At 46.5% G+C, this 144,179-nt stretch overlaps 3 protein-coding genes across 8 annotated transcripts; all 3 read left to right on the top strand.

Moving 5' to 3' along the window:
- The first annotated feature begins 15,188 nt into the window (after nucleotides 1-15,188).
- On the top strand, nucleotides 15,189-22,587 carry LOC138753937 (neuropeptide Y receptor type 1-like). Of its 4 annotated transcripts, XM_069917540.1 has the most exons (3): nucleotides 15,189-15,521; nucleotides 17,120-18,494; nucleotides 19,144-22,587. In XM_069917540.1, the coding sequence occupies exon 3, from the start codon at nucleotides 19,317-19,319 to the stop codon at nucleotides 20,430-20,432; it is 1,116 nt and encodes a 371-aa protein (XP_069773641.1). In that variant the 5' UTR covers nucleotides 15,189-15,521; nucleotides 17,120-18,494; nucleotides 19,144-19,316; the 3' UTR covers nucleotides 20,433-22,587. The 4 variants fall into 4 exon arrangements, with proteins under 4 accessions (XP_069773641.1, XP_069773640.1, XP_069773639.1 ...); XM_069917539.1 differs by lacking the exon at nucleotides 17,120-18,494; XM_069917538.1 differs by lacking the exon at nucleotides 15,189-15,521 and having other exon boundaries at nucleotides 16,813-18,494.
- An 8,899-nt stretch (nucleotides 22,588-31,486) lies between these two features.
- Nucleotides 31,487-79,822, top strand: LOC138753939 (tumor necrosis factor receptor superfamily member 10A-like). Of its 3 annotated transcripts, none has more exons than XM_069917542.1 (12): nucleotides 31,487-31,778; nucleotides 52,953-53,148; nucleotides 56,157-56,288; nucleotides 56,709-56,820; nucleotides 57,360-57,454; nucleotides 57,541-57,642; nucleotides 58,451-58,498; nucleotides 68,193-68,233; nucleotides 72,247-72,471; nucleotides 74,420-74,749; nucleotides 77,947-77,995; nucleotides 78,707-79,822. In XM_069917542.1, exons 1-12 carry the CDS (start codon nucleotides 31,749-31,751, stop codon nucleotides 79,048-79,050), a joined length of 1,704 nt encoding a protein of 567 aa, XP_069773643.1. In that variant the 5' UTR covers nucleotides 31,487-31,748; the 3' UTR covers nucleotides 79,051-79,822. The 3 variants fall into 3 exon arrangements, with proteins under 3 accessions (XP_069773643.1, XP_069773644.1, XP_069773645.1); XM_069917544.1 differs by lacking the exon at nucleotides 31,487-31,778 and adding an exon at nucleotides 46,124-46,223; XM_069917543.1 differs by lacking the exon at nucleotides 58,451-58,498.
- Nucleotides 79,823-87,130: 7,308 nt separating this feature from the next.
- Nucleotides 87,131-95,423, top strand: LOC138753940 (uncharacterized). The gene is made up of 2 exons (XM_069917545.1): nucleotides 87,131-87,216; nucleotides 94,147-95,423. The coding sequence occupies exon 2, from the start codon at nucleotides 94,335-94,337 to the stop codon at nucleotides 95,346-95,348; it is 1,014 nt and encodes a 337-aa protein (XP_069773646.1). The 5' UTR covers nucleotides 87,131-87,216; nucleotides 94,147-94,334; the 3' UTR covers nucleotides 95,349-95,423.
- Nucleotides 95,424-144,179: the final 48,756 nt, after the last annotated feature.

Genomic DNA, 144,179 nt, shown 5'->3' on the forward strand with positions numbered 1-144,179 from the left:
TTCTTCCCGTTGCTTTCGACTTTTCTTTCTTTGCTGCCATTTTCTTCCCACCTTTACTTTCACTTTATTTTAATTTTTATGTTTGTGCCTTTGTGTTTTGTGTGTTTTTTTTAAACTTTTCTGGAGAGGCTAGAGTTCCCCGACCGGCCACTACTCCATCACGTGACTCCTTGGGAAGATTTTGGAATTAATGAGAATTCTTTATTTGCTTATTATCAAGTTCGATCTCTAGTAAAACAAATTTTTGGTAGAGATATGATTTTACCTAAATTGACTAAATTTGAATCTTTTCTTTTGATTGCACCAAAGAAGGGATACATTTCATTGATGTATCAAATATTACAGGAAAGTATGAAACAAAAGGGATGGAATAGATCTAAGATTAAATGGGAAAGGGATATCAACTTTACTTTTTCTTAGAATGATTGGTTAAATATCTGTCATGATCGTGTTACTAGATCGATAAATTTTCGTTATGCAATGGTTAATTACAATTTTTTACATCAATTGTATTTAACACCTGAAAAGTTTTTAAAAATATGGTTTTAGTGAATCATTCTTGTTTTAGGTGCGGTAATTCAGTTGGAACTTTTTTTCATGCTCTTTGGTTATGTGTACATATACAATCTTTTTGGAAAGCAATTCAATTGTTTTTGGAACATTTGTATAAGATCAAAATACCTCTGGATCTGACAATATTTTTGTTGGGTCAGTTGAATCCTTTGAAAGATTAGGATTAGATAAATTTCAGATTGTTTTTGTGTATTTAGCTTTATCTGTTGCAAAAAAGTGTATAGCAAGTACATGGAAAAATGCTAATGTGATTGATATTAATAGACGGCATAATGAGATGAAAACTTGTTTGGTAATGGAAAAAATCATGTATGTTTTACATGATAATTATTCTTTTTTTAATAAGTGGTCTTTATATTTAGAATATTTACAATTAGATTGAACTTGATTAGATTTTAGTAAATATATTTCAGTTTTCTTTTCTCTTTCTTTGGCTCTCCTAAAGAGAGTTGGCTGAGAGGGGGAGGGGGGGGGTTCTTTTTTTTTTCTTTTTTTATATAAAGAATTTTTTTATCATACATATGTAATAAATTTGTTGAATGAGTAAATAAAGTTATGACAAAAAAGATTCATTTGAGGTATTTATGATTTTTACACAGAATTCATGGGATTTTACTGTTTTGAAGAGTCTTCAATATCCCGGCATTGATTGAATGACCAAAACTGCAAATCTTGATTTCAGTCCACCATTTTATACAGCATACCGTCATTGTGGTATGTAAAGAGGTGGGATTTTCAACGTTGACTGTGACGAATATCATACGTGGGACGCCACTATCCTCACCCCCTCCTTCTCCTCAGCCTTCTCCATTCCAGCACTTCTGAGAGATATTAATCTAGTGCATGTCCTTTGAATTGCTCCTTTCTGTGTCTTTCCTTTCAGTCGCATCCTGTGGAGAACATCTACAGGGAACATTGCCATCGAAGAGCAGCAGCAATCATCAGGGATCCCCACCACCCAGCACCGATCAGGAAAGAAATATCAGTGCCACAAGACTCACTCCACTATGATCAGGAACAATTGCTCCCCCTCCACAATCAGATTCCTCAACGACAAACTCAATCAGGGACTCATTTTTTAAAAAAGAATTTTATTTTTCGCACTATGAACCATATTGACCAAATACACATAAATATTTCCCTCTTGAATATACACAGTGTCATTTTCTCCCCTTTTCCCCCCTACCTTCCCTCCCTCCTTCCCACCCCCCTCCCCACCCCCCCTCCCCACCCACTCAACATTCGACATATACGATACATTAAACCCATTAAGCAATGTCATCACACAATGAAAATAAACAAGAAAATTGTGTCATCTACTTGTATACACTGGGTCAGTTCATTTCGTCTTCTTCTCCTTCTGTCATTTTAGGGGGTGAAGGTCCGCGGTAGGACTTCTCTGTTGTGTTCCATGTACTGTTCCCAAATTTGTTCGAATACTGTGATGTTATTTCTTAAATCATATGTTATTTTTTCCAATGGAATACATTTATTCATTTCTATGTACCATTGCTGTTTTCTTAGGCTATCTTCTGATTTCCAGTTTGACATAATACATTTTTTTGCTACAGCTAAGGCTATCATAATAAATCTTTTTGTGCTCCATCCAAATCGAGGCCAAGTTCTTTACTTCTTATATTACTTAGAAGAAAGATCTCTGGATTTTTTGTTATGTTATTTTTTGTGATTTTGTTTAATACCTGATCTAGATCTTCCCAAAACTTTTCCACTTTCTCACATGCCCAAATTGCATGTACTGTTGTTCCCGTTTCCTACTTACAGCGAAAACATCTATCTGATTTTGTTGGGTCCCATTTATTTAACTTTTGTGGCATGGTGTATAGCCTGTGTAACCAATTATATTGTATCATGCGTAATCTCGTGTTTATTGTATTTCTCATAGTTACCAGAAGGAAGCAGTTTTGAATATGTGATTACAGATAATTAAAAGATTTATAACAAATATGTATATCAAACTGCAAGAGAAAGAGAACGATGAAATAAGCTGTAAACCCAAACAAAAGTGGGAACAAGATCTAAACATAAAGATAAAAAATGAAACATGGGAAAAGCTATGCTCCGGAACTATGAGAAATCAGGGACTCTTTGAAAGACCCTTTTATTGATTTTTAAATTCTCTCTGCATTGCACAGTTTGTTTACATCTGTTTACAGTTCTCTGTTTGATACATGTTTACAGCTTTTTTTTTTGCACTACCAATAAGTGGTAATTCTGCCTCACCTGCAGGAAAAAAGAATCTCAGGGTTGTATGTGAGGTCATGCATGTACTCTGACAATAAATCTGAATCCAACATTTGAAAATAGTAAATTATGATCAAAAATACAAAAGAGTAAATTGAAGATTTATATAATCACTGTTCAAGATACCAACAAAGTGGTAATTTTCCATCAACCAAATCCTTCAGATGCCGATGATAAATTCTCGGAAATGAACTGAGGCACGAAGTCACAAAGCATGTTCAGAGTGTTGAAGTGTTAACCCTATTGTAGCCAAATTGTGCACAACAAAATCTCACAAGCAGCAATAAGATCTAATGACCAGATAATTTGGTTTCAATGATGTTGGTTGTGGTATAATTATTGACTCTGGGACTCCGGAGAGAATTCGCTGATCTCCCAGTGGTGCACGGAATCCTTTTATGTTTGCCTGAGAGAGCAGGCCAGTTGTCTGTAGAGCTCGTCGAAAGAATCAAAGACTTGTTGATCCAAACCAAGGCTTTTATTAGCAAAAGACAGGAGTTCTTCACAGGTGGCCGACCAGTCTGGAATGATCCAACCTGGCTAGGGACCCAACCCTTTAAGGCCCAGACAATAGGCGTGGCTTAGCTCTCAGCCAATCGCTGTAAGCACAGTCTAGATACTGTAACTATATACACTATATACATTGGTGATAGATCTGTACTATCACAAGGTCATCAAAGAAAGCAGCTCTGAACACAAGGTGCACATGGGGGAGTTCAATAATCAAATGAGCCACGTGGCATTTGCATGATGTCTTAGGGCCATTTGGGATTTTCCCCAGTTTGCACCCACATCCTAATGACATAAGTTATTATAAGACACCTGTAAATGACCCCAGTGAGGGTAGGTGGCAAGACATTGAAGTGCTGGGATTGTGGGAAAGAATAGATTTCATGGCAAAAAGTAGAGGAATGTGATTGCCCAGAAGGCCAGTAGAGTCAATGGGCTGAATGGCTCTAGAGTGAGAAAATATTGCAAAGGTACAGTCTGCTCATGCAGATAGTAGGAGTGATTCAACTGTCCTGGATCCATAGCTGATGGGACATATGGTGGCCAGGATATTGCCCATTAATTTCCCCCTTGGGACCTTCCCCTGTGGCTACAGGAGGTGCTCCACTTGTGACCACATCTCCTCCCTCACCATCATTTGGGACCCCAAACAGTCCTTCCAAGTTAAGCGACACTTCACTTGTTAATCTACTGCATCTGGTGCTCATGTTGTGGCCTTCTCCACGTCGGAGAGACTGGATACAGACTGGGAGATCACTTTGTTGAGCACCTTCACTTTGCCCGAGTCAGTGTCGGGGATCTCCCAGTGGCCAGCCATTCTAATTCTGCACCCCACTCCCTTGCTCACATGTCTGTCCGTGGCCTCGTACCATCAAACCAAGACCACCCATATATTGGCAGAGCGACACCTAATTTTACATCTGGGCACTCTCCAACCGGATGGGGTTAACGTCGACTTCTCCGGTTTCTGCTGGCCCACTCCCCATTCTCCTTCTCTTCCTCATCCCTCCAGCTCTCCAACCCCTTCCTTCTCCATTCACAGAGCTATTCCCCCTCCCTGTTTGCTCGTATGCCCTCCCTCCCTAATCCATCTATCACCTCCTGCCTTTGGGATTGTGCTCCACCCCTTGCCCCTCCCCCCCACCATTTTGTTCAGGCGCCTGCCTACATTTTGTCATACCTTGACTGACCTGCTGAGTTTCTCTAGCATTGTGTTTTTATTTCTGTATCAGTCATTAACACTGTGCTTTTGTACACCAACCCTGAAATTCTTTGATGAGATTGTGATGAGTATTTAGCTCCCTGCTTAAACCACCACTGAAAAAGGTCTTAAGGTAGAGATTTAGACACTGCTGCATGAATGATGCTACATTAATTTCTTCTGTCACGATAACTCACTGACTTTATTGCTGCCAACACAGTTGCACTGGCAGATTTGTTGCCAGCCCTGATCCAGTGAGGCCTGATCAAAAGCACACATTTCCCTTCTTCCCTTCACCTCTGTCTCTCCAGTTGCACCCATAACACTGGACAACAAAAATGTTTCTTGCTGAATACTTTTGGGTGTGCTTTATGGATTTGGGTTGCTGATCACAAAAATCGTTTCACATACCGTTTTTTAGATATAATCTATTTTTGTGGTTTCCTGTCATATTTTAAGTCAACTTCAAATTTATTTTCTGCATTCGCACTTGAACTCCCTGCTGATCTGGGTGCAGTCAGTGACAAACACGGTGAAAGGTTTCACCAGGACATTGCAACTATGAAAAAGTGCTATCATGGCAACCAGAATCCATCAATGCTGGCCGACTATTGTAGGACACTGACATGAGAGGCATCAGATGCTGAGTGCAAACAAAAATCAATGGCAAAACTTTTTTAGATTAGTTGAATGTGTCAGCGATTAAACATGCTAAAATAAGTAAAAGTTCATTAATGTTTCTCCAACTTCCTATGTGATAGATCTGAAATTATCTCAGTGTTCATCATAACCCCCAATTGATTTCAGGTAGCAAACCTTTTGAAAATAAATGTTGTTCAGTGTAACCAGAGCATTGGGCTGCTATATCTGTCCAACCCCAATCATGTTTCTGTAATAGCTATAACATTCCATTCCCATGAGCCGATCCATGGCCTGAGTTCATCTGCCTTACCTGTCATTAAAGTAAGTAAACTTCGTTCTATCAGACCTTCCTCATTTCTTCACCTGCCCCTTCTTACCTCGTCAACTGAATTTCTTGCTTTACTCTGTTTTCCTCACGTTGATCTCACCACTGCTAGACTAGTTTTTTTTTAAAAACTCTTCAACATGAGAAAATCTCTCCACCAGGACATTGGTGCCCCTCCAATTCAGGTCCAACCTGGATTTTTGTTCAGATTGTTGATATGATCATTCAAAAGGCATATGGCACTTTGTGTTTCATTAATAGGGGATTGAGTTCAGGGTCAAGAGGCCATGTTACAACTCTAGGAAGGATGTGTGTGATAGTACAGATTCTATCACCAATGTACAGATGGTAGTGTAGGATGACTGTGATTGACTGAGAGTGTAGCCACACCTACTGGCAGGTCTTAAAGGATTGCTCCTAGCCAGACCAGATCATTCTGGACTGGTCGACCTACTTATGATATGTTCCAGTCTTTTAGTTAATAAAAGCCTTAGTTTGGATCAACAAGTCTTTCGTTCTTTCGATGCGCATTACAATGTGGAAGTTACGGAGAGGGTACAGAGGAGATTCACCAGGATGTTACCTGGATTGGAAAATAAGCCTTAAGAGGCAAGGTTAGCAGAGCTGGGACTTTTCTCTTTGGTTCAAAGAAGGATGAGAGGTGATTTGATAGAGGTCTATAAGATTATGAGGTGGACAGCCAGCGCCTTTTTTCCCCAGGGCAGGAATATCAAACACCAGAGGACATATGTACAAAATGAATGGAGGGAAGTTTAGGGGAGACATCAGGTGTAAGTTTTTTACACAGAGAATTGTGGGTGCCTGGAATGCCTTGCCAGGCATGGTGGTCGAGACTGAAACATTAGAGGCATTTAAGAGACTCTTAGACAAGCATTTAGACGAAAGTAAAATGGAGGGTTACAAAGTAAGAAGGGTTTAGGACTTTATTTTGGTAGGAACATATGGATCAACACAACATTGAGGGCTGAATGGTCTGTTCTGTGCTGTAGTGTTCTATCCCATGTGCCCTGGAAGAGATCCATGTACCTGAATCCCTTTCTCCTGCATCAGCAACATTGCCATGCATTTAATTGTGCAATCTTACTATTCTTTCCTTGCTAGCTTGTGACGCAGGGAACAATCCTGGGATTACAATCCGAGAGGTTCTGCAGTAAACATTTCTACCAAGCCCCCTAAATTCACTTTGCAGGACCTCATCTGAAAGGGAAGGGTGAGATGGCAGGGGCCGTGGTCCATTTTGGTACCAATATGGACTGTGACAGTGGCTCTCAACCTTTTTTTTCCTCACTCATCTACCATCTTAAATTGTCCTGTGGTGGCCCACATGATGAACCGGCCCTGCTTGTCACGCGCGGTCAGCGGGGCAGCCATGGCAAAGATGGTGTCGCGGGTCCTTCTCTACCGGTGCATCCGTGCTTACGTCATAGGTTCCAGGACGAGAGAGACAGGTAAATCAGTTGTGCTAAATGAGTTTACAGCCTGCTGTCTCAGTTCTTTCGCTGCACTAGCGCCCAACCCACTACAATCCCTTATTAACCACCGAGCACCTAGGCCATCCTATGACATCAGTGCTCGGTGGTTAGTAAGGGATTATTTAAGGTGATATGTGAGTGGTAAAAAAAAGGTTGAGAACTACTAGACTATGGCCCTCTGCCATTCACCCTCCCCTTTCAGAATGTCATCTGATTATGCAAGAACAACCTGAGAAAACAGCATTCTCCAGTCCTTGGTGCAAAACACGCAGACACACAACCAGACACAACACGCATACAGACAAACAATGCACCTGCAGGGCAAATATGCAAACAAATAAATATTGTTTCATGAATATGAGAGTCTCGGGTGGTTAGTGTGAGCTGCTCCTTTGGTTGTTCAGCTGTTTCTCAGCCTGGCTCTGATTCTCCTGTATTTCTTTCCCAATGGGAGCAGCTGAAAGATGCCATGTGTGGGGTGGAAAGGGTCCTCAAAGATTTTGCTTGCCCTCTTCAGACAACAATCCCGGTAGATCCTGTCAATGGTGGTGAAAGAGATACCAGTGATCCACTCTTAAGGTCCTGTGGATTGACCTCCAATCCATTTCTCTGCAGCCACCATACTGCACTGTGATGCAGCTGGCCAGGACGCTCTCGATAGAGTCCTGCGGACGGTTGACATAGTGGTGGCCTTGCCCACTTCAGCCTTCTCAGGAAGTGCAGTCGCTGTTGCACCTTCATGACAAGTAAGGAGATGTTGAGTATCCATGATAGGTCACTAGTTTAGTGAACTCCAAGGAACTTGTGTGCTCTCCACTCTCTTCACTACAGAGTAGTCCTGCGCAGTCTCTGCAAGACCAGAGAAGTTACACGCTACCCCACTTACTCTCTTGCAGTCACAGAGCTCCTAACGAAAGCCTCCCTTACAACCTTTGCTCACCTAGATTTTGCGCTTCCCTACTTTCCAGCAGATCCAGTCACAGTGCCATGAGGTTTGCTGCCATTTTCCCCTCAGAGACCATGACTCCCAATAGTATCCAAATTTGCATTGCATAATATAATTAAGGCATCAAGAAACAAAGATGAAATCTGTATGTTATCTTTATAACTTTAGCAAAGGCAATTAATCCTATCAGTAACAAACTAATACCTTCATTGAGTCATTCTGTGATCTGTAAACACGCTATTGTAGCGGCAGCTACACTGATACTGAAAGAACACACAACCAGATGGGTTGAGCTCAGTGAGCAGAACTGATTTATTGCAGGCTGCTGGGCTGGACTTATACTCCCAGCCCGTACCTGGCTGAAAACCGCGCTGGGGGGACGCTGACGTCACCCGGGCATCACGTGGTTCCCCCACCGCGGGCTTCTGAGCCCTGTGCTGAGAAGAAGGGGAAACCCCCGACGGCGTCATTTTGACGGGCTGCCCCGCCGCATGGATTACAAGCGGGCCCGGTTCGCCTGCCTAGTGGTGTGCCGCCACATTTATTTGCAACATTTATCTGTGATTTAAAGTGCAGATGTCTAAAAATCTAATTCTACTAGAGAGGTTGCTAACCCGAATATGCATCACATTTTTATTTGACATTTTGATGGATATGCACTTTTGGTAATGAAAGAATCTTTTTCTTTCCGAGTAGATAAATGAAAAACACATCATCAGCTGTAGATGATATTGGAACAGCGTTGTCAAAAAACTGTGCTGGAGATAAATATTAGGAAATCTTTATAATAAAGTTGAGAGTTGGGTTTATAAATGATAATTGGGAGAAGAAATTAAATGAATGGGTTTATAAATTAGAGGAAAATAAATATTAACTGATCCAAAAACCTAGAATTATTTTGTACAATTCTGAGATTTATAATATATTGGAGTTTTCCCAACTATATTAATTTATTTGAATAGCATTATCGGGAAATTCATGAAGAGCGTCTTCCATCTTCCCAATGACACCATTTCCTGTACACTGCTTGAGTAAGAGGTTTGGAATTTCCAAAGATTGAAGCAGAAATACCAGCCGCCAGAATTACCTGTACAAGAATAGGAATTGATGCAAAGCCTCAACTCTGTTTGCCAGAAGAGCTTGGATCTCCCAGTGGCCACCCATTTCACGCCCCCACCCCATTCCATTGCTGATGTGTCTGATGCACTGCCAGACTGAGACCAACCACAAATTGGAGGAACAACACCACATAATCTGGGCACTCTCCAACCGAATTGAATTAACATAGACTTTGCTGGTTTCCATTAAATCCACCCCCCACCCCACTGTAGCCTTTTCCCCAGCTCTATCTCTCTTCCCTTTTCCCTCTGTCTCCTTTCGCAGACCCAATTAATTCTCTAGTCTCCTTTCAACACATCCAATTAACATCTTTTGTTGGTCTGGACTCCCCCAGCCAGTCTTCAGCCTTTATTCAGATGCCTGTCTGCATTTTGCTTCTACCTTGAAGAAGGGCTCAGGCCCGAAACGTCAGAGCATGGTGCCCCTCAGGCCCTCCTGAAGTCAACAACCATCTCTTTTGTTTTATTAACGTCCAGATACAGGTTGTTGGCTCTGCACCAGTCCTTTAGCGACTGCACCTCATCGCAGTACGCTCATTCCCTATTCTTACTGATTCTTACTGACTCCTAATTCTTTACTTCCTATGGACGCGGCGAACCAGACTGAGTTCCTCCAGTATTTACTGTGCGTTTGTACTACAATCACAACGTCTGCAGACTTTCACTCAGCAGATCAGGGTGGTTTGTGGAAAGAGAAACACTTGATGTTCTCAGTCCAAAACCCTGATGAAAGGCTCTGGATGTAAAACATTAACTGTGTCTCTTTCCACAGATGCTGCCTGAACTGTTGAGTGTTTCCAGAACTTTGTTTTAATTTTGGCTCTCTAGCATCCTCTGCTTTTTTGATTGCTATAATTAAGCAATTAATAAAATTTAGATCAACTAGCAACCCACGAATCCTGTCGACCAAGCCAGTATTCAGCTCCATTATCAGACTGACAAATTCTGAAAACCCCAGATTATGTAAAAAGATTGAACTGTAATGATATAAAATGAGCACATCGGGCCTGCTGGGTCTAAACACCTCCCTCTGCAATTGGATTTCCGACTTCCTGTCGGGGAGATCTCAGGCAGTCTGGATTGGTAACAGCACTTCCAAGTCCTTCACACTGAGTACGGGGGCCCCCCTAGGGCTGTGTACTTCGTCCACTGTTGTTCACTCTGCTAAACCATGACTTTGCAGCTAAACACAGCTTGAACCAACTCAAATTCGCTGATGACACGACCGTGATGGGCCTGATCAATAAGAATAAGGAGTGAGCGTACAGCGATGTGGTGCAGTCGCTAACGGACTGGTACAGAGCCAACAACCATTAATTAAACAAAAGAGATGGTTGTCAACTTCAGGAGGGCCCGGGGGGACCACTCTCCGGTGACCATTGACGGCTCCACCGTTGAGGTCGTCAAGAGTATCAAGTTCCTCAGAGTGCACTTAGCGGAAAATCTCACCTGGTCCCTTAACACCAGCTCCATAGCCAAGAAAGCTCAGCATCACCTCGACTTCCTGTGAAGGCTGAGGAAAGTCCATCTCCCACCCTCCATCCTCACCACATTTTACAGAGGATGTATCAAGAGCATCCTTTGCAAATGCATCACCGCCTGGTTTGGAAGGTGTACCATCTCGGACCATAAGACCCTGCAGAGGATAGTGAGGTCAGCAGAAAAGATCATTGGAGACTCCCTTCCTACCATGACGGACATCGACAACACTCGATGCAGGCGAAAGGAGATAAACATTGTGAAGGGCCCCACACACCCCTCACATAAACTTTTCTCCCTTCTGCCATCTGGTATGAGGGACCGTAGCACTTGGGCCCTAACATCCAGATTGGACAATTACTTTTTCCCTATGCCGTCAGGCTCCTGAATTCCCAGAACATTTGTGGATAGTGAACCGGGGTCTTTTTACTGTATTCGTCTTAATATTTTAATGTTTAACTATTCTAACATATTTATGTAAATCTGCTCTGTGGCCCTGGAGAAACGCTATCTTATCTTTACTGTGCGAGCATGATATGGATGATAAATAAAGGTGATGACTTAAGGGGGATGATATTTGATGTTTGGTCAAATCTTCCCACCAAGGGAGCAGCACTGAGTACTTTAAACACAAAATCTTTTGAATCAAACTGATTGAGAACAGAAGCAAACACAAAAACTGCAGCTGGAGCAATGAGAAGCCAAGGGGCTTGGGGTCAGGCAGCATCTGTGGAGAGAAATGGTCGGGAAATGTGACTAACCATTTCTACTCATGGACGCTGCTTGGCCTGCTGAGCCCATCCAGCTCCTCATTGTGAACCGATCCAGCAATCTATGGTAATTAATGCTTTCCCACTCTTGGAGACTAAAAGATGCACCAGAAAATAAATCCATATGACATCGGAACAGAAATAGCCCATTCAGCCCATCGAGTCTGCCCCGCCATTTAATCATGAGCTAATCCATTTCCCTACTCAGCCCCACTGCCCGGCCTTCTCCCCGTAACCTTTGATGCCCTGGCGAAACAAGAACCTATCAATCTCTGCCTTAAATACACCCAATGACCTGACATCCACACCCACCTCCCTCAGTCCAAAGAAATTCCTCCACATCTCTGTTCTAAGCAAATGCCCTTCAATCCTAAAGTTGTGCCCTCTTGACCAAGACTCTCCCACCGTGGGAAACAACCTTTCTATATCCACTCTGCCCACGCCTTTCAACATTCAAACTGTTTCAATGAGATCCCGCCCCCTCATTCTCCTAAATTCCAATGAGTACAGGCCAAGAGCTGTCAAATGCTCCTCATATGATAACCCCTTCATTCCCTGAATTATCCTTGTCAGCCTCTCCAATGACCCCACATTCTTTCTTAAATGAAGAACCCAAAACTACTTATAATATTCCAAGTGAGGTCTTACCAGTGCCCTACAAAGCCTCAACATCACATCCCTGCTCTTGTATTCTATTCTATTCTTCTTGAAATGAGCGCCACCTTCTTCACCACTGACTCAACTTGCAAGTTGAAAATGTACCATGCCATTAAGACGAATGGATTTTGATATCATCTTGTATCTATCGTCAAATCCTTGGGAAAAGTGTCAGCGATAGGCACCTTAATTGAACCGTTGTCCTTCAATGTATTAAGATTAATTCAAATAGTTGCCTCCATTTCAAAAGTCAAAGGGTTTAAGGCAGGGGCACAGTTGGCGGGGAGGTTAGCATGACACCTTTGCAGCACCAGCGATCGGAACCGGACATGGGTTCGAATCCCACCCGTCTGTAAGGAGTTTGTGCGTTCTGCTTAGGTTTTCCCCAGTTGCTCCAGTTTTCTCCCACTATTCGAAACATACCTGGGGGGTGGGGGTGGGGGGGGGTGGGTAGGTTAATGGGGTGTAACTTGGGCAGCATGGACTCGTAGGGCCAAATTGGAATGATATGAATGCTGTTGTGAATGTTATTGTCAGATTTGGTTCACTTGGGAAAAGAGAGACTAAATATCAGATGAAATGTAGAATTGAGTTGCAATTTATTCTTTGTCATTATTGCCAGAGGAATATTTTCTGGACAATGATCCATTTAGAAATCATTTTCTGCTTTTATCTGTCATCAGAGGTCTAACTGATATCTTTCCAATTATTATGGGCGCTTAATAGACCGAGCTTTTAAATGCATTTGCATTTTCTTTATGCTTTGGTTACTTATCTTTTGACTGCAGTGATTAAATCTACACATCACGGGGTTTCATGTCAACTTTTCTCTGCTTCAACAGAGCAGACATTTATTGTGTCCTCTTCTAGGCAGTGTAGCTGGGCAAGTGTTCTCCTTCGGTGAGAGGGGAGAAGGAGGGGCTGATGTCCTCTGAAGGTGAGGGATGAATAGGGGAGATGGACGGGGGGGGGGGGGGCGTTCCCTGAGGGGGCTGGGAGAGGTTCATCCATTCTGAGGGGAGGGGGATGAGGTTTGTCGTTCTGAGGGGAAGGACTCGGTGGTGGGGGTGGGTCAACCTCAGGGGCAGAGAGAGTTGGGGAGAGGTTCAATGTTTCTGAGAGGCATGGGGAAGAGAAGTTCACCATTTTGAGGAGGGGGGACAGAGACGAGGGGTTAACCCCTCAGAAGTGAGTGATGGGGAAGGAGGGGTTTAACCCTCCCCTTCTGAGGGAAGTGATGGGGAAGGAGGGATTAATACCCCTGAGGGGAGGAGTGGGGAAGGAAGGGTTCACCCTCTGAGAAGGAGGGAGAGATGGGGAGAGGTTCAGCGTTCTGAGGGGAGGGTCAGGGCCTAACCCCTCTGAAGGGAGGAATGGGGTCTAGGGATTAACGACTCTGAAGGGAGGAGCAGGGCAAGGAGTGGCTCGTTCCTTCCGAGGAGATGGAGAGGTGAGGAGAGGTTCATCTAAGGGAAGGGGCAGGGCTTGAGATGCATGTTTGGTGTGGTAAAAGGTGTGGGGGAGTGGGCAGATGATGGATGGGGGTTGGAGGGGTGGAGATGAGGGTTGGAGGGGGTGGGGGTGGAGGGGATCTCTGGGGTGGAGAAGGGAGGAGTCGAGGGGGGTAGGACTGTTCCAGGGGAGAGGGAAGTTGTGTTCCAGGGAGGGAGTTAGGAATGTTCAGGGGGAAGGGGGAGGTGTGTTCTGGGGGAGGGAAATTGTGTTCTGGGAGGGGAGTGTGCGACTGGGGAGGGGTGGGATAGGGGTGTTCCAGGGAGGGGGTGTTGGTGTATTCAGGGGGAGGGGTGTGTGTGTTCTGGAGGAGGGGTGTGTGTGTTCAGGGGAGGGGGATAGGTGTGTTCTGAGGAGGGGTGTTTGTGTGTTCAGAGGGAGGGGTGTGTGTGTTCAGGGGAGGGGGGTAGGTGTGTTCTGGGGAGGGGTGTTGGTGAGTTCAGGGGAGGGGTGTGTGTGTTCAGGGGAGGGGGATAGGTGTGTTCTGGGGAGGGGTGTTGGTGTGTTCAGGGGAGGGGGGTATGTGTGTTCAGGGGAGGGGGCAGGTGTGTTCAGGGGAGGGGGGTTGGTGTGTTCATGGGAAGGTGGCAGGTGTGTTTGGGGGAGGGGTTTAGGTGTGTTCAAGGGGAGGGGTTAGGTCTGTTCAGGTTGAGGGGAGCAGGTGTGTTCAGGGGAGGGGGTAGGTGTGTTTAGGGGAGGTGGTAGGTGTGTTTAGGGGAGGGGGAGAGATGTGTTCAGGGGTGGGGGTAGGTGTGTTTAGGGGAGGGGATAGGTGTGTTCAGGGGAGGTGGTAGGCATGTTTAGGGGAGGGGGGGTAGATGTGTTTAGGGGAGGGGGGTAGGTGTGTTTAGGGGAGGTGGTAGGTGTGTGTAGGGGAGGGGGAGAGATGTGTTCAGGGGAGGGGGTAGGTGTGTTTAGGGGAGGAGAGCAGTGTGTTCAGGGGAGGTGGAGAGGTGTGTTCAGGGGAGGGGGTTAGGTGTGTTCAGAGGAAGGGGTAGGTGTGTTTAGGGAGGGTGGGGGTAGGTATGTTTAGGGGAGGGGGAGGTGTGTTCAGGGGAGAGGGTATGTGTGTCAGGGGAGGTAAGAGGTGTGTTCAGGGGAGATGGTAGGTGTGTTTAGGGGAGAGGGGAGAGGTGTGTTCAAGAGGGGGAGAAGTGTGTTCAGGGGGAGGGGGGAGGTGTGTTCAGGGGGAGGGGGGGAGGTGTGTTCAGGGGAGAGGGTAGGAGTGTTTAGGGGGAGGGGGTGTAGGTGTGTTCAGGGGGAGAAGGTAGGTGTGTTTAGGGGAAGGGGGAGAGGTGTGTTCAGGGGGAGGGGGTAGATGTGTTCATGTGTTCATGGGGAGGGGAGGGGGTAGGTGTGTTCATGTGTTCATGGGGAGGGGAGGGGAGGGGGTAGGTGTGTTCATGTGTTCATGGGGAGGGGAGGGGAGGGGGTAGGTGTGTTCATGTGTTCATGGGGAGGGGAGGGGAGGGGGTAGGTGTGTTCATGTGTTCATGGGGAGGGGAGGGGGTAGGTGTGTTCATGTGTTCATGGGGAGGGGAGGGGAGGGGGTAGGTGTGTTCATGTGTTCATGGGGAGGGGAGGGGAGGGGAGGGGGTAGGTGTGTTCAGGGGGAGGGGAGGGGGTAGATGTGTTCAGGGGGAGGGGAGGGGGTAGATGTGTTCAGGGGGAGGGGAGGGGGTAGATGTGTTCAGGGGGAGGGGAGGGAGTAGGCTGCCCGGTTCACTGCACGTTGCGGCTGCACGGAGCTGTGTTGCAGCGCCTGCGAGCCGGGGCGGTTGCGGAGCCGGGGCTCAGCGCTCCGCTGCAGGGACCGGCTCTCCCACAGCCCCGCGGCAGACGGACCTGGCGCTGCCCGCCGACCGCAGCACCGGAGCAGCCGCCCCCCCCCCTCCCCCTACACCGGGTCGCTTCGGGACACTTCAGGCCTTTGGAAACGGGCGTCCCCTTCAGCAGCCGACGGAGCAGAACGGTAACACCGGCCTCCTGCACCTCTCGGAGCCCGATCCTCCGCCCCCTGCGGGCCGCTGCAGGTGAGGAGCCCTTCTTGTGTACCGTCTCGATGGGCTGAATGGCCGTTTGCCATTACGCAGCCTCTCTCGGTGGGCTGTTTTCCTGTTCCCGTAAAATAGGTTGGGGAAGAGCGTCTTCTCCCCATCCTATGTGACATTAGAGAGCGGGACGGGAGATCGCATGGTTCAGTAGGGCAGAAAGGCCTCCAAGTTCCTCTGTGGCCACCTGGTTTTCCTGCACTGCAGGTTCCACGGGATATTTGGCATTGTACTTCTCCTCAATGACCACTCCCTCTGAGACCATGATCGCCCTCTTAGAGTTGACTGGTCAGTATCTTTCTCCCTGGTCCTAACTGATGGCAAAGGTGACTGACCCCGTCAGGGCAAGATGAGGTGCTATTCCATTAGCCCAAGGCTCTGGTAGCTCAGAGTGGAAGTGGGCTGGAGAAAATTAGTATGGTGGCAGCAGGAAGGTCAGGGCTGACCTGTGGACTGAATGCAGGTGCTCTGGAAGACTCCATACTGTCAGAGACTGTCTGGGCTTCTGGGTGGCTGGGAAGGGACAAGGTAATGCCTGCAGTTACAAAGGTAAAGGAAAGTGCCCTAAGAAGAGGCCAGGAGATTAAATCACAGCTGCCAGATGGAAAGAGAAGCAGGAGTGACATGGGGAGAAACCCCTTTTTTATGCAAGGTGTAGCTGGAACCTGGAATAACATCCTTGCAAAACCTTCAGGGGGGAACTGGAAAAGGTTCAGCTGAAGGGAGCTGGGACGAACCGACTGAGTTGCTCAGATGAAGGTAAAAAAAGGTAAAAGTTCCATAATTGTCACATACATTAATGTGACAACCACTCCACAGCAGATGCAATATCGCTGGCTCTCCACAAAGCTTTGGATCACCTCGAAAACAGCAACTCATACATACGGCTGCTCTTCATCGACTACAGCTCGGCCTTTAACACCATTATTCCCTCAGTACTGGTCAATAAGCTACAAACTCTAAATCTCTCTATCCACCCCCCCCCCCCACCCCCTCTGCAATTGGATCCTTGACTTTCTCATCGGCAGACTTTAATCAGTAGGAAATGGAAACACCGCCCCCTCCTCACTGATCATCAATGCAGGCACACTCCAAAGATGCATGCTTAACCCACTGCTCAACTCCCTGTCATACACCTCATGACTGTGTGGTCAGACACAATTCCAATGCAGGTTTGCGATGTCACCACAGATTTATTGTCAGAGTCACATGCCTTCCTGAGATTCTGTTTCCTGTGGGTGAGGCAGAATTACCACATATTGCCAACGGCAATGAGGAAGCAGACAGGATGGAGATAGATCAGCTCATTAAATGGTTTAATGGACACAACCTTCTACTCGATGTCAACAAAACCAAGATGATTGTAGACTTCAGGAGGAAGTCAAGGGAACATGACCCATCGAGGGGTCAGTAGTAGAGAGGGCCAAGAACTTCAAATTCCTGGGTGTCAACATCTCTGAGGATCTGTCCTGGAGCGTCCACGTTGATGCAATCACAAAGAAGGCTCGCCAGTAGCTATACTTTGTGAGGTGTCTGAGGAGATTCGTTATGTTACCAAAGACTCTTGTAAACTTCTACAGGTGAACCGTGGAGAGCATTCTGGCTGATGGCATCATTGCCTGGTATGGAGGTGCAAACTCTCAGGACAAGAATAAACTCCAGAGGATTGTTAACTTGGCCGGTGACGTTACAGGCACCAGACTTCACTCCATCGAGGACATCTACATGAGACGGTGTCTTCTCAAAGACCTCACCACCCTTCTTCACTCTGCTACCATCAGGGTAAAGGTACAGGAGCTTAAAGATGGGGACTCAGCAGCACAAGGACAGCTTCTTCCCCGCTGCCATCAGATTCCTGAATGATCAATGAACTATAGACACAGCCATACTTTTCGTGCACTGTTTTTTTAAAATTTTTATAGCAATGTTGTAAGATGGTTATAATATGAACATTCTGCAAACACTGAACTTCATGAGAATAAATCCTGATCCTGAAAATGTAATATACATGTAATTCTTTAACTTTTGATTAAGGCAGAGAGTCGCCACTTTGTCCAGCGCCCCTCACAGAAACCTACAGCACCTGGTGTCCCTAGGCGGTCTACCCTCCAAGTACTGACCAGGCCTGCGCCTGCTTAGCTTCCGACATCAGACAACCCCAGGCGTATTCAGGCCTCCTTCTGCGCAACAGCCATTCTGTAACACCACCACATGCCAGATTCTAATTTTGCTAGTACGTTTGGCAGCCCTTTCTTTCCCATCTTTAGTTGGCAAAAGCTGCTTGTCTCTCTCTAGCCACTGACCCAGCATGAATGTCCATTCACAGAAGAGTACCATGTTTCTACACTTTGGAGAGCAGAGAGTGTTTGCAACCACTACTAAAGGCCAACCCCTAACTTTCAAACTCGGCTCTCTTGTCAGTTTCATCAAATAATGGAACCTACTCTGTGTAATCTCACAATTTAACCAATGGAATCCAGATTACATCTGGTAAATCTACATAAAGTCACTCCAAGGCTGATCTACCCAACATTGCTCTCAGTGGCCTAACGTGGACTGCAGGTAGTGTGCCCCCCCTGTATTCTTGGGGAGGGAGGGGGTGGTGCACCATTCGGCCGACTAAAGATGACCCCTTCACTACCGAGGAGAAGCCTGCGGTCGGCACCACGTGTAGACTAAGGGAACTCCCCCGGTGCCATCGGCCAAGGAGTGGCGCCGCGACACGCTGGCGTCACTTCTGGAAGTGGGCGCCCCCTTCGCGCATTGCGGTGAATTCAAACAACAAAATTGGTTTACTAGTTCACCCTTTCTTTAGGTGGACGTCTCTTTATTCCGTAGCTCTGCTGACGCAGACTTTCCTTTATTTGTTTACATGTGAACATTGAGTCAATTTTTATTTGCGGTGCCAATATGTGGTAATTCTGCATCACCCACAGGAAACAGATTCTCAGGATGGTATGTGACTTTGACAATAAATCTGAGCCTGTTTTGTCATTCAGTAAAATCTTTACATTCTGTATAATTCTCTTGCTGTTGAAAAATCTGTGCCTTAAATACGCTGAACGAGGCGACTTCAACTGGCTCACCAGGTAGAGAATTCCACAGATTCTCTTCTCTCTGGGAGAAGCTGTTCTGTCTTAAATCTACTCCATGAATCCTGAGGCTATGGGACGCTGGGACCGTTTGGGCAGGCTCTAAGATGTGTGCCACGTAAAAGTACTATGTTTTTTTTAAACTTTCCTTTACATTGAGACACAAAAGAATGCGGAGTGAAAAAAAAACAAACAGGTGGAGGAACTGAGTGGGTCAGGCAGCAGCCGTGTGGGGAAAGGGGCTGTTGTTATATCAGGCAGGGACCTGAAACACTAAGTATTTCTTTGCCTGCAGATGCAGTGGACTGAAAGTTCCTCCAGCTGTTTGCGTTTCGCTTGCACTGAGATTGGTTTTCCATTGCCTGCAATGCCACGCTGTGCTCCCTGATGTTTATTGACTGACCCAAAACACTGGCTGTTTCTCAATCCACAGATGGTGTCCAACCTGCTGAGTTTTACGGCGCTTCCTGTCATTGTGTTTGACACGTGTGTGGTTTGTTTTCCCTACGCAGGAGGCTCCCGGCGGCCTAGAGGAAGTGGGATGTAGATTTCTGGCTCCCGATCGGGGAAGAGGAAGTGAAAGGGTGCCGGAGATGAGCTGAGGGAGGAGCGCAAAGACAGGGCCGAGGAGATGCCACTTGCTTTGGGGCGCCAGTGAGGGAAACCGTGCTGAGCCCGTCGAAAGATGGATTGGAGGTGGAATGGGACTGTAAGGTTCCCCAACGCCTCCTGGCTGAACTCCTCGCTATTGATGGAGCAGTTCCCACTGTGCTCTGACTCTGTCAGTACCACCACCTTCCTGCTCTTGGCCTACAGTGCGGTGATGGCGGTGGGTGTGATCGGCAACACCTGCCTGGTCCTGGTTATCACTCGGCAGAAAGAGATGCGCAATGTTACCAACGTCCTGATCGCCAACTTGTCCTGCTCAGACATCCTGATTGCCGTCATCTGCCTGCCGGTGACAGTGATCTACACCATGATGGACCGCTGGATCCTGGGCGCCATGCTGTGCAAGCTGACCCCATTTGTGCAGTGCACCTCCATCACCGTCTCCATTCTCTCCTTGGTGCTCATAGCTTTGGAGAGGCACCAATTAATCATTAACCCAACCGGTTGGAAGCCAGCAGTGGGCCATGCCTACTTGGCTGTGGTCGTCAGTTGGCTGGTGGGATGCTTTGTCTCCTTGCCCTTTGTATCCTTCAATGTTTTGACCAGCATGCCCTATGCAAACATCTCCTTTCTCCCAGAGGGTCTGGGAGACCAGGTGGCCTGCGTCGAGCACTGGTCTTCGCAGAGACAGAAGCTGGCCTATACCACCTGCCTCCTGGTCTTCCAGTACGGGCTCCCACTGCTCCTGATGCTCACTTGTTACTTCCGGATCTTCCTGCGCCTGCGGAGGAGGCGGGAGATGGTGGACCGGCCCCGGGGAGGCATCCACAAGGTCAGCCACAGCCGCAGAGTCAACCTCATGCTGGCCTCCATCGTGGTGGCCTTCGGCCTCTGCTGGCTGCCGCTCACCGTCTTCAACACGGTGTTTGACTGGAACCACACCGCCATCTCTGTCTGCCATCACAACCTGATCTTCTCCCTCTGCCACCTGACCGCCATGCTGTCGACCTGCGTCAACCCTGTCATCTATGGCTTCCTCAATGCCAACTTCCAGAAGGAGGTGAAAGCCATGCTGTACCAGTGCCGCTGCAGCAGTACCTCGGAGAAGTACGAGACCTTCCCACTCTCCACGGTTAACACTGAGCTCTCAAAGGCTTCCCTGCACCTGGGGTGCACCAACAATAACGTCTAAACCTCAGCCACATTGTGCCTTTGTGGACCATTTGACCACTGACGTTCTTGCAGCTAATTGTTCTGTCCATCTTCCCCGTGCCCAGGTTTACAGTTGGAAGACCCCAATAGGGTTTCCTGTAGGCATGCCATTATATGACCGTAGACTACCTGGAGAGCGTCCAATGGTGTGAAGAATTACCTTTCCTAAAGGTGACACCTCCAGTGAGACAGAAGGCAGCCGTAGATAAGCAAAGAGATCGATTTTTTTTTGCCTCATCCCATCGTGTAGGGATTCAGCTTGAACCAGAGGTAGTTGGAACATTATAGCACAGAATCAGGCCCCTTCGGCCCTTCTAGCCCATGCCAAACTATTTTTCTGCCTAGTCCCACTGACCTACACCTCGTCCATGGCCCTCCATCCATGTACCTGTCCAAATTCTTCTTGTGTTAAAAATGAACCCACATTCACCTCTTCAGCTTGTTCCACACCCCCACCACTCTGTGTGAAGAAATTCCCCCTAAACCTTTCCCCTTTCACCCTTAACCAATGTCCTCTGGTTTGTATCTCACGCACCCTCAATGGTAAAAGCCAACCTACATTTACTCTGTCTATACCCCTCATAATTTTAAATATCAAATCTTCCCTTACTCTTCTACGCTCCTGTTTAATCTTTCCCTGTAACACTGTTCCTGAAGTCCAGGCAAGCACTCTTTCAATTTTATTGATATCTTTCCTGTGGTTAGGTGACCAAAACTGCTCACAGTTCTCCAAATTTGGCCTCATCAGTGTCTTATACAAGATGAACTGGTTTAGGTTTGATGATTGGGGCAGAGTGGCCGTTCAGTTGCCTGAGCAAGAGTCTTCTGGTATGATCAGGGGTGGGGTCGATGGACAACTTGGTCCAGGGCTTCGTGGGAGCCAAACCTGCTGACAGAATTTGCTTTTACTTGCTCTTTGCGCAATATTAAAACGATGTACCCCAAGGGGCCACGTTAGCTCGCAGGCAGCATGCCGCGCAATATTAAAATGAGGCACCCCAAGGGGCCACGTTAGATCACAGGTAGCATGCCATTTCTCATCTGGTGTAATGTTTATTTAGCATGGTTGCTGGTCTTTGGGCCTTTTGTTCACTTAAAGGAGTCTTCACTTGTCATGTTACTGAGTCTAACTTGTTGGCTGGGAACATTGTAAACCAGATGTCTACAAGTTCTGCAACATTAAATGCACAGAGTGAAAAGGCCTAGTGGGAAGGCTCAACAACTAATTGTGAGCCTGGATGGGAGGCTCGGCAACTCATCCCTGGCCTGATGGGAGGGATCAATGACTCAGCCTGGGCCTGGTGGGAAGGCTTAATGAATCTGCCTGGGCCTAGTGAGAAGGCTCATTGGCTTAGCCTGGGCCTAGTGGGAGGGCTCAGTGAACTAGCCTGGGCCTAGTGGGAAGGCTCAGCAACTCAACTTGGACCTGTGGGAAGGGCTAGCAACTCAGCCTGGGCCCAGTGGGAAGGCTTAATGAATCTGCCTGGGCCTAGTGAGAAGGCTCATTGGCTTAGCCTGGGCCTAGTGGGAGGGCTCAGTGAACCAGCCTGGGCCTAGTGGGAAGGCTCAATGTCTCAGCCTGGGCCTACTGAGAAGGCTCATTGGCTTAGCCTGGCCCTAGTATAAATGCTCATTGACAGTTCGGAAGGCTGAGCGACTTGGAGTGGGTGGCCTAGTGGGAAGGCTCAGCAACTTGGAGAGGGGCCTAGTGGGAAGGCTCAGTGACTTGGAGTGGGGCCTAGTGGGAAGGCTCAGTGTCTTAAGGCCTGGTGCAAAGACTCAGTGACTCACTTTCTTTATAATACAGCCAGTAGGAAAGAAAAGATTGAGGAGGATTGGGAAAGCAGCATCTTTTTAATAAAAACGTCTTTAAAATGCTTGAGAACATTTGTTAGATCTGACCAGTTTGTACACAGGCCTGTTTCTAAGAGCCTGCAGGTGTGATGAATGAGTGCAATCTCAAAACACTGAGGGTAGCTTTAGCCCACAGCAGTTCGTGGTTACTTTCAGAGCATTCTGCATTGTGTCTGATTTGTAAATATTTTAACTTGCCTTCTCTATTGTATACAGAAAAACAATTATTTAATGTTCTCAATTCTATGACAATTCAACGACCAATAAAAGTTACCATATTATGTTGTATGTACTCATTCCTTCATGTTCGACTCATTAGATTTCTGCATTGCAGTGAAAGGCAAGGGACTCTGCATCAGACTGGACAACAACAGGAAGGTTAGAACCATAGAAAACTGCAGCACAGAAAAGAGGCCATTTGGCCCTTCTAATCGGTGCTGAAACATAATTCCGCTAGTCCATGTATCTATTCAATTAATTCTTAAAACTTAAGAGTGAGCCTGCAATTACCACATCAGATGGCAGCTCATTCCACACTCCCACCATTCTCTGAGTGAAATTCCCCCTAAAGCTTTCCCCTTTCACCCTGAAGCCATGTCCTCTCGCAGTTCTCTCTCCTAATCTAAGTGGAAAGAGCCTAGTCACGTTGACTCATAATCTTGTAAACCTCTATAAAATCTCCCCTCATTCTGCTACATTCCAGGGAATAAAGTTCGAACCCGTTCAACCTTTCCCTGTAACTCAACTCCTGAAGACCTGGCAACATCCTAGTAAATCTTCTTTGCACTGTTTCAATCTTACTGATATCCTACCTGTAGTTTGGCGACCAGAACTGTACACTGTACTCCAAATTTGGCCTCACCAATGCCTTATACAACCTCACCATAACATCCCAACTCCTGTACTCAACACTTTGATTTATGAAGCCCAAGATGCCCAAAGCTTTCTTCACAACCCTGTCTATCTGTGACGCTACTTTCAGGGAATTCTGTATCTGTGTTCCCAGATTCCCTTTTTCCTCCGCACCCCTCAGTGCCCGACCATTCACCGTGTATGACCTTTCTTGGTTTGTCCTTCCAAAATACACCTCACACTTCTCTGCATTAAATTCCACCTGCCATTTTCTGGTCCATTTTTCCAGCTGGGCAGATCCCTCTGCAAGCTTTGAAAACCTTCCTCACTGTCCACAACGTCTCCAATCTTAGTGTCATCTGCAAACATGCTGATCTAATTTCCCACATTATCATCCAGATCATTGATACAGACAACAAACAACAATGGTCCCAGCACCGACCCTTGAGGTCCCAGGCCTTCAATCTGAGAAGCAATCATCTACTACCACTCTCTGTCTTTTCCCGTTCAGCCAATTTCAAATCCAGTTTCCATCCTCTCCATGGATACCTAATGTCTGAACCTTCCTTGACTAACCTCCCATGTGGGACCTTATCAAAGGCCTTACTAAAGTCCATGCAGACAAAATCCACACCCTTCCCTTCATCTACCTTCTTGATGACCTCCTCAAAAACTATAAGATTTGTTAAACACGACCTATAGTGCATCAAGATAAAGCTCCTTCCATGCGGCCCTTCCGCGCTCTGGAGACAGGTACCGCATGGGTCAGATTGGAAGTTGATGGTTCAGGTGCAGAGTAATTCTCATTTGTTGTCAGATCTGCCTCAGGGCAGGTGGGAAGGCATTCTGCACCTTCGCACTGACCTGCCCTTTCCAGCTCTTGTTGCTGGAAATCAACAGACAGCAAAAGTCCCTGAGGGACAGAGGAAAGGAGAGAAAAGAGGATGGAAGGAGAGGAATAAGCCTTACACACAGGGCAAGAATAGATGGACCAGGGAAGAGATACAGAACCACCAGGCTGAGAATCAGCTTCTTCCCACAGGCACTGAGAATATTGAACAAGCCCTCCGAGAGTCTACTGTTTATTAAATGATATTTTTATATTATCTATGTCCTGCCTATGTATCGTTTGTCTGTCTGTCTGTTATGTCTGGTTGTATGTCTGCATGTTTTGCACAGAGGACCGGAGAACCCTGTTTCATCAAATTGTACTTCTACAATCAGAGGATAATGAACTTTAATGAAATACTGGAAGGGAAGCAATGGGAATAGCAGCGCTCCTGAATCTGGGGAAGATACCAGCGCTCCTGAATCTGGGAGAGATACCAGTGCTCCCAAATCTGGGGGTGTTACCACCACTCCTGAATCTGGGGGGAGATACCAGTGTTCCTGAATCCGGGGAAGATACCAGCACTCCTGAATCTGGGGGAAATTACGAACACTCCTGAATCTGGAGGAGTGATCAATGCTCCTGGAGCTGCCCAAAGATACTGCGAATCCCTGGATCCAATCCAGGGGGTCCAGAATGGTCACAGCCCAGGCAGTGTGACGAAGGGAGGGAAGAGGGAGTGGGCACTGGAGGAACAGCCGTTGCAGAGGAGCAGATCATGGTTCTCCTCACTTGGCCCACACTGCAGCAGAGCTCTGCCAATGTGGGGTGTGTGGGAGGAGGGTCAGGCAGAGCTGAAGGTCCTTTGCAGAGGTCAGGAGGATGGGGCTGGACCAAGAGAGCTCCGATGAGGCAAGACCTGCTCCAGAGGCAGGTTGTCGGTCCAGGAACCCTGGCAAGATGTTGGAGAAGGGGTGGAGAGGCTGGAAGGGATCCCCCAATGGGGACCTCCTCCAGGCACCAAGCCAGAACAGAGCTGGAGCTGGAAGCAGCAGTGAAAGTCCTGTCAGTGGCCACAAGCAAGTGCCTGCCAGCCCTAGGCACCACGGAGGTTAGACCACTCCACAACCAGTCTCCGCTCCCAGCAGCTACTTCCCCATCCTGCTGGCGACTGGGAAGAGAGGAGCAGGGGGTTGGGCAGCAGAGCTGTGGGCCCCCTGGCCTCACCATGCCACAGGAGGCAGCTTTGCATCGGGCGCTCGGCTGTGGACACTGCAGTGGTGCAAAGAGCGATGGCAGCCACGTTCCCGAACAGAACACAGGAGCAGGAGTCGTCAATCCGCCCCGTCAAACCTGCTCCCACATCCAGTGGAATCACAGCTGATCTGGTCGTGAACTCAGCTTCACCTTTCCCCCATAACTCTTAATCCCCCAACGATGCAAAGAGATCTATTTTCCCGTATATATTTAATGAGGCAGACTCTACTGCTTCCTCAGGTAATGATTTCCGAAGAAAATCAGTCAGGATTTTGAAAATATTTGCTAAGTATACTTTTCAATTACTGAAATTACCAGCTTAAAAACTATATTCATGAATAAATATTATTATGTAAATGTACTTTAATATTCATATAACATTTTTGTAACAAAATGTGCATATAAGAGTTGGTAATTTTTTTCAGATCTTGCGGCTCTCAAACATCTGAAGTTTATGTGGTTCATGCTAAGCAAGTGTGGCCACCCCCTGTTATCGCTCTTGGTTTGGCTTTGCAGACAGATTCAGGAAGGACCGTTGACATGGGCACGTCCTTCGAGTCTGCGCAATGGATTTTTTAAGGTGGGGTGCAGTACTGGCCCCAGCCTTTACACCCGCTGTTTATCCGCTGTGGCCCAGCACGCTGGGGAGGTGACCACCAGGTCCTCAGGTTATCAGTGCCATGATGGAGTGTCCATTTCCTAGATGGATGGCCTGACGAGGCGAGCGATCCCCCAGCTGCCTGGGGTTGAATTCAGTGTTTTCCATCTCTTAGACTGCCAGCCAACCAAGGCTGACGAGCTCAGCCAACACGTCCAGTTATATGGCCGGACACTCGGTCACGCCATGCAGTGGTGGATTAATTATCAGCTCCCTCCCCTTTGTTGAATAGAATAAAGTGATGTTAAGATACATTAAATAACATATTTAAAGGTCCCAAAAATGATCGATTTTGACCCCTGGGAGTTGTTTGGACTATCCAAGGATCATAAAAATGCCAGGTAGTTGAAAGTGGGTCGATAAATGCCGGGGGTGTGGGGGCCAATGAACTTTTAGGGTCAAAAGAATTGAAGAGCACAATGTCCCCACTCCTGCTGGGAGATTGAGGTCCCCACTCCTGCTGGGAGATTAAGGTCATTAGTCCTGCTGGGAGAGTGAGGTCTCTGCTCCTGCTGGGAGAGTGAGGTCTCTACTCCTGCTGGGAGAGTGAGGTCCCTGCTCCTGCTGGGAGTGAGGTCCCCGCTCCTGCCGGGAGAGTGAGGTCCCCACTCCTGCTGGGAGAGTGAGGTCCCTGCTCCTGTGTTATTGAGCCCCCAACCCTACCCACCCACAGCACTAGTGTCACTAGGGGGTTGCGGACATCACTGTGTGATGCCATCGGAGTGGGGGGAGGGGGTCACCAAAATGAATCACGTGGTTTTGTCTCCACGCGCTATAAGCACGCATGTTTGTCTGAAACACCGGAGGGAGGGGTAAGTGTGATGACGTGGCGGACGGAGGCAGGTATGGCACTCCCCGCCCTGCTGAGTGTGTTCTCCAACAGCAGCTTATGGCCCTCTCCCCGCGGTCACCCTAATGCCTCCCAATTAGATTTCTTCTGGTGTCAACTCTGCTGGTACCTAATACCTCTGCCCTCTTATGCTTTAGACCAGGGGTGTCAAACTCAAATTCACAGAGGGCCAAAATTAAAAACTTGGACTAAGTCGTGGGCCAAACTAAATATTTATTGAAAATTTTCAACAACATCTGCATGTTTTCTCTTCTTTCAACATATGTAATGTTAAACTTTTTCTTATTAAAATAAATGTTTAATAATAGTTTTGGTTAAACTCTTTCCAGAAGAAGCATTAACAAATGAGAAATAAAATATTCAATAAATAATATTTCTCTATAGCCTTTAGGCTCCTTTAAATGTATTTTTTTTCACAAGCCAACAAGTCAAAAAAATAACAACTTGCTTCAATGAAAATCCAATCTTTCAACTATGAACAGTCCAAAGTTAACCAAAGAAAATACTAATCCAAGCTTAGCTTGCTACACTGTGATTTACTCTGATGCACCTGGGTCTAAATCAGATACTTGGCATCTCTTAGATGCAAGTTCATCAAACTCTGGGGTCAGAGTTTGCCTCCCACCTTTCTTGAAAGGTCCTGTTTTCTGTCTTTCGTTTGGCCATTTTTCGTAAGGGGTTTATTACATGTGAGTTGGGCGACAGGTCGCAGATGCTAATGAAGTAAAGAGAGGAGGTGGGGGCGATTAGTGGGCAGACGCCAATGCATTTGCAAAGCATTCTGGGATTTGTAGTATTAGTTGTGCATGTGCTATACTACCGTGGTGGCCAGCAGGCCAGCTCTAATACATATTTGATATGATCTTGCGGGCCAAATATAATTATATCATGGGCCAAATTTGGCCCGCGGGCCTGAGTTTGACATGTGTGCTTTAGACCCTCACTATGGGAAAAAGACTTTGACCATCTACCCTACTGGAGAGTGTGAGAGCACCAAGTCCCTTGCAATTCACTGAACTAGTGACCTATTGTGGACCCTCAACCTCTCCTCACTTGTCAGGAACATGTAACAGCGACTGCACTTCCTGAGAAAACTAAAGTGGGCAAGGCTACCAGCCACCATCATGTCAACTGTCTACAGGAGCTCTATCCAGAGTGTCCTGGCCACAATGTGGTACAGTTGCTGCAGAGAAATGGATCAGAGGTCAATCCACAGGACCATAAGAGTGGCAGAAGATCGATGGAGTCTCCCTCCCCCCCCCATCAGTGGGATCTACCTGGATCATTGCCTGAAGAGGATGCGCAAAATCATTGAGGACCCCCTCCTCCCTGCACACGCCATCTTTCAGCTGCTCCTGTTGGGGAAGAGATACAGGGGTATCAGAGTGAATGCTGAATGACCATAGGAACTGCTTGCATTACCATCCCAGACTCTCGTATTCATGAAACAATATTTATATATGAAAACTTGTCCTGCCCATGTATTGTTTGTCTGTGTGTGCTATGTTTGGTTGTGTATCTGTTTGTTTGCACTGAGGACCGGAGAACGCTGCTTCATCAGGTTGTGCTTGTACAATCGGATGACAATAAACATGACTTGATGATGCCTTTCATAACCTTACACACTTCATTCAGGTCACCTCAGTCCCTCTCTTCTCCAAAACACTTGCAGCCTCTACAATCTCTTCTGTCATCTCTCTGCTGCAACCACATCCTTCCTATAGTATGGTGACTGAAACTGCGCCCACCTGGTTCCACCTATCACATATTGATTCTTCCCCTCCTCCTACTTGGTTCCATCTGCCAATCATTGCATATCCACCTATCACATACTGACCCCCCTTTCCCCCACCTGATTCCATCTGTCAATCATCCCTTCTCCACCTATCACATACTGACCCCCCCTTCCCCCACCTGGTTCCATCTGTCAGTCATCTCTTTTCCACTTATCACATACTGACCCCCCTTCCCCCACCTGGTTCCATCTGCCAGTCATCCCCTCTGGACTTGGTCCAGCCTCCTCCAATGTCCTTCTCTTCCCCTCTCAGCCCTGATACAGGGTCTTGACTCAAAATGTCAGCTTGTGCACCACTTCCCTGCATGATTAAATTTTAGACATACAACACGGGAACAAGTCATTCTGGCCTGTGAGTCCATGCCCCCCAGGTATACTAACTCATAACACTTTACATGTTTAGTGAGTGGGAGGGAACAGGAGCCTCCGGAGGAAACCCATGCAGACTCGAGGCGAACGTGCAAACTCCTTACAGACAGTGCAGGATTCAAACCCCAGGTCACTGGCGCTGTAACAGTGTCGCACTAATTGTTATGCTAATCATGAGGCAGTGTTCTCCCAACATTCTGCTTGTTGATACCCGAGTCCCCCTGGGGACTTGTGGGCCGAAAGGGCCTGTTACCTTGTTGTATGTCTAAATTTAAAAAATAATTTTAATCACAGCCCAGGAACATGGGAGGCCCCCCCCCCCTTTACATCGGGGACCTGGGTGGAGAGTGCTGCACCAAGCAGTGCCATGTAATCGCTTCCTGAGTTGGTTTGCCGACACCCCGGTTGCCTGCGTGGAGTGTGAGAGTCTGCAGCCCCTCCTCGCTTACCTGAAGGTACTGCTCCTTAAGTTCTGGCTGTACTTCAGAGATTGAGGTACCCGCTACTGCTGGGAGATTGAGGTGCCCGCTATGCTGGGAGAATGAGGTCCCTGCTCCAGCTGGGAGATTGAGGTCCCCACTCTCTGGTGGGAGAGTGAGGTCCCCGCTCCTGCTGCGAGATTGAGCTGCCCACTCTCTGGTGAGGTCCCCGCTCCTGCTGGGAGAATGAGGTCCCTGCTCCAGCTGGGAGACTGAGGTCATTACTCCTGCTGGGAGACTGAGGTCCCCGCTCTTGAGTTATTGAGCCCCTGCCCCCACCTCCACTCACCCGCAACATTAATATGTCACTAGGGTGTCGTGGACCACACCGGGTGATGCCATCGGGGGGGGGGAGGTGTCACCAAAATGAATCACGTGCTTTCTTCTCTACGCGCTATAAGCACGCACTTTTGTCTGAAACGCCGGAGAAAGGGGGATGTGTGACGGCGTGGCGAACGGAGGAGATCCATGGCAGGTACGGCACCCGCTCCCTCCCCTGTTGAGTGAGTTCTCAAATGGCAGATTGTGCCCCCCTCCCTACAGCTATCCAAATTGCCCCCCCCCAAATTCAATCGCTTCTGACACCAACTCCCCAAGGCGTTCTATGCATACAGGAAGAACAGAAGGATGATGAGCGTGAAGGTGGGGCTGCTGAGGGATAGAGGAGGGAACGTGTGCCTGGAGGGGGAGGAGGTTGGGGGGGGGTCCAAAATGAATACTTCAGTTTCACCTGAGAAAATAGGGCAGGGCGTTAGTGTAGCGGTTTGCGCAACGCTGGTTAGGGGTTCGAATCCCGCGCTATCTGTAAGGAGTTTGCATGTTCTCCCTGTGTCTGCGTGGGTTTTCCTTGTGGGATGGGGGGTTTCCTCCCGTTCAAAAGGGGGCTGCGCGGCCTGATCTGTTGGGGGGGGGGGAACCAGGCCAAGGCGGAGACTCTGTGCTGTGGAGTGGACTGCATTGGGCGCCTGGCTGGGAGGAACCGGAGGTTTGTATGCTCTCCGGTGGGAGCGTCAGGGGAGAGCACGGAGCGGCCGTGCCTTTTCGTGTCTGGCCCGGAGGTGGGGGCCGTTAGTTCTCTCTGTTGCTACTGTGCCAAAGCTTGCGGGCCCATATGGAGGTGTGAACTGTGCGGCGGTTCTTCAGTTCAAGCTACTGGACTTAAATCTGTGACTGGTTTCCTTTGTGAGACTGTCTCGGTTTGCACTGTCTATGTTCCTCTGTGTTGGTATGCCTCATTCTGGTGTAACCATGGTCTGGTTTGCTTTCGTGTAATGTTGTCATACTACGTAGCATTATGTTGTGTGGTACTCGAGATGGCAGAGGTCGACAGCATCGAGTCCATGCTGCTGAAGATCCAGCTGCGCTGGATGGGTCACGTCTCCAGAATGGAGGACCATCGCCTTCCCAAGATCGTGTTATATGGCGAGCTCTCCACTGGCCACCGTGACAGAGGTGCACCAAAGAAAAGGTACAAGGACTGCCTAAAGAAATCTCTTGGTGCCTGCCACATTGACCACCGCCAGTGGGCTGATATCGCCTCCAACCGTGCATCTTGACGCCTCACAGTTCAGCGGGCAGCAACCTCCTTTGAAGAAGACCGCAAAGCCCACCTCACTGACGAAAGGCAAAGGAGGAAAAACCCAACACCCAACCCCAACCAACCAATTTTCCCCTGCAACCGCTGCAATGGTGTCTGCCTGTCCCGCATCGGACTTGTCAGCCACAAACGAGCCTGCAGCTGACGTGGACTTTTTACCCCCTCCATAAATCTTCGTCCGCGAAGCCAAGCCAAAGAAGAAATGTTGTGTGGTCTTATGTGTCATACGATATTGCATTGCATAGTGGTGCAAAACAAAAGGTAATGATTCATCTCCCCCCCCCTCCTCCCCCCCTCCTCCTCCCCTCCCCTCCTCCTCCCCCCCCTCCTCCTCCAAGATGTGACTACAAGATTTTGACAGCCAGCTCTTGTATCTCAGGGTCGGAGCAGCAAGGAAATAATCTGCAAAAAGTGAAGGTGGTTTAGGGAAGACGTCAGGGATCAGGGGTGGGGAGGGAGGGGGCTGGAATGCCCTGGCGGATGTTGCACCATGAGGGGCGGGCCCGGAGCCGCCTCGTCCCCTCTGCCCCTTCAGATTGTGCCAGATCGTAGTGAGACGTCGAGCCTGCTGGATTAACTGGAAAGTTCGCCTCCTCAAAGTTTTCATTCGCCCCCTTGAAGTTTTCATTCGCCCCATTGAAGTTTTCATTCGCCCCCTTGAAGTTTTCATTCACCTCCTTGAAGTTTTCATTCGCCCTTGCCCCCCCCCCCCCCCCCCCCGCCCTCCGAAGTTTTGTTAACTTCTCGTCGGACGAGATGGGATCGTCCAGGCTTCTCCGATCGGCGGTGAGTCAACTTGTCTGGATCGGGCTGGAAGTGGAGTGGGGTTGGGGGGGAATGAATGGCCGGGAGTGAGTGAGTGAATCGGGCTGGAAGTGGAATGGCCGGGAGTGAGAGTGAGTGAGGTGGGGGATGGCCGGGAGTGAGTGACTGAGGTGGGGGAAGGAGCCAGTCCACCTCTGAACATCTCTGCCCGACTGTCGGAAGAGGTGGGTCTTGGCCTGAATGATCCCGTCCACATGGCAGCGGGTGGCCCGTAGGGGAACGTTGTGCTGGGGAGGACTAGGAGAGGTGGAAGGGGCCGGCTGGACGCTGCCCATATTGTCAATCGGGTTCCAACAGCGAGCAGTAAATTCATCTCTTGGCTTCTCTGAGACCCACCCCAGTGTCCCCCAGAATCTGTCGGAAACTATCGCTTCCCCTGACTTGTTTTGGTTGAAGAATTTTGAGGCCTTTTCTGTATCCCTGCTCTGTGACGGTTTTATAAGATCTTTGCTCCATAAAAGTTCTGCCTTGTTAGCCTTGAGCTCTTCACTTTAGAAGCGGCCACCCAGAAATCGTATTCCAGGAACAGAGTTGAAGGAGGTAAAACAGTGGATTCTGTTGAAACCGGTGGTTAAGTGAAAAAAAACACGCACAAACACTGGAGAAACTCAGCTGGTCAAACAGTGGCTTTATGTAGCAAAGGTGAAGTTACATCACTGATGTTGTTTCGGGCTTGAGCCCTTCATCAAGGAAGGAAATCGTCCTGGTAGGGGCAGCCGCGGAGGTTTCAAGCAGCCTCTCGGAAGCCGAGGGATTAAGTTGTGCAGGGACGGAGATGTTTCTTCCTGAAGGGCAATGGAAAGTAGGCATAGTCCTGCCCCAGTTGTGCAGATGGATGCCTACGTCTATTTCCTCACTTCCTCACCTGGAAACCTCTCTAAACCTTTAAAGAGTTGCGTTCTCTGACCAAGATCAAAAGAATACTGAATGCATTATTGAGCAAAACTCTGCCTTTCATTGCAGAGGATGAAGTTTAGACAGAGATCCCATTTTCTTCTGGTCAAGGTGTGTATTGACTTGCTTGTTTCTGGTCTCCTCCCAAACTCCTCTGTTGGAGCTGCCACTCAGTGTCTGGCTGGTGCTTGCTCCGCTACTGGCGACACGAGTTCCTTATCAATTCATTCAGGTGGGGGGGGGGGGGGGAGAGGAAATAGTCTCAGTGGGTTTAGGCAGCATGCTGAATGTTTAATGCAAGAGCTGAATGGTGCAAGTACAATATTTCAGAGTGAAGCACGGATGCATGCAGACATTATGGTTAAAAACAGAAATGCTGGAGGAACTCAGCAGGTCTCGCAGCGTCGCTAGGAGGCAAAGACCTTTAGGGCCTGAGCCCTTCTTCAGGGGCTGATATTTGTCTGTAGCCCTTTTTACACTGAAAAGGTGCGTTATTGCCGCATAAACGACCCGTCTCTGGAAGCCGGCACAAAAGAAATGCTGGGTCCGTGAGCTTCCCAAAAACAAAATTGGTGGGACGTGTAGCCCAGCGGCGGGGCTATGTGGGCCCTTTTAGATTGGTCCTTCATCAATACCCTCCACTCAGAGGGTATTACCTACCTACCTTGGAGGATTGAAGCTGGGTAGGTTTAGAGACCCCAATTTACCTTCGATGTGTTCACACAGCATTCGAAAGGCAAATAATACCCAGCTTTCGAGTGCTATGTATATAACTAGGAGTCTTTGCAAAATAAAGGGTTAGCCATTCAGGCTAGAGCTGTGAAGAAACCTCTCCATTCAGTGAATAATCATATGAATTCTGTACCCACCAGAAAGATAGATGGAAGTAGCGAGATACAGTGTAGAAACAAGCCGTGGCCAACCATCACCCTCCCATCAACATAAATCCCATTTATTCCTCCCATATTCTCATGAACCTCTCCCCAGCCACACACCAGCGGCAATGTGCACTGCACAATCAACCTGCTAACCAGCAGGCTTTTGAGAAAACTCGCACAGCTGAGCGCATCATGGGGAAAACATACAAACCCCACAGAGACAGCGCCCGAGGCTAGGATTGCATCCGGATTACTCTTGCTGCTGGCTGAGCAATCTCGGCTGTATAATCAGGGACAGAAATTAATCGGTTTCAGGATGTTAAGAAATGTAGGGTAGAGTTATTGCAAGGAAATGGTACTGAGTTGAGATAGAATCATAGATCACAGAAACAAGCCCTTTGGCCCTTCTAGTCTGTGATTTTTGACCCTTTTTTTTGGCCTAGTCCCACTGACCTGCACCGTCCATAGCCCTCCATACCTCCCCATCCATGCACCGGTCCAAATTGTCCTTAAATGTTAAAATTGAATCCGCATTCCACTTCCATCCCCGGCAAGGCATTCCAGGCACCCACAACTGTCTATGTCACCCTGATGTCTCCTCTAAACTTCCCTCCCTTAACTTTGTACAGATGTCCTCTGGTGTTTGCTGTAGATAGGCTTTGGATATTGATATCCCATTAAGGGAGCACCTCTATTTATAAAGTTAATTCAGGAATCCAGTGAGAGCAAAAGTCCAAAGATCCTGATCAATTTCTGACATGGAGGCTCGACCAGAAAAGTCGACTGACACCTTTTGCCTCCACAGAAGCTGGAGTTCTTCCGGCGTTTGTTTTGAATCCCAGATTCCAGCCTCTGCGGTCCTCGTTTTCTGTGTCAGCACGGTGAACTTCCCGTGGCCCGCGGGGCAGGTGTCCAACCTTGCTGCTCATCTGAGGACCTCCTTGGTTCCCAGCATGGAGCAGCATTGACTTTGTGGGCATGTGTGTGGAATTGGTCTGGTGCAGTCTATAAGCACTGGACCGATTTATCGTCCGAGTACAGCCACGACATCACATACAAACGTGAGATTCTTTTTCCTGCGATTGAGACAGAATTACCACTTTGTGGCACTCAAAATAAAACCTGACTCAACGTACACATGTAAACAAATTGTGGAACACATAGGGGGAAAAAAATCACTAAAAGCAAAAGTAATTGTCCTTAAATGAGGCCCTGAATGACTTTGTTGTTGAGGAGTCTGATGGTGAAGGGGTAGCAGCTGGTCCTGAGTCTTGAGGCACCTCTACCTCTTTCCTGATGGTAGCAGCGAGAACAGAGCATGTGCTGGGTAGTGAGGGTCCTTGATGGTCGCTGCTGCTCTCCGATGGCAGCGTTCCCTGCAGATGTTCTCGGGGAGGGTTTTTCCTGGGCTGTGTCCACTGCCTTTTGGAGGCCTTTCTGCTTGGGGTATTGGTGTCCCCATACCAGACCGTGATGCAGTCGATCAGCACACTTTCCACCAAATGTCTGTAGAAAGCTGCCAGGGTTACCTATCTTTTGCCAAACCTCTGCAAACTTCTGAGGAAGTAGAGGCAGTGACGAGCTTTCTTCACGGTGCCAGAAGTGTGTTGGGTCCAGGAAAGATCGCCCAAGACAGTGACTCCCAGGAACTTAAATTTTCTCACCCTCTCCACCCTTCCCCAATGATCCCTGGATCATACACCTCTGGTTTTCCCTTCCTGAAGTCAACATTCAGCTCTTTAGTTTTGGTGACATTGAAGTTGGTGTTGGTGTTCAGTCGCCCTCGTGTATACTGAATCATTGCCCCTTTGTGTAAACTTCTTGCCGGGGAGTTGTTGTTTAAATATAACCTGATCATATGAGGCAAGAAAAGGGCAGAAAGACTAGATTGTAGAATTTAAGGGTGGACTTGGAATGTGATGCATTTCTGTGATAGCTGGAAGCCACACCCTGAGATTCCTGGATCTCAACAATTCATGTCATTACCTATGAACATAACCCTTCCAACTAACCGACTGCCTCTGCAAGCTAGGTCGTCAATCCATCACTTACCTGTTTAAACCGACCATAATTTTATTTTGGACGTGTAAGTTGTAAATTGGGACGAGGGTGGTGGGTGAATTCTTCCATCCAAAATGGATCATTCCAGCCTTTTTTTTGGAGTCTGTTTAAAATCTCATCTGGAAAGTTAGTAGCATACAGGGGAAGGGGCGCCAGGACTTCTGAGCTCTGGAATCTGTGAAGCCCACCCTCCTTGTGGGGGGGGGGGTGGGGGAAAGAGGAGATCTCTCACTGGGTGGTGATGGTGTGATGAAGGGCTCAAGCCTCCATATGACCCGCTGAGGTTCTTCAGCGCTGTGTTTTAACTACAACCGCGGTGTCTTCAGACTTCTATGTTTAACATTCGGTTACACTTGGAGCCAGCCCCCCATTTTGTGAGCCATGAGGTAGTATTTCCTTTAGGGCTTGTTCTCTTTTCCTTTGGAATATAATCGGCTGCTTAAGGTGTCTTGCCTGGGTGGTGCGATCCTATCAGGTTCCTGATTGGGGAATCGTGCAGTCTTACATTGCCTTTGATCAGGCGTGTTTTTTAATTCGCATGAGCCCTCGTGATGTTGCATTTCCCGCCATACATCCATGTTTTGGCTAGCGTCCAGCAGAAGTAAGGATTCTGGTAAATGCATGCTTAGGAAGCGGATGTTAGCATTTCAGGATATTTGGCTTCTGAGAGTTTCACTGAGTTAAAGCTTCCTGAAGAAAATTTCCAGCAGACTCCCGACTCCTCCTCTTCCTCTCGTCATATTGGTCTCCAGCCTGGCAAACTTCCCGATTATTAGTCCCGCCACGTGCTGCCTCATTACTGCCTCTCCTATTGCTGCGATTGGGGGGGAGGCAGTTCTGAGCACATACTAAATTTGAGTTAGTGAGTGGCCCTTTCAAGCTGCTGTGTAAAATGGGGTTAACTGGGCAATTTGCCTGGTTGGCGCACCACTCACACAACAGGTTAGAAGGGTCTGACCTGGTGAGTATTGGGTCGTCCCAATTCGACCGGGACCCTGCCCTAACTCGGAGGTAGTCAGGGAACCCGGTAATACTCACCTGGGTTGTGTCCTCCTGGGGCTTGAAACTGAAAATGGCCGACCCGGTTGTTCCGGTGATGTCAGTGCTTGTGCACTGGTGTCACAGGGAAACCCCTGGTGAAGTGCCTGCCATGATCTGGGGTGGGTGGGTGGGGTGGGGGGGGGAGAAGTCGCTGCCGCGGGGCTGGGCGTTGGGAGGAGGGGGGAGTGCCACGATCAAAGGGAGAAGGTTCGACTGCCACGGGGAAGGGGCAAGGGGTCGGCTTCTGCGGCGTGGGGTTGAGTGCGGTTGATGGTGGGAGGGAGACTGACAGCTAGTGGGGGAGTGACTGACAGCTGGGGGGGGTGATGGGGGAGACTAGTTTGCATGACACACCGCATCATCGCAGGGGCGGGATTCTCTGGGTTGGTGATTTACTGGGACTCTACCCCTCCCTCACACCCCTAACGTCGAGGTACTCGAGATGGCAGAGGTCGACAGCATCGAGTCCACGCTGCTGAAGATCCAGCTGCGCTGGATGGGTCACGTCTCCAGAATGGAGGACCATCGCCTTCCCAAGATCGTATTATATGGCGAGCTCTCCACTGGCCACCGTGACAGAGGTGCACCAAAGAAAAGGTACAAGGACTGCCTAAAGAAATCTCTTGGTGCCTGCCACATTGACCACCGCCAGTGGGCTGATAACGCCTCAAACCGTGCATCTTGGCGCCTCACAGTTTGGCGGGCAGCAGCCTCCTTTGAAGAAGACCGCAGAGCCCACCTCACTGACAAAAGGCAAAGGAGGAAAAACCCAACACCCAACCCCAACCAACCAATTTTCCCTTGCAACCGCTGCAATCGTGTCTGCCTGTCCCGCATCGGACTGGTCAGCCACAAACGAGCCTGCAGCTGACGTGGACTTTTTACCCCCTCCATAAATCTTCGTCCGCGAAGCCAAGCCAAAGAGACCCCTCCCTCAGCTTAAAAGGTGCTGGAGGTACCTTTGCCCCACTAATCGCACCTGGGTCCCAGGAGGGAGACTCAGGGACTGCAGCTTAAAGGCACCTATTGAAAGGGGAAGTTCAACCTGCAGATATCTCCCCTCTGGCCATTGTGGGAGGAGCTGCTCTGCCTCTAAAATGAGCTGCAATGTTGTTCTCAATGCACCAGGTGATGGTTCATCCTCGAATAGCCCTGACTGGGGAGCCCCCAACTTGATCAAAATGGGTTGAAGACCTTGCTGCCTTTTGGCGAGACTTCTTGTCTGCCTCGTTGTGTTGAGGTGCTCTCTCTACACTGCCTTCAGTCTGCTGCAGTTTTCAGGAATCTTCTATCTCCTCTGGCAGCTTTCTCCCTGCTGATTTTTCTTTTATTAATGTGAGAAATATAAGGAAGAACTTATTGCTTCATTCCTCTTGGAATTCCTTTGCATTCGGATCATGAGGCAAATTTGTTTTGTTAGTTGAACAATAGAAGAAATCCCATGAACGATTAAATCCAGAAACTGGCACATCATTGGGATTTCTGAATGGTTGGGTCTCGGATTATTGGGATTTTATAGCATTTCCCCACCCTCATGACTTCTGACCAGTGTCCTGTCCAAGATAGACAAGGGTGGTGCATTGCCTCAGTCCAGGGTTGGAGGAGGGCACGATTGCAGGAATGGGTGAGTTGACAGATCAGAATTTGTTGTCGGGAACAAATCATGAGATTCATTGTTTTGTGGCAGCATCACAGAGCAAACGTTTATATAAACCACCTTACAACAATAAATAAAAATAGTGCATGAAAAGTAAGGCAGTATCTTTGGTTCATTGAATATTCACCAATCTGATGGCAGCAGGAAAGAAGCTGTCCTTGTGCCGTTGAGTGCTTGTTTTTAGGCTCCTGTACCTTTTCCCAATGGTAGCAGAGTGAAGAGGGCCTGGCCTGGGTGGTGGGGGTCTTTGAGGATAGAGGATGCTTTCTTTTTATTTTGAAGTTTTTATTTAAAAAAAAATTATTTTCACACTATGAACCATATTGACCAAAATAAACAAACATTTTCCTCTTGAATATACACAGTGTCATTTTCTCCCCTTTATCCCCCTCCCTTTCCACCCCCCTCCTCACCCACTCAATGTTCAACATATACAATACATTAAACCCATTAAACAATGTCATCATACAATGAAAATAAACAAGAAAATGGTGTCATCTACTTTTACACACTGGGTCAGTTCATTTCGTCTTCTTCTCATTCTGTCATTTTAGGGGGTGGAGGTCCGCGGTAGGACTTCTCTGTTGTGTTCCATGTACAGTTCCCAAATTTGTTCAAATACTGTGATGTTATTTCTTAAATTATATGTTATTTTTTCCAATGGAATACATTTATTCATTTCCATGTACCGTTGCTGTATTCTCAAGCTATCTTCTGATTTCCAGTTTGACATTATACATTTTTTTGCTGCAGCTAAAAATAAATCTTTTTTGTGCTCCATCCAAATCGAAGCCAAGTTCTTTACTTCTTATATTACTTAGAAGAAAGATCTCTGGATTTTTTGGTATGTTATTTTTTGTGATTTTATTTAATACCTGATTTAGATCTTCCCAAAACTTTTCCACTTTCTCACATGCCCAAATTGCATGTCCTGTTGTTCCCATTTACTTCTTACAGTGTAAACCTCTATCTGATACGGTTGGGTGCCATTTATTTAACTTTTGTGGTGTGGTGTATAGCCTGTGTAACCAATTATATTGTATCATGCGTAACCTCGTGTTTATTGTATTTCTCATAGTTCCGGAGCATAGCTTTTCCCATGTTTCATTCTTTATCTTTATGTTTAGATTTTGTTCCCACTTTTGTTTGGGTTTACAGCTTATTTCATCCTTCTCTTTCTCTTGCAGTTTGATGTACATGTTTGTTATAAATCTTTTAATTATCATTGTGTCTGTAATCACACATTCAAAACTGCTTCCTTCTGGTAACCTCAGCCTGCTTCCCAATATGTGCTTCAAGTAGGTTTTCAGTTGGTGGTATGCAAACATCGTACTGTGAGTTATTCCATATTTGTCCGTCATTTGTTCAAAAGATAATCATTTATTTCCCGAAAAACAATTTTCTATTCTTTTGATCTCTTTTCTCTCCCATTCTCGAAAGGAAAGGTTATCTATGGTGAAAGGGATTAGTTGATTTTGCATCAATATTAATTTTGGTAGTTGATCATTTGTTTTTTTCCTTTCTACGTGAATCTTCTTCCAAATGTTGACCAGATGGTGCAATACTGGTGAAATCCCATGTTGCACCAGCTTTTTATCCCACTTATATAGTATATGTTTAGGTACCTTCTCCCCTATTTTATCTAGCTCTAATCTGGTCCAAACTGGTTTTTCCCTTGTTTGATAAAAATCTGATAGGTATTTTAATTGTGTTGCTCTATAATAATTCTTAAAGTTTGGTAGCTGCAAGCCCCCTTGTTTGTACCATTCTGTTAATTTATTTAGCGCTATCCTCTGTTTCCCCCCTTTCCATAAGAATTTCCTATTATTTTCTTTAGCTCCTTAAAGAACTTCTCTGTTAAGTGAATTGGTAACGATTGAAATAGGTATTGTATCCTTGGGAAGATATTCATTTTAATGCAATTTACCCTTCCTATCACTGTTAGTGTTAAATCTTTCCAATGTTCTAAGTCATCTTATAATTTCTTCATTAATGGCTGATAATTTAATTTGTATAGATGGCCTAGATTATTATCTAGTTGAAAACCTAGATATCGGATTGCTTGTGTTTGCCATTTAAATGGTGATTCTTTCTTAAACTTTGTGAAATCCGCATTATTCATTGGCATCGCTTCACTTTTATTTGCATTGATCTTGAATCCCGATACTTCTCCATATTCCTTCAATTTCTTATGTAATTCTTTTATTGATAATTCTGGTTCTGTTAAGTATACTATGACGTCATCTGCAAATAGACTGATTTTATATTCCTTCTCTTTTATTTTTATCCCTCTTATTTTATTTTCTGTTCATATCAGTTCTGCCAAGGGTTCTATAGCTAATGCAAACAGTGGGGGAGATAGTGGACATCCCTGCCTAGTTGATCTGCTTAATTTAAATTGGTTTGATATATATCCATTTACTGTCACCTTCACCAATGGTCCCTTATATAATGCTTTAATCCATTATATTTCTCTGGTAGGTTGAACCTCTGTAGACTTTGAATAAATAATTCCATTCTACTCTGTGAAAGGCTTTCTCTGCATCTAAGGCAACCAGCACTGTTGGCATCTTGTTTCCTTATACTGCATGGATTAAGTTCATGAACTTACAGATATTGTCCGTTGTTCGACTTTTCTTAATAAATCCAGTTTGATGTAGTTTTACTATTTTTGGTACACAGTCGTCCAATCTGTTTGGTAATAGCTATTATCTTATAATTTGAGTTGAGTCGAGATATTGGTCTATATGATGCTGGTGTTACTGTAATTATTGCTGTTTTGCATGAATCTGGCATGTTTTGTGTTTCTTTAGTCTGGTTCATTACTTCCAGGAGAGGAGTAATTAATAAGTCTTTAAATGTTTTATAGAATTCTATTGGGAGTCCGTCCTCTCCCGGCGTTTTATTGTTATTTTGAAGTTTTAATTCAATTATTTACTGCAGTTAAGGTCGGGAATACACTGGAACACACATTTCATATTCAACTACAATATGTTGACCATCTCAAACACACATTCAACAATTGTCGTCACTTCAGTGGTAACCTTGCCCCTGATGCTGGCTGCAGATTTTTTTTTATTCGAGGGACCAATTTTGTTGTTTTTGTCGTTTCCTGTTGGTTTCTGTCAGCTTGGAGCAGATCACTAACAGCACTGAAGAGAAAAAAAAACATGTTATGAAAAGAAAAAGAACAAAGTGATTTTAGTTGGAAGTAAAGTCACATCACATCTTTCCACCAATGTAACGAGTTAATTTTTTCAAACCAACTTTTTAATAATTCCCTCAAATTTTCCTATGCCCACTAAAATATTCTTAAGCCCCATGGCCCCACATTTTTAAAATAATTTTTTAATTTAGTACTTCACCACAAACCATGTCAAGAACAATATATACAAATATTCATCATTAAAATATACACAGTGACATTTTCATTTTCCATCCCCTATTAAGTAAAGCAAGAAATAAAAGAAAGAAGAAAAAAAAATAAACAATAAAGCACACTGAAGAAAAGATGTCGTTGATGGAGTGAAGTCTGGCGCCTGTGATGTCTCAGGCCAAGTTAACAACCCTCTGGTGTTTTTTTTTATCACGTCCTGAGTGTTGTTACCTCCATACTGGACAGTGATGCAACCAGCCAGAATAATCTCCACAGTTCGACTGTAGAAATTTTCAAGATTCAGTGACACACCAAATGGTCATTTTGGTAAGCAAAAATGAATAAGAAGCCTGGCTGAGATTTTAAAGAGATCTGGGTGACTTTGTAGACCACAGCGAATGTGCAGGGGATGCAGGCAGGAGTGAAGGCTTTTGTTGCAAGAGGTTTTGGAGTAAGGAGAACGAGGACATCTCGGTGTAGCTGCACAACAAAACCATAGCTGGATTACTGCGTGCAGTTATGGTCTCCTTACTTTGGCGGGGATGCACTCTCTGCAGAAGGAAGGAACGCTGTGAAGGTTCACCAGCCTGACTCCTGGGTTGTCAGGTGTCATTGCGGGAGAAGACGTTGAAGTTTAGAAGACTGAGTTTTTGGGGGGTGGGGTCTCAGTGAAGCATGCAAAGTTTTGCAGGGCAAACCTGGCTTGGTTGCGGCAACAGCTGGGGCATCTAAAGCAGGGCTCACAACCTTGAGGTTCTTGAACAAAACATTAGAACCGAGGATGAGGAGAGGCTGGAAAGATGGTCAACCTGTGAAATTCTTGGCGAGGGCCAAGTTGCTGAATATCCTCCGGAAGAGATTTCTGTGCACAAAAAAGAAAATAGCAAGAGGTGATGTAGGCAGGTGGTCAGAGGGCAAAGGGCTCAAAGGACAAAACGCTCTTGTTTGTATCAATCCCCAAACCTCTTCCAAAGCAGGACAGATGGGAGATTGGGAAGGGATAGGAATGACCCCCCCCCCCCCCCACCCCACCCCAGGACCCTGCTCAAAGTTTATGGGCCTCCTTCCCTGTGAAGCCATCGAGTCTTGGTTTCTTCCATACTTCTCTTCTACAGATTACATAATTTTAAATATTTTAAGTGAGGATTAAAAGAAAACCAGGCTTTTATTTCAATGTGCTGTAGCCCCAGGGAGGATGGCTGCACCACAGCACAGAAACGGGGCATTCGCTCCTTCTAGTCTGCTGAACTATTATTTTGACCTTCACCCAAACCATATCCCTCTCGTCCATGTACCTGTTCAAAATTTTCTTGAATATCAAAATTGAACCTGCGCTCACCAATTCAACTGGCAGCTCGTTCCACACTCCTCTACTTTTTCTCTCTCTTAACCTCAGTGGAAAAGCCTGTTTGCATTTACTCTGTTACCCCTTCAAAATTTGTTGTTCTGAAACATTTTAATGCCTCCATCCTGACCCCTAAAACAGAAATTTTTGTTTTGAAAAGCTGCAGGTTTTTTTCTGGTGTGCAGCTTCCAAAGCAAATCAGTTGCTGGGAAATTTTCAATCCGAGTTTGTGACTTCCATTGGCACAGGAAAGTGATTTTAAACTATAGGTCTGAGTACAAATTGCTGGAGGTCTCTGGTAGTGACTTGCTTGAATTGTAAAGTTCATCTGGATGAAATGGCCTTGTTCATTCCTGGATGTAAGAACACAAACATATATAGACATAGCGCACATTTTCAAATGATTTATACGCAGTGCATATATAAAAATAAATATTGTTAAATAAATAGTAGAGCTGGGATAGCTAACTTTAATGTTTAATTTCGGCCCACAAGTACATACCAGGGTTGTAGGTTAATTGGGCGACACTGACTCGTGGGCTGAAATGGCCTGTTACTGTGCAGTACGTGTAAATTTAAAGGTTGGCCACGCCTGCTAAAGTCTCGGATGGTCAGTGTGAGCAGTTCCTTTGGTCGTTCAGCATTCTCACTGCCCATGGAAGAAGCTGTTCCTCAGCCTGGTGGTGCCGGCTCTGAAACTCTCCGACAGGAGCAGCTGAAAGATGCCGAGTGCGGGGTGGAAGGGGTCCCTTTAATGATTTTGCTCGGCCTCTTTACCCAACGATCCCAGTAGATCATGCCGATGGGGAGGGAGTCTCCAGCGATCCTCTCTGTTGCTCTTACGGTCCTGTGGCTTGACTGCTGACCCAATGCTCTGCAGCAACCGTACCACACGGTGATGCAACAGGCCAGGATGCTTTCAACAGAGCACCTGTAGAAGGTTGACATGATGGTGGCTGGTAGTGTTCCCCTCTGTCCTCGCAGAAAGTGCAGTTGCTGTGGCTCTTTCCTGACAAGTGAGGAGATGTTGAGTGTCTCTGAGGAACTTGGTGTTCTCTACACTCTCCACAGCGTTACTAGAGATGAGATGCAGGTTACCCCTGGCTCCTCTAGCTTGAGGAACTGATTGGCCTTGTGCTTTGTTGTTGATGGCCAATTATGGGAGAGGTCCTTGTGACAAGGTTGGGGCGATGCCAGTGGAAGTCTCTTACCTCCCCACTGAAAGAAGGGGAATGTGCCGTTAGCATCACTTGCATGTGGGCAACTCCTCCCTGTAGCTCAGAATGACCGAGGGTTGGTGCACCACACAATGTCCCAGTGGCAAACTGGGATCTTCCCCTGCCTCATCTTGGACTTCCTTGTGACGAGGGTTGCAGATCCGAAACATTTTCCCTTTCCCTTCCCACAGAGATTTCCTGCTTTTGAACCTCCCATTCAAAGCAGAAAATGGGCACTCAGCAGCAAATATCCTCTGCGAGTCCAAGGGTAAGCGAAGAAGGATGAGAGAGCGACCAGATTCTGAGAGGCATAGATAGGGTGGGCAGCCAGCACCTGTTTCCCAGGCCAGGAGTAGCAAATGCCAGGGGACGTCTGAACAAAGTGAAGGGGAGACATCAGGGGTAAGTTTTTTTTTACAGAGAGTTGTAGGGGTCTGGAATATGTTGTCAGGGATGATGGTGGAGGCTTAAACAAAGGACCATTTAAGGGACTCTTGCCTTTATTTTAACAACAGAACTTGTGTGATTTCTCCATTTTGAAGTGTCTCCCCTAGAATTGCCGTTCACACTGGAGCGACCAAAACTCCAAATATCCATATCCCCTACGAGTTTAGCCAGAATACCTGGTGCGGTATTGTAGAGCTCGTCGAAAGAACCAAAGACTTGTTGATCCAAACCAAGGCTTTTATTAGCAAAAGACAGGAGCTCTTCACAGGTGGCCAACCAGTCTGGAATGATCCGACCTGGCTAGGGACACAACCCTTTAAGGCCCAGACAGTAGGCGTGGCTAAGCTCTCAGCCAATCGCTGTAAGCACAGTCATTACACTCTAGATACTGTAACTATATACATTGGTGATAGGTCTGTACTATCACATTCACCCCTTCTTGGAGAACTGACCCTGGGGTGGAAGGGCTGAAGAGGGAGAAGGGAAGGAAAAAAAAAACGAGGGAGAGAATGAATGGAAGGGGTAGGTTAAGGACTGTAGCTGTCAGGGGGTCTGACCATCTGGCGTGACCGCCGTGGTCCCGGGATTGGGGTCACTGGAGTGGTGTCGCCAGCAGGCTCGTCGGGTGCGATCGCTCCTTCGCTCAATTGCCCAGCCGTGTTGTCGGCAGGGTGGCCCGGGTCGTTGGGGTCTACAATTTTATTAGCAAAAGACAGGAGCTCTTCGCAGGTGGCCGACCAGTCCGGAATGATCCGACCTGGCTAGGGACACAACCCTTTAAGGCCCAGACAGTAGGTGTGGCTAAGCTCTCAGCCAATCGCTGTAAGCACAGTCATTACACTCTAGATACTGTAACTATATACATTGGTGATAGGCCTGTACTATCACAGGTATTTAAGGAGGCTGGACGTCCTATTCATTCACCTGTTGTTCATGGATCGCCAGCAGCTCAATGTAGTCCGCAGGCTACCCGCAAAAATAACTAGAGGTCGAGGAGGTTAAATGTCGAAACAGGGACGAGACCTTGTTCCCTTTCCAATCTCTACCCAGACTGAGTTCTGGGGAATTGGGAATCATTTCCTGGATCGCAGCAGCTGTGTGAAAACATTAGGCAAGCACATGGAGGAAAGGAAAACGGAGGGTTATGAGGTAAGGAAGAGTTTAGTTTTTTGGGGTCAACACAACATTGAGGGCTGAAGGTGCTGTACTTTTCTACGAACAACTATTGGACACTTAATATGGTGAAAAGTCGCAGATGATTAGCTCACCTGGAAGTTTATTATCTGTCCATCTTGGCTATTGCTTGTCTTTTTAAATTCGATCACATTTACCATTATAGTTTTTTTTTTAAACGAAGACCTGTTTGGCCACAGCAAGAAAGAACGTTGGTGTGTATACGTTGAACAGTGTGTACGACAATAAACTCACCATCATCCTTCATTTCTGGGGTTTGCCTGGTTGACCCACTGCCTCACTGTTTCAGCCGCCAGGTAAAAATCTGCTCTCTGGTGCTTTCTGTGTGGAATTTGCCTGATCTTCCTATGACCGGTTCCCTTTCCCACTCCAAAGATGTGCATAACTCCCAGTGGGTGGCTGAGGGGTGGAATCTGCGATGTGGGAAGAATAGAACAGTGTTTAAAGTTTGACTGGGACTCATTGGGCCTTAATCCTGGCTTCACAACTTTATACCGCTAATACATTCACAGTTTCTATCCTGGCTTTTAGCATGTTTTGGACATTGCTCCTGAAAAGAAAATCATTATCAGATTCTCCCCCCCTCAATCTGTCACCCTTGATCTCCTTTCTTCACCAATTATTGTTCCTGCCACCCATCCACATTGCACAGAACTCGGGAGGCTTTGGTGCATTGCCAGGGAGCCAGTTCGCGAAGCTTCCAGGGATTTCTGTTAATCGCACTGCTAACTCACCATCTATATGAAGGACTTGTGCCTCGGACTCTTGTTTTTTGATGTGTGCTCTGAGGTGGACTGAGTTAGCACGACTTTAGTCAACGTGAGACTTCCCCTCTCCCGTTGTAACGTTTTCTACAGTGGTCCAGGCTGTTTGTATTTCGTAAATATGCCAGACTGTCTTCCGAAAATCACTGGAAGGAGAATGCACAAAGGCAATGGTGGGTGGGGGGGTGCTGGCTTCCCCGGCTTTCAGTTTGTGACTTGAGTTTTGTGTGAATGGGGTAAATTGTAAGTTAATGTAGTACTTGTAACTTTGGATTAAGAATAATAAAGGGGCAGTGTTGATTTACCACCAAAAAGGCAAAAAATGGGAGCAGTTCGGGGGGGGGGGGGGAGGGGGCAGTACTGAAGGAGGGGCAGTACTGGGGAGGGCCGCATTACAGGACAGGAAGTACTGAGGGGTGCAGTATATTTGGGAGCTTTTGTTATTTGAATAAGTTCAAAACTGAGGATGATTGTGACAGCTTGATGGGAGGGTTGAGAAGCCTCGTGGTGTGCTTGCCTTCACTGTAAAATGTGTTTTGTTCTTCTCAATGGTCCATGGCACATTTAATTGGAACATCACAGGATATAAGGCCCATTAGCCCATCGAGCCTGCACCACCATTTTAATCATGAGCTGATTCTCTTCCCGTCACCCTTGATCCCTGACTAATCAAATACCTGTCATTCTCTGCCTTAAACACACCCTAGTGACCTCACTTCCACAGGCATCTGTGGCAACAGGTTCCAGACTCACCACCTTTTGACTGAAATTTTTTTCCTCTCTTTTAAATTGACGCCCTTTTATCCTGAAGTTGTACCCTTTGGGCCTAGACTCTCCGACGATGGGAAACAACCTTGCTACATCTGCTCTGTCCAGGCCTTGCAGCATTCAGAGGTTCCCCCTCATCCTCCTGTATTCCATTGAGTACAGTCCTAGAGCCGACAAACATTCCTCATGTGCTAACCCCATATTTAATCCTTGAATATTTTACCCTGACAGAAGCCCCCACTTGATCAAATGGGTCATGATCTGGGTACCTTTTGCAGGCTCTTCTGACCCAGGAATAATGGTCTCTATGCCAATTTCATGACCTCGTCCCTCCTCTCTCTTCCTCCAGCCCTACAACTCTCCAAGTCTCCACCCTATATTTCCAGCCTCTCGCACCTTTGACCTTAATCTGTACTAATGATATCCATGCTTTCAGTAGGCCCTGAGCTCTGGGATTCCCTCCTGAAATCTCAAAGATGCTCGTTAAAACCTATTCTGAGGCCTAGCTTCTCGCTGTCTACGGTAGAGGCCCAAAAATACGGCTGCCAGAAACCCAGACCACCCTAGAATTGGGACTTTTTGAAAGCTCTCAAACTTTTATCATTTAGTGGGCTTTTGCGTGCGTGTATAAGCACCACAGGACCCATGGGTCCTCTACCGGCACCACCTACGGCTCCTAGAACGCTTCCACCAGCGTTGTCTCCGCTCCATCCTCAACATCCATTGGAGCGCTCACACCCCTAACGTCGAGGTACTCGAGATGGCAGAGGTCGACAGCATCGAGTCCACGCTGCTGAAGATCCAGCTGCGCTGGATGGGTCACGTCTCCAGAATGGAGGACCATCGCCTTCCCAAGATCGTATTATATGGCGAGCTCTCCACTGGCCACCGTGACAGAGGTGCACCAAAGAAAAGGTACAAGGACTGCCTAAAGAAATCTCTTGGTGCCTGCCACATTGACCACCGCCAGTGGGCTGATAACGCCTCAAACCGTGCATCTTGGCGCCTCACAGTTTGGCGGGCAGCAACCTCCTTTGAAGAAGACCGCAGAGCCCACCTCACTGACAAAAGGCAAAGGAGGAAAAACCCAACACCCAACCCCAACCAACCAATTTTCCCTTGCAACCGCTGCAATCGTGTCTGCCTGTCCCGCATCGGACTGGTCAGCCACAAACGAGCCTGCAGCTGACGTGGACTTTTTACCCCCTCCATAAATCTTCGTCCGCGAAGCCAAGCCAAAGAAAAAGATAAGCACCACAGTCCGGGCAGTATGGACCGACCTAGGAGGGGAGGCAGGCCCCTCCAGCCCGGGTAAGAAACCTGCATAGGAGAAGGCCACTCCGATATAAAACCTACGACCCAAGGACCTCGCTGCCACGTCCCAGCTTGCTTGGCCACGGCACACGAACCATGGGTGTAAAGGGTGGGGCCAGTACTGCGCGCACTGCACTCCACCTAAAAGCTCCTTTGCGCAGGCCCGAGGACAGGTCCACGTCCTCCCCCTCCACGTCCTCCCCCTCCACGTCCTCCCCCTCCACGTCCTCCCCCTCCACGTCCTCCCCCTCCACGTCCTCCCCCTCCACGTCCTCCCCCTCCACGTCCTCCCCCTCCACGTCCTCCCCCTCTATGTCCTCCCCCTCTATGTCCTCCCCCTCTATGTCCTCCCCCTCCACGTCCTCCCCCTCCACGTCCTCCCCCTCCACGTCCTCCCCCTCCACGTCCTCCCCCTCAAAAGATGCTCACAAACTCAAGCTAGCATGCTGGAACATCAGAACCATGCTAGACAAGGCTGACAGCCACCGACCTGAACGTCGGTCTGCCCTCATTGCACATGAACTCCTCAGACTTGACATCGACATAGCCGCTCTCAGTGAAGTCCGCCTGGCAGATGTAGGCAGCCTCCAAGAACGCGGCGCGGGCTACACACTCTACTGGTCTGGCAAGCCTTCGGATGAACGACGCCTATCTGGTGTAGGCTTCATGGTCAAGAGCTTCATTGCCTCCAAACTCGAAAACCTTCCGACAGGCCTCTCGGACCGAATCATGTCCATGCGACTCCCACTTCAAAACAAGCGTCACATCACCCTCATCAGTGTCTATGCTCCAACCCTCCAGGCGGAACCAGCAGAAAAGAACAAGTTCTACACCGACCTGCGCAACCTCATCCAACGTACCCCTATAGCCGACAAGGTTGTCATCCTGGGCGACTTCAACGCTCGTGTCGGCAAAGACTCAGAAACCTGGCCAGGAATCCTGGGCAAGCATGGCGTCGGCAAGTGCAACGACAATGGGCGCCTCCTGTTGGTGCTCTGCGCAGAACAGCGACTTGTCATTACAAACACCCTTTTTCAGCAGAGGGACAGCCTTAAGACCACCTGGATGCATCCCCGATCCAAACACTGGCACCTCCTGGACTACATCCTGGTGCGAGAAAGTGACAAACAAGATGTGCTCCACACCAGGGTCATGCCTAGCGCGGAATGCCACACTGACCACCGGCTGGTTCGCTGCAAGCTCAACCTTCACTTCAAGCCAAAGCCCAGGAACAATAAAGCCCCCAGAAAGAGGTTCAATGTTGGAAACCTGCAGTCAGACGAAGCGAGAGGAAACTTCCAGGCAAACCTCAAAGCAAAGCTCGACGTTGCAACCCGCCTCACGGACCCGTCCCCTGAAACCCTCTGGGATCAGTTGAAGACTACCATACTGCAATCCACTGAAGAGGTACTGGGCTTCTCCTCCAGGAAAAACAAGGACTGGTTTGACGAAAACAGCCAGGAAATCCAGGAGCTGCTGGCAAAGAAGCGAGCTGCCCACCAGGCTCACCTTACAAAGCCGTCCTGTCCAGAGAAGAAACAAGCCTTCCGTCGCGCATGCAGCCATCTTCAGCGCAAACTCCGGGAGATCCAAAATGAGTGGTGGACTAGCCTCGCCAAACGAACACAGCTCAGCGCGGACATTGGCGACTTCAGGGGTTTCTACGAGGCTCTAAAGGCTGTGTACGGCCCCTCACCCCAAGTCCAAAGCCCGCTGCGCAGCTCAGACGGCAAAGTCCTCCTCAGCGACAAGATCTCCATCCTCAACCGATGGTCAGAACACTTCCAATCTCTTTTCAGTGCCAACCGCTCAGTCCAAGATTCCGCCCTGCTCCAGCTCCCTCAACAGCCCCTAAGGCTAGAGCTGGATGAGGTTCCCACCCTGGATGAGACATATAAGGCAATCGAACAACTGAAAAGTGGCAAAGCAGCAGGTATGGATGGAATCCCCCCAGAAGTCTGGAAGGCTGGCGGCAAAACTCTGCATGCCAAACTGCATGAGTTTTTCAAGCTTTGTTGGGACCAAGGTAAACTGCCTCAGGATCTTCGTGATGCCACCATCATCACCCTGTACAAAAACAAAGGCGAGAAATCAGACTGCTCAAACTACAGGGGAATCACGTTGCTCTCCATTGCAGGCAAAATCTTCGCTAGGATTCTACTAAATAGAATAATACCTAGTGTCGCCGAGAATGTTCTCCCAGAATCACAGTGCGGCTTTCGCGCAAACAGAGGAACCACTGACATGGTCTTTGCCCTCAGACAGCTCCAAGAAAAGTGCAGAGAACAAAACAAAGGACTCTACATCACCTTTGTTGACCTCACCAAAGCCTTCGACACCGTGAGCAGGAAAGGGCTTTGGCAAATACTAGAGCGCATCGGATGTCCCCCAAAGTTCCTCAACATGATTATCCAACTGCACGAAAACCAACAAGGTCGGGTCAGATACAGCAATGAGCTCTCTGAACCCTTCTCCATTAACAATGGCGTGAAGCAAGGCTGTGTTCTCGCACCAACCCTCTTTTCAATCTTCTTCAGCATGATGCTGAACCAAGCCATGAAAGACCCCAACAATGAAGACGCTGTTTACATCCGGTACCGCACGGATGGCAGTCTCTTCAATCTGAGGCGCCTGCAAGCTCACACCAAGACACAAGAGAAACTTGTCCGTGAACTACTCTTTGCAGACGATGCCGCTTTAGTTGCCCATTCAGAGCCAGCTTTTCAGCGCTTGACGTCCTGCTTTGCGGAAACTGCCAAAATGTTTGGCCTTGAAGTCAGCCTGAAGAAAACTGAGGTCCTCCATCAGCCAGCTCCCCACCATGACTACCAGCCCCCCCACATCTCCATCGGGCACACAAAACTCAAAACGGTCAACCAGTTTACCTATCTCGGCTGCACCATTTCATCAGATGCAAGGATCGACAATGAGATAGACAACAGACTCGCCAAGGCAAATAGCGCCTTTGGAAGACTACACAAAAGAGTCTGGAAAAACAACCAACTGAAAAACCTCACAAAGATAAGCGTATACAGAGCCGTTGTCATACCCACACTCCTGTTCGGCTCCGAATCATGGGTCCTCTACCGGCACCACCTACGGCTCCTAGAACGCTTCCACCAGCGTTGTCTCCGCTCCATCCTCAACATCCATTGGAGCGCTTACACCCCTAACGTCGAAGTACTCGAGATGGCAGAGGTCGACAGCATCGAGTCCACGCTGCTGAAGATCCAGCTGCGCTGGATGGGTCACGTCTCCTGAATGGAGGACCATCGCCTTCCCAAGATCGTGTTATATGGCGAGCTCTCCACTGGCCACCGTGACAGAGGTGCACCAAAGAAAAGGTACAAGGACTGCCTAAAGAAATCTTTTGGTGCCTGCCACATTGACCACCGCCAGTGGGCTGATAACGCCTCAAACCGTGCATCTTAGCGCCTCACAGTTTGGCGGGCAGCAACCTCCTTTGAAGAAGACCGCAGAGCCCACCTCACTGACAAAAGGCAAAGGAGGAAAAACCCAACACCCAACCCCAACCAACCAATTTTCCCTTGCAACCGCTGCAATCGTGTCTGCCTGTCCCGCATCGGACTTGTCAGCCACAAACGAGCCTGCAGCTGACGTGGACTTTTTACCCCCTCCATAAATCTTCGTCCGCGAAGCCAAGCCAAAGATAAGCGCCACAGATGCCCAGTGACAAGAAGAGGCCATGCTTTTTGTCAAGGGCCGACTTTTATTTTTCTTCACGACTGCTCGTTTTGATAAATCAAGCTGATGAATAAATTTGCCAGCTCACCTCTATCCCTCCTCAAATTTGAATTTTAAAAGTACTGGCTGAAAATCCGGACCGACCTCCAATCCCCGAGCTGTCCAGATTTTCGGACTTCGACTGTTCTATGCAGGTTAAATGTCAACGAGCACTCAACAGCACAAAGACAGCTTCTTCCCTGCTGCCCCTAGATTCCTGAATGGCCAATGAGCCAGACTCTGCCTCAATTTTTGGGCATTATTTTTATTTGTAAGGTGGTTTGTATAAATGTTTATTTACACTGTGATGCTGTTATAAAACAACGAATTTCGTCCCTTGTTTCTGATTCTGAGTAACGTTCCTGTGAAGCTCTTTCAATGATGAAACTTAATATGTCCAGTCCCATTTTTCTCAACCATTTTTGTTCTGTTCAGTTTCTTGTTTTAGTGCTGTTTGCGTTCAGAGTCAAGGCTACGCTTGGAAATGCAGTTAATAGCACAGCAATGAAGAGAGACGGAAAGGCGGAGGTTCACGTGAGCCTTGTGCTCCGGTCCAGCCGAGAAGTTATTTGTTCAACGGATGACTATTACAGAGATGGGAGTCAACGGTGCTGTAGAAAATGTCCTGCAGGTGGGTTGAGATTTTATAGCTGTTGTAACGATTAGTATCTCAGAGGCAAACTGTCAGCACTATTGATCCAGTGGCCTAACCTGACCATTGCTAGGATTCAAGATTCATTTTAGTGTCATGTAATAAAAACTGCCATGTTAGACAAAATTGCCTTTTGCCTGCTTGCAGAAATTTGTCTGGTACCTCTTAACAAATCAGAGAGAAACAAAAGGGATTCCCCACGCCCCCCCACCCCCCCCCCCCCCGAGTCACTGAGTGTCTGTGGATTCGCCTCCTGCGGCTTCCGCAGCCCCTCAGTCCAAACCATTGGCAACTGGAGCTCCAGATCTGAGCCTCTGATACGATTAGGAACCCTTCAGCACCCTCTCGCACCCTTGACTTCTTTCAAGCTTGATTTTGATGCTGATGGCATTGAATGAGGTGGTAAAATAAACCAGAACAGGGTTCATGGCACCATCGTGGGATGTTTAAATTGGTGTTGGTCAGCACCGTCATTGTAATCTGAAGCAGCCTGTTTCCGTGTTCGAAAGCATCCCATTGATCAACCCATGTTCTGTTCTGCATCAGTGGCTCCAGAAGGAGCTGGTTCTAGACTTGCAGAGTTTTAACAGAGAATATTGCAGAACAGTACAGGCCCTTCGGCCCACAATGTTGAGCTGACCTATATAAACCTACTCAACAATCTAAACATTCCCTACCTCACACTCTCAAATCTTTTAAACGTCCCTATTGCACCAGTTTCCTCCTCCACCACTGGCAATGCGTTCCAGGCACCCCCAACTCTCTTTGCTTTAAATAAAAATAAAACTTATCCCTGTTACGAGCCCAAAGGACCCCAAAAACCCAGCAGCAGTAGACATTCACCAAGACAAGTAGTTTTTAAAACAAAAGTTATTTTTGATCAACTTTAAACATGAAAATAGAATCAAACTTTAACTTAACTAACCCAGATTAACCCCCTTCTAATTCTAAGCACAGGTTTATGTAATGTGTGTGTAAATTTAAGAAAAGTTCTTTGGTTCACAGTTCAATCTCACTTCTCCTTCTTCCAAGTTCTCTGGATGCAGGCAATTCTTATACTGTGCACAGAATTTAAAATGTATAAAGTTCACCAGGCTTTGGTGCTCGAAAGGTAAATGTTTACCGCTCAGGAAGGTTCTCTTTGCAGAGAGAGATTTGTTGTTCCAGGATTTCCACAATGTCACCTCAATGTCGCTGATGAAACTTGACCCATCGGGGTTTTTGAAATGGTAACCTCTTCCTTTCAGGTTAAGACAGAGTTCCTTTCTATTCCTCTTATTCCAAGAGAAACATCGGACAGATAGCACTTCTAGCCATCCACTGCTCTGGGACTTTCTGTTTCCCACCAGCTCTTCCTGGCTTGTTCTGTTCAGCTGCGTTCAGTGTCACACACACACTCGCTGAGAGAGCTTGTCTCCTCTCTCCCCCGCCCCCAAGAAAACCCATGTAACTCTCTCACTAGCAAAACCTCCAGCAAACAACAGGAGTTCTTTTTTCCTCTCAAGCTGTTGTCTTAGATAGACAAAATCTAAGAGTGGCCTTTCTGTGAGCACATTGCAGAAAGGTCAGACGCCTTGTAGTTATCCAACCATCCAGCCTGGCTCCAGTTCCAAACAATGGTCTCTTTTCATTTCATGACATCATTTCAATTAGCAGCTACTTGTGAAATGTGCATCACATTCTCCAGAGATCCTGCAGTGTTATTTAAATATGAATTCTTCAGTATTTCAAATAAGATCTGTTTTAAAATGTGTGTATATATGTAACCTACTCTAAATCTTACCAAATTCTCCCCAAATATTTATCCATTACTTCCCTGACGTCTCCCCTAAACTTTCCTCTCCTCACCTTGCACACTTCCTCTGGCGTTTGTTCCTCCTGCCCCAGGAATGCTGGTGTTGGCTTAACACCCTGTCTATGCCTCTCATAATCTTATAGACCCCTTGTCCTCCCTCACTCCAAGGAGAAAAGCCCTGGCTGGATCTTTTTAAACCTTGCCTCATTTTCCAATTCAGATAACCTCCTGGTAAATCTCTCCACCCTCTCCACTGCTTCCACATCCTTCCTGTAATGAAGTGACCAGAACTGAACACCCTACTCCAAGTGTGGTCTCACCCGAGATTTGTAGAGCTGCAACATGACCCCGGGGCTCTTGAACTCAATCCCCCGACTAACGAAGGTCAGCACCCCATAAGCCTCCTTACTACCACTGCCATTAAGCATTATATATATATATTTAAAATTTAGACACACAGCCCACAAGCCTGTGGTGCCCAATTACAACCATGTGACCGACAACTCCCAGTACATTTTTGAATGGTGAGAGGAACCCCACGCTAGCACGGGGAGGGCGCACAAACTCCTTAAGGACAACGCCAGCGACTGGAGCTCTGGCTGACTGCCATTCTCATGTACTCCATCCTCATGTTTGGCCTTCCAAAATGCATCTCTTCCCTTGACCCAGATTGAACTCCATCTGCCACTTCTCTGCCCGACTCCGCCTGAGCCCTTCTACTGCCTCCATGGTATCTAAGCAACTTGGAGGAACACCAGCTTGTCTTCTGTCTGGGCATCTAACCGGATGACATTAACCATTGACTTCTGTGGTTTCCATTAAAGCTCGCCCCTCCTCCCCCATCTTCATCCCCCTGTCTTGTTTCCTCCAGCTCTCTCTCTCTCTATTTTTCTGTTTTTGTTCCTTTTTCCCTCTCACAGAATCAATTCTCACCTCTCCTCGTATCCTATTAACACTTGTTGGTCTGGACTTCCCCCACCCCGGCCAATCTTCAGTCTATATCCTGACACCTTCCTGTTCTTTGCTTATTCCTTGAAGAAGGGCTCAGGCCCAAAACGTCGGTAATATATCCTCACCTCCTGTGGACGCAGCTTCCTCTGGCATCTCTGTGTGTTTTTACTACAATTACAGCGCCTGCAGACTATCGTGTTTCACCTGGTGTGTAGGTTGTTAGCTTGCTGTGTGATTACAGGAACACATGTTGCTGAACACTGCTTGAGAAATAATGGAAGAGCAAAGTGTAAAGTCTGTGTGAAAGGAGAGGAGTACACCAGCTGGGATAACGGTCTGGAGGAGTGTTTGACCTGTACGACTTGTCGGGAAGGTAGGCAAGGTTCGACGCTCAGGCTATATTGCGTCCCCGGAATCCCCTGCATGCTATCAGGCAAGGCTGCTCGTCCGATATCGGCAGTATCTCCGAGAGCTACATTTCGACTCTAGGTTAAAGCTGAGGCCCAGAGAGGTTTCTGGTGCAGTATGGGAGGTTCACACCGGGGTGGGGGGGGGGGGTTGGTCCCACTGGGGGAAAGGCGGTACTGGGGGGGTGGGGGCATGTCACACTGCGTGGGGGGTGTGGAGGATATTCCCTGTCTCTGATCATCTAACTTCCATCCCGGTGATACTGAGCTGTTTTCCATTGGGCCATGACAAGGGCCCAGCCGCTGTCCATCCTCACGAACAGGTCGGACTCTGACTAATGGCCTGCCTGGCATTAGTGGTAATAGCTCTCTGTGTGTCTTCACAGATCAGCAACAGGTGTCTCCATGTACTGTCATAAATAACACAAAGTGCCAGTGTCGTCCAGGGACCTTCTGCACCCCTGGAGAGATCTGTGAGGTGTGTCACAAATGTAAAAGGTGAGCAACGTTAAATGCCAAGCCTTGAATGGATGGGGTTTATCGATCAGCTCAAGTAATTGTTGGTGGGCATGTACTGTGACCCTACTCTGTAGTTACGCTTGGGGTTTAGTGACCCATGGGTGTGGGTTCCCACCATCACCGGCTCATCCCGATCTTGCTAACTGTGTGATCCAAACTGTGTATTGGTAGGACTTGCCCTTTTAGTTTTCCCATCCTCTTAAACACAAGCTACAGCATGGGTTAGATACTGGGGCTTTGGAAAGCTTTGCACTGCATGAACAATATGGGGACCCCATCTGCAAACGTGCCGGAGAATCTCAGTGGGACACACAACATCCCCAGGAAGTAAAGGGGTAATAATCACTTCGGGCCTGAGCGCTTTGTCAGGAAATTCCTGACTCGGGTCCCAACGTTGGTCAACCTTCCTGTGGACACTGTGTGACCTGCTGAGTTTCTCCAGCACATCTGGGTATTGCACTCGACCCCAGCAACTGCATATCTTCTTGCTTGACTCTTGGGGCCATCTAATTTTTCAGCTGTCCAGAGGGCCAGGTTGTGAAGAACTGTACACCGGCATCAAACACTGTGTGTGGCAAGACCGAAGCCGAGGTCAATTCCACTCCATTGAAAGGCGAGTACTTTCTCAATGTGTGCTTGCAAGGAACTGCGCTGCTGTAACAATGTCAGTGTTAATAATTGACTCTCTTGTTCTTTCAGAATTGCTTTTGAAGGCTGTGATCCCGCTTTTCTTAATTTCCCTTTTTATCATCGGTCTTTGGTCTTTCTTCAGAAAGAAACCATGTGAAGTCTTGCAGAGACGTGAGTTTCTCAATCTATAAGCTCCCTTTCTACTCTACCCTCTGAACTTGCAGTGCCTCTTCTCTGACACTGAGATCACCAATCAACTGTGCAGAGAATAGGTGGGGGGATCTAGCGGAGTTGTTTGAGTGAACCGGTGTGGACTTGAAGGGCCGAGATGGCCTGTTTCCATGCCATAAACTGTTATATGGTGTCGTTGTAGAGACTGGAGAGCAGTTTCCCAAGCTAAAACACGAAAGTCTACATACAACGTGGTTGAAGTAAAAACACAATGGGGAAACTCAGCAGGTCAAACATAAATATGAAGATTCATGACCAATGTTTGGGGCTTGAGCCCTTCACCAAGCTATGGACAAAATGTAGGCAGGCGCCTGAACAAATTGGTGGGAGTGGGCAGGGGGAGGAGCACCGTCCCACAGGCAGGATGTAGTGGTGGTTAAGGGAGGGAGGGCACACCAGTGAACAGGGGGATGGGGGTTGTTGGGGGGGGGGGGATGGCTCTGTGAATGGAGAGGGAAGGGATTGAGAAGCGAGGGAGAACGGGGAGGGGTCCAGCAGAAACTGGAGAAGCCGATGTTAATACCGTCAGGTTAGAGTGTGTCCAGGTGGAAAATTAGGTATTGCTCCCCCAATTTACAGATAGCCTTGGTTTGACCTTGCACCGTGATAGAAGTAAAAGCTCAAGTGTACTTTACGTAGCAAAGATAAAGATAAATAACCAACATTTTGTGCTCGAGCCCTTCATCAAGGTATGAGCAGAATGAAGATAGCTGCCCTTTCTACAGAGTCTACTCTTTGTTTCCTGCAGGGTTCTGTGGGAAGATTAATAGATATCTGAACAGAGGTGGTCCTGCAGGTAAGACATGTCCAAGCTTCCCATGGATGTCCCAGGAAGGTCTGAGATTCATACCGGCAGTCCCAGGGTCTGCAGTAGCGTAGATCAAAGAACATTGGAGTTGCAAACTGCAGAGCAGGGTTGGCAGGTCAGGCTGGGCCTCCTCAGCGAGAAACAAAATCGTGCTCACGTGAAGTTGTAGAATTCATTGCTGAGTCCTGGAGACTGCAGCATGCCCAGACAGCAGGGGAAGTGTTGCCCCTGAAGCTTGAGGAGGGCATAGTCTGATCGGTTAAAGGGGAGTGGGGAATTGATGTGGGACTTGGTAAATGGCACGGCACTTGGGGATCTTGGAATACAGATGAGTGGTCTCTCAGGTAAATAGGTTGTAAAAAGAGTTTTTGGCATATTGACCATCATAAATCAAAGCATTGAGTACAGGAGTTGGGATGTTATGGTAAAGTTGTCCAAGACATTGTTGAGGCCAAATTTGGAGTATTGTGTGTCATTTTGGTCACCAAATGACAGGAAAAATATTGATAAGAAGGAAAGAATTCAGTGATTTGCTAGGATGTTGCCCGGACTTCAGGAACTGAGGTTAGGATGTTAAAGTTTCCGTGCCTTCTAAACCTTCGAACAGCCAGGTTAAAAGCAACACTTTATTTGTTTTGCTAAACTTGAGAACTTGGTTTAACACAGGCGTGCGCTGCAGTTGCGCGAGTCTGCCAACTGGTCAAGATCTTCTGCTTGTGTCCAGTTTTCTGCCCTCGATCGGAGTCGGTGGTCAGGCAGGGTGCCTTCCCCAGCTGGCGGCTCCCAAGAGAGAGCACAGTCCCTGTTACTGTCAGTTTTGAGGAAAGAAACTAATATTTGGGATTTGGTATAATTTAGTCACTCATAAGTTCACATTTCTCCTTGGTCTCTCCAAGAGATGATTGTGTGAGATCTAAAAACAGAACATCCTGTTTTCACATCAAATTGACACATCCCTCTAAACCGGGGGGGGGGGGTGGGGGGCAACATTTAATTTTTAATTTAGACCTACAGCACAGTAACAGGCCATGTTAGTCCATGGGTCTATGCCACCCAATTAACCTACACCCCCGGTGAGTACTCGCAGGCCGAAATGGCCTGTTACTGAGCTGTAGGTCTAAATTAAAAACTTGGCCACTCCGTACAAAACATTTGTATATTTAATCTTCCTGATCTTTGTCACATAACCTGTGAACTCTAAGCTAATGGGAGATTTAGTAGCAGGCTAGGGTTTGCCCGGATAAGAGCAGTGTGGGGTCTCACCTTGTGTGACAGGTACTTGCATCCTCTCACAAACCAGCAAAGCAGACATGACCGTTTAAATAAAACTGATCAGTCTACATGCACAGCCAACCCTGGAGTGTAGAAGAATGAAAGGAGATTTGATGGAGATATACAAAATTGTGAGGGGTGGAGAGGAAATTCAAGGAGGCTTTTTCTCATTGAGGTTAGGGGGAGCTTAAAAACTAGAGGACCTGGGTTAAGGGTGGAAGGGGAAAGTTTCAGCGGGACATTAGGGGGAACTTCACGCAGAGAATGGTGGGAGTGTGGAATCTTAAATTAGTAAATGCAGGCTCAAAATTTAAGAAAGGATTGAATGGTTAGGGAGGACTATTTTGGATATGGTCAATGGGACCACGCTCCATAATAAGCACAGACAACAGGAAGGGCCTGTTTCTGTGCTGTAGGGTTCGACAGATGTATGACAGGTAGCTTGGGATTGCCCTCTTTCACCCCCCCTTCCCCCCCACCCCACAGAATAAATGCAGGCACTCCTCAAAGAAATGGTATAATTTGATTTGGCCTCTGCAGCAGAAAGAACTCGTCAGGCAGCAACTGTGGAGGGGAAGGGCTGGTGGTCGCCTCCTGCCAAGTCCCTTGTGTCAAGACTTAGAGTGCAGAACGGTGGTTTTCAACTGTAGGATGCCACAGGTGCTCTGCGGTTAGTAAGGATTTATTGAAGGTGGTATGGGAGTGGGGGAAAAAAATCCAGGTTGGTAGGTGATGGGTGGAATGAAATAAGCGAGGGGTGATGGGTGGAATGAAGTAAATGAGAGGTGATGGGCAAGTGGAACCATTCTCCCAGGTCCTCAGACTCCATTGTATCTGTTCCAATGTTGAGACCCTTTCGTCAGGTGTCTCTGTGATGTCCTCCCCTCTTCCGTTGTTAACAAAGCCCTTGACTCCACCTCGTGCACTTCCAGTTATTCTGCTTTGGCACAGAAGCAGGATTGAGTTCCCTCCGCCCTGTCAGCCAACAAATCATTCTCTGCAATTTCTGCCACTTTGAAATTCCTCCACCAGGCACATCTTCCCCCTCTCCTCTCCTTTCAGCATTCCAATTGTGGTTCCCAGGTCCACCATCCTTCTTGTTCCACTTTCCCTTGCATCTAGTTCAAGTTTATTGACATCCGATTGTACAAGTACAACCCGATGAAAGTGTGTTCTCCGATCCTCTGTGCAAACACATCCAAGCATGACAAACAATACATACACAGTAGAGAAGCAGGTATCTAAATAAATAAACAGTTAAATAAATAGTGGAGTTTTGGATGGTGAGTGTGAGCCGTTCCTTCGGTCGTTCAGCATTCTCACTGCCTGTGGGAAGAAGCTGTTCCTCAGCCTGGTGGTGCTGGCTCTGATCCTCCTGGATCTCTTCCCCAATGGGAGCAGCTGAAAGATGCAATGTGTGGGGTGGAAGGGGTCCTCAGTGATTTTGCTTGCCCTCTTCAGACAATGATCCCGGTAGATCATGTCAATGAGGGGCAGAAAGACTCCAGCAATCCTTTCTGCTACTTTTTTGGTAATATTTATCATTTTGTATATATTTAACAATCAACAAACATGTAAAACATTAAGAGAACCCCTTCCCCTCTATACATCCTATTAAACAGAGAAAGAATGAAGTAAAAGATCACCCCATTGTCAGTAAAACACGTGGAGACATGATAATTCCCCAGTGTTAAAATCTTTACCGAGGTCTACTGGCTGACCAGTCATGATCGTAACCCTGTATTGGTGCCAGTGAGGCACCTATATGCTCTAAATAAGGCCGCCAGATTTTTAGGGAGGTGTTACATCCCTTTTTGAGATTGTAAGTGACCTTTTCAAGTGGGACGCAGCTATTCATCTCCGAAGACCACCTCTCCATGAGTAGATGGGGGTCAGACTTCCATGTTACCACGATGCACTTCTGTGAATTTAATTTGAGAATTAGATAAAGTTCCCCAGAAGACAAAGCTCAGGTTCTACTGGGAAGGTGACTCCTGTGACCTTGGTTAGGGTGTTCTCAGCCGCACTTGTGATCCTGTGGATTGGCCTCCTGTTGTGCACCTGTTCTGTCATTCTCTTCCCAGGTGAGGTAGAGGTTCGCTTGTACGAATCCATTTCTCTTCTTTGGGCACTCATTGGCTCAGACTGTTTGTTTTTCTCTCTCCGGAAATGGGTGATGTATCTAGACTAACCGGCTGGGCTTGCTTGCCAGGTCTCCGTTTCGCAACTCACATTCTTTCATCCAGATAAACACAAAAACCTGCATACGATGGAATCTTGGCCCAAGCAATGATCAGCCGGAAGGACTCAGCGAGTCAGGCAGCACCCACGGGTAGACGTGGTCAGTCAACATTTTGGGTCTGGGCCCTTTATCAAGACTAAAGTAGAAAGGGGGAGTTATAGGGCTCTGATAGCTCAGTGGTTAGAGCACTGGCCTTGTAAACCAGGGGTCGCGAGTTCAATCCTGGGGCTTCATTTCTCTGAGGGGTGCTGGATAAAGTGCCGACTCTACAATAGACAAAGTTGAAGATGTATGTAACATTCTCATGTTAATGGGGAAAGAAGCCAAGGAGGGGCTGAGAGGTACTAGAGTACTGTACAGAAGGTGGGAGAGGAGGAGAGACCATAGAACCATAAATGAAATAAAAATAAAACATAAACTCAATATCATAAGAAGTCAAATAGAAAAAAAAAGATAATAAATGGGAATAACTTAAAAAAAAAATTCTCCTAATCTATCCCCTTGCCTCCTGAAGTTATCTAGCAAGTATACTTATACTGCGGTGGCTCACATCTCTGTGAGCGAACTGGCCCTGCTTGTACTGCCGCGCTGGCGGGGCAGCTGCAGAAGATGGCGCCGTGGCTTAGGATACAGCTCGCACTCTGGGCCACGTGATGATTGTGCGGGGGCAGAACTCTCATTGGCGAAATTCAAATAAACAGTTCGACTGGGAACCCTGAAAAACATTTTGGTTGTAACTCGTATAGGCCAGAAGTCGAGGACATAAAATGACACCATAAACTTAGAAAATTTAAATCTATTACAATAGAACATCTGACTTTTTAAAAAAAGTTAAGATATGGCATCATATCAGATCGCCATTGAGTATAAGTTGGAGGGACAGCATCTTTCCATCTCTAGCAATAATTACAGAGCTCCGATAGGGATTACTTAAGGTGGAATGTGAATTGGGGGGGGGCGGGGGGACGGTTTGAAAGCCACTGGCTTAGAGTAAATGAACCATTCAGGGGCAGTGATCAAGTTATTGAGTTCAATTAGATATTTAACAAGGAGGAGCTAAAGTCAGAGGTGTCGGTGTTTCAGTGAAGTAAAGGGAATCACAGTGTCATGAGTGAGGAACTGGCCAAAGTAGGTTGGAAGGAGGCATGAGCAGGGAAGACGGCAGAGCAACAGTGGATGGGCAAGAAATGGGGAAGGTAAACACATACCAAAAAAAGAGAAAGTATTCAAATAGGGAAGTGGCTGACAAGGGAAGTCGAAGCCAACGTGAAAGCGAAAGAGAGGGCATGGGAGGAAGCAAAAATTAGTGGGAAGATGGAGCATTGGGAAGCTTTTAGCCAGTTGAAAGTGACTGTGGTAAATCGCATAATTTGACATGTTTGTAGGCTACACTCTGACAAACAACCACTGGCAGTGGAAATGTCTTGCTGGTTGGGAGGATTTGTGGGCCTGTCCACAATTCTCTTTAATTTTACCATGTCATTTTGATTTGTATTATAATATAGTAAATTTCCTGGTACCTGGCAATTATGAGGATTGGTAGATGTGGGATAAATGTATTTTTTTAAATTATTTTTTAAAATTTAGAGACATACAGCATGTTAATAGACCTTTTCGGCCCATGAGCCTGTTGCTGCCCAATTAACCTACAACTCTCGGTTGTTTTGAACGGTGGCAGGAAACCGGTGCCTCCGTGGAAAAACCTACGCAGACTCGGAGAGAACGTACAAACTCCTTACAGACAGAGTGGGATTTGAACCCTGGTTCCGATTGCTGTAACAGCTTCAGGCTGACCGTGTGCCAGATGTCTAAGGGTGTCAGGGTAGGGAAGTGAGGGCAGTTACTATTTCAAGGAAGAAGGTTATCAGAAAGCTGAATGGTCCAAGGGTGGCTAAGTTTCCTGGACCAGATGGATTTCACCCTTGGGTTCTGAAAGCGGTAATGATCTTTCAGGAATCAATAGATTCTGGCATGGTACTGAAGGACTGGAGAATCACAAATGTTGCCCATTATTCGAGAAGTGATGGAGGCAGCAGAAAGGAAATTATAGACCAGTTAATCTGATGTCAATGGTTGGGAAGATGTTGGAGTCAATCGTAAAGGATAAGTTTATGGAGTACTTGGAGACGCATGACAGGATAGGCCAAAGCCAGCATGGCTTCCTTAAGGGAGAATCATGCTTGACAAACCTATTGGAATTCTTTGAGGAAGTGACCAGCTGGCTGGATAAGGGAGATCCAACAGAGGTGGTGTATTTGGAGTATCAGAAGGCCCTTAACAAAGTGCCACACACGAGGCTGCTTAAGATGGGAGGCAGTGGTGTAATGAGAAACATACTGGTATGGGTAGAGCATTGGCTGATTGGTAGGAAGCAGAGAGTTGGAATACAGGGATCCTATTCTGATTGGTTGCCAGTTGCTAGTGGTGTTGCCAAGTGTTGGGATCACTTCTTTTTATGTTGTGTATTAATGATTTGGATTATGGAATGAATGGCTTTGTGGCCAAGTTTGCAGTTGATACGTAGGTAGGTGGAGGAGCAGGTAGTGTAGGGGGGGAAACAGGGACTTGGACAGATGAGGAGAATGAGCAGAGAAGTGGCAAATGAAATACAATGTTGGAAAGTAGAAAATGTAAACAGGCAGACTATTTTCTAAATGGAGAGAAAATTGAAAATACCCAGATGCAAAGGGACATGGGAGTTTTTGTGCAGGATGGCCTGAAGGTTAACTTGCAGGTTGAGTCGATGGTGAAGAAGGCGAATGCAACATTGGCGTTCATTTCAAGGGGAATAGAATATAAGAGCAGAGATGTGATGTTGAGGCACTGGTGAGACCTCACTTGGAGTATTGTGGGCATTTTTAAGCTCATTTAAGAAAGGATGTGCTGACATTGGAGAAGGGTCAGAGGGGGTTTGCAGGGATGATTCTGGGAATTAAAGTATTATGAGGAACGTTTGACTGCTCTTGGCCTGTACTCGTTGGAATTTAGGAGAATGGGGGGGTGGGGGGGGAAGGAGATCTCATTGAAACATTTTGAATGTCGAAAGGCGTGGACAGAGTAGATGTAGAAAAGTTATTTCCCATGGTGGGAGAGTTTAGGACAAGAGGGCGCAACTTCAGGATTGAAAGTCGTCCGCTTAGAACAGAGGTGCAGAGGAATTTCTTCAGCCAGAGGGTGGTAAATCTGTGGAACTTGTGGCCGTAGGTGGGTGTGGAGGCCAAATCATTGGGTGTATTTAAGGCAGAGATTGATAGGTTCTTGATTAGCCAGGGCATCAAAGGTTATGGGAAGAAGCTGGGCAGTGGAGCTGGGTGTGAAAATAGATCAGCTCTTAATTAAATGGTGGGGAAAACTTGATGGGCTGAATGTCCTATTTCTGCTTCTACATCTTATGGTCGCCAGTGTAGAGGAGGCCACACCAAATGCAGTAGGCTAGGTTGGAGAAGGTGCACATGAGGTTCTGCTTCATCTGCGAGGCTCTGGATGGTTGATGGAGGAGAGGTGGGGGGGTGGGGTAGTAAGATATCTGGGACCACCGCAGGTAGTTCCTCGGGGGGTGAGTAGGGAGGGAAGAGGAGATGAGGGCGTGTTGGTGAGACTGATCCCAGTGAAAAGCAAACAATAGTGGAGAGGGGTGGCGTGCCTTGGATTGAGATTGTGCTGAACTTGGCGGATGCGTTAGCTATGGAGGCTGGTGGGGTGGAAAGGGAGGAGCGCAGTGACTCTGTCCTTGTTCTAACTGAGAGGATTGTTTTTTTTTACACCCTGGGGAAAAGTAGACCATCTACCTTATAATTTTCTAAACCTGCTTGGCCATCCCTCAGCCTCTGACACATCCAAAAATAAACTTCCAAGTTTGTCCAACATCACCTTCGATCATTCATTGCAAAACTTTACAAACATACAAATCCTAAAAATATCAAATAGTTACAAACTACTTAACATTAGAAATTATGGACGTAAATAGATAGCGAAAGCTGACATGTAGCTGGTAACACAACATAGTCTATATGTCAGGGGTGGCCAACCTTTTAATTTTTAATTTAGACATACAGCACTGTAACAGGCCATTTTGCCCCATAAATACGTACCGGCGGTGTAGGTTAATTGTGCGGCACGGACACCTGAGCTGAAATGGCCTGTTACTGCAGCTTTCTTAAAGGAAAAAGCCTCTCTACGTCAACCTTAATAATTTTAAATACCTCAATCAAATCCCTTCTCCACCTTCTACAAAGAATAAAGACCTAACTTATTTAACCTTTCCCTATAACTTGGACCCTGTAACCCCAGCAACATTCTAGTAAATCTTCTGTGCACTCCACGTTGTTGATATTCTTTCCTCTACTTTGGTAACCAAACTTGGCCTCACCAAGGCCTTGTACAAATTTTAACATAACATCTCAGCTCCTATACTCAATGCTCTGATTTATAAATGTCAAAGTACCATAAGATTTCTTCATCACCCTATCCACATGTGACTTCACTTTCAGGGAACAATGTCCCATTGTTCCTAGATCCCTCTGTTCTACTGCACTCTTCACTGTCCTACCATTCGCCACATATGTCCTATTTTGATAAGCCCTACCAAAATGTAACACCTCACACTTGTCTACATTAAACTCCATCTACCATCTTTCAGCCCACTCTTCTAACTGGCCTAAATCTGGCCTAAATCCCTCTGCAATCCAAAGCTCCAACTCTATAACCAGCTAGAATACTGTGCACAGTCCACCTGTAGAAGTTTTCAAGAGTTTTCAGTGATATATTGAATCACCTCAGACACCTCACCAAATATAGCCGCTGGTGTGCCTTCTTCCAGGACAGATCCTTGGAGATGTTGACACCCAGGAATTTGATGTTCTTGACCCGCTCCAAGACTGAGCCCTTGATGAAGACTGTGTCATGTTCCCTGACTCCTTCCTGATGCCTACAATCATCTCCATTGTTTTGGTAACATTGAGAACAAGGTTGTTGTTGTGACACCATTTCAAGAGCTGCTCTCTCTCTCCCTCCTGTCCACTTCCTCATTGCTGTCTGTGATTCTGCTGGCAACCGTGGTGTAATTGGAAAACATGTAGATAGTGTTGGAATTGTGACTGGTCACACAGTCATGGGTGTATAATGAGTAGAGCAGTGGGCTAAGCACATATCCTGCAACGACATTGCTGCCATTTCATACTGACTGTGGACTTCTGATGAGGAAGTCAAAGATCCAGATGCTGTGGTGTGGGGGGGGGGGGGGAGGGGGGGTGTACAGAGGCCTAGAGTTTGTAGCTTCTTGACCAGCACTGAGGGATTAATGGTGTTGAAGGCCGAGCTGTAGTGGACGACGCCTTGCGAGGTTCACATTCTTGAATGATGTCGCTCTCGGAGACAGATATCATAGGTCCTCAGCCTTTGCAGGGATTCTTGTTGGCATTATTTGGTTCTTCTTTTCAAAGTGGACGTAGATGGTGTTCAGCTCTATGTAAAGAAAGCTTTTGGCATATTAGTATTCAAAAATACAAGTATTGAGTGTAGGAGTTAGGATGGGGTAAAACCCAAGATTCTGTTGGCACTGTGGTTAAGTGGAAAAAAAGCACACAAATGCTGGAGAAACTCAGCAGGTCAAACAGTGCCTTTATGTAGCAAAGGGGCAAACTTGTTCAAGGGAAGCATCCTTTGGAGCCCTTTCACAGAGTTGTAGTGGGGCAGACTTTGGAAGTTGTACAAGACTTTGGTGAGGCCAAATTTGGAGTATTGCCCACAATTTTGGTCACTGAACGACAGAAAAGATATCAATAAGATAGAGAGAGTGCAGAGAAGATTTACTGGGATGTTGCCTGGACTTCAGGGACTGAATTGCAGGGAAAGGTTAAACAGGTTAGGACTTTATGCCCTGGAGTGTAGAAGAATGAGGGAGATTTAATAGAGGTACTTAACATTTTGGACAGGTACATGGTTGGGAGGGGTATGGAAGTCTGTGGACTGGGTGCATGTCAGTGGGACTAGGCAAAAGAAAAATGGTTTGAAGGGTCGAGGGGGCCTGTTTCTGTGCTGTAGAGATTTCTGGTTCTATTGTACTCAGGAGAGTAAACAAACGACCATGACTAACTGTGTCAGATTCTTTTTGTCTATATACTTTGTATTTTCATGTTCCTCATGTAAAGTCTCCATGATGTTTTGCAGGTTGTGAAAATGGAGTTCGGCAGGGAATTTCCTGCGTCATGGTAAGTAAATTACTTGCGTTGATCAAGTTTTATCCAATACTTAGTGGATCTGTGGAGGGATGGGGTAATGATGAGATATAGCCTGGGAGATGCTAGCCTCAACATGGCAGAGAGAGGACACCTCAGGAGACGGGGCTTCCACATCCAGAGATTCTACGAGCTGGAGATCCACTTTCCAGATTCGCAAAATATGTCTTCACTCACAGCAACTTTTATTTGTGATTCATTACAACACAGAAGGCCATTCAGTCCATTGACTCGCAGACATTCCCATTAACCCCATTCTCCCTCTTCCCTAAAGGGACGTTTAGATGCCCTTGGATACCCCCCCCCCCCCCCCCCCGTCCTTCATTCTAACCTCCTACAACACTAGGGACAATTCTCAGTTGCAAATATCCGCCCTTCTTTGTGACGAGGATGGAAACTGGAACACGGGGGGTGGTGGAAGGGAGGAATTATTGCCAAATCCACACGGACAGCACTGGAGGTCAGGATCTTTAGTGACGTTGGCTGCCTATTTGAGGTAGCACCTCTTTATCAGGAAAAAAAACCCCTTTTCATCCTAGTGGCATGGAGCAATTATGCAGAGAACCTGTATAACATGGTTTCGAAAAGCATGGGTTTTGACGTAATGTGGTTTGAAATTTCTGACCCGCAGTTTTAAATTTGCAACGCTAAGGTTTTATTGTTGTTGCTATTTAAACCACCTCGTAACACTTTGCAAGGCTTTAGTTTAAAATATTTGAAATATAGGCACTGAGCTGTGGAATAGAGAGAGAGTTCATTAACTGCGTTGAAAGTTATTGCTGTCCCCGCTGTGATCGGGCTCCTGCACTAACCCGCAGCCTTACACTGATGGGAATCTGGGGGTTTTTTCATCTCTGCTCTGATGTGGCAGATCAATGAGCTTCCAGTCCACTGAACAACACCAGATTGTATGGAGGGGAACCCCTGGGTTAGGGTTAACGACATTAGACAAATATTTTCTTAAATAAATGATGTTCACTTATTGCCAATAAAGATCAGTTTTATATTCCCTTTTATAGGATTGGAATGTATTACATTGAAGTTCACTGTAATAATACTTTGAACCAGTGGTTCTCAACCTTTTTCTTTCTACTCGCATCCCACTTTAAGTAATCCCTGTGCCATCGGTGCTCTGTGAGAACCACTGCTCTAGACCCAATTGTTACTGAAATATGGCTTGAGAAAAATGGTCATTGGCCCATTTCCTTTGAAGTTCTGAAATCGGGCACATAACGAGTTAATTAGGATTGATTAAAAACAGTGGGTTTTCAAACTTTCCCTTTCCACCCACATTCCACCTCAAGCAATCCCTTACCGAGTACCGATGGCATAGGGAATACTTAAAGTGGGATGTGAGTGGGTGGGGGGGAAGGTTGAGAACCACTGCTTTGAACTGTGCAGGTTTCCTTAACACTGAACTTGCTTGGAACGCATTAACCATGTTATTACAGGGGTATGCCTGCAGTTTGGACAATATAACAATTGGGGGAATGGAACTGATGTGTACTAACAACCCTTTTAATTGTGTTTGGGACTGAAGGGACTATGTTAGCACTAACACAGAAACAGCAATGGAAAATTCACCAGACAGTGGAAAATTCAAAATAATAGTTTTGATTAAACTATTAACGGAAGGGCCAAGATGGCCTGTTTCCATGCCATAAACTGTTATATGTTATGTTATAACATATCTTGCTTAACTAACTCTAAACTTAACCCCACTATATGCAAATGTAAAGTATGTATGTGTATAATTCAAAGTCCCACTCTGAAAAGTCAATCTTTAAAAGTTCCGCATCATTTTAATCTTTCTTGAAGGTCTTAAATTCTCAGTTCAGAAATAATTATAAAGCACTTTTAAACATCAGGCCTCTTTTACTCACAATTATGTTTCCCACACGAAGAATCTGTCCTCTTCACAAAGACAGTGAGTGGCTATTTTCTTCCATGATGAATTCACAAACCCAGACAAGGGTTAAACGAAGTGGCCAAACACAAAAATAGGCCCAGTAAAATTCTGTCCTCTGCTCCAAAGAGACACCAAAATGGTCTTCATTAATTCAATAGCCATGAATTCTTCCAGGAGTAACACACAACAAACCGCATCAATTCTGGTTACTGTAACTCAACCCTGTCCTTCACAAGGTTTCCACCCCTGAATGTTGCAGGGTTTTGACTTCTGTAAACTCCCAAGCTGAACTGTCCAAAACTAAACTCAAAATGTCTGAGTTCGGTGATCTATTTCTCTAAATCGTGCGACTGTTGCATCATCACCAATGTGAGACCCAAATCTTGGAAACCACAGTTTTATTTCTACCAAAATTCTGTCCCTTTTTCAAAACCATTCCATATTGTCTGATTTCATCTCTGTTCAAGAGGATTAAATGGCTTTGAAAAACTGGTGGCTTCCTTCAGCAGTTCTTGAAGAATTAAGACCCACTTGAAATCCATTAGCTCTGTCTGTGCCAGACACATTAACTCCGAGATTAAACTTTTCTCTGAAAACAATGGTTCGGTAAATGTGCTGTGACCTGTGTGTGACTCTGTACCAAACCACAGCTAACTTGCTAAGAATACAGATAGAATATTTTAACTCTATAATTTACTTTACTAAGACATTTTTATAAAAGAAATATAGTTTAACATTAACACAAATCTGTTACAGAATGAATGTGGATGGATTGGGTTTTGGGGAGATGGATGGAAGCTGGGTATGTGTTTGGGGTTAAGGAGTGCTCTCATAACCATACTTTTTCCTGCCAGTTCATTCCCCTTCAGTCCCATCTCTCAGCCAGTGATAGTAATCTACAAGATGGCAGCACAGCTGGAGCTGTTGAAACAGCACCATTGGTGCAGAACCACGGAGAGTAGAGACACAGCGCTCCCGCGGGGTCCATCTGCTCAGTCTGACTGCTGTCGGCCCCATGGTGGTTTTATTTAAAAATACCGCGACGTCTACACACAAGATGGCGGAGCCTATGATCGCAGCAGCCACAAGGGGTTGCAGACTCTGGGGAAGGAGAGGTGTGGCGCAGGGACCAGAAAACAGGGAGACCAATGCCACCCCCACCCCTTTTGTTTGAGAAGGAGAAGCAGAGGAGAGGACCCATGGGACAGTGACCATGGTAGCGGATCAGTGAGATGTTTTACGGTTTCACTCTCTGTGTGACACTTGGAGAAAAATCTGTTTGACTCTCTGCTTGCAAAACCACATGACCTTTTGAGAACAGCAAACTGCCTTCAGATAGACCGCAGCACTGGACCCAATCTTCTGTGTCTGTTCATCTGTGGATTTCCAAAACAATAATCCATTACACCACAGCATGTCCAATTAATACCAACTTGTGAAGTCTTCCACAAAGCAGTTTCCATTGTCTTTACAAAGGCACTGGGAGCTTGGACTGTCTGGCTTGAGCCAAGCTCTATACGAGATGTAAAGTTGGAGAAACTCCGCCAAAATGCATAATCACCTACCTCTCTGGGGAGGTGGTCTACGAGCCGCATATTCCAACCCCTCTCTGAGAGGGATAATCTCTGCAGCGCAGCCCTCCTCCGATCGATCTGAATTAGCAGTCTAAAGCAAATTGCAGTGTTTTTATGGCATGGCAATAAATACTGAAGGAATTTCCTTCCCCAGCAGGGTTTGTATCTCTGGACCTCTGTACCTTGGAGGGTTGAGGAGTGAGATCATGTGAGGTTTTTAAAGAGGTGGTAGATGCATTTTTGAAAGACAGGGATTTGAGGACTGTGGGCAACTGGCGCTGAAGAGCTGTGGCCTGTGGTGGATCAGGTATGATATTAGGAGATGGTAGGGCAGAGAGCTCCGTTCTACTTGTGGCTCTCCCTAATCACCTCTTTGTGACCATGAACATAACGATTGGAGTCTTGTCCTTGATGATGTTTGCAATATCCAGAAGGAACCTGTCCCAGTTCTAAATGTCCAGTGTACAGCTGCCTAATATTTCCCCCCCCCCCCTTTCTTGCAGACCCAGGAAAGACCCTTGGTCATGGGTATGAGAACAGGAATGGCTTTTGACAATTCCAATCACCAAACAGCTCCGACTGAAGAGCCATTACTTCAAAATAACCCTGCAGCCTCCACAGAACACAGAGCTGGGTCCTTCACCAATGGCCTTCAGCGTGACCAGATTGTCGCTATGCTAAGAAACCCAGGGGATGATCCTTTGGTGAAGCAAAGTGCACATCTGCAGGTATGGTTGGGAGGATGAGAAGATTCCACTATTCTCATTAATTTTAAATGTCCATTTGGAATGTGTTCCAATACAGTAAAACCCCTGGTCTCAGGCACTCATGAGGATTGGTAGAGGGCCGATAAATGTATTTGTTTGCTTGTGGTGCCCTTACAATGCCTTACTAATACATCTTCATTAAGAATAAACAATTTAAAAGACAAAAATACAACTCCAATTATCCAAAATTGGATTATCCAAAATCCTCAGTTATCTGAAATATTTTAGATCCAGAAATTGCATCATAGGTTGGGGGGAAAAAATTCACCTGACGTGAAAACAGAACGACATTTCAGGTAACTCTCTCCCCTCTCTCTTTCCATTTCTTCGTTATCTACCCCTATTGACTTTTCTCTTCAACTCTCCCTCTCAAACTGCGCGCCACTATCTCCCAGCTGCAAGCGGTCAGAAGAAACCCTTGTACCTGGCATCGTCAAGGAGAGCAGCCTCCCGGGCAGGAGCGGGGACTTCAGTGGGGGAGGTGTCAGTGATTGTCCGTGGTCGTTGGGAGGGGGAGTTTGCGTGACCGAAGACTGGGTCTGTGTCGGGCTCTAACATCGAGAAGCAGGACGCCAAGCCCCAACAGCCCCTGCTGGAATGAGCCCACTGGGCAACGAGAGCCTGCCTCCTTGCCAAAGAGTTACGATCGTTCCGAGAAGCATCCCTGGGGATCGGTGGTGGTGGTGGGGACGTGTCGGGGATCAGCGGTGGTAGTTGGGAGATCTCTGTGATCGGCAGCATTTTTTTGGTGAGACTTAAACATATAAACATAATCTTAATGCTTTTTTTTGAAAATGTTATTTTTTCATTTGCATCAATACAAACATATAAATTCTTCATCATAATGTAATAAAAAAGATACATAAATTTATCTTTTTATCCCCCTCCCTCCCCAAACAAAAAGAGAGAAAACACTTGAATTTATTTATCATACACTATTCATATATTCCTAACATTATTCTATTCAACATATTATTTTATCCTGTACATATTAATTGGGAGGAGCGGGTGTTTATGGACGATGTGGATGGACTCTTACTGATGAAATCCATATATGGTTTCCAAATCATATAAAAATTCCCAGGTTGATTCCTTAAATTATATGTAATCTTTTCCAATGGTGTACTATTTTAAATTTCTGTATGCCACCTATCCAGCCATATAAAATTACCTGACTTCCAAGTTATTGCCATACATTTGTCTGACTTCAATTTAGTATCAGTGTCATATAAATCACCAAGCAAAAATATTCTGAGATCTTTTGGTAACTATCTTCATAATTTTTCCCAATAATATATATATTATCTTAATGCATTATCTTATCTTAAGGCAAAAAACCTTGCCTTGTTGTTTAAACACTGTTACAAGTGATTTACTGTTGGTGGTGGGGTGTTTTTTTTTTAAAAAAAAAGGCCAGTTATCCAAAAAAATGTAACCAGGCCCTGTTTCTGTGAGGCAGTAGTCTTCGAAATCTCACAAAACCCATAGCAAGTAATGGCAGGCAGGAGCAAGAGGATGGTGACCTTCTCCTGCCGCCTTGTGTTTTTCATGTTCCATCCAGCAGATTCATAATGATTTTAACAATATGATGATTGGAGCCTTACTGTTGATGATGTTGGCCAGTGGAAATTGCAATACAGTAAATTCCCTGTTATTGGGAATTCAAGCAACTGACGAAAAAATGGCAGAAGATAAATAGGTTTAAAAAAAAAAGTTTAAAATGGTGCCCCTAGTGGACAGTTTGTTAGTTGTGCAACACGCGGTCTTAAGCAACTGGAAAATTCACTTATCCAGCATCTACCAATCCCCATAGGTGCCAGATGTCCGGTAGGGGGTGGGTGGGAGGTGTTACATGAATCTTTTCTAAATGTCCAGTGTACAGCAGCCTAATATCCACCTTTTCTTGCAGGCAAAGGAAAATCCCTTGGGGTCAGGCATAAGAGAAGGTGCAGCTTTTGACAATTCCAGTCGTCAAATGTTTCCCGATAAGGAGCAAGCTCAGACCGAGAAGGAGCCTTTACTTCAGAGTATCCCTGAAGCCGCTGCATTACACAGAGCTGGTTCCTTCAAGGACCCTTGCTATGGCCAGGCTGTTGCTGTGCCAAGAGACCTAGGGAATACGACTTTGGTGGAACCAAGTGGGTTGACTTATCCCGGTGCTTCTGCCATGGACTCACTGCATAACTGTGGAACCAGGAGTGTGCACAGAGCTTCACCATCAGCTCCTTGTGTGGAGAAGGTAAGCACCCACCTCCCCACCATTGTAAACATTTCCTCCTCTCTCACCATATGGACATTTTGCATGAGGTGGGGTGATGACCAAATTTCTCTGCTATGATTCTGTATGCTGAACCAGAGGCCTGGCCCATAACAGAACGATGGGTGTATGTTCAGAATCAGAAATGATTGTTATGAACATGTCATGAAATTCCAAATTTTGCAGCAACATCACAGGGCAAATATTTATATAAAGCACCTTACAAAAAGAAATAATATTAGAAAAATTAAGAGTTAAGGTCAGGCAGTGCCTGAGGATCATTGATCATTCAGGAATCTGATGGCAGCGGGGAAGAAGCTGACCTTGTGCCGCTGAGTGCTTGCCTTCAGGCTCCTGGACCTTTTTCCCAATGGTAGAATGGAGGGCATGGCCTGGGTTGTGGGGTCTTTGAGGGTAGAGGCTGTGATTTTTTTAAGACACCACCTCATGTTGATGTCCTCGATGGAGTGAAGTCTGGTGCCTGTGATGTCACAGGCTGTTAACAACCCTCTGGAGTTTATTCTTGTCCTGAGAGTTGGCACCTCCATACCAGGCAGTGATGCAACCAGCCAGAATGTTCTCCATGGTCCACCTGTAGAGGTTTACGAGAGTCTTTGGTGATATACCAAATCTCCTCAAACTCTTGGAATGAAACCTTCTCATTAAAGAATATTATGTTATTCAATAGATTGACATGATAGATGCTGAATATTTCCCCTGCTGGAAAATGTTGAACCATGTGACCCATGGTCTCAGGATAGAGTTGGCCAGTGTGCTCACTGACGGTTATAAATCTTTAGACTTCATGCTAGAGTAATGTCAATTAATGCTTGCAACATTGAGATTGATGTTGAACACATCCTGTTGGAGGAACTCAGCAGTTCAAACAGTGGAAGAAAAATGATGGTGGATGCCAAAATTCTTTATCAAGACATATTGATGGATTATTGAGGACCAGTTGAGGGATTGGGTGAGAAGATGGAGTTGATGTGAAAGTTCACTCAGAATACAAGACCACAGGACATAGGAGCAGAAATAGGGTCTTCAGCCCATTGAGTCTGCCCGGCCATTTAATCATGAGCTGATCCATTTCCCCACTCAGCCCCACTGCCTGGCCTTCTCCCCATAACCTTTGATGCCCTGGCTAATCAAGAACCTCAGTCTTAAATATACCCAGTGACTTCCACAACCGCCTGTGGCAACAAATTCCACAGATTTGTCACCCTCTGACTGAGTTCTAAGCAGATGCCCTTCAATCCTGAAGTTGTGCCCTCTTGTCCTAGACTCTCTCACCATGGAGAAACAACCTTTCTACATCAACTCTGCCCATGCCTTTCAACCAAAGGCAGAGGTGAAGTGGCCATTCCAGAGGCAGGTTCTTGTCCGAGCCATCATATGGTACCTTCATGCCAGTGACATGATAGACCAGTGGTTCTCAACCTTTTTCTTCCCACCCACATCCCACTTTAAGTAATTCCTGTGCCATCGGTGCCCTGTGATTAGTAAGGGATTGCTTAAGGTGGGATGTGGGAGGGAAGGGAAGGTTGAGAATCATTGCTCTTTACCCAGTTGTCACTGAAATATTTTACTTGAGAAAAATGGTCATTGGCCCACTTCCTTTGGAGTTCTGAAACTGTGCACATAACGAGTCAATTAGGGACGATTAAAACAGTGGTTTTCAAACTTTTTCTTCCCACTCACATCCCACCTTAAGCAATCCTTTACTAAAAATCACAGCACCGATGGCAGAGGGAAGAAAAAGGTTGAGAACCACTGCAGTTGATCCTCATGATGCAAGGTGGCGTTCGCTGTCGCAAGTGGAGGCAAATTTGGGGCAAATTCAGATCTGATGAATAAAATGATCCATCACGGTCCAGTGAAGGTTTAAAAATTATGTGTATTCAGCCATTGAAGCTGACTGCTGTAAATTACATAATTTGATGTTGTAGGCCACACAACCATTGTCTTGCTGCTACACATGTGGTTGGGAGGATTTGTGAGCCTGTCCACAGTTCTACTTAATTTTACCATGTCATTTTGGTTGATATTATAATGTTATATTTAGTTAATCTTTGCAGCTTGTCTTTCCATCAGTTGCAAATGCTGAAGCTTTGATCCTACAAGAGCTCACAGTGGGAGTTTTGACAATACCCATGTAATGATTTCAAGATATGTCAGGAAATTTATCCACTTTGCCATTGGCCCTTGTACCCGCCAGTCGTAGAACCATTCAGTGCGGAAATGGATCTTTCAGCCCTCAGTGCAGGCAGGCTGTCAACTAATCTTATTCTATTCTCCACGCATTCTCATCAACTCCCACCCAGGTTCTACCCTTCACCCAAAATTAAGGAGGCGATTTACAGTGGCCAATCAAGCTACTGTGACTTTGGGATGTGGTGACCGGGGATACGTGCAGATCTCGTACTTGCACCACTGGAGGTCGGGATTAAACCCAGGTCTCTGAAGCCAATGAGGCCTTGACTCTTAAATGGGAGACTCTGGGGTCAAGGGCAATGCACCAAGGTGCTGGAGAAAAGCAGCAGGTCACGCAGCATCCAAAGAAATCTGCCTGACCAAAGGCCTGAAATGATGGTCAGCCTTTACCTCCTACGGATGCTGCGCGAGCTGATGAGTTTCTCCAGCAAGTTTGAGGCATTGGCCCTGCCCCCTGCGACACTGGTTGGAGAGCAGAATGTAACCAGGACCCCCCCCCAGTCTTCTAAATCTCATTAAACCCATCAAAATAAATAGCTGAATTAAAGGCCTGCACTCGCTCGGGGCCTGCGTTCAGTAACCTCTGTTCTAATGCATCAAAAGCTGCAGAGTGAGAACTGAACAAGGAAGAAGACGTTTAGAAGCGACACAATTTGTCACCTGGTGAGATGGGGAATAATTAATGCTAGAGTTTTTTTTAAATACACAAAAGCACTGGAGAAACTCAGCAGGTCCTCCTTTATGTGGCAAAGGTGTACATCTGATGATTTGGGCCAGAGCCACTGGTTATATATCTTTGCAACGTAAAGAATGTTGCGGGACCTGCTGGGTTTCAACAGCACTTTCGTGCATATAAATAATCACAGCGTCTGCAGACTGTCCTGTTTAACTGTAGTTTTTTAATCTTTTTTTTGAAGAAACTTAAACACAAGTAGCTCATTCTGCCCTTTTTTTTTGAAAAACAGGTAACTGACAAACACCCTTGTACAACTAATGAATCCAAGGATATAGAAGGTAATTTTCCAAGCTATTGTCCTGAAAGGTTGGGTGTTGGTTGGTGCCTGGGGCTGGAATCAATTCTGGTTTGTCGGACTCTAATGAGGTTGAGAGTTTGGATTCTAATCCTTGCATTCAGATTCCATTGCGATGTTGGCCCTTGTAATCTGGGCTAGTCTTGCAACTCTACTAGATTGTTGCACTCGATCCATTTCTGGTCTCTCGCACCTTTTCAAATGTAATTCTTTCATAATGTGCTTTCAGCTGCACAGGACGTGACCTCTGAGATTCCCGTCCATAAATTGTTACGTTTAAATTTTTTTAAATTTAGACACTCAGCACGGTAAAAGGCCCCTTTGGCCCATGAGTCCGTGACGCCCAATTACACCCAATTATCCCGGTAGGTTTTTGAAGGGTGGGAGGAATCCAGAGGAAAATCACTTGGACACAGGGAGAACGGACAAACTCCTTATGGACAGCATTGGATTTAGAACCCTGGGTTGCCGGCACTGTATTGGCATAACACCCCCACAATCCTCACCACCTACCCTCTGGCCAAGTGTGTCAACTTTAACCTCTGGCCTTTACTTTGTGTGTGCCATGTCCCTCCTTAACCACGGTCTAGTTCCGTTCCCCATGATCTTACCAATGTGATTGCTGTGACTGGGCGTACGAAGGTTCATTTGGAAGGTGGGAAGATCTTGATGAATTGGTTTGGTTTGCTTTCAGATCTGAAGCAAAGCTTCTACTTTTTTATTAAAGAGGTGCCTTTAAAAAAGTGGAAAGAGCTGATGCGTAAACTTTTCCTCACTGAGAACGAGATTGAAGCAGCGGAGCAAAATAATTGTAAAAACTTTGCTGAAGCTCAGTATCAGATGCTTAATACCTGGCTCCAGAAAACGGGGAAAGATGCCTCCATCACCACTCTGCTGACCAAGCTGAAGGAAATGAATCTTAATGAAGCAGCAGAAAAAGTAAAGCAACAATGCAGAACCAGTTCAGAGCAGAGCACATCTGAAATGATCACCTCCAGGAACGGCTTGTTCCCATCCTATAATTTTAACGTATTTTGATTGTTTACAAAGTCCATCATTTATTATTATTGTAACATTTGATGGTGAATACACTGATTTTAGGTTCAATACCATGGGCACCTCAATTAATTATAGTGCTGTCTGGCCAAGCCCTGTTCAATATGGAGGCCCCAAAAAAATCAAACCCATGTTGCCAGAACCTCTTCTCAAGCCTATAGAATGAGACAAAGGGTGGAGCAAGAGACCACAGAAGAATATCAGTCTCACCCCTCTCACTATTGACACTTCCTGTCCTGCAAGGAACAGGCAGCAGAGATTGATCGTAATGGTGCTCAGGCCTTCAGACAGGCTGGGGAAACTAAGAACAATGACAAACTAGAGTGTTATAATACTGTGCATCCTGTTAGTCTATGTATGTGTGTGTATATGTGGATATGCACCAAAGAAGAGGTACAAGGACTGCCTAAAGAAATCTCTTGGTGCCTGCCACATTGACCACCGCCAATCGGCTGATATCACCTCAAACCGTGCATCTTGGCACCGTGCCTCACAGTTCGGCGGGCAGCAACCTCCTTTGAAGAAGACTGCAGAGCCCACCTCACTGACAAAAGACAAAGGAGGAAAAACCCAACACCCAACCCCAACCAACCAATTTTCTCCTGCAACCGTGTCTGCCTGTCCCGCATCGGACTTGTCAGCCACAAACAAGCCTGCAGCTGACGTGGACATTTACCCCTCCATAAATCTTCGTCCGCGAAGCCAAGCCAAAGAAGAGAGATATATAATAATTAAAATATTAATTTAATTTTAATTTATGTTTTATAGCATTTTTAAACATTATTATTGAATCATGTATGATATTTTAAGGCTAATCCCCTACAACCCCCCTTCCCTAACCCCCCCCCAACTGTGGTGAATGTCTGCCAAGCTGCCTGTCTTCCCTCTGGTGAGCCTTGCTGTACTAACATTGGCTGTGCGTTATCTCTACTGTAAAGGACACTCCCCTTGGGTATAACTGTATATGCATCTATTGTCTTTTTTTTTGAAGACTATTTAAAATTTTATAACATGAATACAATAGAGAATTACATTTAAAGAAAAATTAAAAAAAAGCATCTATTGTCTTTCATTATTGTACCATGAGTTTCTGCCAATACCCACACTTACCACCTCCCGCGCTAGTTACTGTGGTCCGTCCATATTAAAGATCAAAGCTCCTTCCCTTCTCAGTGATTTATCCCCTGAGTGTCAACTGATTGTCACTAAGAGCCATTCTTACAGCAAAGAACCTATTAAGAGTCCGTGGCGGGCCCCAGTGGTAGTCGTGAAAAATCACACTAAGAGATGACTGGCTATTGACTGCAGCCAGACAATCAACTGTTACACTAACCTGGATGCCTACCCCCTGCCATGCATCAATGAAATGATTAATCAGATAGCGCAATACAGAGTATACTCCACTATCGACCTCAACGCAGCTTATCACCAAATCCCCATTAAGAAAAGGGGCTTTTGAGGCTGATGGGGGGGGGTTATACCAGTTTAACAGGGTACCTTTTGGGGTCACTAATGGCGTGTCCGTGTTTCAGAGGGAAATGGATGAGGTTGTTAGGACGTATGAGTTACAGGGTACGTTTCCCTATCTGGATAATGTCACTATCTGTGGGAAAACACAGGCTGAGCACGACAACAACTTAAGGAAATTTTTAGCAACAGCCAGACTTTTGCTCTTGTCACTGATCAGAAATCTGTAGCCTACATGTTCAGTACTAAACACAAAGGTAAAATCAAGAACAATAAGATGCCATGCTGGTGAATAAAACTCTCAACTTATAATTATGAGATCTAGTACAGACCGGGCAGGTTCAATGATCCCTCTGACGCATTGTCACAATCTGCTGCTGGTGCTCAGCTGGAGGGGCTAAAAGAGATCCATAGCAGACTGTGCCACCCAGGAGTCACGAGGTTCTTCCACCACATATGGACTAACAACCTTCCTTACTCTCTGTAAGAAGTCAGGACACCGACTAAAAGCTGTCCCATTTGTGCAGAATGCAGACCGCAATACTTCAAAGCTCCAGAGGCCACTCTAATCAAGGCAACCCAACTTTTTGAGAGGATTAGCTTAGATTTTAAAGGACTGTTACCTTCCAACAACAAAAATGTATATTTCCTCACTGAAATTGACGAATATTCCAGGCTTCCCTTTGCGATACCCTGCCCTGATGTCTTGTCAGTGTCTGTCGTTAAGTCACTTGACATAATTTTCAGCATTTTTGGTTTTCCCAATTACATTCATACCAATAGGGGCTCAGCATTCATGAGCGCTGAACTGCGGTGAGCCCTGCTACGAAAGGGGATTGCCACCAGCCGAACCACGAGCTCCACTGCCTCACGTTGGCGATTCTGGAGTGGGTCCAGAAGTCAGTTCTTCCCACACTACAGACACAGGACCTGTACCAGTTTCCAGGTTGCAAAGGAGCCACCTGTTTTGAGACGAAGCACCAGAATTCGTAAACAACCTGATAGGCTGACATATTCATAAAACATCTCATTATATTTCGATTGCTTGCTAGATACTGGCGTATTTTGGCTGTTAAGAGTATTCTCAATGCCAAACAATGATATCCATGTATCGCTTGCTTCAGTCCTTCCTAGCAGTTGTCCTTTTGATTTTAACCCTTCTTCTGCCAGGGGGAGACTGGTGAATGTCTGCCAAGTTGCCTGTCTCCCCTCTGGCGAGCCTTGCTGTAGTACTGTTAAGGACACTCCCCTTGGGTATAACTGTGAATGCACCTATTGTCTTTTATTAGCAGAAACTCATGGTACAATAATAAAGGCCATGATTATTGTTTGACCACATCGCCAAATGCACAAAATATTAGCTTGGCAACTTAAAACAGAACAAGCTAAAAGAACTGTATTGGCATCAAGGAAAAAGGACAAACAAATTACATATAATCCAATGGAGATCAATGAAAACTTTAAGGAATTCTATGAACAATTATACCGAACTGAGAACAAGGGGAAAGAAGACAAAATAGATGAGTTTTTGGCTAAAATTGAACTACCAAAATTGCAAGAGGAGCAAAACAAATTGATAAAACCATTTGAAATAGAGGAAATAAAGGATATATTAAAAAGCTACCAAACAATAAAACACCTGGAGAGGATGGACTCCCAATAGAATTTTTATAAACTTTATTTATTCATTCAAAAAACAAATAATATATGACATATACAGCAATTAAACATGAACATGAATGTTTTTTTTTCTATATATATATATATAGAAAAAAAAGAAAAGAACCCTCCCCTTCAGCCAACTCCCAATAGAATTCTATAACACATTTAAAGAGTTATTAATTCCTCCCCTCCTGCAGATAATGAACCAGATAGAAACACAAAACTTGCCAGATTCATGTAAAACAGCAATAATTACAGTAATACCAAAGACGGGAAAAGATCGATTAACACCAGCATCATATTCACCAATATCTCTACTTAATTCAGATTATAAGATAATAGCAAAACTATTAGCAAACAGATTGGCCAACTGTGTACCAAAAATAGTAAAACTAGATCAAACTGGATTTATTAAGAAAAGACGAAAAACGGAAAATGTCTGTAAGTTCATTAACTTAATCCATGCAGTACAAGGAAATAAGATACCAACAATGGCTGTTGCTTTAGATGCAGAGAAAGCCTTTGACAGGGTAGAATGGAATTATTTATTCAAAGTATTACAGAGGTTCAACCTACCAGAAATATATTAATTGGATTAAAGCATTATATAAGGGACCATTGGTGAAGGTGACAGTAAATGGATATGTATCGAACCAATTTAAATTAAGTAGATCAACTAGACAGGGATGTCCATTATCTCCCTCACTGTTCGCTTTAGCAATAGAACCATTGGCAGAACTGATAAGTACCAAAATTATTATTGATGCAAAATCAACTAATCCCTTTCACAATAGATAACCTTTCCTTTAGAGAATGGGAGAGAAAACGAATTAAAAGAATAGAAAATAGTTTTTTTGGAAATAATTTATTATCATTTGAACAAATGAAGTACAAATATGGAATAACTCATGGTACAATGTTTACATATCATCAACTGAAAGCCTACTTAAAGGATAAATTGGGAAACAGACTGAGATTACCAGAAGGAAGCAGCTTTGAATATGTGATTACAGAAACAATGATAATAAAAAGATTTATAACAAACATGTACATCAAGCTGCAGGAGAAAGAAAATGATGAAATAAGCTATAAACCCAAACAAAGGTGGGAAAAATATTTAAACATAAAGATAAAAAATGAAATATGGGAAAAATTATGCTCTGGAACGATGAAAAATATAACAAATACGAGGTTACGCATGATACAATTTAATTGGTTACACAGGTTATATATGACGCCCCAAAAGTTAAATAAATGGGATCAAACATTATCAGATAAATGTTTTCGCTGTAAGAAGGAATCAGGAACAACAGTACATGCAATTTGGGCATGTGAGAAAGTGAAAAAGTTTTGGGAAGATCTAAATCAGATATTAAACAAAATCACAAAAAATAAAATACCAAAAAATCCAGAGATCTTTCTTCTAAGTAATATAAGTAAAGAATTAGGCCTCAAACTGGATGAAGTGCAAAAAAGATTTATTATGATAGCCTTAGCTGTAGCAAAAAAATGTATTATGTCAACTTGGAAATCTGAAGAGAGCCTTAGAGTACAGCAATGGTACATAGAAATGAATAAATGTATTCCATTGGAAAAAATAACATATAATTTAAGAAATAACATCACAGTATTCGAACAAATTTGGGAACCGTACATGGAACACAACAGAGAGGGCCTACCGCGGACCTCCACCCCCTAAAATGACAGAATGAGAAGAAGACGAAATGAACTGACCCAGTGTGTAAAAGTAGATGACACCATTTCCTTGTTTATTTTCATTGTGTGATGACATTGTTTAATGGGTTTATTGTATTTTATATGTTGAACGTTGAGTGGGTGGGGAGGAGGTGGGAAGGAGGGGAAAAAGGGAGAAAATGCCACTGTGTATATTCAAGAGGGAAATGTATATGTGTATTTTGATTAATATGGTGCATAGTTTTGATTAATGTGGTGTATAGTGCATAGGTCACCTTTGTTGACCTCACCAAAGCCTTCGACACCGTGAGCAGGAAAGGGCTTTGGCAAATACTAGAGCGCATCTGATGCCCCCCAAAGTTCCTCAACATGGTTATACAACTGCACGAAAACCAACAAGGTCGGGTCAGATACAGCAATGAGCTCTCTGAACCCTTCTCCATTAACAATGGCGTGAAGCAAGGCTGTGTTCTCGCACCAACCCTCTTTTCAATCTTCTTCAGCATGATGCTGAACCAAGCCATGAAAGACCTCAACAATGAAGACGCTGTTTACATCCGGTACCGCACGGATGGCAGTCTTCAATCTGAGGCGCCTGCAAGCTCACACCAAGACACAAGAGAAACTTGTCCGTGAACTACTCTTTGCAGACGATGCTGCTTTAGTTGCCCATTCAGAGCCAGCTCTTCAGCACTTGATGCCCTGTTTTGTGGAAACTGCCAAAATGTTTGGCCTGGAAGTCAGCCTGAAGAAAACTGAGGTCCTCCATCAGCCAGCTCCCCACCATGACTACCAGCCCCCCCACATCTCCATCGGGCACACAAAACTCAAAACGGTCAACCAGTTTACCTACCTCGGCTGCACCATTTCATCAGATGCAAGGATCGACAACGAGATAGACAACAGACTCGTCAAGGCAAATAGCGCCTTTGGAAGACTACACAAAAGAGACTGGAAAAACAACCAACTGAAAAACCTCACAAAGATAAGCGTATACAGAGCCGTTGTCATACCCACACTCTTGTTTGGCTCCGAATCATGGGTCCTCTACCGGCATCACCTACGGCTCCTAGAACGCTTCCACCAGCATTGTCTCCGCTCCATCCTCAACATTCATTGGAGCGACTTCATCCCTAACATTGAAGTACTCGAGATGGCAGAGGCCGACAGCATCGAGTCCACGCTGCTGAAGATCAAACTGCGCTGGGTGGGTCACGTCTCCAGAATGGAGGACCATCGCCTTCCCAAGATCGTGTTATATGGCGAGCTCTCCACTGGCCACCGTGACAGAGGTGCACCAAAGAAGAGGTACAAGGACTGCCTAAAGAAATCTCTTGGTGCCTGCCACATTGACCACCGCCAGTGGGCTGATATCGCCTCAAACCATGCATCTTGGCGCCTCACAGTTCGGCGGGCAGCAACCTCCTTTGAAGAAGACCGCAGAGCCCACCTCACTGACAAAAGACAAAGGAGGAAAAACCCAACACCCAACCCCAACCAACCAATTTTCCCCTGCAACCGCTGCAACCGTGTCTGCCTGTCCTGCATCGGACTTGTCAGCCACAATCGAGCCTGCAGCTGACGTGGACTTTTACCCCCACCATAAATCTTCGTCCGCGAAGCCAAGCCAAAGAAGTGTGAAAAATAAAAAAAATAAAAAATTTTTAAATAATTTCTCTGAATTTTCCAACCAGTGAATGCATCCTCCATCTGACCCATCTTTACATTGTTCCACATCATTCTTACAGTCATGAAAATCCTCTTCAATCTTCTTAAATTTATTTTGCACCTTGACCACCATTTTCACACACTTTGCCACATCCAACTTAATAGGTGATTTCTCCCCCTTCACATCAGCAAGTCGTTCCTTCATAGATGAAAAACCTTGACCCATCAGAGTTGCCAATTATCTATCTGTTTAGATATATCAATTTGTGATGGTGGGTTTGAGTAATGAGGGTCAAATTTAAACTTTGTTGAAACCTGTGTAGATATGGGCCTACTCTTGTATATAACAGTCTCTTCCTCCTCCGTACCTGGATACATTTCTTTTTCCAGACCCTCACCAATGTCGCCTTCTTCCTCCTCTGTCGATACAGATGGCATTTCAGCCCGACTTTGGGTTCGGATCCCCCCTCCCGTCAGCCAAGCATCGCTGGGCCGAGAGAGGTCGAGTCCCCCGCAGCCCAGGCCACACTCCATATAACGCGCATGGTGGTGAGGGAGGAGGTGGGCACTAGTTCGCTGCTTGTGTGTGTTAATTTGTTGGGTGTGTGTGTTCGTTGGGTGCGTGCTTGTGCATGTGTGTTCAATCATTGGGTGTGTGTGTTCATTGTGGGTGGTGTGTGTGTTCATGGGGGGTGTGTGTTCATTGAGGGAGTGTGTTCGGGAGAGTGTATGCATGTTCATTGGGGTGTGTTGGTTTGGGGTGTGTGTTCATTGGTGTGTGAGTGTTCTTTGGGGTGTGTGTGTTCATTGGGGGTGTGTGTGTGTTCTTTGGGGAGTGTGTTCGTTGGGGGTGTGTGTTTGTTGGGGTATGCGTGCTTGTTGGGGTGTGCGTGCTCGTTGGGAGTATGAGTGTTCATTGGAGGTGTGTGTGTTCGTTGAGGTGTGTGTTCGTTGGGGGTGTGTGTTTTCATTGGAGTTGTGTGTGTTCGTTGGAGGTGTGTGTTCGTTGAAGGTGTGTGTGTTTGTTTAGTGCGTGTGTGTTCATTGTATATGTGTGTTCGTTTGTTGGGTGCATTTGTTGGGTGTGTGTGTTTGTTGGAATGTATGTGGGTATGTGTGTGTTTGTTCGTTCATTTGGTATGTGTGTGTGTTCATTCGGTCGTTGGGTGTGTGTGTATTCGTTCATGGTGTGTGTGTTCATTCGGTCGTTGGGTGTGTGTGTATTCGTTCATGGTGTGTGTGTGTTTGTTGGGGTGTGGGTGTGTGTGTTTGTTCGTTCCTTGTGGGTGTGTGTGTGTGTGTGTGTGTGTGTGTGTGTGTGTGTGTGTGTTGGTGTACGTGTGTATTCGTTCATTGGGTGCAAGTGTGTGTGAATCTGCCTTGCAGCAGGCAAAAATTTCATCTAATACGACAATAAATTGAATCTTGAGACAGGTGAACAAGGCCTGTTGAGGTGAGTCCAGTAACACTGCACTCAACATGTACTGGCCCTGCCCTGAAAGTGCTTGATATTGAGGCTGCCTGCTCATCCATTGTGATCATACTGGACCCATTATGAAGTCATACTCACCCTCTTGTTTCTGACTGTGGTTGAACTGCTTGGTGAGGCTGGAGGGAAAGATTGGGCCCCCGCCGAGAGGAGATGCAATAAATGAGGTGGGTCTAGGTTCAGAGAACAACATTAGGGTGGGTGCACTTCCACCCCTTCCCTGCTTCTTGCATTGCACACTGTGCCAGCTCCCTCTGCCCTGCTTCACTGTGGCCGTCCCAGTGACTACACCTAATCCCACAATCAGGATTATTGTCCTGAATAGGACAACTGGGCAGCATGGTTAATGTCGTGGTCAGCGCCATGTTGTTACAGCGACCGGGACTAGAGTTCGAATCCAACACTCCTCTGGTGGCTCCGTTTTCCTCACAGAGTTCAACTCCCACAGGGGGTTGTAGATCAATTGGGTGACACGTGCTCGTGGACCGAAGGGCCTGTTACTGTTCTGTACATCTAAATTTAATGTGTCATGAATTTCTTTTTGCAGAAGTTGTATTAATGCCTTACGGGTGCTAAAATTGCTATAAATTACATTTCAGTAAAAACAAGATTTAAATAAATTATATGGAAAAGAGAAAAAGTGGGGCAGAGTTTATAGGCTCGTTGTCCATTTAGAAATCTGTTGGCGGAGGGGAAGGAGCTGTTTTTGTGACATTGAGTGGTGTCTTCAGGCTCCTGGACCTCCTTCCTGATGGTGGTAGTGAGAAGAGGGCATGGACTGGGTGGTGAGAGTCTTTGAAGATAGAGGCTACTTTTTTTTAAAGACACCATCTCTTGTAGAAATCCTTCATAGAGTGAAGATGAGCCCTTGATGTCGCTGGCTGAGTTTACAACTCTCTGTAGCCTTTTCCTGTCCTGAGCGTTGGCACCTCCATACCAGGCAGTGACACAGCCAGTTTGCCATTTACACCTATAGAAATTTGCAGTCTTTGGTGACGTACTGAACTCCTGACACGCCAATGACTGATCCTAACAAGCAAACCTGTAGGCCGAGGGCAACTCTGGTTACCACAGGAGTGTGCATCACCATCGATTCTATTCGAACATAGCTCCAATGCTCTGGTCTTACGAAAAACCAATACCGGCTGAAGTATTTACAATGACACCGTCCAAGGGTCAGGTGTGCTAAACTAATGTGAGTTTGTGGGAGTGGATGCAAGGACTAGACTCACATACCACCTCAAGTCTTTCTTTTCTTTGGCTTGGCTTCGCGGACGAAGATTTATGGAGGGGGTAAAAGTCCACGTCAGCTGCAGGCTCGTTTGTGGCTGACAAGTCCGATGCGGGACAGGCAGACACGGTTGCAGCGGCTGCAGGGGAAAATTGGTTGGTTGGGGTTGGGTGTTGGGTTTTTCCTCCTTTGCCTTTTGTCAGTGAGGTGGGCTCTGCGGTCTTCTACAAAGGAGGTTGCTGCCCGCCAAACTGTGAGGCGCCAAGATGCACGGTTTGAGGCGATATCAGCCCACTGGCGGTGGTCAATGTGGCAGGCACCAAGAGATTTCTTTAGGCAGTCCTTGTACCTTTTCTTTGGTGCACCTCTGTCACGGTGGCCAGTGGAGAGCTCGCCATATAACACGATCTTGGGAAGGCGATGGTCCTCCATTCTGGAGACGTGACCCATCCAGCGCAGCTGGATCTTCAGCAGCGTGGACTCGATGCTGTCGACCTCTGCCATCTCGAGTACTTCGACGTTAGGGATGAAAGCGCTCCAATGGATGTTGAGGATGGAGCGGAGACAACGCTGGTGGAAGCGTTCTAGGAGCCGTAGGTGATGCCGGTAGAGGACCCATGATTCGGAGCCGAACAGGAGTGTGGGTATGACAACGGCTCTGTATACGCTTATCTTTGTGAGGTTTTTCAGTTGGTTGTTTTTCCAGACTCTTTTGTGTAGTCTTCCAAAGGCGCTATTTGCCTTGGCGAGTCTGTTGTCTATCTCATTGTCGATCCTTGCATCTGATGAAATGGTGCAGCCGAGATAGGTAAACTGGTTGACCACCTCAAGTAATCCCTTACTAACCACAGAGCATCATCCTATGTCATAAGTGCTGTGTGGTTAGTAAGGGATTACTTAAGATGGTATGTGAATGGGGGAGAAAATGGTTGAGAACCACTGGATGAGAGCAGTCACATCTTGCTGAGGTTCATTCCCATTGTTTACTTTAAAACATTTATTTCAACAGACAACGTGACAAGGGCAGCCTGGTTGGCATAGCAGTCTGCGTCACACCTTTACAGCGCCAACGATCGGGACTGGACTGAGTAGGAATCCCGCATCTGTGTCGGTTTTCTCTGGGGGAGCTCAAGTTTCCTCCCACCTTTTAAAACATACATAGGTGTAGGTTAATGGGGTGTAAATTGAGCAGCACGGACTCATAGGGCCGAAATGGCCTGTTACCACAGTGTATGTCTAAATTTAAAAAAAGTTAAATTTAAGAATGTAAACTATCCACAAACCTTCACCTAATGCATTAGCAAAGAGAAAACAAATTACGATAGGCAGTAAAACAGTGGTTTTCAACCTTTTTCTTACTATTCATAGAACCATTTTACTAATCACAGAGTTCTAGAGGCTTAGGGATTACTTAAGGTGGTCTGTGAGTGGAAAGAAAAAGGTTGAGAACCACTGCTAAATCAATACTGCCCCTCTGCTGCATTCACTCACATTTCAAATTAGAGTTCCATTATTCTTATTTATGACACACTCGATGGCCCCACCCACTCTGCTACCGTGCACTCCCACCCCAAGGGCACATGGGCCAGGACGAAAGCTGGAAAGAGCAGGCAGATAATCTCACTTCCCATCAGTGGCATGACCAATGTTAAGTGAAAGAAATCTGCACCATCCTTTCCTATATCTTTCCTTTTTATGGATGCGGCTGAGTTTCTCCAGCATTTCAGCGTGTTTATTTAACGTATCCTTTCCACTGTCTCCGACACTAGTACAGGTTGTACCTTTTTAATCCAGCGGCGTTGGGACCTGGCCATTGCCCAACCACAGAAAATGCCGGAAAACAGAAATTGACCCCGATAAAAACATATCAACAGTGGAACAAAGCTTAAAACAGAAAATAATACTGTGTGGGGGGGGGGGGGGGGCACCATAAGTGGAGAGGTTAGCGCAACGCCTTTACAGTGCCAGCAATCGAGACGTTAATACAAACTCCTTGCAGAGAGCACAGGACTTGAACCCTGTCCCAATCACCGATGTTGTAAATGTTGAATCTGCCGCAATGGGGATGGGGACCAGGATTCGAGTTTGTACTAACAGTGGTAGATTCAAACGTGCCAGATAAGTGCAACTTGTATATACTTTCTTTGGGGACCACAATTGTGATCCAAGGGAAGCCTCACCAACAATTGTAGCAGGTACTTAACTATTTGGAAACACCAACTTCCTAATAATAAAGGCCAGTTTGCCATGGTAATTACTAGCTAACTTCTCGGGTTTCATTCACAAGAACATCCATCTCTCTGTTCTCCATTCAATTGCAGTCTCTACATTTAGATGCCTGCCTTTTGATTTTCCCCACTACAATGCACGATTCTGCACCGTCCCACATTAAAGTCCATTTGCCAAGTTTTGCCCACTCACTCAATTATAGAGGCCAAATGTCCTCAGCACACGATCCCCAGACCACCTAAATTTTAATTTAGACATACAGTACAGTAACAGGCCATTTCAGCCCATTTTACCTATACCCCGGAACGCTTTTGAAGAGAGGGAGGAAACTGGAGCCTCCGGACAAAACCCACGTGGACACAGGGAGAACGTGCAAACTCCTTACTGACAGCACGGGACTCGGATCCCGGTCCGAACCCAATCGCTGGCACTGTAAAGGCATTGTGCTGACCGTTATGCCAACTGTGCCACCCTACGTCTCTTGACCTCTTGCTGCCTGCTGACTGGTGTCTGCTCTGTAACTCCTCCTCGAGTCCTGTGGAGTTGCGTGTTGTTTAACTGAGCCTCTCCCTCTCCCCAGCTCTCCTGATTCTCCCTGTGGATCAAAGTTCCAACAAGAAGTTTCTACCTATCCATTCCTGGGAAACTATATGCAGTGCTGTCATTATTGGGAAAATGGACTACCCCAAATGCTGGCTCTTCCAGATCACCTTGTGGATTTAAGAGATGAAATAGCCAGGACATCAAAGGTTATGGGAGAAGGCCGGGCAGTGGGGCTGAGTGGAGCAGCTCATGATTAAATGGGCTGAATAGCCTATTTCTGTCCCAATATTTTCTGGTCTTACTGCTGTAGGCGGGTGTGGAGGCCGGGTCATTGGGTGTATTTAAGGCAGAGTTTGATAGGTTCTTGATTAGCCAGAGCATCAAAGGTTATGGGGAGAAGGCCTGGCAGTGGGGCTCAGTGGAAAATGGATCAGCTCACGATGGAATGGTGGGGCAGCCTTGATGGACTGAATGGCCATTTCTGCTCCTGTGTCTTACGATTTTGGGATACTCGGGTTTGATTTCTGATTTTTGAATGGAATAACAGCCAGGCAGAGTTGAGGAACATGTGTGGGACAGGTTGCAGGGAAATGCATGAGGGAACTGGATTGATTGTAGAGTTGAACAGGAAAGTGTGCAGATGTTGAGATTGTAGTGCATTGATCTGGAACCTGGCCAACACACTCCTTTTGTGCTGTTTGGAAAATGATTAGAGTCGAACAACACAGAGGGTCTTGTGGCTCACCTTGTCCATGCTGATGATCAAGGACCCAACTACAGCTAAGATGCAACGTTTCCTTCTTCTACCCCACCTATGTCCCTCAGTTTTGGGCATCTGTCACATCTTCCCTCCGACTCCTCCACTCTACTGAAATTAAACCCAGTCTCTCTTCACTGTGTCACTCCATTCCCAGGTAACACATTCCTGCATCTGCTCCAGAACAGTCATGGCCTTCCCACAGCCTAATGACGTAAGCTCCAACTGAGGTCCAATCAATGTTTTATAGCAGTGGGTTCTCAACCTTTGTACTCTGTGATTGGTAAGGGATTGGTTACGGTGGGATGTGGGTGGGAAGAGAAGGTTGAGAATCACTGCTCTAGACCCAATTGTTACTGAAATATTTTGCTTGAGAAAAATGGTCATTGGCCCATTTCCTTTGGAGTTCTGAAACTGTGCACATAACGAGTCAATGAGGGACGATTAAAACAGTGGGTTTCAAACTTTTTCTTTCCACCCACATCCGACTTTAAGCAATCCCTTACTAATCACAGAGTACCGATGGCAGAGGGATGACTTAAAGTGGGATGTGGGAGGAGAGAAGGTTGAGAATCACTGTATTGTAGTGTGTGTATTTTAAAAGACTTTAAGATACATGTTTTAATAAAAGACCATGGGAGGTGTGGCTCCCATGAAAACCCCCCCCCCCCCCCCCCGTCTCCTCCACACCTCAGGTGGAGAGTGTGGGCTAGTCCTCGAGTTATAACAGCAGGGAAAAGGCCCTTTGGGCCAAATTGCCAATGCTGACCCAGATGTCTATCTGAGCTACGTGCCTGCGTTGATCCCTCTACACCACAGTTGGCGTAGCAGTCGGCGTGATGCCTTTACAGCGCCACCAATCAGGACTGGGTTCGAATCTCGCGCTGTCTGACATGAGTTTGTATATTCTCCCCATGTCTGTGTGGGTTTTTCCCGGGGGCTCCAGTTTCATCCCACCATTCAAAATGCACCGCCGGAGTGGAGGTGTAGGTTAATTGGGTGTAAATCATTACCGTGCTGCATGTCTAAATTTAATTTAATTTAAAATGTAAAAATTTAAACTTTTCCTATCCATAAACCTATCCAAGTGTCCTTTAACAGTGTAATTGATGAACCTCAACACATGCTGACCCTATTTTCAACAAATTGGTAACACTGGACAACAATTATTTTTCTCAAAAGGTTTTCTACCTGAAAAATAGTTGGTGATTTTGATAGACAACTTCAAAGTGACCAGATTTGCTGGATCATGTAGGAAGTTGTTGAAACATTAAATTGATTTTTATTGAATTTAGCATGTTTAATCGCATCATGATGCTGGCCCGTTGCGTTAGTTCAACTAGCCTAAAAATGTTTTGCCGCTGATTTTCGTTTGTACTCAGTATCTGGTGCCTCTCATGTCAGTGTCCAACAATAGTTGGCCGGCACTAGTGGATTCCAGTTGCCCTGATACCACGTATCCCTGGTCTGAATGTCCTAGTGAAACCTTTCACCGTGTTCGCTACTGATGGCACCAAGATCAGCAGGGAAGGAATCTGAGAGCAAATGCAGAAAATGAATTTTCAGTGACATGTTTGCACTTCCTGGTTTTTTATGCTTGAAGCACGTTGTCAATGAGCTGGATGTATTTAGTGCTCTGTAGTTGCCAAGAAAATTTTTACTGACATCTTTAAATGCCTTCCATGTATGCCCAGGCCTTAGACAACATTGGCATAGCACTTGCACTGAGCACCTGCCCAGGAAACTTTGGATTGACCAAAACAACTTGTTTTTCTTTTACACATACAGCTCGGTAACAGGGACATTTTGGCCAACAAACCCATGCTGCCCAATTACACCCAGTCGACTCACAACACCCGGTACGTTTTTTTGAAGGGTGGGAGGAAACTGGAGCCCTGGAGGAAACCCACATGGACACCAGGAGAATGTACAAACTCCATACAGTCAGCGCTGGATTCCAACCCTGATTCCGATCACTGATGCTGTAACAGGGTTGCGCTAACTGCGCTGGCCTTTATGGGCAATATATAGTAGATTTAAAATATGATAGGAAATCATAAAACAGGTATTATCTCAAAAAAAGGGTACATGATGGGTATATTTTAAGGTGAGTTTTGTGATCAGCAGCCCAAAAGTTTTGAGGAAGCAAAATCTTGGTAGTTCAGTGTAAATTGTGTACCTTGACATGATATAGAATGGCAGAGCTAACCTATTAGACTGTGTTTGCTGATAAACCCTCACTGGACAAGGTATGATGTGATAAATAAACATTTAAAACCCATTTGTAGTCACTGCTAACACATCCTTCAGCCCATTGTGTTCCCTGCTCTCCTTTAGGTCTCCGCTGTGTCCTCTTCCTCCCTGTAGGCTGGACTGATGTGGCAGGGAGCGAAGCCATGATCAGCTGGCAGCAGAGGTCGACACCAGGGTCCCGAGGCAGCACGGAGAGAAGGCAAGTGGCCTAGCCTGGCCAGCCCGCACGGCGGTGCCTGAGTGCCGGCAGGAGTAGGCCAAAAGGAGAGCGCATGGAGCCACCCAGCACTGAGAGCTCCTCACAAGAGCCAGAAGGTGAAGGCCCAGCCTGCTGCCTGCAGCCAGAGGCGAGCCAAGACGAGCAGCAGCTGAGGGCTGGGGGAAAAGGGGTTGGGCAGGGCCAGCAGCAGGCCCGAGGCTTGGCACGGGGCAAGAGGAAACGCTGGGGGAAGGAGGTGGGAGAGCCGTCCACTAGGCCAAAGGAGGAGGAGGACGTGGAAGCGGGGCCATGTTCCCAGATGGGAGCCGAATCAGGAAGTAACCGGCGGAAGAGGCCGAAGCTGGAGGGGAGTGAATGCGACCAGCGGCCTGGGCCTGAGGCAGAGGAAGGCCACAAACATCCGAAGCAAAAGCGGGGGCCGAAGCAGCAAGTCTGCAGCCGGCGGCCCAGGGAACCCAGCACAGTGCTGAAGCGCACCTACGGCTACACCCATGTGGACGGGCTGCTGGAGGCCACATGGGGCCAAGAGGCCGAACTACCAGCCAAGCGCCTGGCCTCAGCCCCGCAGCCACTGCAGAAGGCCGCCAGGATGCACCTGAAGGTGGGCCGAGGCCGGGCTGCGGGACCCCAGCACCAGGCGCTGGGTTGCCAGCCGGCATGCCTGGCAGACGCCCAGACCCAAACTGAGCCAGCCTGCCACTGGCCTGACGCCTCCACCTCCGAGTCCTCACCGGCCTCGGGCTCCAGCAGCAGCAGCGCACCCCACAGCCAGGCCTCCAGCAGCAGTGGCAGCACCTCACAGCTCTCGGTGGCACAGGCCTGCCCCCAGGACCGCAGCCCGGTCGCCAGCTGCCATGCTGGCCTGCAGGCCCCCAAGCAGGCTGGCACTAGGCCGAGGGGCTTCGACCTATCCCCAGGCAGGAGGCGAATCACCAGGCAGCAGAGGAGGCCTTCCTTGCCGATCAGCTACAGGCCTGAGGCCTGCACAGAGTGCTGGCACAGGAGGGATGTCCCCATGGCAACGGACTGCTCCTCTCAGGACCATTGGAGCTGCCTGATATTCTAACCCCATGCTCACCCCATGGGGACCAAGACTGTAAATAAGGAGAGTTTAAATAAAGTGTGTAATGTCTCTGTGTTACTTGGGAGACTTCTTAAATAATTTAAGAGATGCAAGATTCAAATAACAAAAGAGACTTTACTTACTGATGTCTTCCACCATCTCCAGACTGTTCACACACTCACACTATACATATACATATGCCCCACAGTGGTGCACCTCAGTAACTACAGTGAGAAGAGTGTATTCTTACACGGTTACAAAATAGTTCACATTATCCCGACTATATGACATCCCACCTTCTCAAGATAAAGAAAAATGTAATGTTCTTTATCATTTTCTTTCTGGTGCAACTTAAGTAACTGAACTTTTACACTAGTGAATTTTACACAACTATTTTTAAATAGTCCTTATCAATATCGCACTGGTAGCAGTATGTTCCTTCGCCATCTTTTGGATTTAGCTGCGACCTTCGGGCTCTTTGTTGCTGGTCCATGTGTAAGTGATGGAGCTGGTTGTGTTTCACCTGACAACTGCTGTGTTGATGTTTTGGTATTAGTGGTTATGGTCTCTTCACCTGATACCTGACTTGATATTGGTGTTGTCGGCTTTGCTGGATTAAAGCTTTCTGCTTCATCACATCTTGTGTCAGCCGGATGTGAATTCTGTTCCTCCTCAGCTGATTGCCAGAGTCTGTCTCGACAATGTATGATCTTGGTGACTCAGCTTCTCTGATGACCTTTGTTGAGTTCGATGTTTTCAGCACCGGCTCCTGAATATGCACATGCTGCCCTCTGAAGAGTTCAAGCAATGACTGTGCATGTCTGTTATAATGTTGGTGTCCTTCTTCTTGCGGGTCAGCCAATCTTCTGGTTTCCTCCTGATATTCTGGAGAGTATATTTTGCTTGACAGAGTTGTTTTATATTTCCTGCTATTTAGAAGTTCTGCCGGGGCTTCATGTCAGCTCTTAAAGGTGTTGCTCGAAATGATAGAAGAGCAAGGGATGGGTCGTCTTTTGTTTCGCAACACTTAACTCGTGTTGCACTTGTTTGCACTTGTCTTATGATGAACCATGACCTTTGGGGTAGTGTGGGGATTGTGTAGTGATAACAAACCCATATCCTGCAGCCAACTTCCTGAATTCTTGTGATGTGAACTGGGTTCCATTGTCACATATTAATTGCTTAGGTATTCCTTGTTCAGCAAGGAGTGCTCTCATTTCTGAGGTGATAGTGGACGCTCTCAGGACTTTCACCCCTTTTGACAAATGGAAACTTAGAGTAGTAACAGGCTACTATTAAATACCACTCTTGCTTTTCAGTGAACATGTCTTCTCCCACTGTGTGCCATGACCTGGCAGGTACTTCTGTGGAAATCTTTGTGTGGCGTGTTTCTGTACTTTTGGCAACTGTTCTTCATCTGGATCTCATAATTGACAGAGATCAATTGCAACTTCTGGCAGGTATCCAGTCCTAGAATTGCTGGTCCATCTGCATCTACAACGTAGAATGTACGGAGGATGTTCTTTCTCTTATGGCAGCCATTGATCTTAGCTCTCCCTAGTTGCTTGATCATGGGTCCAACATAGGCCATTAATGTGACATTAGCTGTTATCAATGCACTGTCTTTTGGATAGCTTTTTATTATGTTCTCTAGAAACATCTGGAGGTAGAGTCTGAGTGGAAGGATGTTGCTTAGTGATCCAGTATCCAGTTTCACCTTTAGGTTAAATATTGTAGACTTGTTCTGGATTGTCCTCTGTATTTGGATCCTTGCGTGCAACTCGCTTTCTTCCTTCATCTCACCCGACATCTTGTGAAGGTGTATGGATTCTATGTCCAGTATCTAGGAGTCGGAGACCTCATTGTTGTTTCCCTTTATGTGGTGGATCTTCTCTTTGTCTGATCTTCACTGGCATTACTGTTTCCTTCATACCAGACTTGCACATCTTCGCCCAGTGGTTTGTTTTACCACAGGTTCTACGTTCAGAACCGTGTGCGGTACAATTGTTTCGGTCATTGAAGGGGTGTTGCCTGCTGCACTTCCTGCAGGTCTTGGGGGTTTGCACTTTTCTCATTGTGTTCTTTATAGCATCAATCCTTCCTTATCTTTGCCGTGGGTGGGTCTGCATAGATGGGGATTTCATTTGTGCTCTCGTGGCTTCGAAGGCTCTGACTATGTCTATAGCTCCAGCCGGTTCAAGCTATCCTTCCCTATAAGAGACTTTTGCACTTTGGGATGGACACTCCCCCATATTAGTTGATCAACTAATCTTTCTTCTATATCCTTCAATCTGCATTTTGCAGCAACAATTTTGTGTCAAGTGAGGGTTATCAACAGTTTCATCAGTTCTTGCATTAAGCCTTGAAATTCATAGCGTTTAATTCTATGACTAGACCTGGGTTCAAGGTGAGAAGGAAACTTTGCAAATATCTGCTCTCGATCATTTTTCTCCAACTTTGTTTCTTCTTTGGTTTGACTTCGCGGACAAAGATTTATGGAGGGGTAATGTCCACGTCAGCTGCAGGCTCGTTTGTGGCTGACAAGTCCGACGCGGGACAGGGAGACACGGTTGCAGCGGTTGCAAGGGAAAATTGGTGGGTTGGGTTGGGTGTTGGGTTTTTCCTCCTTTGTCTTTTGTCAGTGAGGTGGGCTCTGCGGTCTTCTTCAAAGGAGGTTGCTGCCTGCCGAACTGTGAGGCGCCAAGATGCAGGGTTTGAGGCGAGATCAGCCCACTGGCGGTGGTCAATGTGGCAGGCACCAAGAGATTTCTTTAGGCAGTCCTTATACCTCTTCTTTGGTGCACCTCTGTCACGGTGGCCAGTGGAGAGCTCGCCATAAGCTACCAGCTATTAAATAAGTCAAGGCCTCACTCCCCTGTCCAGAGAAGTATAGAACTGACCTTTTCCTCTGCTGTTACATTTTTAAAATAGCTTTCAAATGCTAAAATGCACTTCTGATGAAACTTTTTAAACAATTCATCAATGCCTTCAGCCTTCCCGTCCATCACAGGGTGAACTGCTGTTGCTCCAGCCATTTTTTCAGTTATGTTTTTTTCTCTTTTTCCCCTTCATATTTCAGTGACTTATAATCGTGCGGCTTTATTCTTGTTCTCTTATACCGCTGCCACCATGTTATCCCTCTGTGTTACCTGGGAGGCTTCTTAAATAACAGAGATGGAAGATTCAAATAACAAAGAGATATAACTTACTGATGCCTTCCACAATCACAGGACTGTTCACACACTCACACTTACATATATATAGGCCCCATGGTGGTGCACTACTGTTACTACAGTGAGAAGGGTGTATTCTTACACAGTTACAAAATAGTTCACATTATCCTAACTCTATAACAAAGCACACCTTCTTCAGGAGGAAAGAGCAGGTGTTGGGAGCAGGAATGGGTTGGCTGCATTATCCCACCAGACTGGGCTGGGAATGGGTGGAAGGCAAACTGTTTATATGGTTATTTACATAGTCAGGACATCAGAATGATTGTCATTTATTAAATTAGGAATATAGTGATCTCACTTAGGCCTGATTACCTCCCCTCTCTCCCCAACTTCCTCCTCTCCCAGCGCCCAAGCTTGGTCCATGCTGGTTGACACTTGGTTCACCGTGTCACCGTGAACTTACAGTCCATCCAAGTGGCTGCCTTCTGCCACAAAAGGAAAAGACCCTGGTGTTGAGCATGCAGGTCCAGGAGGCTTTGCACACCGCAGTGGTTGAGGTGTCAACCAGATAATTCACTGAAGTTCAGAGGGCATCTAGTACTCTTCCTGCAGATTAACTTCCTTCAAACGGAGAGCAAAGGTAGAAAAACTGTGTGTGGGTGAGGGTGTCCATGGCTCTGTGTGTGAGAGCGTATGTGTGAAGATGTATGTGAGTGTGTGTGTCTGTATGAGTGTGTGCATGTGTGAGAGAGTGTGTGTGTGTGTGTGTGAGAGGATGTCTGTGAGAGTGGGTGGTGTCTGTGTGTGAGTGTGTGTGTGTGTGTGTGTGTGTGTGTGTGTGTGTGTGTGTGAGGAGTGTGGATGTGTGAGAGTTTGGTGTCTGTGTGAGAGTGTGTGTGTGTGAGGGTGTCATGTGTGTGTGTGTGAGGAGTGTGTGGGTGCCAATTTGAGAGTGTGTTGTGTCTGTGAGTGTGTGTATGTGAGGGTGTCTGTGTGATAGTGTGTGTGAGTGTGTGTGTGTGTGTGTGTGTGTATGTGTGTGTGACAGTGTGTGTGGGTATCTGTTTGAGAGTGTGTTGTGTCTGTGTGAGTGTGTGTGTCATTGTGTGTGTGAAACTGTGAGAGGATGTCTGTGAGAGGGTGTGTGTGTGTAAGAGAGGATGTCTGTGTGAGGGGGTGTGAGTGTGTGAGAGAGAGGATGTCTTTGTTAGGATGTGTGTGTGAGTGTGTGTGAGAGAGGATGTCTGTGTGATGGTGTGTGTGAGTGTGTGGGTGTATGTGGTGAGTGTGAGAGAGTGTGTGTGAGGGTGTGGAAATGTGTGTGTATATGTATGCATCAGAGTTACAACACAGATAGAGTATTTGTTCCTCTCTGCCAGAGGTAGATCGTTAAGGGACCGTTCTGATAAGTCCCTCTCCCTTCTCTGTCTATTCAATTCCCTATTGAAGGTGAGATATTTTGCAGTTGCAGATCAAGACAAGAACAGAAAAAAAGTTTCCTCGACTTTCCTTTATTTGTTAATGATGTAAAACACCCCTCGTTTAAGAATCAATGATTTTGTACATTCCCTTAAAATCTCCTTTACACCTCCTCGGGTCTTGGAAGGATAAATCATCCCCCATCGCTTCACATCAATTGAATTCCCTCATTCACTTAGAGATTGAGTAAATCTACTCAGAACCTGACCTCTGTCGCTGACACCCTGTCTAAAGGGGAGTCCCTGCGAATGAGCGGATGTCTCTGCATGGTTTAGATTTGCTTCCTTCAAAACTAGGATTTCCTCTGTTGTTTACAACAAATGTCTCAACTTACCTGCCCTGTGTTCCTGTAGCGTCGGACCATCTCGTTATGACATGCAGGTGGGCCAGGTTTGTGTGCGTGGTTGTTTGTGGACGGGAGCTCAGTGTGTTCCTGGAGCTGACAAGAGCTCTCTGAGTGTAGTTCAAAAATGCAAAACCAAGGGGCAGGGAAGGGATGAGCTGGGGGATAAATAAATCTCCATGGGATCCGACAGTCCACGGGTGAAATCTATTTTTTTCCTTTATCTCATTTTTGATCTCTCACTAATTAAATATAAATGAGAAGTTTGAAACTAAAGATGTAGATGTGTTTGAATGGATGGGTCTGTCTGATGCCAGTTCACACTGAGTCTGAGGATCCTTGAGAAAAGCAAAGAAATCTTCTCTGTTTGGATACAGTGGGGATGGGAGTCACATTGTTTCCTCACTGATTTTTATCGTACTTGGAACAATGGATTCTTAGGGAGCTATTTCCGAGTGGGAGTTTGCTTTCAGTAAAGGGCTACCAATGTGATATCTACAGCGCCCTCCATAATGTTTGGAGAAAAAGATGCTTTTTCTCTTTATTTGTCACTGTTCTCCGCAGTTTTACATTTGGAATCAAACAATTCACATATAATTAAAGTGCACACTTCCAGATTTTATTTGAGGTTATTTGTACACATTTTGTTTTGAAGATGTAGAAATTACAGCACTTAATATACACAGTCCCCTCATTTCAGGTCATCATAATGTTTGGGACATTTGGCTTCACAGATATGTTTAATTGGTTCATTGGTGCAGGGATAAGAGAGCTGGGCTTGCTTCGAAGCTTTTGATCACCTTGGAGTCTGTAGTTGCCATTTTTCCACATGACGACCAAAGTTGTGCCATTGAGAGTCAAAGAAGCCAGAATGAGGCTGAAAAACTGGAAGAGACGTCGCCCAAACCTTAGGATTTCCAAAATCAACTGTTTGAAACATTATTAAGAAGAAAGAGTGTACTGGTAGGGTCAGGAATCGCAAAGGGATTGATATTCCAAGGAAGACCTTCCGCTGCTGATGACCGAAGGATTCTCATCATGAAGAAAAATCCCCAAACTCCTGTCCAACAGATCAGAAACACTCTTCAGGAGGCAGGTGTGGATGTGTCAATGACAACTGTCCGAGAAGACTTCATGAACAGAAATACAGAGGCTACAAGAAGCAAACCAGTAGTTGGCCACAGAAACAGGATGGCCAGATTACAGTTTGCCAAGAAGTATTTAAAAGAGCCTGTAGGTTTCTGGATAAAAGGTCTGTGGACAGATGAAACCAGGATTTATCTGTATCAGACTGATGGGAAGAGCAATGTGTGGAGGCGTAAAGCAACTGTCCAAGATCCGAAGCATACCACCTCATCTGTGAAATGTGGTGTTGGGAGTGTAATGGCCGGGGCATGTACGGCTGCCACAGGTACTGATGCACTTATCTTCATTGACAATGACAGTAGCAACATGAATTCTGAGGTGTATAGAAACATTTTTTCTGCTCATGTTTGAGCAAATGCCTCCAAACTCATTGGACGACTTTTCATCCTACAGCAAGTCAGCGATCCCAGACATACTGCTGAAGCAACAAAGGAGTTTTTCAAAGATAAAAACTGGAAACTTCTTGAATGGCCAAGCCATTGGACCCTAAGTCCAATTGAGCATGCCTGAAGAGAAAACTTAAGGGGACAAGCCCCCGAAACCAGCAGGAGGTGAAGGTGGTTACAGTAGAGACTTGGCAGAGCATCACCAGAAAAAAGACTCAGCCCCTGGTGATGTCAGGGAATCACAGACTCAAACAGTCACTACATGCAACATGACTACTTTAATATGCAGATCATCGCTATGTTCCAAATATTATGTTGCCCTGAAATGAGGGGACTATATATAAAAAGTGCTGTAATTTCTACAAGGTCAAACCAAAATGTGTACAAATACTGTAACCTCAAATAAAATCTGGATTGTGAACTTTAATCACATGAATTGTTTGATTGCAAATGTAAAACTGTGGAGCGCAGGGGCAAATAAAGGGAAACCGTCTCTTTGCCCAAACATTCTGGAGGGCGCTGTAAGTGCGGGAAAGCCTCTCCCACTGTGGAGTAACAGTTGGTACGGATTCTCTGACAGAGCCTTCCTGCACCAGACTGATCCCTGGGGAACTTCTCCACCTACAGAGGCAAACCTTGAGCCGCTGAAGCCCCTGAACCCCACACTCCTCCTTCAACCACTGCAGTCTGTGTGACTGGTCAGGGGTGTTAGCCAGACGTGGAGTGACACATCAAATAGTGAAGTGAGACGAATGTTTGTGTTGTCTGTGTTACACACATTCACACACATAGAAACACACAAACACAGACACACGTCCTACTCACAGACTGACGGCCGGCTGTGCAGGGTTCACCGCTGTCATGGTTACTGGTGTGACTGAGCGTTAATGGGTTCCATTATCCGTAGTAAATGTGGATGCTGCTGGAGTTGGGTGGAGGAGGAAGACCAGTGTTACTGCCCCTGAACCCCACGCTCCTCCTTCAACCACTGCAGTCTGTGTGACTTGTCAGGGGTGTTAGCCAGACGTGGAGTGACACATCAAATAGTGAAGTGAGACGAATGTTTGTGTTGTCTGTGTTACACACATTCACACACATAGAAACACACAAACACACACACGTCCTACTTCACAGACACACCTACACAGACACAGCTTCTACACACACACACAAACAAACATACAAATATGGACACACCTACACACACAAGCACACACACACAGATGCGTGCCTCTTGACATACGCACACAGTCCCGCCACCCCCCCCACACACACGCATACAGATGCACATATCAGATGCATACACACACATAGATGCACATGCATACATATTCACACACATCTCACATACATGCGACACACACACTCAGATGCACATATGTGTGAATGCATACACACACACACACACACACACACACACACACACACACACACACACAGACACACACACACACACACACACACACACACACAGCAAACCCTATGGATTTAATTACCCTGGCTCTGCATTGCACTATCTATAACATTCAAACAGTGTAGGGAAATTCTTCAGCCAGAGGGTGGTGAACCTCTAGCATTTGCTGCCATGGGCGGCTTTAGAGGCCAGGCCACTGGGTGTATTTAAGGCAGAGATTGAGAGGTATCTGAATAGTCAGGGTATCAAGGATTGAAGCGAGTGGGAGAATGGATCAGCTCATGATGAAATGGCGGAACGGACACGATGCGCCGAATAGCCTAATTCTGCTCGTATATCTTAAGGAATTGACACAATCCCAGGCTCCATCAACACAAGAGTTCAACACAACCCTCAATTTATATTATCACTGAGACCACGTATTCAGCTATTGAGACAATAGGATTTATTACCAATTGAAGTTCAGCTTTCCATTCCATCAAAGCAAATATAATATTCTAGATTAGTAACACTTCAAACCACCATGAGATTAATTTTTGTGTGATCTTCCATCCCCTTCCTGCCCAGGATCTGTAGATGCTGCAATAAAGTAGGAGGGATTAGCCCTTTGACTTGGAATTGAGGCCTACAGAAAGCCTCCATCAATTGATAAGACGATAACTGAATTTGTATTGTCATATGTACACATCACACATCTCACACACCTATACATCACATGCATACATCACATGGACATATCACACACACACACACACACACACACACACACACAAGTGCACAAATACATCATAAACACATCACAGACGCACATGCACTCCCTCCCCACAAGCTCGGGCACGCACACACATGGCAAACCCTGTGGATTTAATTACCCTGGGTCTGCATTGTGCACCATCCAGGCTAATCGACATATACTTTATATAGCAAAGATACATAACCAACGTTTCAGGCTTGATCCCCTCATCAAGGTATCAGCAAAATGTTGGCAGATTCAGGATTTATTGTCATGAACAAGTCATGAAATTCAATGTTTTGTGGCAGCGTCACAGCGCAAACATTCATATAACCATCTTACAACATTACTATAAAAAAACAGTAATAGCGTACTAAAAGTGAGGCTGTGTCTGTGGTTCATTGATCATTCAGGAATCTGATGGCAGCAGGGAAGAAGCTGTCCTTGTGCCGCTGAGTGCTCGTCTTCAGGCTCCTGTACCTTTTCCCCGATGGTAGCAGAGTGAAGAGGGCCTGGCCTGGGAGAATTCTTTGAGGATGGAGGCTGCCTTTTTAAGTCTCTGCCTCTTGTAGATGACCTTGATGGAGTGAAGTCTGGTGCCTGTGATGTCGCCAGCCGAGTCAACAACGCTCTGGAGTTGATTCTTGTCCTGAGAATCAAACCTGTGGACAAGGGTGGTGGTGCTGTTGTGGTCTAGCACAGGAGCCTGAAGACGAGCATTCAGTGGCACAAGGACAGCTTCTTCCCTCCCCCCCCCCAACGCTATCAGATCCCCGAATGATCGATGAACCACTGACACTGCCTGGTCTACTTTGCTGAGGCCAGACAACAGGACTTATCCCTTCAACAGGACCCCACCAAGGAACATCAAGCCAACATTATGTTTGGGCACCTGCCAACATTTCGTTCTTGATGAAGGGCTCAAGCCTGAAACGTCGGTGACGTAGCTTTATCTTTGTTTGACCTCTGAGTTTCTTCTTTTGGCTCTTATGTAGAGCGAGAACAGACAAATGACCTCTTTCTGGGCTGTGAGTTGACAATAACTTAATGTTCACTTTTTACCCAGTCACATATTGCATCTGAGCTGAGATTCTGAGTGATCTATTAGAAGAACGTCTTCTGATTCAAGTACTCGTTCTTTCTGAGGGGCCGAGGTGGGTGTTCACGACTAAGGCTTTGGGAGCTCTGATGGGCGGATGGCTCTGACAACACAGAGAGACCCCAGTCCTGACCACCCCTCTTCTGGCATCCACACCAACTCTCTCGCCAGTTACCACACCAACCTCACCCTCCACAGGAATGACACCTTGGATGCCTCCACCACTGGATCCCTCAGGCTCATACCCCCCTCTCTTTCCCTCTCTCCTTATTCAACCCCCATCTCCTCCTTTGAGCTCCCACTTTCTTCCCACACTCCTCCCCAATCCTCAGACCCTCTCATCTTCCTCCCCCTCTCACCACCAACTCTCTCTCTCCAGTGAGCCCGCCTCGGAGAGCCTCCACTTCCCCTCTCTGACGGTTGACCTGCTGACTTTCTCCAGCATTGTGCTTTTATTTTTAAGCCAACGTATGATAGATTTCAGAATGAAAAGCAAAAGCACAGGAGAGAGCGTTAAAATAAACCAAGAGTTCTGGGTCTCATGCCACCAAGGCACATTGTAACAGCAGAATGAGGTTAGATGCTGTTTCTTGGAATTCGATATGACATTGAGAATCTATGCATTTTGAGAGCATCTTTTAATATTTAAATTTTATTGCTTTTGAAACATTAATAATAAATTAATTATTCAATATATTACTTGGCTTAATGTATCTGATGTCACAAAAGTGACTCCACTTCAAAGTATTTTATTGGCGGTTAAGTGCCACAGGATGTCCCTGAATTGGCTCTGACTCAGTTAGAATTCCATTCTGAGGCATGGCATCTTCAAGGGAGTGCCACACAGTCAGGTGCCAAAACTTCTAGAAGTGTGATACAGAGACCTTCTCACAGGTGAGGCCACAGGTACCGAGATGTGCAGTTATTGCCAGATATCTCGGCAAACCAGAATCGGAATCAGAATTTATTGTCATGAACAAGACACAAAATCCGTTGTTTTGTGGCAGGGTCACAGAGAAAACAATCATATAAACCACCTTACAACCAGTACAACCAGTGTAAAACCAGTGCACGAAAAGTCAAAGTCAGGCAGTGTCAGTGGTTCATCGATCATTCGGGGATCTGATAGCGTGGGGTGGGGGGGGGGGGAGGGAAGAAGCTGTCCTTGTGCCACTGAATGCTCGTCTTCAGGCTCCTGTACCTTTCCTCTGATGGTACCAGGCCTGGCCTGGGTGATGGGGGTCCTTGAGGGTAGAGACTGCTTTCTTAAGACACCTTCTCATGTAGATGTCCTCGACGGAGTGAAGTCTGGTGCCTGTGATGTCAGAGGCTGAGTTAACAACCTTCTTGTCCTAAGCATTGACACCTTTGTAGCAGACAGCGATGCAACCGGCCAGAATGCCCTCCACAGTCCACCTGTAGAAGTTTTCAAAAGTCTTCGGTGACCTACCGAACCGCCTCAGATGCCTCACAAAGTACAGCCGCTGGCGAGCCATCATCGTGATTGCATCGACGTGGAGGCTCCAGGACAGACACTCAGGAATTTGAAGTTCCTCACCCTCTCCACTGCCGAGCCCTTGATGAGGACTGGGTCGTGTTCTTTTTTTTCCAAATATTTTATTTAGTAGAAAACAAAGTAAGAACCACAATTATAAAAGTAAGATACTAACAAATTATCAAAAGGAAATTTTCAGGGTTACATAGAAAAGAAACAAGATCTAAAAGAATCCTAAAAATAAACCTAACCATCCCACTCCCCATCTACTCCTCCCCTTAACCTAATTCTACCCCTCTATGATGTGCTGTTAGACAGAATCAGACACACACAAGGTAAAGACTGTACAACAGGCTTTAATCCACAAAGACTTCCACAGAGCCAGGCTGACTGTGGCTGCAGCAACTCTGAGTGAGGCCTCAGGAGGCCGGCGCACGCTTATATCCCGGGTGATTGACACCCGACCAGGTGGGGTTTGATCCATTCAGGCCAACTGATTGACAGATTGACGCTCCTGCAGGTACAAAGGTTGCCCCCTGCAGTAGGCCGGTGGTGTAACACCACATTCACTCCCTTCTTTAAAATTGTCCCGGGGGTGGGGGGGGGGGGTCAGTAACAAGGAATCGTACCCACTATACAACATACAATACAATATTTACAGACTGAGACGATCCAGCGGCTGCCGGGGTCTCTGTGACCGTCGTAGGACTGGCTCTTGGTCACTGGTCGGAGGGGAAGTGGGGGGGCTGGCGGCAGGGGTCTGTGTGACTGGTATGGTGCCGTGCGAAGGGGAAGCCGAGGGGGCCAGGGTCGACGTACGAGAGCCGTATTGGATGGGTGGGGGGGTTAGGTTCGTCCCCCAGGGCTGAAGCGGGCCCTGATGATGGTGGCTGTGGAGGTGTCCAGGAAAGGGATAGTGAAAGGGAAGCGTGAGTACTCGTCCACTACTGTGAGGAAGTACACGTTTTGGTTCGTGGAAGGCAGGGGCCCTTTGAAGTCCATGTGAAGATGCTCGAAGGGCTGAATGGCCTTTACAACATGGGCCTGGGGTGGGCAGAAGAAACGGGGTTTTCACTCTGCGCAGACCCAGCAGGCCTCTGTCATGTGATGTACTTGATGGTATACAGCAGGTTCCGGGACTTAATGAAGTGGTACAACCTGGTGACACCCAGATGGCAGAGGGACTCATGCAATGCCTGCAGCCTGTCGTCATGCAGGTCCGAGAGAAGGCATCGGGGGAATCGTTAAAACTTCCCAGGGCGGTACTGGATGTCGTAGCTGTAGGTTGCCAGCTCGACTCTCCAGCGCAGAATCTTGCCGTTCTTTATCTTGCTCTTGTGGGTAGTGTTAAACATGAACGCCACTGCCCGCTGGTCCGTGAGGAGGGTGAAACTCCTGCTGGCCAGGTATTGGCTCCAGTGGCAGACCGCTTCCACAATCGCCTGGGCCTCTTTTTCAAAGGCGGAATGCCCTCGCTCAGAGCCATGAAGAGTACTAGAGTAGAAAGCAACAGGGCACCCCCCTTGGTTGAGGGTAGCAGCAAGGGCTCTTCATCTGGAAGGGGGAGTTCTCATCCACGGCCTGCATCGTGGAGTCCTCGATGTCCTGCCTGATGCGGATGAAGGCTTCCTGCGCCTCGGGTGGGAGGGGAAAAGTTGAAGCTCGGGCCAGTGGGTGGACCTTGTCTGAGAAGCGAGGGACCCACTGCGAGTAATAGGAGAATAGGCCAAGGCACCAGCGGAGGGCCTTTAGCTCCATTAATGGGCACATCCTTGGCCAACGACCCCATGGGCCACAATGTACCCCAGGATGGTGAGGCGGGTCGTGCTAAACACACACTTCTCCTTGTTGTAAGTGAGGTTCAGCTCCGCGGCCGTCTGGAGGAATTTTTCCAGGTTAGTGTCGTGGTCCTGCTGGTCATGGCCGCAGATAGTGATGTTATCCAGATACGGGAACGTCGCCTTTAGCTTGTGCCGATCTACCATGCGATCCATTTCCTGCTGGAAGACAGAGACCTCGATCGTGACTCCAAACGGAACTCGGCGGAACTGGTACAGGTGCCCGTCTGCCTCAAAGGAGGTGTAGGGCTTGTCCTTTGGGTGGCTTCAGGTCAATTGTGGAGAAAACCCAGTAGCAGGCTATCTCGTTGACTATGTCAGCGATCCTCGGCAGGGGGTAGGCATCCAGTTGGGTGTACCGGTTAATGGTCTGGCTGTAATCCACGACCATCCTTGGCTTACTTCCACCTTTGACCACCATGACTTGGACTCTCCAAGGGCTGTTACTGGGCTCTATGACACCTTCCGCCAGGAGTCGCTGCACCTCCCCCTTGATGAAGTCTCTGTCTGCGGCACAATAGCGCCTACTTCTGGTGGTGATCGGCTTGCAGCCTATCGTAAGATGTGGGAAGAGCACCAGAGGAGTGATGTGTAGTGTGGAGAGGCCGCAGGTTGGCCGGGGCTGGTAGGTTGGCGTGCTGTGTGACATGAGTGGAGGTTGGGGCCCCCCGAAGGCAAGGGTGACACCCTGCAGATGGCACTGGAAATCTAGGGCCAGGAGGACTGGGGCGCAGAGTTTGGGCATGACCAGGAGCCTGAAACCTATGTACGACTCCCCTCCCACAGTTATATTGGCTGAGCAGCACCTGAGGGTACCAACAGTCTTATCCTTGGTGGCGAGGATGATCGAGCAGGTGGTGGGGTGGACTTTTAATCTCAGGGAGTGGACCACACTCAGGTGAATGAAGCTCTTGGTGCTGCCACTGTTAAACAGGCACTTTGTTACCTGCCTGTTGACTTGCACGTTCATCATAGAGCACCCAAGATCATGAGGGATATCCTTGATCAGCGTGGTGGCAGCCAGGACCGTCTTGGGGACGGAGTCATCGCTCTCCAGTTGTGTGCGGCGATTTATGGTCCAGAGGCATGGGGAGCATCGGTAGGGTGACTTGGTCATCGCCTGTGTTGACCACATCGTTCTCATCATCGTCGGGGCTCTCCGTGTCGGCCTCTGCCTGGCCCAAGATGGCACTGGCATGTGGGACCCCATTGCGTGGCTGACCTCCTTCCCCAGCCGTGTTCATTGCACTGAGGGAAGAGACATCGTCGCGGCTGGCGGCAGTTACATCATTACGTCAACCAGAAGTGATGTAACGCCGTGTGCCGGAAGTGACATCGCTGTAGTTCTCAGCGAGCGGCGCTGAGGAGGGCGGGGGCTGGTCAAGGTGCTCGGGCCACACGCTGTGATCATCACTGGCAGTGCTGGATGCTGCACCGTCGGAGCCAGGGAAGGCAGAAATTGTAGCAGGGACAATGGCGCCACCCGGCCCGTGCACGTGGAGGGGTCCGTGGGGGAGGTCATAGAGGGCCACTGAGCTGCCGGCTGGTTTTGAGAGGCACAATTTAGCAAAGTGGCCTTTCTTGCCGCATCGGGAACAGTACTGGTTCCTAGCCGGGCAGTTTCGGTGCGATTGTCGGTCTGACCCACACCAGGACCCACAGTACCAACAGGGGCGCCTGTGGCCTGCCGCAGCAATGTTCTCCCCCCCCAGCTCAGTCTGGGGCAGCAGCTGCAGTGTGAGAGGGCCATGAGGGAGCCTGGAGGAACCTGGAATCGAAGGCTTCGATGTGCAGGGCTGTAGCTTCCAGGGTTCAGACCACTTTTACTGTCTTGGTCATGGCGTAGATATTATCTTCCAGCAGCTTCTGCCGGATGGCCCTCGAGCATAGACCTTGGACGAAGGCATCCCAGATCAGTCTCTCGACCTCCTCTGCACCTACCCTGGGTTCAGCCAGACACAGTCGGGTCAACTCTCGCAGGTGTCCCAGGTAAGATTCAGCCGTCTCCCCAGGTTGCTAGGCTCGGGTGTTGAGGAGGTACCTTGCACAGATCGCATTCATGGGGGGCTTGTACAAGTTCTCGAGTGTGTCCATTGCACTCTTGTACGTGGAGCAGCCTTTGGTTGCCTGGAAGGGGTGTGGATCTAGCTTTGACCGGAGTAGGACCAGCCTCTTCCGATCTGCATTCCGCAGGATGCCGCCTGCGTGCGCCTCGATGATTGCCTTGACCGCGTGCCACCAGATCTCGAAGCGTGTCTGGGCTTCCGGGTGGCGTGGGTTGACTTCGAGGCTCCCCGTGCTCTGGAGTTTTTCTATGGCAGCCGTGGAAAAATTTTGTGGATTAAATTGTGGTGCGCTGTTAGCTAGAATCAGACACACACAAGGTAAAGACTGTACAACAGGCCTTAATCCACAAAGACTTCCACAGAGCCAGGCTGCAGTCACTCTGAGTGAGGCTTCGGGAGGCCAACGCAGGCTTATATCCTGGAAGGTGATTGACACATGACCAGGTGGTGCTTGATCCATTCAGGCCGACTGATTGACAGCCGACCATGTGTTGTTCTGTCCCCTTATACTCCTGCAGGTAGAAGTTGCTCCCTGCAGTATGCCGGCAGTTTACCACCACACCCTCCACTCCCCATAAAAGAAAACATGAAGAAAAGAAATAATGAAAATAACTTCAATCATTCATTCACTAAACACTATCCAGGCTCACACAACCAGTTTCAGATTTTCAAATTACAACATTCAAATATGGGCTCCAAATCTTTTTAAATCTTTAATATTGATCTCTTAAATTATAAGTGATCTTCTCCATTGGTATACATGATCTCATTTCTGAATGCCATCTTTGTAAACTAATCTCCATCTGATCTTTCTATGAAACAGCTGTGCATTTCCTTCCTACAGGTAAATCCAATCTCAAAAATGCCAATTGATATTTATCTAATTTATGTAACAAAGCTATTTCAGTAAGTTCCCCAATTAAAAAGATTGTATTAAAGAAAATTGTATTTTCAAGATTTCTTGCAGTCTCTTAATTTAGCCCAAAAACCTTTAACCTTATCCCAAGCCCAAACTGAAAGCAAAAATGTACCCTTCTGCTCATTGCATTGAAAAAAACACAAATCTGAAAGTTACCAACCTATACCTAACACTAGCTAACTTTGTCATAGTAATTTTATTAATCTTCCTCCAATTATCTATATCAAACTGAATCGCCAAATCTTTCTCCCATTAAAGTCATGATTTATGCAAATCCACCTTAAGCAATTTCTGTTATAATAATTTATACATTTCTGAAATAAATACTTTCCTTGCCCCATCTTGAATTAATACTTCAAATCTGGGTCATGTTCGCCTGAATTTGTGTGTGTGTGTGTGTGTGTATGTGTGTGTGTGTGTGTGTGTGTCTGTCTGTCTGTGTGTGTGTGTGTGTGTGTGTGTGTGTGTGTGTGTGTGTGTGTGTGTGTGTGTGTCTGTCTGTGTGTGTGTGTGTGTGTGTGTGTGTGTGTGTGTGTGTGTGCGCGCACAATTCCAGCAGGAGTTTTCCCCTTAATCAACCTCCCTGGAAAGGGAGAGATCCTAACCTGTAAACACTGTTAGTGGATCTCAGTCAGACTTACTGGTTTCTATTGAGGTCTGTTTCTTTGTAAAAGTCAACTCTCTATTTTTGGCCAAAAAATTTGGAATTTTCCATGTATCTCGTGTAAAAGTTTACCCTAGTCTCTTGTCTCAGCCTGGCTGCCTGGTCATCGGACCTCACGACACCTCCAACACAGCCTCTCGCCTGGGCCCCAGTCACCCGCCCTTCAGTGCACCCGTCAACTCAAATGTGGTCTCTCGCCTCAACCCCGGCGCCCGCCCGTCAGATCTCCCAACACGTTGAAAATGTCTCTCACCTGGGCCCCATCTCCCACCCATCAGAGCACCCGACAACTCCAACACGGCCTCTCGCCTGCGCCCCGGCCGCCCACCCTTCAGTGCACCCGACAACTCAAATGTGGTCGCTCGCCTCGACCCCAGCGCGTGCCCATCGGAGCTCCCAACACCTTTGACGACGCAGATAATTACTATGAACCCAACCTCCCCAGTGGTTGGACGTGTGCTTTGATGTAGTCTCTGGTCTTATTGTTCTAATTCATTGTGTTTAGTCTTTATTTAGAAGTCATTTGGACTTCTACTGATAACAGCATTTTGGATTCCAGTGTGAATTTCAGCCTCTCATCAGTAGTATCCAGGTAATAGTTAACCCCATAAATTTAACATTGACAAATGGTCTAAAAAATTTTACTTTTACCTGAGTATTTACAGTGCTCAGGAATTCAGCAGATTCTTACTGTAAAACACTAAAATCTGCAGACACCGCGGTTGAAGTAAAAACACAAGGCTGGAGAAACTCAGCAGGTCAGACCATGTCCTTTAAATAGTTTTGGGCTTGAGCATCAAGTAAATGATTTAAATGTTGGTTCTGTAGAAAGAACACAGTCTGACCTGCTGAGTATCTCTCCAGCCTTTTTTTTAAAGCAGATGCCTCCTGACAGTTTCCAGTATGTTCACATGATGGCAGCAGTGACCACAGTGCTGACTGTTCTCCACTCATCCATGACTTGAGTGCATTCGAAAGCAAAAAAAAGGCCATGTTTGATGACATGGGTTATTAGCCATGGGGAGGGACTTCCTCGAACTACCGCTGCCTGTGTGACTGTTGATTTCTAGTCCATGTCCTCAGCAGGACGGGGAAGTGTCTGCGGCAGCAGATCCTCCACGAGGTATCTTTGTGTTGCCCTGAGACCACCCGCAAATTGGAGGAACAACACCTCATCTTCCGTCTGGGCCCCCTCCAACCGGAAGGCGTGAACATCGCCCCCCCCCATCTTTCTTGGGTCTCCTTTCCTGCAGCTTTGCAGTCACGGTGCTACCTCCTCCCCCCACCCCCAGTCAATTCTCATCTTTCTTCTCCCATCCTCCTATCCATGTCCAGTTATCTATCACCTTTTACCTGTGGGTCTGGGCTCCTCCCCCTGCCCTTTCTTTCCTGCTCTCAAGGCTTTTAGTTCAGGCGCTTGCCTGCTTTTCACTCAGGCCCGAAACATCGGTAATATATCTTTATCTCCTATGAACGTTGCGAGACCAGCTGAGTTTTTACTAAGATTTCTTACAGTCTTTTAATTTAGCCCAAAAACCTTTAACCTTATCCCAAGCCCAAACTGAATGCAAAAACTGAATGCTCATTGCATCGAAAACACAAATCTGAAAGTTACCAACCTATGCCTTTAGTATGTCTGCAGACATTCATGTTTCACTTCCCTTGTGTGGTTTCATGTTCAAGTCAGGTCAAGTTTACTGTCATCTGATTGTACAACCCGACGAAACAGTGTTTCTCCAGTCCTCGGTACAAAACACGCAGACACACAACCAGACATAACTCATATACAGACATAGGACAAGTATTCATATATACAAATTAATTTTGTTTCGTAACTATGAGAATCATGAAGGTGAGAGTTTTGGATGGTGAGTGTGAGCAATTCCTTCGGTCGTTCAGCGTTCTCACTGCCCGTGGGAAGAAGCTGTTCCTCAGCCTGGGGGTTCTGGCTCTGATCTTCCTGCATTTCTTCCCTGACGGGAGCAGCTGAAAGATGATGTGTGCGGGGTGGAAGGGGTCCTCAATGATCCCTTCAGTTAATGATCCTGGTAGATCCCGTCGATGGGTGCAGATGGGTGCTTCCAGTGATCCTCTCTGCCACTTGTGGTCCTTTGGATTGACCTCCGATCCATTATTCTGCAGCAACCATACCGTACTGTGATGCATGTCGGACTCTGGCTTTAACTTACTCTTAATTTAGACTATGTGTAGTCTGAGTCCAGCGCGTTCTTTGAATGAAGTGATAGGAGAAGGTATTCGGTTCAACAGTCAATTTATTACACAGCACAAGAATAAAACTTAACAGAGCTCTGGGTCACTCATTAGTTCATAGGTCACTTGCACAGTGAGCTACTCCCCAAGACTGACCCCTATTGTCCAGTTGGTTCAGTTTATATAGGTCAACCTTATCATACAGAACAAAAGTTGGCTTCCTTTGCTAGATTTCATTATCATACAGAACAAAAGTTGTCTTCCTTTGCTAGATCTTTTTGCATAAGGGTTATCACAAGTCATCTCCTGTTTTGCAGATATCTGGGGTGTAGCACTCCCATGTTAATCCTCCTGGCCAGACTATCCCGTTGTGTTGATCAGAAATTAATTCATCCCCAGATATCTCTAATCACCATTCTGTTCTTGTCCTGCCAATTTCTGCTGTTCTCTTTAACACCTCCTCCTGCCTTAATCTTCCTCCTAGACTTGTTTTCCATTCCCTTTGTTTCTTACAGGCCATTCTTTGTTCTGATCTGGCCTGTGTCTCCTGTGCTACTCACCACCTCATTTAGTTTGAGCATTCCTCCTAAATTGTTTTATGAATTTCCTCTCCCTGTATTTTGGAGAGACAATTTTGCTCAGCCAACTTTGCTCCCTGCTGTGATTGCCACTTAATCACATTCCTTTTTCCCTGAACCATGCAGTAAATATACACTTATTAATTAATCATTTATTTCATACTGTTTTAACCCCTAGATTCCATGCAGTAAATATACACTTATTAATTAATCATTTATTTCATACTGTTTTAACCCCTAGATTCCAACATGCAGCCGGCCAGGACACTCTCGACAGAGCTCCTGTAGACGATTGACATGATGGTGCTGGTAATCTTGCCCGATTCAGTCTTCTCAGGAAGTGCAGTTGCTGTTGAGTCCTCCTGACAAGTGAGGAAATGTTGAGTGAAATGCAAAAGTCTGTAGATGCTGTGATTGTAGTAAACACATGCCAAAATGCTGGAGGAACTCAGCCGGTCTTTCAGCATCCGTAAAAAGTAAAAGATATATCACCGACGTTTCAGGTCTGGGCCCTGCTTCAAGGAATAAGTAGAATGAGCCAGAAACAGGAAATCTCATAGAATTCTGACAGTGTTGGCTGGGGGGGGGGGGGGCGGGGGGGGGGGGGAAAGAGTCCAAACCAACAAAAGGTGTTAATTGGATGTGATAAGGGGAGAGGTGAGAATTGATTATGTCTGTGGGAAGAAGTGAGGGGGGGGGGGGTTAATCGAAAGCCAGAAAAGTTGATAATAATGTCGGAGGGGGCCCAGTCAGAAGGTGAGATGTTCCTCCAGTTTGCGGGTGGTCTGTGCATGAGACCATGGAGAGTCATGTCAGCAAGGGAATGGGATGGGGAATTGAACAGGGCGGCCACTGAGGAGAACCACGCAGCTACGGCGGACAGAGCCGAGGTGCTCAGCGAAGCGATCTCCCAGCCTGAGACCAGTCTGTCCGTTGTAGAGGAGAACACAATGGGAGCACCAGCTGCAGTAGATGACCCCGGCAGATTCACAAGTAAAATGTTGATTCACTTGGAAGGACTGTTAGGGGCACGAATGGTGGTGGGGGAGGAGGTGGAGCATCTCCTGTGGTCACAGGGGTAGGTACCAAGGAGATGTTGAATGTCCATGATAGGTCTCAAGTTAACTGAACTTGGAACTTGGTGCTCAATACAGAGTAATTGATGTGTAGAGGAGGGTGGTTGTTCCTGGTCCTCCTGAAGTCCACGATCATCTCCTTCGTCTTGTTCACATTGAGACTGTGAGAGATGAGTACAACTGATATAAAAATATGAAGATAAGGAAACTAAAATAGATATATGGGTAAATGAATAAAGCGAGTGTGAACAGGATAAGACATGGATATTAGAATGCAGGAAGCAGAATCAATCTGATAAGATAAGAATCTCCTAGCCTTTAGACAGAATCAGCAAGTTCACTGTATGAATGAGATAAGGATAGACAATAGATAATAGAATGTAGGAAGTAGAGTTAGTCTGTCTGAATAAGATAAGGGTCTTCTCGCCCCAGATAGAATTAGCAGGTTTGCATATGTAATTAGTAAGCCCTAGACCAGGGGTGTCAAACTCAAATTCACGGAGGGCCAAAATTAAAAACTTGGACTAAGTCGAGGGCCGAACTAAATATTTATTGAAAATTTTCAACAACATCTGCATGTTTTCTCTTCTTTCAACATATGTAATGTTAAACTTTTTCTTATTAAAATAAATGTTTAATAATAGTTTTGGATAAACTCTTTCCAGAAGCATTAACAAATGAGAAATAAAATATTCAATAAATAATATTTCTCTAGAGAGGATTTGTCAAATGTTGCTAGTGTGCTGTCGAATAGTAAAATCTGAGGGCTATTGAGAATGTGGGAGAATAACATGATTCCTGAAACAATCAAATGGGTGACTGATTGTGGGCATGAACTCTAGCAGGGTTATTTGCCATGCCCTTTTTCCATTGGTACAGATATCCTTTGATTTACACACTTTTCAAGTTTTATGCCTAATGAGCTTGTATCCAGGTGCAGGACCATTTTTAACCAGGAATATATTTATCACTGTGACATGAAACTATTGGAAGATCATTTTATCCTGAGATTAAAGTTCATAATCCTTACTCAGGCCTGTGTGCGGGAGGGCGGGGGTTTGCGGGCGATCGGGTTGGACAACAACAGTGCGGGGGCATCGGCTCTCGCTGCAGGGCGGCATCTCGGCGGATCAGCGGCCCCGACACCGTGAGTCACGGATCGGCCTGCAGCAGGGAGGGGGAGTGGGCAATGGTCCTGGCGAGGTCAGGCCCGAGGCCTCTGGTTCTGGGCGCTGGGAAGCGGCCTTGGCTTTTTCTGACACCGGCCAGGCCCCAAAACCAGAGTCCACGGTGAGACCCTGCAACGTAAACAGAGGAGGTGGGGGCGATTAGCAGGCTGACGCCAATGCATTTTGGGATTTGTTGTATTACTGTGCATGCGCTATACTGGCGCGGCGGCCAGCGGGCCACCTCTAATACATTTTTGAAATGATCTTGCAGGCCAAATATAATTATATCGGAGTTTGACATGTGTGCCCTATGCCATCGGAACTCTGTAATTAGTAAGGGATTGCTTAAGGTGGGATGTGAGTGGGAAGGAAAGGGTGAGAATCACTGCTCTAGACCTAATTGTTACTGAAATATTTTGCTTGAGAAAAATTGTCATTGGCCCATTTCCTTTAGCGTCTGAAACCGTGCACATGACGAGTCAATGAGGGATGATTAAAGCAGTGGTCTTCAAACTTTTTCTTTCACCCACAGACCACCTTAAGCAATCCCTTACTAATCACAGAGCACCAATGGCACAGGGACGCGAGTGGAAAGAAAAAGGTTGAGAACTGTTGTATTGTGGTAACTCCACATCTGATTAGGTTAATTGTTAGGCAAGTGGTCAGAGAAGGACCCCCCCCCCCACCCCAAGAAAGGCTTAAATCACAGGAACAAAATAAGCTTCCGTCTCACTGCTCCCAATCTTACACACAGTCCTGATGTGGAATGTGGGATCGCAGCTCCACGTTCACCCGAGTTCAGGTGCTGTCTGTGTGGAGTTTGTACGCTCTCCCCTTGTCTTGGACCAACAGGTCGGTCGCCTGACGAAGGCACCTGAACCCCCCATTGAAACGCCGGCGTCCGGGGCAGTGGAGGAATTAGCTGAGAAGAGCACGTTGCTCCCACCCCCTCCCATGGTTGGAGAGGGATTAAACTGCGATCTCACGGCGCCGGGTCGTCTCCAACAAAAGGAGCGGGAGGCAGGGCCAGTGGATGAAGCGAGTGATATCCGAGAAGAGGCATTGAGAACAAACAACGAGAGGACATTAAGGAAGCACGCTAGAACTAGCTACTGGACCTTGGTAAGAGAAATTTTACTTACCTGTTAGTATGGGAGGTGTAAGGAAGAGAGTCCTGGTGAAGGATGTGAGGATCAGATAACCAAGCAAAGCCCGTTGGGATTAATGTTATCTGATTGGGGTGCGGGGAAAACCCGTGGAAAGGACAAACTGACCATGGTCAGGTATTGTTGTATGGAATGGGTTAAAAGCCCGATTAAGGGGAGCTCTGTATACTGGCCAAAGCTCGGATCCGAGGATGACTGGATGTGTCAAGCATTGAACATCTGGCTGTATCAAAACCAAAGAGATAATCTTGAGAGCAGGGAATATGCAGCCTTCTGGCACAGGGGATCGTTTGATCAACTGGTTTTGAATGAAAAAGAATGCAAGGACAAGAGAGATGAGGAACCTTTTGTCCCTGAACCACAAGGATGGGATGTGTTACATTCCCTTCCTCCACCTTATGTTCCTCCTATGCCGGCTCCTATCTTTCCCCCCCTCCTATGCTCTACCCTTCTGCACCTTCCCCTCCTCCCCCACAGCTAGAGAAAAGAGAAGAAAGTAGGAGTGGTATGATGACCTGTTCACAAAGCACTCGATTACCACCCACCTCTATTGACAAGAGAGAGAGGCGACTTTAATTCAGAACAGTGTGAGACCCTCCAGGAAGAAAGGGCAGAACCCTTTGATTCATTTCCCAGGGAGCAGGAACCTAGACCTAATAAGCCAGAAACTAACTGGATGAGACCTCTGCGGGAAGTTCCCGTGGGAGAGGGTCTCGGTTTCGTAAATGTACCCCTGAGGTACAGAGGTGAGTAACTTTAAGAAAGAGCTGATCTCCCTGATAGAAGATCCTCAAGGGTGTGCTGAACAATTAGATCAATTTTTGGGACCAAATACATATACCTGGGATGAGTTAACATCTATCTTTAAAACACTGTTTACTTTGGATGAGCGTGGAATGATTCGCCAGGCAGGGATTAGAGTCTGGGATAAGGAACACCAAGGGAGACCAGAGGCGATACCCGGAGAAGCTAAATTTCCCCTGGCAAAACCAAATTGGGATAAGAATACTAATGATGGTCACACATTAATGGAAGAGTATAGGGTTAATTTGATAAAAGGAATCAAGGAATCTGTCCCAAAGGGTCAGAATTTTAAGAAAGCATTTGAGGTTTCCCAATGTCCCGAGGAGACCCCCTCTGCATTTCTAAATAGATTGCGTACGGCCATACAGCAATATGGGGGTCTGGACATAGAATCCCCAGCAGGTGAACAACTAGTATTAACAGGTTTCGTTACGAACTCAGCCCCAGACATTAGAAGGAAATTACAGAAGACTGAGAATTGGCATGAGCAAGGAATAACCCAGCTTCTACAGATCGCACAAAAAGCATTTGTCCAGAGGTCTGAGGATAAGCAGAAAGGAAAGGCTAAGATTTTGATGCAGGCAGTCAAGGGAGTAGTGGAGGAACAACATAGAAAGGGTAGGGACTGTGTGCCAGCTCCTGGACGTTGGGAGGGGAGCCAGGGGTGGGTAAGCTGGGACCCGAGTAGATGGAGGAGTAGAGAAGGATTCCGGGGACGACGACCATTCCCGGGACCCTTTAGAGACTCAGGTAGAAATTGGGAAACAGGAGCATTTGTTTGTTATTGTAAAAAGGAGGGACACTTTAGGAAAGATTGCCCACTGCGAGCCAGAGAGACGCGATCTTACGCCCTGATGGAAGCAGATTATGAATAGGGGGGGTCACGGTTCTCAGTCAATACACACCGTGGGGCTGCACGGAGAACCATTAGTAAATTTAAGCATAGGACCCCACAGTGACAAGATGGTATTTTTAGTTGATTCCGGGGCAGCCCGGTCTAGTATTTTACAACACCCCGAGGGTGTTAGGATAGAAGGGACCGTGATGATTTCGGGTGTAGGAGGAAGAGACGTTACAGTCCCTGTATTAAGAGATGTAAGAATTCAAATGGGAGAAAAGGTAATAACAGAGGATCTTCTACTAGTTCCCCAAGATGGAGTTTGTTTGTTAGGACGAGATTTACAGGACCAATTGGCTATCGGCACCAGACCACAGGAATCAGGGATTCAATTGTATGTATTAAGCGAGGAAGATCGAGAACTAATAAATCCGAGAGTATGGGCAGAAAGAGGGAATAGAGGAGTGTTAGATATTCCTCCCCTGCAAGTTACTTTAAAAGATTATGAACAAGTAATTAGACGAAAACAGTACCCGATTCCTGTGGCTGGCCTAAAGGGGCTGCAGCCAGTAATTGACCAGTTGGTGAAAGATGGTATACTCGAATCTTGTATGTCACCTTTTAATACCCCAATTTTACCTGTCCAAAAACTAGACGGCACCTATCGATTAGTGCAGGGCTTGAGGGAGCTGAACAAAATTATTCTCACCCGTCACCCGGTTGTACCTAATCCCTATACAATAATGGGTAAAATCAATCCCCATAGTAAATGGTTTAGTGTCATTGATCTCAAAGATGCTTTCTGGACCTGTCCATTAGCCACAGAGAGCAGAGACATGTTTGCCTTTGAATGGGAAAATCCTTTTACTGGACATAAGAATCAGTACCGGTGGACTATCCTTCCCCAGGGCTTGACAGAATCACCAAATTTATTCGGTCAGGTCTTAGAACAAATACTAGATGAGGCTCCTCGGAGAGAGAATTGTCAGTTGATACAATATGTTGATGATTTGTTAATTACTGGACAAACGTATGAATCAGCTAAACAGTATACTGTTGAACTTTTAAATTTTCTGGAGAATAAGGGTCTGAGAGTGAGCGAATCCAAATTACAATTTGTTCAATCAGAAGTTAAATACTTAGGTCATCTGGTAAGTCAGGGAACTAGGAAAATAAGTCCAGAGAGGATACGTGGTATTCTACAGATCCCTCCTCCCAAGAATGCCCAAGAATTTAGGAAATTCCTTGGTTTAGTGGGATACTGTAGAATCTGGATTGAAAATTATTCTAGCCTGGTCAGATTTCTCTATGATAAACTCACGATTGTAGGGGGCGAAGCTGTTGTCTGGACAGAGGAAGAGATTAAAGATTTTAACTTGGTGAAACAGACCCTTATTAGTGCCCATGTCTTGGCATTACCCGACTTAAATAAGCCTTTTGACCTATATACCAATGCGAAGGGAGGTGTAGCCACCGGAGTACTAACACAAGAGAGGGCAGGCTATAGATAGCCAGTTGCTTTTCTATCAAAAGTTTTAGACCCCGTTTGTTGTGGTTGGCCAGAATGTGTGCAAGCCATCGCAGCCACTGCTATTTTAGTTGAGGAAGGACGAAAGATTACTTTTGGTGCCCCTATGAGGGTTCACACCCCTCACACAGTCCGTAATATTCTCTTACAACGTGCTGGAAGGTGGCTCACAGACTCTAGAATTTTAAAATATGAAGCGATCCTAATGGATAGGGATGATTTGACCCTGATTACAAATAAAGAACACAATCCAGCAGCCTTCTTGGTCTCTCCAAATTCAGACAATACCATAAATGAATTAGAGCATGTGTGTTTAGAGGTTATAGATTTACAGACCAAAATTAGAGAGGATTTAAGTGATGAGCCTTTACAGGAGGGTGAAAGATGGTTTATTGGTGGATCTTCACGTTGCATTGATGGAACTCGCTATAGTGGGTATAGTGTAGTGGATGGGAAAGAAGGATTGGTGATTGAAGCCGGTCGCCTCCCTGGTCATTGGTCAGCACAATCTTGTGAATTGTATGCCCTCTGTAGAGCACTCCAGGGTCTAGATTGCAAGGTGGCCACGATCTACACGGACTTTAAGTACGCTTTTGGTGTAGTGCACACCTTTGGGAAGATCTGGAAAGAACGGGGAATGATAACTGGAAAAGGACAGAAGTTGATCCATGAAAACTTAATTGTCCAAACCCTGGATGCTCTTACATTACCGGAGGAAATAGCTGTAGTACATGTACGAAGCCATCAAAGTAGTGACAGTCTCGAAGCCCAGGGGAACAGACAGGCAGATGCAGCTGCCAAACTTATGAGGGGCTGTGCGAGTTCTAATTAGAGCTAAGGGTAAAGATTTAATCCAGGAGAGGCCAGTTTTCACGGGAAGATGAGGTTTCTATGAAAGACCAGGGTATGTGCCAAACTGCCGATGGGTTGTGGTGGTCGGCGGATGGACGTTAAGTACTGAACAAAGCCTTGGCTCGCCAAATTGTACATCAGATACACCAACAGACACACTGGGGAACTCAGGCACTGGTCAATACATTTGTACGATCCTCTTATTGCTTAGGCATTTATACAATAACCAAACAAAGTATTCGGGGTTGTCCAATCTGTCAGAGAGTAAATAAGAAATCTATGCGCCAGGTAATGCCTGGCGGTCGCGATATAGCCGTACGCCCATTTCAACGGATACAAATTGACTTTACAGAACTTCCTAAGATAGGAATTTACAAATACTTCCTGGTGATGGTAGATCATTTCACACGATGGGTTGAGGCTTTCCCGACCCCTAATGATCGTGCCAGCACCATTATCAGGATACTAATGGAATCTGTGATTCCACGATATGGTATGATTCAAACCATTGACTCGGATCGAGGTACACATTTTACTTCTCAGGTACTCCAGGGTGTGTGCAAGAGACTGGGAATAGACTGGCAGCTACATACCCCTTGGCACCCCCAGAGCTCAGGCCGTGTTGAACGAATGAATCTAACCTTGAAAAATCAGCTCACTCGACTTCATGAGGAAACTGGCCTCTCCTGGATTAAATCTTTACCCTTAGCTCTAATTAGAACTTGCACAGCCTCTCGTAAGGACCTTGCAGTCTCACCATATGAAATTATGTTTGGTCTTCCTTACATTGGATTCCACACTGATACCCCTATCCCTGAAGCTAACGACCAATATATTTCTAAATTTTTACAGGGACTTTCTATTTCTCTCCATGACTTAAGACAGAAGGGTTTATTAGCTCAAAGTCCGCTCCTGGAGTATCCTATTCATTCTATTAAACTGGGTGATTGGGTTTATGTCAAAGCATGGCAAGATAACCAACTGAAACCTGTCTGGGATGGGCCCTATTGTGTACTTTTAATTACAGACACTGCCATGCGAACGAAAGAAAAAGGCTGGAGCCACATCCAACTAATTAAACCTGCTACTGAACCACAGAATAACAACATTGATAATCTACCCTCCACCTGGCGTGCAGTCCTTCATCCTTCTGATCTCAAAGTTACACTACGCCGGGATAAAGTGCCGTAATGTTGTTTTTACCATTTACTGTATTGTTTACTTGTTGGTTCCCAATTTCTGGGACATCACTTAATTACTCACAATGTATTAAGTCCTCCTGGAATAGGGGCAGCAGAGGTGACAATTTTTTTCCTTTAGAATGTAGACAGGGCATAGATATAATGTATAGTCATAGTGGGGTATGGGTTAACAAGGGATTCCATCACGGACCAGGGGAACTGAACAGCTTTGGTGGAGTAGATTTAATTTGTATTTTAGCTTACATAGGTATTAAAGACAGGAGTTTTAAAGGGCTAGCACAAAGGAGATGGTGGGACAAAGACAGGCAGAATGCTAGTCAGGATTGTACATGTGGCAGAGATAGAGTTAATACATATGCTAATTTACACAGACAGGCTTGGACTCACAAGTTTAATGATACTTATGCTAATGTTAGCAGACAAGCTGCAACACACAGGTTAAACGATAAGAAACAACCCTCCCCAACTTAGTCTCTTCTCAAACATCCTTTGGGTCCCTCAGACATTCAGAATGATAAGCACCACCTCGCACCACCTCGTTAAGGGGAGTTCCAGTTATAAACGACATGAGCTGCTACAGAACGCTAAAGATGCTTGGCATTTAAATCATTTAATCAGACTCCAGACAGCCTTGGACATCATCATCAAACAGAGAGCAATGGCCCTGAATTTAGGGGCTGAAGAAAGATGACAGATACGAGCCACAGTTCAACAAAACCGCCTGGCTCTCAATTACTCGTTGGCTGCTGAAGGCAGCGTTTGTGAAGACTGGTTAATGACAATGCTCACAACGGTCAGGCGGTTAAAGACACTTCTTCAGGAGTTCAAAAATCTTCCCATGCCCAGGTATAGACTTGGCAACCTTGGTCCGGTGTGGGATGGACTAGACTTTTTATTGGTAACTGGAGTCTGATACCCACAGCCCTTATAGCAGCTGGACTCACTATTCTGACCATTATGGTGCTCCCCTGCCTAAAGACGTGTGCAGCTTTTAATTCATCGACCCCCTTCGTCAGAGCACTATCACCCAAAGGATGTATGTTTCCCAACTTCTATCTGACGACACTGAGACTGCAGTTCGTTTACTGACCAGCTGGGAAAAAGACCAAGTTTTCAAGTAATAAATTTTCAGTTAAGAGATCAGTAATACTGATCTAAAAGAAAAGTGAGGATTGTAAGAGACCAGTAACACTGATCTAAAAGAAAAGTGTGGATTGTGAGAGATGAGTACAACTGATATAAAAATATGAAAATGAAGAAACTAAAATTGATACATGGGTAAATGAATAAAGCCAGTATGAACAGGATAAGACATGGATATTAGAATGCAGGAAGCAGAATCAGTCTGAGTAAGATAAGAATCTCCTAGCCTTTGCCTTTAGACAGAATCAGCAAGTTCACTTATGAATGAGATAAGGATAGACAATAGATAATATGAAGGGGACACAGCCCTGAGGGTCGGGAAGGTGTAAATTAGAACAAAGACAGTGAATAAGGACAATGAGGATAATGACATGATGAGGATACCCCCTGCTCCTCCACGTGCACAGAAACATCACGTAGGCAGGCAGGATTGCCTAATGCCAAACCTCTCCAGGAGGCAGAAGAATGTAAGGGGGAGGGTATTCTGATACTGAAATGAACTGTATAAAAGTTGGGTGAGCCCCAATGTATGTGTGTATTCCCAGGGTAAGGGGAAGCACCCAACTTTGCATTGTTGTATAATAAATGTTCTTTGTTCTCAATTTTTGTCTCGAGCAATTTCTGTGAAGGTACTTCTGTTTCTAACAAGACTCATGTTGGTATTCTTGCACCCTTTCGCGAGATTTTCCACTTCTCTGTCTTTGGGACATGAGAAAGGGGACGTTGAAGGTACTATAGAAAGGTCATTATCTCCTTATATGGAGGCAGTGTCACTCTCACACTCCAGCCGCCTTTATGCTTGAGAGAGTGGCTTGGGAAGGACCCCACGGTGAGCGGCCGCAGCACGTGGAGCTTCATTGGGCAGCGTGCAGTCAGTTCTGGGCAGGTCTATAAACCCCTCCTTAATCAACCCACTGAATCACAGCCCGTTGGAAAGCAGACCGTCCCTGTGATTGGTAATCCCAGAGGGAGCTCAGTGAGCAGTTCGTGGAATAAGGGCAGGTCCCACCCAGCATGTGGTACAAGACAAATGTTTATTCAAGGCCTCATGCTTAAATTCTCCTGTTTCATTTACATGTGCAGCACGATTTAAAGTCACAAGAAAGGGAGGAAACCCCCTGCCCCTCATTACCGCCCCCTTTTCTTAAAATAAACATACAAACTTTATTCAACTACAACATTACAAACACAAAACATACACAGAGCTACAACTAAAATCAAAAACTACAGTGAAAGGCAGTGGTCACGACTACCTCTCTATTATCAAATTAAAACATGATTTTCATCATCTACCCCCCTGGGGGGGGGGTCCCACCATTCCCTGAATTCGGCCACAGTCACCTTGGACACTGCGTGTTCCCGTTCCAACACCGCACGGGCTGGATGTCACCCCGAAAGACAGGCAGGCAGTCAGCTCGCCCCCCACCCCCTTGACTGCCAGCTGCCTCGACCCATGAATAGTTAGTTTCACCAGGCCCTGCAACAACCCCACAAGGAGATCTTCCATACGCCCGACCCCCCCCCCCCTCACACCAGGCAACTGTGGATCAGGAGCGTGGGGCTGAAGTGCAGCCAGAACTGGAGGAGCAGCCCCTTTCAGATTGGCGAAGAAGGGCTGCAACCGCTCGTACTCCACGTACACGCAGTACATCATCTCCTTCCGGCTGCAGAAGTGACAGGTGGCCAGGGTGTCAGTGAACAGAATCAGGAAGTGGTTACACGGCACTGCTTGGTGCAGCGCTCTTCACCCCAGGTCCCCAATGTAAAGGGGGAGGACTCCTATGTACAGGATCCTAGACTGGGGACCCCGCTCAACGCTGGGCAGTAAAACAGACTGCCAGAGCGTGTCAGTACTGCCCCTCCCCCAGTACCGCCCCCTCCCCCAGAGACGCCCCCTCCCACAATGTGATGCTGCCACATTTAGGTGTAAGTGTGGATTTTGTTGACCCTGTGTCCTGTGTGAAACCACACTGAGTGTTGGAGGAACTCAGCCGGTCTTTCAGCCTCCATATGAAACAAAGATATATTGTCGATGTTTCGGGCCTGGGCCCTGCTTCAATGAATAACCAGAATGAGTCAGAAGGAGGAAATCCCAGAATCAAAATATTATCCCCTTTTAAACTGCAGCTCCTAGGTTGCCCTCCTGGGATCTGGGTGTGTTACTGGGGCAAAGATGCTGGAAGCACCTTTCAAATCGCAGGGAGATGGACCCATGAAATCGCCAACTTGACAGTTTAAGAGGGATCCCCCACAATGATGTGTCACACACTCACCGGAAGTACCGCTAAATGTTCAGATGCTGGCTGCCCCGGTGACACATGCACACAAGCACTGACGTCACCGGAATAAGCGGGTCAGCCATTTTTGTTTTCAAATCCCCAGTGGGCGCAACCTAGGTAAGTTTAACTGGGTTCCCTGATTAGCTCTGAGGTAGGGCAGGGACCTGGTTGGATTCTGATGGATTGACCAGTTCGGACCCTTTTAAACTGCTGCGTAACTGGGGAAGTTACACAGCAGGGAGGAAGAGTCCAAGCCCACTAAATGTGTTCATTGGTTATGATAAGGTGAGAATTGATTTTGTCTGTGTGAAAGGAGACAGGGAAAAGGGAGAGAGACAGAGCTGGGGGAAGACGATGGGGTGGGGAGGGGGGGAGGGAGAAATGAGGAGGATACCCCCTGGTCCTCCAAGTTCACAGAAACAGCACATAGGCAGACAGGATTGCCTAATGCCAAACTCATCCAGGAGGCAGTCTGTTAGTGCATGAGACTGTTAGAAATTAATGTACCTTTAAAGAAATTGCTCGAGACAAAAATTGAGAACAAAGAACATTTATTACAACAACAATGCAAAGTTGGGTGCTTCCCCTTACCCTCGGAATACACACACATACTGGGGCTCACCCAACTTTTATACAGTCAATTTCAGTATCAAAGTGCCCTCCCCCTTACATTCTTCTGCCCCCTGGATGGGTTTGGCATAGGCAATCCTTCCTGCCTACGTGCAGTTTCAGTGCACTTGGAGGACCAGGGGGTATCCTGTGGGTGTCCCATCATGACATTGTCCTTATTCACACCTTCCTGATTCTCTGGGCTACAATCTCTTGGTATGCGGAGTTGACTCATTCTATCTAGGGTTGGCTAATTTCATATGTATAAATCTGTGTATGGTTAGCTAATTAGATATGTAGGACTTGGTACTTCCGTCCAGGGCTAGGAGGCCTTTATCTGATCCAGACTACCTCAACTTCCTACATTCTATTGTACCTTACCATTCCTTTTCTTAGTCTTATGGTGGCTCTTGTCACAAAGAGTAGAAGATTCTTATGTTAATCGTGCTGACTCTGCTTTCCTGCATCCTAATCCCCAAGCTCATCCTGTTTGTACTGGTTACAGCCATTAACTGATGTATGAATTTTAGTTTCCTTCATGTTCATAATTTTAGATCAGTTTTCCCATCTCTCACAATCCTCACTTTTCTTTTAGATCAGTAATACTGATCTTTCACCATGATCAGTGTTACTGATCTTTGGTTACTGGTCTCAGTGTGACTGATTTCCCCCCCCCACCCCCCCACCTCCTCACTTTTCTTTTAGATCAGTAATACTGATATTTCAAGTGTAAGGTGTTGTTTTACCCAGCTGGTCAATAACCGAATTGTAATACCTGTGTAAAGTCTTTAGGTAGGGGAGCACCATGAAGGTCAGAGTAGTGAGTCCAGCTGCTTATTTTTTTTCTTTGGCTTGGCTTCGCGGACGAAGATTTATGGAGGGGGTAAAAGTCCACGTCAGCTGCAGGCTCGTTTGTGGCTGACAAGTCCGATGCGGGACAGGCAGACACGGTTGCAGCGGCTGCAGGGGAAAATTGGTTGGTTGGGGTTGGGTGTTGGGTTTTTCCTCCTTTGCCTTTTGTCATTGAGGTGGGCTCTGCGGTCTTCTTCAAAGGAGGTTGCTGCCCGCCAAACTGTGAGGGGCCAAGATGTACGGTTTGAGGTGATATCAGCCCACTGGCGGTGGTCAATGTGGCAGGCACCAAGAGATTTCTTTAGGCAGTCCTTGTACCTTTTCTTTGGTGCACCTCTGTCACGGTGGCCAGTGGAGAGCTCGCCATATAACATGATCTTGGGAAGGCGATGGTCCTCCATTCTGGAGACGTGACCCATCCAGCGCAGCTGGGTCTTCAGCAGCGTGGACTCGATGCTGTCGACCTCTGCCATCTCGAGTACTTCGACGTTAGGGATGAAAGCGCTCCAATGGATGTTGAGGATGGAGCGGAGACAACGCTGGTGGAAGCGTTCTAGGAGCCGTAGGTGATGCCGGTAGAGGACCCATGATTCGGAGCCGAACAGGAGTGTGGGTATGACAACGGCTCTGTATACGTTTATCTTTGTGAGGTTTTTCAGTTGGTTGTTTTTCCAGACTCTTTTGTGTAGTCTTCCAAAGGCGCTATTTGCCTTGGCGAGTCTGTTGTCTATCTCATTGTCGATCCTTGCATCTGATGAAATGGTGCAGCCGAGATAGGTAAACTGGTTGACCGTTTTGAGTTTTGTGTGCCCGATGGAGATGTGGGGGGGCTGGTAGTCATGGTGGGGAGCTGGCTGATGGAGGACCTCAGTTTTCTTCAGGCTGACTTCCAGGCCAAACATTTTGGCAGTTTCCGCAAAGCAGGACGTCAAGCGCTGAAGAGCTGGCTCTGAATGGGCAACTAAAGCGGCATCGTCTGCAAAGAGTAGTTCACGGACAAGTTTCTCTTGTGTCTTGACAGCTCAAACTACAGGGGAATCACGCTGCTCTCCATTGCAGGCAAAATCTTCGCTAGGATTCTACTAAATAGAATAATACCTAGTGTCACCGAGAATATTCTCCCAGAATCACAGTGCGGCTTTCGCGCAAACAGAGGAACTACTGACATTGTCTTTGCCCTCAGACAGCTCCAAGAAAAGTGCAGAGAACAAAACAAAGGACTCTACATCACCTTTGTTGACCTCACTAAAGCCTTCGACACTGTGAGCAGGAAAGGGCTTTGGCAAATACTAGAGCGCATCGAATGTCCCCCAAAGTTCCTCAACATGATTATCCAACTGCACGAAAACCAACAAGGTCGAGTCAGATACAGCAATGAGCTCTCTAAACCCTTCTCCATTAACAATGGCGTGAAGCAAGGCTGTGTTCTCGCACCAACCCTCTTTTCAATCTTCTTCAGCATGATGCTGAACCAAGCCATGAAAGCTGCTTATTAGGGTTGCGAGTATCAGGCTCCAGTTCTCAGTAAAGAGTCTAGTCCATCCCACATCAGTCCGAAGTTGCCACGTCTGAACATGGGCATGGGCAGATTCACGTTGAAATCTTGAAGCAGTGTCTTTAACCGCCCGATTTTTGTAAGCTTTGTCCTGACGAAGTCTGTGAGAAACGCTGCCTTCAGCAGCGAACGAGTAGCAGTAGTCAGGCGTTTCCGTTGAATTGTGGCTAGTATCTGATGTCCTCTTCAGCCCCGAACCCTAGGGCCACCGATCTCCGAAGGCTGTCTGGAGTCTGATATTGAGGTGCCAAGCAGCTCACGTTGTTGGTAACTGGTGCTCCTCTTCACGGGGTGATGAAAAGAGACCAAGCTGGGGGGGGGTTGTTTCTTGTGAATTAATTGTATTTGCAGCTTGCCTGTGAGTCTCTCCCTGTGTGTGGAACGTACATTGATTAATCACTATGTAGGCTGTTAACTGACTATCGCTACTGTGTTCCCCCTGGTCCGTATTAAAATTGTCCTAAATCTATGCCCTGTCTACACTGTAAAGTAGCACAATTGTAACCTCTGCTGCCCCTATTCCAGGAGGACTTAAAACATAGCGAGTACTGAAGTGACATATCCATTTAACAAACAATACCCCAATAAATGAATAAACAGTTAAAAATAAACAGTTAAAAATACAACAATAAATGTGTAAACAGTTAAAAAATACAATAAATGTATAATCCGTTAAAAAATACGACAATAAATGTATAAACCGTTAAAAAAATACAACAATAAATGTATAAACCGTTAAAAAAATACAACAATAAATGTAACATTACGGCACTCTGTCACGGCGCAGTGTGAGTTTCAGGTCTGAAGGATGAGGAACTGCACGCCAGGTGTGTCGTGCTGTTGTGGTTCAGAAGCTGGTTTGATTCTTTGAATGTGGGTCCAACCTTTCTCTCTTGTTCTTACTGCAGTGTCTGTAATTAAAAGTACACAGAAGGGACCATCCCAGGCAGGTTTTAGTTGATCCTCTTGCCATGCTTTTACATATAACCAATCACTAGATTTTAACAATCTGACTTTCCTTTGTGTTAGTGTAAAAATTGTAAGATGAAACACAAACCATATTTCCATGGGTTTTGAATATGTTAGACCTTATTAAAATGCAGTTGGAGCTGCTTGTCTGTATGGGGCACAACCCTCCAATTTGTTAGAGTGAGTACATAACAGACATTGCAGCACAAGAGCCCCTGCAAGAGAACTTGAAACATATTCAACCTTTAGTTCTGCCTTAAGTAAAATGCCTTGTGCCACAGCTCACAGGAGCTGGCCTTATTTAAAACAGTCTGTAAAACAGGCACCAAAAAAAGTTAAAAGATGTTCTTATGAAGATTGCACACACAATAATTTAAGTACAGGCTAGTTTCTATTATATTCCACTTAAAAGTTCTGCTGCATGAATCCTGGAGCTTGTGGAGTCATTAGTGAATCAAGAAATATTGGTGCCATGCCAATTTCTCCAGTCCTTAAGTCAAGATGTACTGAATAGCATCTGGTACAAGATCTGTGAGTTCTTAATGCTATTATTATTCCTATGCGCCCAATTGTTCTGAACGATGCCACCAATTTAAATCATATTCCACATATTGCAGTACTCACACAGCACCATAGACCAGTTCGCAGGTTTATTTCTCCATTAAGCTGAATCCAGTCGCGCAGGGTTTACCTCCGTGATTATTTACAATATAACTTCCGCACTATCGGATTTAAATATAAACCTGATGAATGGGGGAAAGTTATCATGAATTAAATAACAGCGGCAATACAGAGAAATTGTGCTGAGGCATTAATTTCACTCCGGAGGAAAATGCACCAGAGAAATGAATGATTACACTTATGGGAATCACCAGAGGTATCTTTATTTACCAGAGGTGGGTGATCTTTAAACTCACGGACCATTGTTATAGATAGAGAATTTAGGTTAAAAAGGGCTTAAGTTAAAATGTGATGATTAATCATAAAAGGGGAAGCCAGAATAGACAGGGAGCTTACCATAAAAGTTCAGCTAGACAATGTTATAACAAACAGAGATTTTCATGGTCACAGAGAGACATGTAGGAGCCAAAGATTGATAAAAAGAGTGAGAAACAGAATTTAGTGTGTGTAGAGTTCGTAGTGTACGTAACAAACATGATAATTACAAATGCAAGTGTACTTAGGATGATTTTACAAAAACTAACCAATTAAAACAGTGTTAAAAAGAAGGGGAAGGACAAACAAAAAAGGTATAAAAATCAATGCACTGTATGTATCGGGGCTTGACTTGGCGAGAAGCCAGTTGAGTCCAACTCTGCAGACTTGTAAATAAAGCTTGTCGTGTCATCAATTTTAAAGAGACTCATGTGTGAGAATTTGTATTTCTGACAATTGGGGGATCGTCCGGGATCTACACTCCAGCCGTGGGAGGAGGCGAGAAAGAGGGACATCGGAGGTGGTGCACCCCGCTGAGTTCAGCGGCTCCTAGTCCCTTGCTCGTCGCCTCGGGCGGCTTGAGCGAGTGGTATCCGGACAAGGTGACACGACAAGACGAAAAGGAGAGGGGTGACGGTTCAATCCCCAGGAAGACACCGGTAAGTGACGACTTACGATTGTTGTGTGGGGATTGACGGATGAGACCACCCAGGTAACGGTCATGACGGGATAAAAAACTATAAAACGATAAATCAGGTGTAGAGCCTTTGTCGTGGCGTGAGGACCCTGTCGTGGGACCCTAGGATAGACCCCAGGGAAACCTCGGCGGGAACCGGCGGAGGGATAGTACCTCCGACGAGGCGTCCGAGAAGAAAGGGAGTAGGGTCCCGAACGGGAGGGTCCTCAGCAACGATAAACGGATCTAGGTGGGAAAAATGGGAGGATCAAAATCTAAGGGCTCGTCTGAAAGATCAGGACATTTCCCGGGAGTTCCCCTTGACAGCCCTTTGGGGAGAATGTTTGAAAATTGGGATAGTAAACGATATCGAGACAAAAACAAGAAAAAGATGGTTCAATATTGTCTTCTTTGGTCGAAACAGCCTATCAAAGGTTCCTCGGTCTGGTGGCCGAAATTTGGATCTGATGAGGATTGGGTTAGACAAGCATTAAACATATATGTAAATTCGAGACCAAAGGTGAATCAAGAAGAGTCAGCGTATGCATTTTGTTGGGTTCCCTGGCCAGGATCCTTAACAAAATGTTTTAAATTGAGGGTAGCGGGAGAAAAGAAGTGGGAACCTCTGGACAACCTCCCCCCTCCTTATGTTCCCCCGGTGCCCACTGCGCCCGAGGGAAGCTCGCTGCTGGAGGGGAAAGGTGATGAATCTGATTGCCCCGGAAGGGGCCGGGAACAAAGGGATGAATTAAGGGAGTCGGACCCTAAACTTCCACCGGTAAACCGACCCTGGACAAGATCCCAGACTGGTCCAGGACCATCGAAGTCTTCAGTAAGCCTAAATCCCCTGAGGGAAGTTCCAATGGGAGGACCGGGAGGGGGAACGGGATATGTAAACGTTCCCTTAACTAGTATGGAGGTGCGGGGATTTAAGAAGGAAATGAAAAATCTATTGGAAGATCCCATGGGACTGGCCGAACAGTTCGACCAGTTCCTGGGACCAAACACATATACCTGGGAAGAGATGCACGCAATAATGGGAACATTATTCTCACCCCAGGAGAGGCAGATGATTCGACAGGCTGCCCTCCTCATGTGGGAACGTGAACAACCTGGGGACCCCAGACCCCATGAACAAAAATATCCCTTGAATGAACCCAGGTGGGACAAACGAACACCAGAGGGATTGGCATGTATGAGACAATATAGAGAGTGGACGATTAAAGGGATACGGGAGGCTGTGCCAAAGGGTCACAATTTTACCAAGGCATTTGGGAACCACCAGGGGAAAGATGAGTCCCCTACTGATTTCTTGGAGAGGGTGAGAAAGAATGTCCAACAGTATGCGGGTGTGGACCCTAGTACACCAATGGGTGAACAGCTTATTCGAATTGAATTTGTTTCCAAATCGTGGCAGGACATTAGAAAAAAACTAGAAAAGGAGGAGGGCTGGAATGAAAAACCCCTGAACGACCTGTTGAAAAAGGCGCAAAGAGTATATGTGCAGAGGGAAGAGGAAGGTCAAAAGAGGGCAGCGAAGATTATGGTACAGACTATCCGACAGATAAATGCCGAGTCCAGAGGGGAAAGGAAACAAAAGCTTCCTCTAAGCAACCCAAGATATCCAAGAGAGGGGAGACCCCGGAGACCCATTAAGTGCTATTACTGCAACGAGGAAGGACACTTCAAGAGGGAATGCCCCCAATATAAGGGGGAAGTGCGTACCCTCGAACTCATGGAAGAAGATTAGGGGGGTCAGGGGTTCTGAATGTTGGGGACCAGGTATAAGAAGGAACCCTTGGTAAAACTAAAAATTGGTCCCCAGGGAGAAGAGGTGGTGTTTATGGTGGACATGGGAGCGGAAAGAAGTAGTGTAATAACTGTGCCGATCGGGACCGAGCCTGTAAAAAGCAATTTGAAAATTTCTGGGATAGAAGGGGCTCCCAGAATGGTATCGATAATTCCCCAAGTGACAGTGAAGCTGGAAGGGAGAGAAGGGGTACAGGACCTCTTGTTGTTACCGTCGGCCGGATTTAACCTCCTAGGAAGAGATTTACAGGCTCTCCTAGGTTTGGGTGCTCTCCCCGTGGACGGAGAAGTGCGAGTCCACCTCTGTGCTCTGAAGGAGGAGGATGAACGGCAGATTGACGAGAGAGTCTGGTATAAGAAGGGAAATCGAGGAGGTCTGGACATCCCACCTTTACATGTCACATTAATACCAGGTCATCAGCCGGTAAGGAAACGTCAGTATCCTATTTCTTTGGAAGGGAGGAAGGGGCTACAGCCGGTAATTGAGACCCTAATACAAGACAGACTATTGGAGGAATGTATGTCACCCTATAACACCCCTATACTCCCAGTGAAAAAGTCAGATGGATCCTATCGTCTAGTTCAGGATCTAAGAAGTTTGAATGCTATTGTTCAGACCCGCCACCCAGTGGTGCCTAATCCCTATACTTTTATGAGTCGGATTCCCCCAGACCATGAGTGGTTTAGTGTTATCGACCTGAAGGACGCCTCTGGACGTGTCCACTAGAAGAGGGAAGTAGAGATATATTCGCGTTTGAATGGGAGAATCCATGGACAGGTAGACGGAGGCAGCTTCGGTAGACTGTATTGCCCCAAGGGTTCACTGAATCTCCGAACCTGTTTGGACAAATGCTAGAACAAATCCTGGCGGACTATCCACGATCCGATGATTCCCAACTGATGCAGTATGTGGACGATTTACTGTTATCAGGACCCAAAGAACAGGAAATGAGGGGAGATACAATTAGACTCTTGAATTATCTGGGGAAAAAGGGTCTGCAAGTGTCCAGGAACAAGTTACAGTTCGTTGAGAGGACTGTGGTATATCTGGGACACCAGATAAGTAAAGGACAGAGACGGATTACACCTGAACGGATTGCGGGAATCACTAGAATGCCGTTACCCCGTAATAAGAAGGAAATAAGACAATTCCTGGGACTCTTAAGTTACTGTAGGTTATGGATAGAGGACTACTCAGCGTTGGTGAAGTTTATGTATGAAAAGCTGACAAATGAAGATGAATATCCATTGAAATGGACCCAGGAGGAGAAGGGATGGTTTGAGGACTTGAAGCATCGCCTGACGCGAGCCCCGGTACTCACTCTGCCCTCTTTAAAACAACCCTTCCAGCTATTTGTCACTCATAACCAAGGAACAGCTGTGGGAGTTTTAACGCAGGAAAAAGGCGGTCAGCAACACCCAGTGGCTTTCCTATCCAAAATGATGGACCCAGTGTCTCGCGGATGGCCGACGTGTATCCAGGGAGTAGCGGCTGCTGCTCTGTTGGTGGAGGAGGCGCGTAAACTTACTTTTGGAGGAAGGATGACTGTGTACACCTCCCATTCTGTGAGTGTTCTATTAACACAAACCGCCCATCGATGGCTGACTGATTCCCGCATATTAAAGTACGAGACCATTTTAATGGTCGGAGAAGATCTACAGTTTGCTAAGAATAATAGTTGCAACCCAGCTCAGTTTTTATACGGCAGTGAAACAGGGGAAGAAGTGGAGCACGACTGTGTCGAGTTGACGGATCTTCAGACCAAGACCCGAGAGGACCTTTGCGATACTCCTCTGGGAGAGGGATATGAATTCTACATTGACGGCTCTGCCAGATGTGTTGACGGAATGAGGAGAAGCGGGTATGCCATAATAGAAGGAAATGCTTGGAAAGTGGTAGAATCCGCGAGGCTACCCGGAAGCTGGTCGGCACAGTCCTGTGAACTATATGCCTTGCAGAGAGCCCTCAGTGTACTGGCAGAGAAAACTGGAACAATTTACACTGACTCCAAATACGCATACGGGGTAGTGCATACCTTTGGTAAGATCTGGAAGGAGCGCGGTCTGATTACATCAAGAGGAAAGGAATTGGCACACGAACAGATGATTACTCTGACTTTGGAAGCCCTGACATTACCCCGGGAAATAGCAGTGGTCTACATACCAGGCCATCAGAGGGGAGATACCCCGACCGCAATTGGGAACAGACTGGCTGATGAAGAGGCCAAAAGGGCAGCCATGCAACAAGAAGTCCGTTTGCTGACCTTAATCCCAATAAGACAAGGTATAAAAAAGGCTCCCATTTTCACTGCTAAGGAAAAAAAGGACATGGCTCAGCTGGGCGCAAGCCAGCTGCCTGATGGAACATGGAAGACACCGGATGGAAGAATGGTTCTAAATAAGGAAATAACTCGCAATATTTTAAAACACCTGCATCATCAGAGCCACTGGGGCACCCAGGCCTTGTGCGACACAGTGCTTCGAGAATATGTGTGTAAGGGGATCTACACCTTGGCCCAACAGGAGGTGCAGAACTGCCACATCTGCACAAGAATTAATAAGAAGGTAATGAGGACGAGTACCATGGGAGGTCAACCGTTGGCCATACGCCCCTTCCAAAGAATCCAGATTGACTTCACAGAGTTACCTCAAGTCCAAAGATGGAAGTATCTGTTGGTGGTGATAGATCACTTTACCCGATGGGTGGAAGCCTTCCCAACAGTAAATGCTACAGCCTCTACAGTAGCTCGCCTCCTCCTAGAGCAGGTGATCCCCAGATATGGTATAATGGATTCTATAGACTCAGACAGGGGTCCACATTTTTGCTCCAAAGTCCAGCAATTGATTTGTGATGCATTGCAGGTCTCTTGGAAATTGCATACCCCTAGGCATCCACAAAGCTCAGGGAGGGTTGAACGTATGAATGGAACCCTAAAGACGCAATTGACAAAATTAATGGTGGAGACTAAAATGCCTTGGATAAAGTGTCTGCCCCTGGCCTTATTGAGAATTCGTACTGCCCCACGCAGGGATGTGGGGTTGTCCCCTTATGAGATGATGTTTGGGCTTCCCTTCTGGAGTACAGTTGAGGGGTGTCCCACCTTTGGGGAAGGGGATATTTTTGTTAGGAACTATTTACAGGCACTGTCACGCACTCTTACAGATTTACGAAAGAGGGGACTATTGGCACAAACACCGCCTCTAGACTTTTCTTTACACAAAGTAGAACCGGGAGACTGGATTCTCATCAAGACCTGGAAAACTGAAAAACTCCAGCCACAGTGGGAAGGTCCATTCCAAGTTCTCTTGACTACAGAGGCTGCAGTACGAACAAGAGAGAAGGGGTGGACGCACGCATCCAGATTTAAGGGACCTGTAGAGGCGCCTCACGACCCTGATACGGACTCAGATTGGACTTGTGTTCCTGGAGACAAACCTCTTACTTTGCAATTTCGCAGAAAGACTTGATTGACAATGTTATTGTTAAATGCTTTGATTTTTCTTGGTTTGCCTATGTCTTTGTCAGGTCTGAAGTGTAAGAAGTGCAGAGACACAGTAGTCCTTTTTCAGGACCGCACTTGGGAAAGAAAGGAGGGCAATTTCATTTCCCATACCTCAGTTCCTAAGAAATGCTGGGCAGAAAATACCACCCAACATCCATATACCCCTTGTATGGAAAAAGAGGGAAGTAATGTGGGTCAGAATATACAGATTCCTATTAGTACTCCTTTCCCTCTTAATGGTTGGCCCTGGGAGGGTGAGTCTCAAGGATTGGCCTCCAGAACAAATAATTAAATATTATGGTCCCGCTACATGGGCTCAAGATGGATCCTGGGGTTACCGTACTCCTATTTATATGTTAAATCGCATTATTCGCTTGCAGGCAGTCCTTGAGATTGTTACAAACCAAACAGCTCTAGCCCTGCAATTACTTGCATCCCAGCAGGGTCAGATGCGCTCTGCCATCTATCAGAACTGTCTAGCCCTGGACTATTTGCTGGCCACAGAAGGGGGTGTGTGTGGAAAGCTTAATTTGACTAACTGCTGCTTAAAGATTGATGATAATGGCCAAGCCGTTCGCAAAATCGCTGATAATATTCGCACTTTGTCCCATGTACCAGTCCAGACCTGGCATCCTTTCGCAAAATTAAATTGGTTGGACAAATGGTTTGGAGGAACCTGGTGGCGCACCTTATTGTGGGTCATCGGGGGTGTTTTGTTCCTCCTGCTTGTTTTGCCCTGTCTTATTCCCTGTCTGCGCAGCCTCGTGATTTCGATGGTCCAGCAGACCATGCAACCAGGGGGCCTGGGAGACCCAGTTAGAATTTTACTTCAGCACGAAATTGATTTATCAGAAGATGGTTCTCTTCCCTGGGTTAAGGTCCCCATTCAGAAATAATACACACATTTTAAAGAAAGAAAGGGGTGGATTGTTATAGATAGAGAATTTAGGTTAAAAAGGGCTTAAGTTAAAATGTGATGATTAATCATAAAAGGGGAAGCCAGAATAGACAGGGAGCTTACCATAAAAGTTCAGCTAGACAATGTTATAACAGAGATTTTCATGGTCACAGAGAGACATGTAGGAGCCAAAGATTGATAAAAAGAGTGAGAAACAGAATTTAGTGTGTGTAGAGTTCGTAGTGTACGTAACAAACATGATAATTACAAATGCAAGTGTACTTAAGATGATTTTACAAAAACTAACCAATTAAAACAGTGTTAAAAAGAAGGGGAAGGACAAACAAAAAAGGTATAAAAATCAATGCACTGTATGTATCGGGGCTTGACTTGGCGAGAAGCCAGTTGAGTCCAACTCTGCAGACTTGTAAATAAAGCTTGTCGTGTCATCAATTTTAAAGAGACTCGTGTGAGAATTTGTATTTCTGACACCTTGACTGCTGAATGTGTAGAAGGAATGTACTAAATCTATTGATAGGGCTCCATACCTCTAACTGCAAGACAAGAGCCTGGAGCTTCAATTTCAAGTGCCACAGTGCACTTAAAGGGACATGCACACTCCCCCTTCAACTGGCTGATCCAGCCACTTTACACATCAGATCCTTTCTTTATCTCACATACACTTAAAACAAGACGTGTAGAGCTCACCCTATTAGCGCAAAAATTTCTCCCTGCGAATGTTATAACATCGCTCAGTTCTCATGTACTCCCTGTGCAAAATCACATTTGAATACAATTTATTTCATAAATTGGAATTAACTGGTAGTTAAATTTGCTCATTCTACAGTATTGATAAATGATCATTTATGACATTTAATTTTTAGCATGAATTTTAATCAATATTGGTCAGTGACTGAAGTGGGAAGTCGTGATTTATGAAATTATCTCTGGTCTCTACTCTCCCACTCCCGACGCTTCTCCCAACATTCAGGAGCTGGCACACAGTCCCTGCCTTTTTTCATGTTACTCATCTACTATTCCTTTAACTGCTTGCATTAAAATTTTAGCCTTTGCTTTCTGCTTATCCTCAGATGTCTGGACAAATGCTTTTTGTGCGATCTGTAGAAGCTGGGTTATTCCCTGCTCATGCCAATTTTCTGTCTTTTGTAATTTTCTTCTAATGTCTGGGGCTGAGTTGGTAACAAAACCAGTTAGTACCAATTGTTCCCCTGCTGGGGATTCTATGTCGAGACCCCCATATTGTATATATATTTGGTCCCAAAAATTGGTCTAACTGTTCGGCACATCCCTGGGGATCTTCTATCAGGGAGGTCAGTTCTTTCTTAAAGTTACGCACTTCAGTACTGGTCAGGGGTACATTTACGAAACCGAGACCCTCTCCCATGGGAACTTCCCGCAGTGGTCTCATCCAGTTGGTTTCTGGCTTATTAGGTCTGGGTTCCTGCTCCCTGGGAAATGAATCAAAGGGTTCTGCCCTTTCTTCCTGAAGAGTCTCACGCTGTTCTGAATTAAAGTTACCTCTCTCTCCTGTCAACAGAGGTGGTAATCGAGTGCTTTGTGAGCAAGTCATCATACCACTCCTGCTCTCTTCTCTCTTCTCTAGTGGTAGGGGAGGTGGGGAAGGTGCAGAAGGGTAGGTCATAGGAGTGGAAGGAAAGATAGGAGCCGGCAAAGGAGGAACATAAGGTGGAGGGAGGGAATGTAGCACATCCCACCCCTGTGATTCAGGGACAAAAGGTTCCTCCTCTCTCTTATCCCTGAGTTCTTTCTCACTCAAAACCAGTTGTTCAATGGGTCCCTTGAGCCAGCAGGGTGCATATTCCCTGCTCTCAACATTGTCTCTCTCTGGTTTTGATAGAGCCAGATGTTCAAAGCTTGACACATCCATTCATCCTCGGATCCGAACTTTGGCCAGTACACGGAGCTCCCTTTAACCGGGCATTTAACCCATTCAATACAACAATACCTGACCATTGTCAGTTTGTCTTTCCCACGGGTCCTTCCCGTGCCCCACTCAGATAACATCAACCCAAGCGGGCTGTACGTAGCTATCTGGTGTTCACATCCTGAACCAGGCCTCTCTTCCTTGCTACTCATAATTCCCATACTTATAGGCAAGTAAAATTCCTCTTACCGAGTTCCAGTAGCAATGCTCTAGCGCGCTTCCTCCCGTCGTTTGTTCTCAATGCCTCTTCTCGGATATCACTCGCTTCTTCCACTGACCAGCCACCCGTCGTCCGTGAGTCCAGCTGAATCAGCCGGGGTACACCTACTCTCGTCGTCGGGGTACTCTGTCAGTGGAGGGAGTGTGATCCCGGACGAGCCCACATTTGTTAGAAATTAATGTACCTTTAAAGAAATTGCTCGAGACAAAAATTGAGAACAAAGAACATTTATTATACAACAATGCAAAGTTGGGTGCTTCCCCTTACCCTGGGAATACACACATACACTGGGGCTCACCCAACTTTTATACAGTTGATTTCAGTATAGAAGTACCCTCCCTCTTACATTCTTCTGCCTCCTGGATGAGTTTGGCATTAGGCAATCCTGTCTGCCTAAGTGCTGTTTCTGTGAACTTGGAGGATCAGGGGGTAACCTGTCAGTGTCCCATCATGTCATTGTCCTCATTGTCCTTATTCACAAACCTGCCTTTGTCCTTATTCACACCTTCCCGACCCTCAGGGCTTACTAACTTCTTATGCAGAACTTGCTAATTATGTCTAAGGCTAGAAGACCCTTATTCTTCCTACATTCTATTATCTATCCTTATCCTATTCATATTGGCTTTATTCATTACACATATATCCATACTAGTTTTCTTCATCTTTCATATTTTCATATTAGTTTTACTCATCTCTCACACCTTGGAAGAGGCTGGTGTGGAGGCACTCACTGTGGTAGGTCACGTCTGCCATGTCTGAGTGAAAGAAGCAGGTATCTCCCTGGTACTGGGTTAAACCAGGAGCAGAGACGAAGGCTGGGGGAACATCCCCCCAGACCCATCATGAACCATCTCCCCTGCTCCACCAGACAATTTGATTCTCAACATGTGGTATAAGGAAATGACTAACATACACGGGTGCAGAGAGAGACCAGCAGTAATTCTGGATATCAGTACCAAATTAGTCTGTGCTCTTGGCACAGACTATCTGCCAAGTAGAAAACTGCCTGGATACTCGACTATAAACAGCAAGTAATGTTCAATCTGCCTCAGCACCACCCATTGGCCCCGATCCCCCAGCTGATGGGGGTGGTCGACAATGTGTCTCGGGCAGCAGTAACTTCTCAAGGTGGGGTTGTCCAGGACCGCTCAGCCCCAGGGCACACCACAGTCCTGGTCCAAGGTGCGAGGGCCTTGCTCTTGGCATCAGAGCAGCCTCTTGTGCGCAGTTCTGGAAACTGGATGTGGATTCTCAGAAAACTCTTGGAATGACCACAAGGGATCTCCAATTTAAATTTCTCAATTCTCAATTTTAAATTTTGACATACAGCCCTTTCTGCCCCAAGATTCCCTGCCACCCAATTTACACCCCATTAACCCATACCCCGGTACGTTTTGAACAGTGGGAGGAAACCGGAGCACCCCCCCCCCCCCCCGGGGATAATCCTCGTAGACACGGGAAGAATGGACAAACTCCTTACAGACAGCACTGGATTCGAACCCCAGTCTCGACCGCTGGCGCTGTAAAGGCGTGGCACCCTTCCTCTATCTCTTGAATTTGCCCTTCCCTTCACTTTCCACCTTTCATTTTAGCAGTTTCTCTCCTCAGAGGTGGCGCCAAGGCAGGGGGAGGGCATTTGTGGGCATGGTGCCCCCTCCATGTGGTATTGTGACCCCCCCCCACCCGCAGCACTAGTGTTGTTCATGCCACTAGTCTACGCATGTTATAAGCAGAGCATTTGTCTGTTATGTCGGGGGATGGGGGGTTGTGTAATGGAGACAGCACACGGAGGAGCTTCATGGCAGGTAGACAGGCACCACCCACCCCCACCCCACCCCACTGAATGAGTTTTCAAACATCAGATTGCGCCCCCCTCCCCACAGTTACCCTAAAGCCCCCCCCCCCCCCCACCATTACACTTGTTCTGACATCAACCCTGTCTCTCCTTGTTTGTATTTTTGTACTGAGGTCTCCGTGATGGTTTGGACCAGACCCTGTGTTGGGGGCAAATCCATGGACACATGGGGACTCTGGGCAGGGTGGGGGGGCGGGGGGGTCCTCTCTTTTGCTTCTCTCTCTCTGACTGTAAGAGGCGCTTCAGGCAATTTCTGGGATGGTGAATCTGTCTGCCTTACAGCAGCCAAGTCAATTTCGTCTAATATGACACTTTTTATTACATGACCATAAATTGAACCTTGAATCGAATCCCCAGTTCCTCTTTGACACAATACCTGTCTTTTATTTTCAATCTTGTTCATTCTGCATCTCTCATTTTCCTGTCTTCTACCTCTTTCCCACTCTCTGTCCCTCATGGATTCATTCTGCCATCCTCTCTCCCTCCCTCCCTCCGTCTCTCTCTCCTCACCCCACCCCACCCTCCGCCCCACCTCCCCCTTCCCCCACTCTCTTTGCATGTCTTTCTCAATCTATTGTTTTTTTCTGAGTTCATTTAGCAGACGGCCAGGGATCTTGCCTATAGCTGCTCTGTATCATGATGGAGAATGTTTATATTTTGCAGTGCCTGAATCCTTGAATAGGAACTATGGACACCACTGTAGAGGGGGGCAGTGATCTTAATCAATGCTTCACCAAAACAAACCTCCAAAGGGGTGTGTGTGTGTATATACACACACTCAGAGGTACACACACACACACACACACACACACACACACACACACACACACACACACACACACACACACACACACACACACACACACACACACATATATAGTCTAGTATATGATCCCTTATCCAGGGCCAGACTGATGTGATGGGTGATGGTTACTCTTTCCTCCCACTGCCCAGCTCAGTTATTCAACTGATCCCCCAGGCCTGTGGGTAACCAAGGTGTGGAGGATCAGCCTTTGCGAGAGGTGGGATGGAAGTGGGGGGGGGGGGGGAAAAGAGACCCACTCTCTCTCGAGTCTGATTGGACGCTGGAGTCCCCACTCTCGAGTCTGATTGGACACTGGAGTCCCCGCTCTCGAGTCTAATTGGACGCTGGAGTCCCCGCTCTCGAGTCTGATTGGACGCTGGAGTCCACGCTCTCGAGTCTGATTGAACGCTGGAGTCCCTGCTCTCGAGTCTGATTGAACGCTGGAGTCCCTGCTCTCGAGTCTGATTGGACACTGGAGTCCCCGCTCTCGAGTCTGATTGAACGCTGGAGTCCCCACTCTCGAGTCTGATTGGACACTGGAGTCCCCGCTCTCGAGTCTAATTGGACGCTGGAGTCCCCG

Source organism: Narcine bancroftii, chromosome 2 (genome assembly GCF_036971445.1).
Source record: "Narcine bancroftii isolate sNarBan1 chromosome 2, sNarBan1.hap1, whole genome shotgun sequence".
NCBI classification, from domain to species: Eukaryota; Metazoa; Chordata; class Chondrichthyes; order Torpediniformes; family Narcinidae; genus Narcine; species Narcine bancroftii.

Coding starts and splice junctions, on each gene's coding strand:
- LOC138753937 (XM_069917540.1), top strand. CDS start 19,317: ATGGATTGGAGGTGGAATGGGACTGTAAGGTTCCCCAACGCCTCCTGG.
- LOC138753939 (XM_069917542.1), top strand. CDS start 31,749: ATGGGATCGTCCAGGCTTCTCCGATCGGCG. Junction 31,779..52,952: donor CCAGGCTTCTCCGATCGGCG/GTGAGTCAACTT, acceptor TGTTCTGTTCAG/TTTCTTGTTTTAGTGCTGTT. Junction 74,750..77,946: donor CAGCTCCTTGTGTGGAGAAG/GTAAGCACCCAC, acceptor TTTGAAAAACAG/GTAACTGACAAACACCCTTG.
- LOC138753940 (XM_069917545.1), top strand. CDS start 94,335: ATGGAGCCACCCAGCACTGAGAGCTCCTCACAAGAGCCAGAAGGTGAA.